Here is a 144179-nt window from a genome sequence, read left to right on the forward strand (position 1 = left end):
GCGGCATTATCACGCCGACGCATATAGTTCACATTTGCTCCCCAAGTTGGACCTTACTCTCACTTTTTCCCAAATTATACCCTACCCTTCCTTTTCACCTAGCCCCATTACAAGCTTATTATAAAGACCTCTTGATCGGCATGTTTGTTTTGTGATTGAATGAAAATCGTTTCTTGCTATTGTCATCTTACCCCATGTTGCATCATATATTTATATTCTACAAGGTATGCGGCGACGACTAGCTTGATTGAGAATAGTTTGTGGCTAAGCTTGGTTGTTTCGATTGTGGATCACGATGCTTTGTGGTTCTATTTGTATCTGAGCTAGATTTCCGTCTCAATAACTCTGTTTGATTGTTTGCTCGAGAGTTAGGTTGGTCTTACCATGGTTTTATGAAAGTCATGTGCGTCTCGTTTCTCTATCTTTGGTTTAGTGTTGCTTGGGGACAAGCAACAATCTAGCTTGGGGGAATTTGATGAGTCATATTTGTATAGGGTATTTTAGGCGCATTTAGGTTGCATTAATAGGCATTTATATCATTTTAGTTGCATTTAGGATCACATTTGCATAAGTTATCGTTGTCGTACTCTATTACGCCCCGTTTGTGTTTTCTTAATGTTTCAGGTGATTTTACGGTCATTTGGATGCTTTCGGAGTGTTATGAGTTGATTTGGATGATGAACGGATGGAATGTTGACTCGAGGATCATTGCATGTCTCTAGGGATAATTTTGAGTCAACAACGAAGCTAAACGCTATTTTTCTAAGCATCAAAACGGACAAGCGTTCACTCTTTTGATGATATCTCAAGTTCTACATGTCGGAATGAGACGAATTTGATTGGGCTAGAAAGTAGACTTCAAGAGCTTTCCAACGACAGGTCACACGTCCTTATAGGCATTGTAGAACAAGAGTTATGACATAAACAAGATGGCTCGACTATCCGATTCGCCCGAAGCCCAAAACGATGGCCCAATCTTCCCCTTGGGCGCGAAAACCAGCGACCCACCAGCGGGCCCGCTGGTTTCTCCGCCCAACTACTTCCACACGCGGGTTCATGCTTTCGTCTTCGTGATCGTCCAATTAAATCTTAGCTTATGTAATTGTTATTTTTTCCTATTTTGTTTAGAATTTGAGAAGCATATAAATACTTCAAGGGAATGCTTTTATCCCTTATGCTTTTATTTCCTTGAGGTTTCAATTCCCTAGATTTCGAATTCACGTTCTTTTTCTCTCTTTTCTTCTTCATGAACCCTAGTTTTTCTACATACTCCATCAATGTAATTCTTTGAGGTATAATTGATTTTTCTCTTTATTTTATTTATTGCTTTTAATTATGTTTTCATTCTTAGAATTGATTTTCATTGTTCGTTTCATGATTGAGTAGTTCGCTTTCTAGGGTTTGGGAATCCATGTTTATATTATGAATCCTTATTATTATTGTTGATGGTTTGATTATTCATTGATATTTCTAGTTGATTAGGTTTATATTGTTAATCTTTGCAATCTGATCAATTGTTTGATTAAATCATGCTAATAGGATTTAGAATCGAAAGATCGGATTTTAGAGGCTTACCTACAACTAGCAATTCTGATTATGTTAGCGATCGTACTGCATATGTTGAATTGAGAGTGTTAAGACCCGACCGTAGGATTAACTTGTGCTCTAGATAATTTGAATATTTGAGTTGTTGATGATGTTTTGATTGATTCTGAACTATGAATATGGTGAACCGTTGCCCTAGATATTTTAGTTTATTTTTCTATTTATTTTAGTTTAAACATTGAATCCTAAATTTCGTGACATTGTTAGTTTCTCCATACCTTGAAAGCTAGATTTAAATAGCCATCTCTCTGTGGATTCGACCCTGCTTACCCTACTACATTGTTAGGAGGTTTCGTTAGGATTTTATTTTTGACGGGTGTACGACAGCCTATCATTTCCACACAGGAAGGGAAAATCAAGAACTAAGATTCCAAAGTTCATGTTTATGGCAGCAGTAGCAAGGCCAAGGTGGGGACAAGATGGGCAGTGTGAGTGGGATGGGAAACTTGGTATATTTCCATTCACAGATGCAGTGGCAGCAAAGAGAACATCCAAAAATAGAGTCAAGGGGACAATTGAGACTAAACCAATCAAGTCAGTTAATCAGATTGCAACTAGGGCCATGCTAATCAACTACCTAATCCCAGCAATTAAAGAGAAATGGCCACCACATGAGGGGGAAAGGGTGATATACATCATTCAAGACAATGCAAAGGCACACATTTTGCAAAATGATCAAGAATGGCAACAACATTACAAGCAAGATGGCTTCACATTGATATTGACTCAGCAGCCAGCAAACAGTCCAGATTGTAACATATTAGACTTGGGGTTCTTTAGGTCAATTCAATCACTAATGCACAAAAATATGCCTAAAACAGTTGAAGATTTAAGTGGTGCTGTGACTGAGGCATATAATGAACTGCATGCAAAGACTCTATCTAATGTGTGGATGTCACTTCAATATGTTGGAAATGAAATTTTGAAACACAAGGGGGACAATGACTACCAACTCCCACACAACAAGAAAAAGATTTTAGAAGATGAGGGGAATCTGCCAGAACAAGTTAAGGCCCCAAGGTGGGCTGTGAATGAATGCAAACAACTTGTTGATGAATGGAGAGCAAATCAGTGAAGTATAGAGCAAGAACGAGATATTACTTTTTGTGTTTTGGGAACATGTTTTAAAAGTTACAAGAGCAAACAAAATGTCACTTTTGTAAGCTTGAATGAAAGCATCACATGTATTTAAAACATTTTGGAAGCAACATATCAACTGGAAGAATGAATGAATCAATTTATTGTTGTTAATCTTTAGTTTTTGTTCATCATACTCACATATTTGTAGTTATTCATGTACATTGCATATTAACATATGATTTCAGGATTATTCAAAATCATAAGGGAACATGTACATTGCATATTAACATATGATTTCAGGATAAGTCAAAATCATAAGGCAACAATGCACAAGGCAACATGAACAAGACAGCATCAACAAGGCAACAATAACTAGGCAGCAATGCACAAGGCAACAATAACTAGGTTATCACAATCATAGTTTAGTTTTTGTTCATCATATTCACAATCATGTTTATTATTTGTAGTTGTAATTGAAACACAAAACACCAATTTAATGAGTCAGCCATTCCTTAAACCATTAAGGGGACAACTTTATGTTTTCAAGGCAACACATGAATTCATTTTCAAGCCAAGGCAAAGCATGGGGACATGTTGTTCTCAGTTTGTATGTGTTCATCATCATTGAATCCTAAACTTTAATATCCTCCTCCCAAATGGAGTGAATGACTAACACAAACAGAAATGAGAAAGGAAAGTCACTCCATTTGACAGAGGATACTAAAAGTGTAGGAAACTCAGGACATGCAAAATCACAACTCTAAACACATCGGCTTCAAAATGGAAAGAATGAATATCACATCATTTTCAGATGGAATTTATTCCCATTTTGAAACCGATGCGTCAAAAGATGTAATATTCGAGTTACTAAATCATTTCATCATTGAACAACTCAAAAACACAAGGCATCTCAGAATGTCCCCAAGCATCCCTCACACAAACCCCATCCACCAACACTTAGCTCCTGAGAAGCATTATTCATGCTAATGGCGCATGAGTGTTAATGGAATATAGGGTTTGAGTGTCAGCAAATGAAGACTCATCATAGATGACTCAAAACAAATAACAAGGCAGCAATGGACAAGGCACAACAATCTCAGTCAGGTTGATTTACAACATATATGTAGTATGTTTCCAAATTTTAACAATGATCAAACTCACACATGGGACATTAGCAAACATTAGGGTTCCAATCTCAGAGTTGTTGAATAGCATCATTGATCTATTGTATCAATATTTTCTCAACTTTAACATCCTTTTGCCGAACGGAATGATTGATATTCACTACTGATCATGTGAAATGACAATCACTCCATTAGACAAAAGGAGTTAAAGGACAAGTATTGAAACATAAATCTCAGGATATCAACCTTTAACATCATTGATTATCATTAACACCACAATCAAACATGTTGTTTAAGTGTCATGGTGGTCCTTCCAAAGGGAATTGACAAATTGTGAACTATCGCATTGGATATTTAAAAATAAGTCAATCCCCTTTGAAGGACCACCTAACTAACAAAAGTGAAACATGCATGACATCAAAATTCATCTCAGATGTCCCCAAGCATCATTGAAACAAATTCAACCTACACACACTTAGCGCCTGAGAAGCATCATCACTGATACTAATGGCAGCACGAGTGAGTGTAGGTAACTTGAATTGTTTCTCAGCATATGAAAGACTCATCATCGATGTAACATACAAAGTCACTTTTGGGGACAACTAACCTCTAAGTAAACAAGACATGAATTGCCTCCCCGGTCTAATGCCAGTTTATATGTGACGGATTCAATTTCATTGATTCCTAAGACATTAAAACTGGCAAAATATCGGAAAGCCAAAACAAATCATGTTAAATTTGGTCTCAGATGTCCCCAAGCTTCATTGAACCACACCATGTTCACAAACCATTAGCACACAAAAGCCTCATACAGCCTACGGCTGGATGCTAATGGCGCACTGTGGTTTATGAAACATGGATAGTTTCTCAGCACTGAAAGACTCATCATAGACCTCATTCAAACCCTAACATCACAGACCAAGCATTCAGGAAAGACAAACAATAAGAGGGGACTTTAATGAAACTGTGTTTTTCCAATCACATGTTAAAATTTTATTCATAAACCCATCCCATATGCTTTCACCCCTCTCAAGGCAACACTAATCAACCAGCAAACATATCACAGTTTCAACAGGCAACATTATTAAATCAGCAAGCACACAAGGCAACATTCATCAATCAACAAGGCAACATTCATCAATCAACAAGGCAACATGTTTCAAGCAACAAGACAATAATAGAGGACATGAATACACTCCAAACCCTATCACATCATCAACAAAACAACAACACCCCTTGCCAACAACAGATCACAGTTGTTGGCTACTCCACCTTATGTCTCCACAGCTAACCAGCAATCCAAATATAATTAAAAGAGGGTTTATAGAAGACACACTTATCTCTAAGCATCATCAACACCCTTAGGTGGCTTTTTTTTTTATTTCATCTTCCTTCACGTTTGGGGACGAAACCGAACATTGCCCATCAGAAACCTCTGGACCAGCAGTTGTGTTCTCACACTCACCCACATAGTATAGGTCGAATGAATCAGAGTGATTGGGTTCCTTGCAATCAAGAGGGGACATAAAATATGTTTAATATATTTCACATCATCACAAACATTCATGGGATTTATTAATTAAACTAAACAAGATCATCATAAATAGATCAAGTCACAAGATCATCATACGAAGACCATCACACATGTCTGAACTGAACAACATCACCAAAGAACAACCACGGGATTCAACATGCAATTTAAAGAACATGCAACATGCAACTGAACTAGATCAACTTAACAAGATCAAAGAACAACATCATCAAAGTAATCATGGAATTGAACATCCAAATCAACCAAAACAGACCAACATTCATGGTATTCAACATGCAATTTAAAAAAACTCATAAAATTCGAGAAAAATCAAGGGATCTCTAACATGCAATTCATGAACTTCATCATTTAACCAAAAAAATCAAGGGATCTCTGACATGCAATTCGAAAATTTATCATTTAACAAAATAAATCAAGGGATCTCTGACATGCAATTAGAAAACTTCATCATTTAACAAAAATTATCAACGAATCTCTGACATGCAATTCACAAAAAATCACAAAAAATCAGAACATGCAGAGTAACCCTAATTTTATTAGAAAACCTACGTTTCAACCAAAAATCACAGATTTTCTCCAAGAAACACAAAAAATCCCAAAAACAGAGTAAACCCTAATTAACTCGAAAAATCAGGAAAAAAACCCAAAAATAAGGAAATATACCTCATCAGATTCGTCTCCTCCAAAGAATCTCATATCTGCTGGTGTGGGGACTCGATCGTCGTATTTGGACTCCACCTCTTCACCAGGCTCCACTTCCATTTTCTCAAACCAAGCTTTGAGATAATTTCGGGTACTCGTGTTCTCCTTCTGGGCCAACCTCAAATTATTCAGATACTCGCCAGAATACGAGTGCTCGTTGTTGGGACAAATGCATTTCGAGCCCCAATCACAGTTTGAGTCAGGAATTCGTTGCCCAGAAGTACCAACCGAATAAGTCGGAAGATATTTGGAGGAAGAGGATCCCATTAAGAAATTAATAAAACCCTAATAAAACTCCGATTTTATCCCCAAAAAAATTTCACCAGAGAATCGATTACCAACCGGGATTTGGGACGACAAAGGGGACAAAACTAGAAGGGATCTCACCGGAATGTCGTTCCGGTTAAAGTTTGAGAACAATTTTGAGCGAAAAACCCAAAGATCTGAGAGATCTCACCAAAAAAAACGAAGAACAGGGGCGGAGAAGGTTAGGGTTTTTAGAGAAACAGAGAGATTTCTTGAGGAGAGAGAGGGAGACAGGAGGAGAGAGGGATCCGAAGAGAATGAGGAGAGAGAGGGTGAGAGGGACGGGTTATAAGGAGAGAGAGGTGAGAGTGACGTTAGAGTTTTATTAATTTAATAAGGGAGGTGGGTGGGTTAAATGAATAAAATATTATGGGTGGGGAAAATTAGGTGGGAATATGGGTAGATTCTTTAGGTTTTTTGGTTATTAGATTGAAATATAAGGGTATTTTAGGAAAAAAAGTATGTCCAAAAATGGAAAGATTCTAAGTGGATACAACATTATGAAACGACTAAAAAGGAAACGGATACAACAAAAAGAAACGGAGGGAGTATTTATTAATAATTAATATAATTTATTATTATTTTTATTAATTAGTTACGGATTATTAGTTATTAATTATTTAGTTATTAGTTATTAACTATGAATTATTATTATTATTAATATTTATCATTTATTGTAGTTATTTAGTAATTAATTACAGATTAGTATTGTTATTTATTATATATTTATTTAGTTATTAATTAATAATTATTCTTTAGTTATTAGTTAACATTTTTTATTTTTATTATTATTTATTATTTATTATTTATTATTTATTATTTATTCTTTCCTCCATTTTTTTATTATTGCACCATCTACATTGGGCACAAGAATTAAGAAATGAGGTAAAAGGTGAGAGATTGACAAAAATGCCCATGTGATTTAGTACAAGTTTTGATGTAAAGAACAAGTGGGGTTTGGTCCCCACCACACATATAAGGATAGAAATGTCATTTTATGGGGTAAACTTACTAAAAAAGGAAATGGTGCAATTAATATGCAACTTCCGGAAAAGGAAAATGGTGCAATAATAAAAAAATGGAGGAAGTATTTATTATTTATTATTTATTATTTATTATTTATTATTTATTATTTATTATTTATTATTTATTATTTATTATTTATTATTTATTATTTATTATTTATTATTTATTATTTATTATTTATTATTTATTATTTATTATTTATTATTTATTATTTATTATTTATTATTTATTATTTATTATTTATTATTATTATTATTATTATTATTATTATTATTATTATTATTATTTATTATTTATTATTTATTATTTATTATTTATTATTTATTATTTATTATTTATTATTTATTATTTATTATTTATTATTTATTATTTATTATTTATTATTTATTATTTATTATTTATTATTTATTATTTATTATTTATTATTTATTATTTATTATTTATTATTTATTTCGGTAATATATCTTGTTCAGTTCAGTTCAATTAAGTTCAGTTCAGTTCAGTTCATTTCAGTTCAGTTAAGTTCAGTTCAGTTCAGTTCAGGAGCATTCAGTTCAGTTCGGTTCAGTTCAGTTCAGTTCAGGAGCATTCAGTTCAGTTCAATTCAGTTCAGTTCAATTCAGTTCAGTTTAGTTCAGTTCAGTTCAGTTCAGTTCAGTTCAGCTCTAAAGAACAGGGCCTTATTTCTCGTAATAGTTTAACATCTATAAATAAATATGTGCACAAGTACTAGTGAGTAAAACACAGGAACGCGGAGATAGTAGTGTTATGTTAACTTACTATAAAATTTCATGATCGGCTTTACTCCATTGGAAATGAGCTCAAAAATGATAATGTCACCTTTCTTAAAATGGTAAGCTTCATAAAAGGAAGGGTAACCACGTATATGAACACTAACAGCACCACCAGCTGATCCGGATCTATGCCCAAGTCGCATTGTCCTTGACCGCCCTTTCTCGTCTATTAGCTCTATGTAACACCGTTTTATTAGACCATTTTGCAATGCAAAATTCTTTGGAATACTCTGCATTTTCCAAACACAATGGTGAAACGTTGTGAAAGTTAATATATTTACCGGCTAAAGTATATAAATAGTACAAAACTCAGAAATGTTGCAATAAGTATAGAATAGACGACGAATTTAAGTATACAATTACATAAACAGAAGAAAAAAGTTGGGCTTAGCACAAATTAACTAGACAATTAAATAACTTAAATCTTATGTAACATAACTAGCTAATTGTCAAATTAGCTTACCATTGGAGATATTCTTTTTTTTTTTTGAGGGAAACCATTGGAGATATTCTTAGTGGTCTAAGAAAATTTTACAAATACTTTTAAAGGTTAATACTTCCTCCATTCTTTATTAAATGATACAATTTTTTTGTCACGTTTGCCAATGCAATATTTCAACCATTAATATCTTTTATTATCAATGGTTAAAAATTATAAAAGTTTGATATTATAAAACTATAGGATGAGACGATTATAACAAGACCCCACATGACTATATTTTTTGTTACGTATAAATCACAATTGATGGTCAAAGTATATTATATGAATAGTGCCAAAAGTACAATTGTGTCATTTAAAAAAGAATGGAGGAAGTATAAGTTATAAAAAATACACAAAAAGGTGACAAATTAAATAATCAAACAATTAAAGATTGGTCAACTAGGCCAATCAGTTTGACCACTAAACACATACTAGTGTTCAATCAGTTTTTGACCACTAAACACATACTAGACCACTAAATTCACATCCAATCAGTTTGACCACTAAACACATACTATTACTAGTACGTAGTATATCTAAATATTTATTCAGTTATTCTACTTTTGAAATTTTGTAGAATATGTTCAAGAGTTGAGAGAGTTACTTACAGTTTCACCGCGCTCTACACTCGAACTCCTAACGATACTTCGAAAGTAAGAACAATCATTTGATTCTAATGAATCATACTCCCTTCGTCCCGGAATACTTGACCTGTTTTTCTTATCGGGTCGTCCCTTAATACTTGACCTGTTTCTAAAAATGGAAATATTCTAACAATATTATATTATTTCTCACTCCACCCCTATTAACCCACCTACCCCCTACTCCATACAAAAAATAATTAAAAATTCAACCCCTACTCTCCCCCAACCCCATCTCTTAACCCACCTCCCACTAACTACATTAAAATAATACCCCACTATCAACTACTACCTATTAAATTAAATAAGTCAATTCAAGTCTCTTAAACTCTGTGCCGGTCAAACCGGGTCGAGTATTCCGGGACAGAGGGAGTATTCTTTTTCTACAATATCGTTTTTCATGTTTTCCACCCCTACATTACAAACATAAATTATTTAATCACGTATGTACAACAATATAGCTTTCATAAATATAATTAAAATTAAATATATAATATATAATATTTTGAATCAGAGAGAGTAATAATCAAGGTACTTACTTTTAAATTTCAAGATCGGTTTATCTCTGTTGTCCATGAGCTCAAAGTAAATAATGTCATCTTTCTTATAACCATTAATTTTATAGAACGAAGGCCATCCTAAAATATAATAACTGTCACGATCTTTGTTGTACCAAAGAAGTTTTGTCCTTGACTTCCATGTCTCATTTCTTAGCACTATGTCACACACTCACACCATGTTGTTGTTAAACCGTTTTGCCTTGCAAATTGTGTTGGAAAAACCTACATTTATCAATGAAGGCACATGAGTAGATCGATGTACATGTTATTTTGTTAGTGTTGAGAGAGCAACAAAAAGGCAACGAATGGTGTAGACGAGACTTTATCACAGGTCTTGGACACCATGCACCTCCTTAAGATTTTACCAACTAAACTAGTTTTGACATTCACAAATCGATGTACCTACATTTAAATATTTTATAACAAGAATATGTAAAATCAATAAATTCCTTATTGTGTTAGCCTTTGAAGCCGAATTACTAGGTTGGTATTAAAAATTAGATATATTATAAAAGGATACGCAATTGTTTAATTGACATAAATATTTATAGGAAGTAGAAGCTCTTCAGAATAAGAAAAATGTAACTAAAGTTTTTTGTTTAACAAGGAAGACATACAAGTACTTCTAGCCATTCTAGGTTATTCCATATAATATGACACTGGGTCCTACAATTTGGGTATATATACGTAAGGATTGTTGTGGGTCAGGCTTGAAGCTAGGAGTCGAACCCACAAGGCGGGCTGGGTCGAAAGTTAAAAAAATGCCGCTCAAGCATGACCAAAGCCCACTATCGGGTCGAGTCAAGTCGTACCACTACAAGAATTTGTATCATTAATGACAACCCAATAACGACAGGTTTAAAATTCCGTCGAAAAAACCTTTTGTGACGGAGCTAACAACCAAATAAAAACGGGAACAACCGTCGCAAATGTTTTTTTCCGACGAGGTAACAATGAAATTTTCCATCACTGACGGCCCCATTTTATGACAGGTTCGTGACAAGAAATCCCACCACTACTGGAGTTTAGCGACGAGATTTTCCATCGTTAATGATACAATTTCTTATAGCAGGCCCGGCTAAAGGGCGGTCCCATCGGACCTACAGCACCGGGCCACACAATTTTGGGGGCCCAAACGAATTGTGGTGGTTAAACTCCCAAAACGTTTTAAAATATATATATATTAACCGCGATCTATTGAATGATGTTAGATATTTGTCTTAGTTGGTAAGGAGTATTATTTTTTTTCCCCCTTAGCTGTCAAAAACCTTTTCATTCATTTCTCAAATTAACCCACATAAAACGTTTAACCATATTTTATTTTGACTCTATATTTTGTATAAATAAAAAATATTAATAAAATATTATGTGTTTACAGTAAATAATTTTCTGTAAAAATTTACAGGGGCCCAACATCTGTATTTAGCACAGGGCCTCCAAATTATCGGAGACGGCCCTGTCTTATAGTTTACCTAAGCCTAAAATTTATGCATGCCTAACCAAGGGAAAGTTTGACAATTCATTTACTAACGTTACACTTTTCCTATATCCGAGAAAACCGACAATGGTCAACTATTGACATAATTCCTGTAAGATACTCCATGGATTAAATGCATGCATGGTCAAGAATTACTTACAATAACACCACTCTTTAGGTGAGATGACTTGACAATAATTTCAAAGTATGGACGACCACTTGATGTGAATAATGCAATCTCTGTTCCTCCAAGTTCATCCTCAATTGATTCATCTCTCATGTTTTCAGATGATCAGATCCTATAATTAACATGAAAATAAATACGTCGAATAAAGTAAAAGAGAGTACAATTTAAAGGAAAAAATACCCGAAAAATGAGTAGAACTAAGAATAACATTAGGAATAAAATTATTGGAGAACACAACAATAACAGCAATGGGATTGATGTTGATCACAACAAACTCACAACTGAAGCTCCTACTGAATTTACTGAAATCTCCAACAAACACAGAAGCAAGCTGCTGTGTGCTTTGTTAGTTCAGTTGTTCAGATTAGTTGATACACAGATTGATAACATGGCGTTGGCTTACACAGATTGCTGACATGTAATGGTTAGTTGTAAGTTGTTAGCTGTGTTAGTTAAGTTGTTAGCTGTGTTAGTTAAGCAAAGTTGGTTGTAACTAACTTCTTCTTTCATCTGATCAGTTGTGAGATGTAGTGCATAGCTTAACTATAAATACTACTCTGTAATACAGTTTTACAATCAATAAAAACTTCTCCCTCTCTTCTCTCAAATGAAGTTCTGTCTATGAACTTCTTTATGGTATCAGAGCAGACAATGATCCTGCCGTAATACGCAAAATTCCAAAACAAAATACAAAACAAAAGAAGCTGCAAAATTCAGATTGATCAAAATCAAATTCCAAAGAAATCTAAATCTTTCCCCACTTCAAATTTTTGATCAAAGCTAAGTCAAGCACGATTCAGAACAATGACAGACATTCCTCCTATGCAAGATCCACTACAAAAAAAAAACCGATATAGCGACAGAAAATATCCGTCTCTAGAAAAACTAATCCGTAGCTGAATAAGGCTAGGGACGGAAATAGAGACGGAATACGTCCGTTGGTAAAAAGCTTGTCGCTAAATGGATATAGGGACGGATGGCTAGGAAACCGTCCCTAAAGGAGCGACGGAAAGAAACCCGTCCCAGATTCCGTTGCGAAGACTTAGGAACAGAATCAAGTTTTCCGTCTCTGCTTCTAGAAACGGAAATGATTTTTCCGTAGCTGGATCTAGAGACGGTTTATGGAAATCCGTCCCTAGATTCAGCTACGGAATTTTGTTTTCCGTCTCTGATTTTAGCTACGGAATTTGTTTTTCCGTCTCTGAATTTTTCTACGGATTACATTTCCGTCTCTAACTTCAGTATATTAGATTTCCACCTTAAGCTACGGATTTATAGTTTCTGTCGCTGTAATTCACAAATTAAAATCCTAAATATCGTTTTAATGGAAATATATTTTAAAGAATCACAAGCTTAAATGTACCTAAATATTAAATATTAAATATTAAAACTAAAACAGAAACAAAAGAAGCTCACAAAATGATAATTGATAATGTTAACAGAATTTTTTCAAGTATTTCCAAAAGTAACATCATGTACTACAAAAGCAACCCCTCTAATTAACTAAGCTTAGAAAGTAGCCAACAAGTGGAGGAGCTGGTACCACTATGCAAAAACAGCCCCTCTAATTAACTAAGGTTAACAATTAGTACCTTTAATTACAAAATATAATGCCTTGAGACCTATGTTAGAAGAACATAAGTACTATGCATGCTAAATAAAATAACATCAGACTTCACAGCATGTACAAAAATTCCACCTTCAATCCAAAAAGCAATCTTCAATCCAAGGTTGCAGTCATCCATCTACGAAATAAGAGGAACTCAAGACAAGGATGTAGAAGTAGGAGTGGTCGAGAGATTGTTGGCTTGCACAATAAGTCGAAATTGTTCATGAAGATCCTCCACAATTCTTTGCGTTTCGGCAAGTGCTTTTTGAGTTTCAGCAAGGTTATCTTGGGTTTCAGCTAGGTTCTCCTTAGTTTCATCAAGCTCCCTTTTTTGTTCCATCGCATAATTTGTTCGTGATTTTTTGGTTCTCCTATCTCCGGGTCTCTCATAGAAAGAGTCAGCAGCTGCCCCCAGACCAAATATCCTTCCCTTTTCACTCCACCCTCCCGTAGCTTCAAGGAACAACTCATCTTCAGTCTTTCGATTCTCAACTTCACATTGTAGATTTGCGGTTTTTCTACTTTTAAAATCATTCTGCCAAAAAACACAAACACCAAGAAACATGATTATGTGTCTGATTATTACTCAATATTTGTAACATCAAAAATAAAATTTAGATGTTGTTCGCTGAGCTCCTAACTCTGATTTCAGCACTAACAGACACAAATAGAAAACTATAACTTAACATTGTTGTATTTTAGGTTTTTGGCTTCACTTCACTTAAATATGGACACAAACAGATGATGACTAGCAAAGTTAAAATATGGATAATTTTGAAACCATATAACCAGGCAGATAGATTTCGGCACCTAGATGACTACTACAACAGACTTTGATTTCACTAAGACCCCGTTTCAAACAACTGAAGCAATAAGAAGAAGATAAATTTGGACTGCACATGGTTATTGCATCTACACTGAGGGACCTGTAACATTAACAACTCCTGCAGAAGATTTATCGCTCGAATTAGTCCATCAAATAAGCTTTTAGATTCCTGCCTAAAGTTCTCTACATAAGGCTCAGAACTGACCAGGGGCTTCTACATGTGAAGTTAAAGACGTTGCTATCTCTGAGTCTGATATCCAATATAGGCTTGTATAGATATCGAAACATACTCTCAGTGCTATAGTATCCAATTGACTCATTACTTGTAACACATACTTCCATTTGTGAGAGTAAAAGCCTTTGTATTCTCCATGCAATAGGGGCATGCTAACTTACCAGCGGTACTCCAACCAGATAGCATTCCATAAGCGGGAAAATCACTAATAGTCCAATGTAATATAGCTCTCATCTGAAAGTTTTGCTTTTTAGACACATCATAAGTTGGCACTCCTAACTCCCATAACATCTTCAACTCATCAATGAGAGGTTGTAAAAAGACATCTAGATTCCCTTTAGGACTCTTTGGACCTGGAATAATCAAACTTAAGAACGTGAACTGTTTTTTCATGCAAATTGTAAGGGGTTAGCATTACCGGCCAACACGAATATTGTTGCCCTGACTTTCCAAAAGGAGAAAACCCGTTAGTACAAAGGCCAAGTCGAACATTTCGTGGCTCTTCAGCAAAAGTTGGAAAGGATTCATCAAAGTGTTTCCATGCTTCTCCATCACTAGGATGAGACATCACACCTTCCACTCGAGGATTTTCTGCATGCCATCTCATTTGTTCAGCCGTAGCCTTTGTTGCATATAACCTTTGTAGCCTTGGAGCAATGGGTAAGTAAATCAACACTTTTCTCGGACTTTTTTTGTCTTTTGATCTTGAAGTCTTATATCGATTTGCTTTACAGATAAGACATTCATTAAGATCTTTATGCTCCTTCCAAAATAACATACATCCATTAGGACATACATGTATCTTATGGTGAGGCAGCTCAAGTCCATCGAGTAGTTTTCGAGTTCTAGAAAAGGTGTCTGTCATGTTGTTAATTTCTGGACAAATATCCTTCATCAACGACGCAAAACTGTCTATTGCTTTATTCGGCATGTTGTACTCACATTTGAGGTTGGTTATCCTTGCAGCAACAGATAATAAAGACATCTTGCAGCCATCATATAAAGGCTTCTCAGCAGCTTTGAGCATGTCAAAGAACTTCTTGTACTCAGGAATCGGTTCTTCAACATCAATTGGTTCTTCTAATTCCGATTCCAAATCGTGATCGTTTTGAAATGCATCTAAAACCATGCTCTTATATGGATTAGATGTCTCTCCGACGGAGGTGAACCCACTAGTTGGAATTGCATTGTCAAAATCGTCTTCCCCGTGGAAAGTCCATTTGTGGTAGTTAGGTCGGAACCCATTTTGGTAAAGATGGAACTTCACAACATCGGGATCCAAATACGGAACATTTCGACATTTTGCACAAGGGCATTTCAATAGCCCATCAATCATAACATTATCTTGCTTACAAGAAAATTCGACAAACTCGTCGACTTTTTGTGCATAAGTTGAACTCTAAAAATTTCCATTAACCCTATTATACATCCATTCACGGTCTATCATTGTTATCTTCGTCCTACTGCAACATCACTTTCATATTAGTTGGTTTTCTAACTCTTTTCACTACATAAACCTAGCATTCGTTAATAAATAAGATGAATATTTTAGCACTCTTCATATTAAATAAAGAAAATAAAATAAAATCGATAATCAATCCATACGGGAAAAAAAAATCTTTTCATTTCAAAAAAAAAATTGTAACCTTATTTCTCGTACACATGACAATATAGATTAACAAATGTCGATTGCCTATTAGTCTTATAGATTAACCTTATTTTTTCTTCTTCTAATTATCTAATGGTAATTAGCTTTTTTCAGCATTGAAATTTAATTAGGCTGGCATATCAGATTGTCAAGAAGGAAAAATCAACAAATTAATTTTACGTTCCTACCAAATTATATAGACTCTTCGACAACGAAATATTTGAACAACCATTCTGCTCTTAATTTCTCCTTTTGGAAGATCTTGCAAGGTTACTGTTACAGTAGCTGCATTTCACGTAATAATAAACTCTAAAATGGATAAATCTAGCAAATGGATACATATTTGAGTTAGACTCTAGTAGGCTCAGCCGCCTAGTAATAAGCGACATAGCTTCTCACAAGTCGCAACAATCATGCACAACCTCCTTTATATTTTACATTTTACATGACTAAAGGGGATAGTGTATGTCCTGCATGATGACATCTCATTCTGGCTCTTATTGTTAAACAAAATGGGTTCATCCCGTTCCACCCTGACAAGTGACAACCTCCTAACAATATTCATAAATTAAAGTTCATTCTTAGTGCTTGGTTTGGTATGGCAAAATTAAAGCTGAGAAACGGAATCAAGTAAGCCAATCCGTTTTTGGGTGTTTGGTATGATTAAAATGTAACTTATTCCGTTATCGGACAGTAATGGAATCCTCCAATATGTTACCCCAACCTTCCCTATGGTAACACAATCCCTTAACCTCCTCTAACCAAAAAAAATTAAAAACTGGAAAATTTTCAAACGATTTAGTTGTGAATGACTGTGATTACCGTGAAGATAAGAAAGAGAACAGGTATAGAGTAGTTGATATTGGCAAGGGGATATTATGATTTTGGTTTCTCCAGATATATTTTTTAATATTCTTTTATAATTACAAAGTACTGTGTTATTTTTTACTTCTCATATAACTGATACCATTCCATTTCCTTTCTCGTGATCATACCAAACATGCTCTTATGCTATTATACTCCATTGAACATGAGAAGGAGAAATTTTGTAAAGGGAATAGATGGGGCCATTTGCGTATTGGCTTCAACATTGATATAAGAAATTTGGGTAAAGATAAGAGGGCAGCTGGTACCTGCAACTGCAGAAGCAGAACTCTAACCCATTACCCAACCCAAGTACATGTTCCTCGTGGTTGCAAAATCAACCCGGGTTAATTATAAAGGACATGGAGCTAGCACATAGCTAAGATTATATGGTCGTTTGATCCGGGTTTATTTGTCCTATGTCATATGAAAACTTGTTCAAACTCTCTTCAACAATGGTCGTATTTGACAAAATTCACAAACCAAAGTTCATAATTACACTATTAACCCTTTATCACAATTCAAAAACACACAGATACATATGAATATGAAATTTATTAGAATGATATTTGGTAGAAAAACAAAGTAGATAATAGAAAAACAAAGTAGAATGATATTCGGTGGAAAACAAAGTAGATAAAAGATAAACAAACCAGCACCCACATTTCCACAACCAATCAAATACATTAACAAGTTGTACCCAAATTTCCAACAAATCAAGGAAATTCAAAATATTTTCCATTGATTCCCATCCAACACAAAACACGGCAAAAATCATCAAAAGACAAAATTATCTAAAAAACTCAATCAATTGCTGAAATTATCAATTCAAAAGGTAAGTATTATGAAGTAATTGGTTGCATAAAAGTGGAATTTGTCAAAAAAAATGCACTTGAGTAAGAAGAGTTAACCATATCTGAAGAACAAAAAGGGGAAGCAAGAAACCCTAACACGACGCACAGAGGAGAGCGACAGACGACGTGTTGAAACCCACCGGAATTGCGGGTCCTCGGTGGAGAGAGACGCGGCAGACGGGTTGGTGGTTTTTCGGTGACTTTTCTGAGTATGAGTGAGCCCTAAAACCGAAAATTATAGAAGCAGGGAGGAAGGAGAGAGAGAGAGAGTGAAATGTTTGAGGCATGTTTGAGCGCAATTTTTTTCAGTAATGAAACAATATAGCGGGCAAAATGAAAAAGTAGAGCGGTTAATGAAATATTTGTTGACTTCCTTTCCTAAAAATAAAAATTATTTAAAAATAAAATAAATTTTGCTACGGATTTATATTCCGTCTCTAAATTTATCTACGGATTTATATTTCCGTCTCTACCTTTCAACGGAAATAAGTATTCCGTCTCTAAATTTAGCTACGGAGTTCCCATTTCCGTCCATAAAATAATCAGAAACAGAATATTATTTTTCCGTCGCTTATCTAGAAACGGATTAAATTCCGTCTCTGATTTTCCGTTGTTATACAGCCGTTTTTTTGTAGTGATCCCAACAGTGTGTATTTCATACATACATCAGAGAATCCATATGCAGCAGTAGTATCAGACAAGTTTGATGGAGAAGGGTATGCTGAATGGAAGAGAGGAATTCTTCTTGCTTTTGCAGTCAAGAATAAAGTGAGGTTTATTGATGGTTCTTTGCCCAAACCAGCTCTCAATCATGCTGATTTTCAAGCCTGGGGTAGATGCAACAGCATGGTTATGTCATACTTGTTGAGGTCCTTGAGTCCAAAAATTGCAAAAAGTGTAGTGTATTTGTCCACTGCAAGGGAAATTTGGAAAGATTTAGAGGAACGTTTTTCAGTGACTTCTGGCCCACAGTTCTATGGATTGCAACAGAATCTAAGTGAAATTTCACAAGGTGAAGATAGTGTAACTGACTTCTTTACTAAGCTCAAGATGATATGGGATGAACTCAGCAGTGCAAAAGCTGTGCCAGTTTGTGTCTGTACTGGGTGTTCTTGTAATGTTAGCCAGAAATTTCTGCAAGAAAAGGAAGAAGAAAGGCTGGTCCAGTTGCTAATGAAATTACACAAGAAACATGCACAAGTTCGAACCAATATTCTGATGATGAATCTCTTGCCTAGTATTACAACTGCATACAGATTACTCATTCAAGATGAGAGGCAACAACAAATGTCAGAAGATCAAGAAATTAAGCCAATGGCATTTGCAATTTCTGATGACAGGAGGGGTAACTATAATAAGTTTCAGCCTAAAGTCTTACAAGGGCCTGGAAATCACAAGTTTGCAGTACAAAGCAAAAGGAATTCTTATTTCTGTAATCACTGCAATATGGCTGGACATTCCATGGAAAGGTGTTGGAAGCTACATGGTTATCCACCAACTCACCATAAGGCAAAGAGATTTGCAGGAGTAATGCAGATTGATGATGTGCAAACTGATGAGAATATCACACATATTTCAGAAGAACAGTATCACCAATTCTTGAGTTTAATCAACAATACAGACAAGCCATCAGACAGCAAAGTGAATATGGCAGGTACTTGTCTAATTACTTCTTTTAATTCAAGATGGGTCATTGATAGTGGAGCCACAGATCATATTTTCTCCAACTTAGATTTGTTTCACAAGTATTCTTTGGTTGATAAGGGTTCCAAGTCTATCACAGTAGCTGATGGTAAGAAAGTTCAGGTTACTCATATTGGTGATGTTAGAATTGGTAAAGATATTATTCTTCAGAATGTGCTTCATGTTCCTAGCTGTCAGTTTAATCTGATATCCACTCACAAACTGTGCAAAGATTTATCATGCAATATTATATTTACTCATGACAAGTGTATGATTCAGGGGCTTTCCAAGACAACTACAGTGGTTCTTGGTAAAATAGAGTCTGGATTATATGTTGTGATTGAAGAAATCATGGAGAATAAGAGAGAGGAGAATAAAGACTGTCCAATAGTTTTGGCTACAGTGAGTGATGAAATCAAGTTGTGGCATCTCAGATTGGGTCACTTGCCTTTTGATAAACTACACTTAGTGAATAAAGATTTGCCTTCAGTAGGAAGAAATTGTGACAGTTTCTGTCAGATTTGTCCAAAAGCCAAACAATGTAGACAGTCTTTTCCAATTAGTCAGACTAAGACATTTCAGTGTTTTGAGTTAGTTCATATTGATGTTTGGGGACCATATAGAGTTCCAACCCATGATCATTGTACTTATTTCCTCACAATTGTAGATGACTATTCCAGAAATACATGGACCTTTTTGATGAAACACAAAACTGATTCAGTTGATATTTTGTCTAGATTCTTGGTCTACATTCATACTCAGTTTGGTTTAAAGGCTAAATGTTTTAGAACAGATAATGCCAAAGAGCTTTGTGAAGGCAAGATGTTACAACAATAATGCCTAGCTTGAGGGGGGCTATTGGAGAACACAACAATAACAGGAATGGGATTGATGTTGATCACAACAAACTCACAACTGAAGCTCCTACTGAATCTACTGAAATCTCCAACAAACATAGAAGCAAGCTGCTGTGTGCTTTGTTAGTTCAGTTGTTCAGATTAGTTGATACACAGATTGATGACATGGCGTTGGCTTACACAGATTGCTGACATGTAATGGTTAGGTCTATGTTGTTAGCTGTGTTAGTTAAGTTGTTAGCTGTGTTAGTTGAGCAAAGTTAGTTGTAACTAACTTCTTCTTTCATCTGATCAGTTGTGAGATGTAGTGCATAGCTTAACTATAAATACTAGCCTACTTCTCTTCTCTGTAATACAGTTTTACAATCAATAAAAACTTCTCCCTCTCTTCTCTCAAATGAAGTTCTGTCTATGAACTTCTTTAAAAATCATGGACTATTTTCAGTCAATTATAGTACGCATGCAATAATCATACGTACCATCAACATTAGGAGCAATTAGTATCACAATTTGTTTGGTCATTTGAGGTTGAAGCTATCTCCCTTAGTACTTGTGACTTATCTTCATCATCAAAACTCGGAAATTGGCGCTCACAAGCAGAAGGATCAAATATAAAAACATCAAAAACAAAGTTACCAAGGTGCCTAAACACCAAGAAATCACCAATTTGCAAATCATGCTCATTGCAAAATTTAACCCACCCATCTTCCAATTGCCTTCCATCACTACCCACTTTGACGTACCAAATTTTTTGTTGTCTGTCAATTAACACTACAAGAATTGTACTATTAACGACGGGCAATCCCGTCGCGAAAGGCCAATAATCGTTGATTAACGACGGGATTTCCTGTCGCGAGCCCGTCATAAAAGGGGGTCGTCGTTAATTGAAAATCCCGTCGTAAATCCGTCGTAAAAGACATTTGCGACGGTTATTCCCGTCATTGTTTGGTTATTAGCCCCGTCGCAAAAGCCTTTTGCGACGAGATTTTTGACCCGTCGTAATTAGGTTGTCGTTAAAGATACAAATTCTTGTAGTGTAATTTGGCAATAATAATCTCATCATTAGCTCCTTTATCACCATTATCTTCTCTAAGATGTTGAATAAATGACTTTGGGATTAACTGCATCCATATATTCAACAATTACTATAACTAATTACTCACATGCAAAAATGTTAAGCAAATTTAATTGTCAAGATGCATGCATACACTTATGATTTACCGTATCATGCATTTAAATTTCTTTTGTTAATTAATAGTAAAGAAATAAGATGGACTTACAAAGTTGGTTTGAAATCCAGGAAGGAGGGGCAGGAAAAAGTGAGGTTTGCTTGGGCTGAAAAACGTCATTGTAGACTCGTTGTAGCGGTGACGTGGTGGAGCGTGGCGCTAGTCTAGGCCGGCCACGCTAATTCAGAGAGATGGAAGCTAAGTGTTACTCGTGTGCTTGTTAGCTAGCTAGCTAGTAGTTTCTTGGTGTAATGCAACTTATGGTATATACGGTTGAAATATGGGTGGAGTTTGTTGGTAAGGTTAATTACTTAGTGACGTTATGTTGAGTGTTGTTTGGGAGTTTGTAAACATTATTGGTCAAGTTTATTTCATACAGTAACTTTCTTGAAACTTGAGATCTATTTCATTGATCATAGTAATAAGAGGAGGGAGTATTTGCACATGTCTGATATGTGCAACCCAACACATATCAGACCCAAAAGAAAAGGAAAATTAAAAGGGTTGCACATTTTGGGGGGAAAATAAAATTGAATAGTGAAAGACACATGGTCAAACTTCCATGTTGGACCTGGCTACGTGGAAATACTTGAGCTGCTCTCAATTCCTTCTGTTCTTCCCCAAATCGTCTTCTTTTTCTTCCCCAATTCTCATCCCAGGTTCTTCAATTCAAACAAACCAGTAATGAACCTCAAACACAAACAAATAAATTGAGTTCAACCACAAACAAATTCAACTTATCTTCTTAATTTTAGTCGGATTAATGTTTTCGCGATGACTTCAAGGGAAATAGATCCAGAATCTGGGCGTTTAATAAACGACGAAAAGGGGCCGTATGAATGGAGGTGGGAATCTCAGTGTTCCGATGATGAACAAGACCCGATTGAGGTAAATGGAGCCTTTGTTTATTGTTTTTCTCGGAAATTTAGGGTTTTATAGGTATATAATTTCGTGTATTTCGTGTTTAATTTGTTTGATATGAATGCTCTGATTTCTATGTTGTAGTTATGAGGTTGGAATTCCTCCTTAATATGTTAGTTTTTTTTTTGTTTTTGCTAAGCAAGTGAGAATAATATTATAGCTCAAAAACAGTCAAGTACAACCTAAGATCACTTCAAGAGAGACAAACCAAATAGGTTGGACCATCTCAACCAAGAAGCAACCAAAACAACTAGGCATACACAGATTACAAGTTCACAAACCAATTACAATCTTTCCTATTCACATACTTAGGCATAACAACCTGAATTCTCCTTCTCACTGCTTGCTTCAAAGCACCTATAGTACTCTTGACAGTAGGGATACAGCAATCCCAAAACACTGAATTCCTGCATTTCCAGATGAGATATACCACTGCTACAATAGCAGCAAGATAAACTTGCTTTCTAAACTTAGAGCTTCTGCCATGTCTGATGGATCTGTATAGAAGGTGGAGATCAGTTGCTGCAATTCTAATACCCAGCCATGTTTTCAACTCTGTCAGGCATTTCCTGCTATAAGAACACTCAAAAAACAGATATTGATGAGTTTCATCACCTTGGCCACAAATGAGACAGCTAGAGGTAGTGCTGATGCCAATACTAGCTAACTTAGCTGTAGTTTGCAGTCTGGATTGGATTGCCAACCAAGCAATACATCTGTGTTTGGGAGTACTGAGCCTATTCCACACAAGTTTATCCCAATGCACCTTAGGTCTATCTCCAACTAGCTTTTGATACACTTGCTTCACTGAATAATGAGGCATTGCTTCCAAATCAGCTTTAGAATACACTAACTTCAATTTTTCCTTTGTATTGCAAATCTGCTTCCAATACCAACTAGCAGAGCTGCTAGGTTGGTAATCCCACCATTCCCCATTCTTTAAATACACTGAAGTGATCCATTTAATCCACACATTATCCTGCTTAGTCACCAAAGCCAAACATATTTGCCTAAATTGGCAACATTCCACAGAAACACATCTCTGAAGCCTAATCCACCTGCTTTCTTATCACAACAGATACTATCCCAAGAGATATTGCATGGCTTATGGCTAAAAGCTTGACCACTCCAAAGAAAAGCTCTGCAAATTTTAACAATACTCTGCAGCACACTCTTAGGAAGAACAAAGATCTGAGCCTAATACATGTGAAGACTAAGAAGCACAGAATTGACCAACTGCATTCTAGCTGTATAAGATAGATTTCTGGAACTCCATAGCTTAATTCTGCTAGTCATCTTATCAACCAACACCCCACATTGAGAAGTAGAAATTCTTTTTGAACAAATGGGAACACCTAAATATTTAAAAGGCAAGCTGCTTCTAGTGAAACCAGAAGTCTCAACTACTCTTTGTACTTCACTTTCCACCATGGCATGGCAAAAGATGGAAGACTTCTGAATATTAGCTTTCAAACCAGAGGAATCAGAGAACAATTTGAAGGCTTGTAAGAGAAGATAGATGGATGAAAATTCACCTTTACAGAACAAAATCAGGTCATCAGCAAAACACAAATGAGTGAGCTTTGTATCTTTACATCTTGGATGGTACTGGAACTGAGTCAAACTACTCATTTTATGCAAAATCCTTGATAGATACTCCATGCAGATAACAAAGAGTAAGGGAGAAAGAGGATCCCCTTGTCTCAAACCCCTCCGAGATTTAAAAAACCTATGCATGGATCCATTGATCATGAGTGAAAACATTGGTGTGGTGACACACTCCATTACTAAATTCACACAATGCTCAGGGAATTCCAGTGCAACCAACATTTCTTTTAGGAAAGACCAATCCACTGTGTCATAAGCCTTTTGCAAATCAATCTTCATTAAGCAACTAGGTTTCACACATTTTCTTCCATAGTGTCTCACCAGGTCCTGCACCACCATAATGTTATGAACAATGTATCTGCCATGAACAAAACCCCCTTGATTCTCCAGAATAAGATCAGGAAGAATTTGCCTCAATCTACCACAAAGAACTTTAGTGATGCACTTGTAGATAGTATTGCAGCAAGAGATAGGCCTAAAATCACTAACATTCTTAGGACATTTAGTTTTTGGAATCAAAGTAACAACTGTGTGATTCACCTCTTTCAGCAGTTTGCCATTCCTCAACACATCCAGGACAACCTCAATCACCTCACTCCTAACAACATGCCAAGCATCCTTGTAGAAAAAGGAACCAAACCCATCTGGACCTGGTGCTTTGATACCAGGAATAGAGAAAAGAGCTGCTTTCACCTCCTCAGCAGTATAAGGGGCATTGAGAATTGTTTTATGATGCTCCTGACAAAGGACCAGTGTGAACCACCTGTGTGATAACAGGAGTTCTACCTTCATAAACACTCCCCAATAACATCTTGTAATAATCCAAGAAAGCTTCTGAAACATCTGCAGCCTGATCTTTCCAATTCCCTTCCATATCATGTATACTGTAAATCTGATTCTGAACTTGTCTGCTTCTTATACTTTGATGAAACAAAGCTGTATTTCCATCACCAGCTTTAACCCAAGCCAGCTTAGCCTTCTGAGCCAAAAAATCCAGATAAATCTTGTGTTTGACCTTATAATCATGAATGGCCTGTAATTCCAAATCTGCAAGAGTATGATCTGTAGGAGCTAAATGCATAGCTTCTTGAGCAGCTATCATTGCATGATAAGCACTAAGATCAGCAACTTGAACATCTGAAAAACCAGTTTTATTTAGATCCTTGAGAACACCCTTAACCTTCTTGAGTTTACTCACCACACAGAACATTTTGCTACCATTGATAGGAGTGTTCCAAGCATCAGCCACAATTGTATTGAAACTGGGAGATGTTTTCCACATTGTAAAGTATTTAAATGGTTTTATTCCTCCATTAACCCTGGGATACACAGTCAAAAGACTAGGAGAGTGATCAAAATGGCCTTCTAGGTGAAAGCAAGCTTCTGCAGAAGGATAACAATCAAACCAAGCAACATTGCCAAGAATTCTGTCAAGCTTTGAAAAAACTCTGTCTGCCCCTTGTTGTTTATTATTCCAAGTGTAGAGATTCCCCACACATTTAACATCCTCCATTCCACATCCATGCATACAGTTATTGATATCAACAATTTCCATATGCCTGACAGGAGCACCCATTCTTTCATTTACTGACATGACACAGCTAAAATCCCCACAGATAATCCATGGACTATGAACATTCAAGGTAACCAAATCTCTCCATAAAACTTGACTTAAACTATTCTCATTAAAAGCATAGACAAAGGTGCAGTAGAAGCTAGGCATACCACTTACAGGGGTGATATGGCAATGCATGAACTGACTTGATGCAGCTACAATATTCACTGTAAAACACCCAGGCTTCCAAGCTACAATGATTCTACCACCAACATGATAGCTAGAATTACTAGTGAAACACCAATTAATAAACATTTTTTGGTAAAGCTTACCTAGATTAGGCACCTTCACCTTGTGTTCCAGAAGGCCTACCAATCCCACCTCATATTTTTGAATGAAATTTCTAACTTCATTCTGCTTCTGAGAAGAATTGAGCCCTCTGACATTCCAGGTGAGTAATCTATCCATAAGAGTGGGAAGAGTCCCCTCTTCCACTATTAGTACTCTCATTTTCTACCTCCACCAGACTATCCACTCCAATAGCATCATCTCTCTCAACTAACAACTGGAAAGTATTAGTTGTGTGAGTTGGAACAACTGGTGAGTTTCTAACTCTGATAGGTCTGAGGGTTCTTTGAAAACCTTATGGATCCATGATTGGCACCTCAGTGGCCCCATTTCCATTTTCCTGAGCTGTACTCACAGTAGTGTGTTTCCTAACCCACACTTTCTTAGCATTCTTTTGTCTACAATCAGCAGCCATGTGTCCTATCATCTTACATGCTGTACACAAGGTTGGTCTCCATTCTAAGTGAACCCCAACTCTTATCATTTCTCCATTCTCATTCCTAAAAGAAATAGCATCCACAACCTCCTGAGATAATGGCACATCCACTAAGACCCTTGCATACTGTAACTTGTCTCTGCATGCTGTTGCATGGTCTCTCTTAATGGGTTTACCAATCTGGCTTACAATTTTGAATAAGGATCTTTCTCCCCAATATTTGAAGTTTAATTGCAGTTGTAACCAGATGGGTACTGATTTCACATCATCCTTCTCCATGTCGTCAACAGTCCATGGTTTAAGAATCAATGGTTTGCTGTCAAAAAAATAGTGTCCTGCTACAACTTTGTCCCTAGAGTCCATTGTTAAAAAACGAACCAGGAAAATACCCTTTTTCACCATAACCACCTTATCAACATTCAAATTCCTCCATATCCTTCGAATGAATCCCTCCATCACATTCAAAGGAGGATTTGCTCCCACAATATAGCATACTACTGCAGAATTCCAGAAATCAACTTCCTCTTGAATATCTTCAAGATCAATTTCAATCGGATTATTGGATTCCATCACAACAGGTTCATCGGGAATTATGTGTAAATCAGATTCAATCAGTTCATTCGTATTCACATTGTGATTAGATTCATCATCAGATTCATTATCAATCATCGCATCAATTTGGTGCAAAATAGGAATAGTACCTACATCCACATTTACTCTGGATTGAGTTTTGCCAGCATTTCCAGCTGATTGATGAATATGCTGCATAAAATAATTGAAAGAGTGCCTCATTTCTGATCGAACTTGCAATTGGTGCAAACTCGTTTTCGGAGTGAAAACCTCATTCTCAAATCCAAAATCAATTGCCTCCACTCCAAGAACTTCATTGATTGATCGCGTACGTTGAGCCTGAGAATCCGAAGTAGGTCCTCTTGGTTTCGCTTTCCCATTACCATCCTTGTTCCCCTGAGTTTTCGATCTTGACTTCCTTGCCATGGCGGGGTTGTATGATAAGCTACCATACGCCCGAGAGAAAACGTAGAGAAAGTCAGGGGTTTCTTTGCTTTTTAATATAATATGTTAGTTATGATGTTAGATTTTAAGAAATTTATGAAATTAAGAACGAAATAATGAAAGTTATTGAATAATATACCCATGTTTATTGAATAATAAATATGTCGAATATGTATTATGTAATATTTGTTAATTAATACTTTGATGTTTATTTAGTATTAATGAATAATAGTTAGGTACGAGTAGTTAGGATTATAGTCAGTGGCGTATCCAAGATTTTGAAACAGGGTAGACACTTTTAAAAGAAATAAAAACTACATTTTTTTTTTTAAAAGATACAATAATGAAAATGACAATTTGCGGAGTACTAATTCCAATGTTTACATAAATTTTACCAATTTCACCGTTCACTCTTACTTTATAAATTGTAAGATTTTAAATATTATACAAGATAAATGTATACGGAGTACTCCATGTTATATAAGCAAATAACAACAAAACTTAAAAAATATATGAAGTAGAAATTAAAAATCAGATGAGAATATGACGTGTCATCCCCGAAAAAAGAAAAAAAACTGGAATTTTAAATACTTGGCGAACTGAAAATAAGCTTTATATATTTGATCTGCAACATAGAAACATAAAGGCAAGATGCTAGAGTGGTTAGCAAGGAAATCTAGTCATGATATTGCCCCCTTTGGTCATGGGTTAGACTCCTACATTGAACAAATTTGTGTTTTTTTTTCTTTTTTTAAACTCAGCCTATTAAATGATTTTTCGATTAAAAAATTGGGTAGACAAATGTCTACCCAGTTTACACTATGCATCCGCCCTGATTATAGTTGATGGTAGTTAGGATTATAGTGGATGGTAGTGGAATTATTTACAGAGTAATTGAACCTGTTTTTTCTTTAGATAGCTATTATGCAAGTTAATTCAAATCTGGCATATAATGTGAATGAAAATGATAAGGAAATCAAATTAAAGCTAAAATGAAAATATGCATTGGCAGTAGGTGTTTTTCAATGTGAAAAAGATTGTAAGGATTGAAAATATTTGTATGTGTTGTTAAATTTAGGATGAGGGTGATGGTTTCAAAACTCCCTCCAAGAATTTGGTATTGACTTCTTATGGGAAGGAAGAGGAAGTGCCCGAAGTAAAGGAGGGTATGGTTTTCCCTAATTGGGAGGGGATTGATACTCAACTGAAGGCGTATGGGAGGCAAAAGGGATTTTATTTTGTCCGTCATTGTGGTTCGTCGAAGAAATGTACTAGCAGTAGCTTGTCACATGATGGGTCTGAAATTGGAATAGTAGATAAACAGAATCGTAATTTTATGTGGACTTGTGAGTGCTATGGTCTTCCTGAAAGGAAGCGGAAGGTCAGTTGTGATGATGGTTCTGATTTGATGGTTCTTGTTGGCAGTGGTGTACGCAAGTCTAAGAAATGTGAATGTCCCGTACATGTATTTTCTAGTGTAAATGAGATAGGGCAATGGGTTATACGTAGATCAGTCATGGGACATGCAAATCACCACCCAACCCCGGGTAAGTCCCGAACAATTTCTTCATTATGGAAGCAGTTCATTGAAGATAATCCTCATGTAGGTCGGGAATTTGAGGTGTGTAGGAAGGCTGGCATGCGGCCAAATCAAGTGTATAATTTGATGTCAACCAAGAGGAATGGTAAAGCGCACGTGCCCTTTTCACAGAAGGATCTTCATGATTATGCTGCTAAACTGAGAAAGGAAAAGTCGAAAGGGGGAGGTGCTAGGGCGATGTTTTCTTACTTTGAGAAGATGAAAGACGATAATCCTGAATTTTTTCACGTGTTTAGGCAAGGTGATGATGGGCTCTTGCTAGATGTTCTTTGGGTTGATGCTCGTAGTAGAGCGGCGTATGAGGAGTTTGGTGATGTTGTATGCTTTGACACCACCTACTTGACCAATCAATATAGAATGCCATTTGCGAATTTTGTAGGTGTAAATCATCATGGGCAAAGCATATTACTTGGATGTGCTTTGGTATCTCGTGAGACAGCTGACACCTTTGAGTGTATATTTAGTCATTGGTTGGAGTGTATGGGAGGTAAAGCGCCCATCGGGATATTGACCGATCAGGAAGCCGCTATGAGGAAGGCTTTAAGGTCGTCAACCATGAGTCAATCATGTCATAGGTGGTGTCTATGGCACATTACGTATAAGTTTCGTAAGAAGCTCGGAAAGAATGTAGAGTACCTTGATTTGAAGGAAGATCTGGAGCATGCGATTTATGATAGTCTTGATGCTGATGAATTTGAAATGAATTTGGCAACTGTGATGGAGCGGTATACCCTGTCAAAGAATGAATCTGATTGGCTTGAAGGTAAGTATGCTTGCAACCTTCTTTTTTGATGTAGTTTGTCTAGATACAGTCTAAGTTTGATTAGGTTTTTGCCCATGGTAATCTTCACACATTAAAAACATATTAGCTCATTGTGATCAGATTGATATGGTCAGATTCTGGACAGATTAGAGGATCAGATTGTTATGCCCCTTGCTATACACAACCTGCCCACCCTGATCTTGTCATTTCGGATATTCGAAATATCCGAAATATTTCAATATTAAAAAAAAACAATAGTAAAATCCGATAATCCAATCCAAATTTTCGGATATCCGATCCGATTTTAAGGTTTTGGATATTTCGGATCGGATATCCGAAAAAATTTAGCTTAAAACGTGATTATTTTTTAAAATTTGGATAGTTTTCGGATTTTTGGATATCCGATCCGAAAAATTCGGATATCCGAAACTTTCGGATCGGACTCGGATCACATTTCCCCGATCCGAAAATTTCGGATATCTAAAATTTCGGATCGGATCGGATCCGATATCCGAAAATGAACACCCCTATATGAGATGGTGCATCCATAGAATAATAATATACAATACTACACTGAATACAGAAATCAATCTTGTGATTACCAGAAACAAAACCAAACATTTGAGTCTTCAATTTCTTTAATTCTCTTAGAGTGGAACAACACATGGATCAAATGTACAAACTTTGTTGAATTGACATTGTAGAACAACATTTCCAATTGATTTTTTTTTTTGTATTTCAATAGTGTTATCATGCATCTCAATTGTTCCATAAGAGAGTCGATAAATAAGTATTAGGGAAGCGTATTACGTGCCTTGAAGAATTTATTCGTTCTCTTGTTTATAATTTCCTACTAGTTTTAACCTTAAAAAACAAGAAAACAAAAAATATAAAATGTAACTCAATGTGAAGAAAGGAAATGTGATCGGTATTGGAGGACCACGTAAAATAAAAGTGAGTAAAGCTCATGAACACGAAGAGTGCATCGTTGAACTTACAATAGAATTTCAATATTGGCTTATCTCCATTGCAAATGAGCTCAAAAATGACAATGTCACCTTTCTTCAGACCATAATCTTCATACTTCTACATGGTACGGTTTCCGCAAATATAATCACCAGCATAATCGCCCTTATACCAAAGTTTCATCGTCTTTGATTTCCCATTTTGATCTATTAGTACCATCTTACCCCTTCTTTCCGTAAGGCCATTTTTCCTCGCATAATAATTTGGAATCACCTACATTTATTAAAAACCTATCATATTTTTTCGATCTCTATCTTGATAAACATGTGTCATGGAGATTAGTAAAGTACCTTGTAAATACAATATAGAACAAATAAATTAAAGCAACAATAACAAATTAGACAAGTGTTTCTGAAGTAATTTATATTTTCTCCTATTCTTCAAGAAATATTGTATTATTAATTAATTCTTTCAAAATAACACAATTGCATTATCTTTGATGATTTTATCGATCACCAATTGTATGATCCATATTATTTTCTAGCTCGACATAAATTCCCCTTTTATAGGTTGAATTAGAAACCAACATCTAATAAAAATATAAATCTTGAACCTTGGGAATATAATTTTATAGATCGATATCAAAAAAACTATCTAGCTTTCTAATTACAATTCTTAATAAAAATAGGAACCTACATAAGTGATCAACAAGAAACTAGTTCAGTATTAGTGCCACTTTTCAGGTTTCGTTTTTGTTAGAAGTCTATGATTTAAATTGAATCTTGAACTTAAAATTAGTCATACCTACTTCGTAGAATAACCATGTTGATTTGATTACTGAAAACTACTTACTTATTGTGGTTTAATTTTTTAAATTTCTTTAAGGATCTGGTCTTAAATTTGTAACGTTGAGGAACATATTTAATTCACTAATGATGTCATTTCATGAAAAAAAGCTCAAGAATTGTTACTTACAGTAACACCGTTAAATAGGTTACATCTCGTGACAAAAGTTTGGAAGTAGAGGCAACCATTTGATGCGCATTCGTTTTCAAAAACTTCCTTATCACCTTCTCCAATATTTTTCGCTCCTTCAATATAAAAATCGATCATAACCCAAAAAAAAAAAGTTAGCTGAAACAATATCTATATTATTGAATTGGAAGTTAGTAATACAAGTAATTACCCAAGGTAGCACAAGTTAGAGACTGATCGAGAAATAATAAAAAGCGAAAATGATAAAGGTCGCAACATGCGACCTTTAAGCCGTGTCACAATGATGACATGGCATGCTTACGTGTCGCGATTTAAATAGGAAATTAAAATATTTAACTTATATATTCTATTATTCATGTTTCAAAAAAAAGGTAGGAAAATCTTAATATTCTAATTTGTTTCCTTATTTATATTGATTACCGTATTTACATAATTTCATAGTAAAAATATTGCATCTATATAATATACTAAAAGAGAGGAAATCAATGTGGTGATGACAAGTGTCACTCATTGATTCACCTCTCTTTTAGTTAAAAATACTCTCTAAGACATACTTCATATCTTTAACTTGATCAACCTGCAGAAAATACTCATATAATATCTTTAACTTTATTACTACTCATTTAATAAATCATGATATCATTGTAACTTTATGTAAAACGTGAATTAGTTCCAAAAAATAAAACGTGAATTAGTTCCAAAAAATAAAACGTGAAGCACAAGTATTAATTAAGTAACTATTGTAAAGATATTTTTGACTTTTTTATTTTATATATACTTATTACTCATTAAAATACATCAAGATCTATGTATCCTGGCATAATTCTATTTCAATCTCACGAGTCACACCTAACATTATTCTTACATATTGTTACTATGTTTATAACTTATATAGTTACATGTGATTATCTAACACAATTTTATTATATTATCTTTATATATTTACATTGACTACCTAACATAATTATAGTATATCTACTATAATTACTTTTCTTTAACATGCATATCTCTAATACGAATACAATCTTTTCCAAAAAAATATTTCGCAAAACGTGTTTGTTAGTAAATTTGAGTGCATATTATAACTATTTGTCATCATGCAAGTTGTCATATGCATTACAATCTTTTCCACAAAATTATGGAATGCAATATTATGTGCTACTTTTTGCAATTATCATTCTAATAAGTGTTTATTTCATTTCATTACAATCTTTATTCAATGTTTTCCACAAAAAATATGTATCCCTTCGTTATTGAGTGTTAGTCCCTTTTGTAATTGAAAACATTCCAACAAAAAATACTATTGAAATCTGGTATTTCAATAGAATCTAACCAATGTGTGTAGGGTAGAGAAAGAATTAAGGGGTTTAATGGGGATAAGTTTTAATTGAGAATAAACAAGTGAGCCATTTGAATATTTATAAGGGTATAAAATGGATAAATGTTGAACAAATAAGGAAAGACTCCAAAAAATAAAAAAATAACTCAATAAGAAAGGGGACTAACATTCAAGAACGGAGGGAGTATGTGCTATTCTGTGCAATTCTCACGCCTTTATACAATATATTCCATATTAAAGTACATATATAATAACATGTCATATTATGGCTTACTCCTATCATTTACGGTCAAATCACCAGAGTCAAAATTAGCTATTATAACATGCATTATGATACCCCGTTACATCATCATGGAAATTAAAGGAAACGAATGTGACTATGTGAGGTTTGAAAACAAGCGAATTACAATGTTTCAACAATAACTAGCTCAATTGAATTATTATTGGTGGGTGAGAAGTTAAATTATCACAATTTTACTTTATGATTTTGACGTTTCTTTTACTTAGTAAAAATATTTTTATTATAATATGTTTGCAACAAAAAATTATTATTAAATGTTAATGTGAAGTGTTGCAATATCACTTATATATAAAATTTCGAGGAAAATTAATATTTTGACATGTAAATCGTGCATCACACCTTGGTGATGCATGGTGCGGATTTGGATTTAATTGACTTGGAAACAATCATCACATCCTAAAAATGTGGTCATGTTTAAATTATTTTTTTTATCAATATTATGGTTAATAGTAAAATTATTTTTAATAATAAATTTATGTCAAAATTATCAAAATTTAGCTCAAAGGTAAGGTAGATTTTGACCAAATATATCAATATTAGGTTACCTATATACTATAATAAAAGAGAGGAAATCAATGTGGAGCTGATAAATATCGCTATCTGATTTGCCTCTCTTATAGAAATAAAAAAATATATGAAAAATTAAATATTTGATTATGTAATTATTTTGAACAACGTAAGGCGATCGAAGTGAGGTTCAATCTTGATTGAATTAACTTACCCCTCATAAAAAAAATTGAGTCTATTTTCCTAAAAAAAAAACATTCTACACATGGAGAATATTTTGTAAATTATACTTTATGTACTTTGCTAACAAATATGACCAATATAAGGTTATCTTTTTATATATAAAGAATATTAATCCATTATACTTAGTACCTATGATTTTTGTAAAACTTTAAAAGCAATATACAGATATTGGATAATTAGAATACAAATAAATCAGAAAATCAATCAAGTATATATGAATAAGAGTGTATTAAAAAACTACTATAGTACTCTATAATATTTTAACAACTAAATTTGAAAACCGCAATTGGTTGTACAATTTTATACGTAGTATATTTATCAACTAAATTCGATATTATCAAATCCATTGATAGTAATATTTTACTATTTTTATATATAAAAAAAATGTAACTTTGTTAAACATGAAGAAAACTTGCGTAATCTAATCCACCTACTATTCTACTACTTAGTTCCTCAATTTTTAGATGCAACTCTTTGATTTTAACACTATCTATTATATTCACACACCCCTCTACTTTTTTTGTTTTTTTTTTTTTTTTTTGTGTGATTATTAATACTTTATGATGAACATAGTCATGTACCCCCTAACATTTTTTTTGGATTTGTCTAAATACTTACACAATATTACCATTTTTTAAAAATAATTTTTACTTATTTGATAATTTAAGATATTAATAGTTGAAGTTACTTATTAACAACCGTGAAAATAAAATTGCATTATCCAAAAGCATGGTTGAAGTAGTAAATAAGAACATCGATGTGCAACTAACACACTAACTCTCTACTTAAAAAAGCTCCTTGAATGATAATTTAATCATTTTTTAACAACATTTGTATACGTAATACTAAAATAGTGACAAATCGATGTGGACCTGAAAAAATAATGTTGTCTGATGTGCCTCTCTTATAATATAAATAAAAATCATATGATAAAATAAATATACTTTGTATTTATTTTACCTACAATCTAGCTTCTAATTACTTATGGTAATAATTGATTATACTACGAAGTACTATTTACTTATGACCAATAAATTTCTTAATTAAAACTTATACTCCATATCCATATCTATATACTTTGTACTATACCAAACAGAAGTCAAATCGATGTGGATATGGACAAATATCGCTCTATGATTTGCCTCTCTAGCTTATAACATAAATAATGACTAATTGTAAACTACTGGATGCAGTATCAATTTTTATTTAGAAATTATGTCATAGGCTAGATACGGATATATATAACGAATGTTTATCTTTGATCGTTTATTATTTGAAATACAATGAATCTTTGCATGCATTTTCTGATAACCAAAAATCTTATAATAGTTGAACATGTACTATCAATTAAATTATTACAATGCTATCATCTCTTTAAGAATTAGTGTCATATAATGAATCCGGATATGAATAACAAATCTTAACTCTTGATTAAATATATTTTACAAGGTTGTCTCAAACATTTTATTGCCCAAATTTAATTAACAAAATGAGACCCCTAGCCATATTTTTTTTATGACGGGTCCTAGCCTATACTTAATCTTAAATCTGAAAAACATACTTAATCTTAAATCTGAAAAACAAAATTTTCCACATTGTTATTATCGTAATATTTTTTCCATATATTTAAAAGTTGGTTAAGGAAAGGATTATTGATCGAATATATATAGTGATGTCAGATTGTCAACGAGACATATTTTTTGGGAGACCCCCGTGCATCCTACTCAAGTGGACGGGGATGGAGGAAAGTTTGGTGGATGATGGAGTTAAAAAATGTATTCGTCGTGGGTGACGGGACAAGGATAAATTTTAGATTGGACCCACCTGTGTTGCTAATCCTTCATCTAATTGATTATGAATAATATAAAAAAATTACAACTAACTTATTATAATATTTTATTTATTTATTCAATTACTCTAATCAGATTAAGGAATTGTCAAAAACCCAATAAGTTTTGAAATTCAAAACTATCTTACCAAAAACATTGAGTCCAGGGGTGCTTTTGAGGCGGGGATGGATACATTGGAAGGTGGGGGGGCATGAAGAGGTGGATAAAGTTTATTTTGTACCTCTGGGATTGGAAGTGGTGGGTATCGTTTATGTCGTAGATGGAGGGGATGGAGATGAAAATTATAGGCGGGTATGGGTGTGCAGGCCTCACCTCGCCTCAAAGTTATCTCTGACTGAATAAAGTAAATGGTGTAGTTATGTGTTAAGTGGTCGGGTAATGAATTTAATGGTCGACTCTGCGAGTAATAACTAGGTATTACTATCGAAGTGAAGGGTAGATGAGATAATTAAGTTTATGCTTGACACAAGAGGTGAATAAGAAAGAAAATAAATTTATTTGTGTACCCTTATTTGTTTTAACTATTTTAATAAATAAGACATCGAATGAGCAATAATAAACTTATCCATCATTAATTCTAATTTGGAGAATACAGAGTAGCTATAAGATCTATTTTGATGATAATCGTCTACCAAGTTTCATATAAATTTATGTTTAGATTATAAATCGTGCATCGCACGGGTATTATACTAGTTGATAGTAAAAATATTATGATGACGCCTAATCTACGTGGCACATACATGTACCAATTAAACTCTAACACGTAAGATTGCGACAACTAAATGTTGTCGCAACTTGCGACCTTTATCATCACCCAATAAAAAGATGTACTTCCTCCATTAAAATAGTTATGCTGACTTTCACTTTTAATTTGTCAACACATAACTTTGACCATCGATAATTATAATTATGTATTATTAAAAATATAAAAAGTTCCATAAAAACATAATTATAAAAAGTTGATATATTTAAAGAATACAATTGAGACAATCCAATAATATTTTACATAATAATTTTTTTAATTTATTAGTAGAAAACATGATTAACGTAAAATGATTGAATAGTGTCAAAAATCAAAATAGGCGCCAATTACAAATATATTTATAACTTGCGACCTATATCTTATAAATATTTCCTTTTATCTTATAAATCAAAATGACAATCAAAATAGGCGACACGTAATATATATTTCCTTTTATCTTATAAATTACAAATTAAAAATTAATTATAATCTAATAATATATTTTTGTGCAATTAAAAAAATACATCAATTTGGTTTTATAAAATACACTAATTTATAATCTAATAATATATTTTATGTAAATAAAATTTCATAACTATACATTACTTTAAAATATTATTTTAATTATTGGGTTAGTTTTAGGTTTTTTCCATTGTAAAAGTGTTGTTGGATCATCTCCCAGCCACATGCACTACACGCACCATATCATTGTAAAAGTGCCGCTGGATCATCTCCCAGCCGTTGGTCGCCCATTGAAGAACACTTTTTGCGGGAAAGAGGAAGGTGAAAGAACAATACCAATAAAGTGGCCAATAAAGACGAAATACCTTTTTCTAATCTTTATTATCTAATGTATTGTATTTTTTATTTTCTAAGTATAAATTAGTAAATGTATTTTTCATTTTAATTTCTTATATCATATAAATAATTAAAAGTATTTTTTTCTAATTTGCTATACAAATTATAATTAATTTTCTGAAATTAAAAATTACATTATTCAATTTGTAAATTAAAATATTAAGATTTTTCTACCTTTTTTGTAACATGTATATTGTATAATAGGTTATAAAATCTAAATATTTTAGCTTCCAAATATATTCATGACACATAAGCGTGCCATGTCACCATTGTGACACGGCTTAAAGGTCGCATGTTGTGACCTTTATCATTTTCGATTTAAAGAATACAATTGAGACAATCCAATAATATTTTACATAATTTTTTTTTTTTAATTTATTAGTAGAAAACATTTTTAACATAAAATGATTGAATAGTGTCAAAAATTAAAATGATGAAACTATTAGAAATGAAGGTAGTAACTTACTATAAAATTTCATGACCGGCTTATCTCCATTTTTAGTGAGTTCGAAGCATATAGTGTCGTCTTTCAGGAAGCCATTAGCTTCGTAAAATAAGGAAGACCATCCTAAAACATAATACATGTTTCCATTACTTTTGGTATTGTGGCACCAAAGTATCATCATTCTTGACTTTCCTTTCTTATTCTTGAGCAATATGTCACACCATGTTGTTGTTAGACCATTTTCCTTTGCGAACTGGCTTGGTACAACCTGTATTTAACATATCCATTGTATCAAAATTTTCATTCCAAATATTGAACTCGTCGAACACACATCACTTTTACTCTTAATATACTTTTACGCTTGAACAATGACTCTTTTTCCTAAAGTTGATGTCACTTGTGAGATGCCCAATATAAAAGGGCACACAAAACTTTTGTTTACGTATTCTGATTGACTTAAAAAACTTGTAATGTTCAGGTACATACTTAAACAAAAGTTGAACAAAATAAGCAAAGTTAGCTTCCAAAAATTGTTTGACTTGAATACAGTATATTTTTGGAATTAACCTTAATATTGACTTTTATAAAAAGTTACATTTGAAAATAATTGGGGAGTCATTGCATGGAGATCATGATTCATTTTAGCTAGCTATGGTTTTGCTTTTCCTTTTGGCAAATTTGCCTTTAATTATCTATAGTTTTGCTTTTTAAATACTAGGTATATATTTGCTTGAAAAATTTTGGCCAATGAAATAATATTAAATTAAATTAAAATATTGATTGACAAATATGACTACGTTAAATATCAAACTAGTAGCTAACCACAAGGGTACTAACTAGCTAGAAAGGAAAATAGCTTGAAATATTATGTGGCATAACAAACTAATTTAGAAATTAGCTTACCATTGGAGATACTCTTAGAGACAGTGTAAGATACAAGTGAAAAACTCGGGAACACAAAGAGAGGAGCCATTAAATAATTAGACATGCATTTCTCTCTTTCATCTAGTTTGGTCTGATTTATCTAGTCTATAGTCTAATTTGGGTTGATTGTTTCCTGGGAGTGTTTTTGCTTTTTCGGTCTAATCTGGTTTTTTTTTTTTTGTTCTAATCTAATAAGTAATAAAAAATAAAAAATAAAGGGTGAAGACAACAGAGAACTTACAATAGATTTTCATAATTGGCTTATCTCCGTTGCAAATGAGCTCAAAAATGACAATGTCACCCTTCTCGAGACCGTAAGAATTATAGAGGGAACGCTTGCCGTGCAAAAAATCACTACCACAATCTTTGTTGCCTTCATACCCAAGTTTCATCATATGTGATCTCCCCTTTATATCTGTTAGTACCATGTCACACTTTCTCCTCGTAAGGCCATTTTGCCTCGCAAAATGTTTTGGAATTATCTGTATTTACCAATAAACTATCATATTTTTCGATCCCTGCGCATCTATATCTATATATTAACTTTGACCGTAAATTTTTATTAATTTACTAAAAGCGAATATGATAAGTAAAATTTGGGCGGATTAATATCATGGTATATTTTCATAATATTAAATTTTAAGATTTTAAAAATAAGGATAATTAGAGATATTTACGGTCAAAGTTGTGTCTTGTCAAACGTGTTAATCAAAGTGTTGCAATTTTTTTGAAACGGACGAAGTATTAAAATTCAAATGCAATTATCTCTTCCCATTAAAAAAAAATTATCTCAAACAAGATTTGAACTATTATATTTCCATTGCTTATACAATTGTATGATAACAATGAATCAATGATGAACTCTACATCATATGATCACATATGAGATGCTGAGATGAAGATGTATATAGTTCAGTTGGGGCTTATGTGGGCTCAACCCTTCCTAGAAGGTATATATGGACTAGGGAGAGTTATTACTACTGTTAGCCTTAGAGGTTTGGTGTCAAATGCTTAATTATATTATATTCTTTATACTTGGTAAATTAGACAAGATTTTTTATTTGCCAAAAAACTCTACATGAATGGGAAAAAGATTGAAATTTACGCACTTCTTGTGGTCTTAAATTTCTAATGTTAAAAACGTAATAAAAAATTCTTATCTACAAGTGGTGTACAATAAATATTATACACCGAAGTAAAAGTTGACTCAAAATGCTTAAAAGTTACATTTATATATGTAAAAGTTATCTGTTTTTTAGTGATAAATTTTTTTTCATTTTAATAAAAAAAAGTTCTTCAAAATCACTAATACTCCCTCCGTCCCAAATTAGTTGTTACACTTTCCTTTTTCGTCTGTCTCAGATTAGTTGTTACACTTCTAAATTAGGAATGACCACACAATTATTATATTGTCTCTTTCTTTCCACTAAATATATTTTGGTCCCCACACCCTCTTTCATTCAATTAAAAAAAATATCTCACTAACTCCTGTCACATCTACTTTTTCAATAAAATAACAAATGATAACCAAACAACAACTTATCACCTAAAACTTTGTGCAAATGTAAGTGTAACAACTAATCTGGAGGGAGTAATGTATAAAATTAATTATTTTACCCTTTAAAATGTTTATCTATCAACTTTTTTTTTTTTATAATATAAATTTTTTAAAAAAATAGGTTAAAGTTACAAAAAAAACTACATAAAAGTTATATTGGTGTACAATAAATTTATTGTACATCTTATACGCGCAAGACCTTTTGAAACATAAAAAAATAGAAACAGATTGTACTAAATATGTTTCTAACCTAGAATAACCAAATATGATTTCATTTCATGAAAAAAAAAACTGAAAATAATTAATTACTTACAATTAAACCGCGACTTAGGTTAGATCTGCTGACAATAGATCGAAAGTAGCGGCAACAAGTTGAATTGAAGGATGCAAAATCTTGTTCTAAAAGCTTCTTATCACCTTCTGCTATGCTCACTCCTTCGATATAAAACATCCATCATTGACACACAAAAAAAAAGTCAGCTAAAACGACTTATATTTTGGATCAGAAGTTAGTGTTCGAGACCAAGGGATGGAAATGAGGTAACTTACTATAAAATGTTATTACTGGCTTATCTCCGTTTTTAGTGAGTTCGAAGCAGATAGTATCGTCTTTCTGAAAACCATTAGATTCATAAAAGGAAGACAACCATCCTAAAATATAATACTTTCTTTCATCACTTTTGGTATTGTTGCACCAAAGTATCATCTTTTTTGACTTTCCTTCCTTATTTTCGAGCAATATGTCACACCATGTTGTTGTAAGACCATTTTCCTTTGCAAATTGGTTTGGTACGTACAACCTGCATTATATTTACCATTTGACCAATAATTAAGGATGTACGGGGAAGATCCTCGATCAAAGGTTAAAACTAACACACAAAAAGACTTTAAATGTTTAAGTGCGTACAAATACAAAAGTTGTACAAATATAAGCAAAGGTAACTTTTTCTTTATACAGATTTTACTAGACTTTTAATTTATTAGATGAAATTTATACTTTATTAAATAAGTGATCAAGAATTATTACTTACAATTACACCACTCTTAAGGTGACATGATTTGATAATAGTATAAAAGTATGGATGACAAGGTTTGCTTGTAAGTTCTTCATCATCTTCAATGTCATCTAAGCGTATGAATATCAATTGAAATCTCGTTAGTAAAAGTTTTCAGTTAAAACAAGTATATGATGGATATATAATTATGCATAAACAAAACATGCAAAAATGTACATATAAACTCTTAAATTAGGAAAAAGAAAATTTCTCATAAACCACTTTTCCATAGATTTTTTTTTGCGAGAAACTACCTTCTTAAAACAAAAGTTGCGAGAAGAAACGTGGCTTATAAATTTGAGATCGAGTTTGTGACGCCATTAGAGCTTAAAGCTTGCACCACAGTTGTTGTTGATTCATCGTCAAGAGTTGGAAATTCGCGCTCACAAGAAGTAGGGTCGAAAACGAAGACATCGAAAACCCAAAAGCCTTGATGTCTAAAGATCAAGAAGTCACCAATTTGCAAATCATGGTCTTCACAGAATTTCACCCATCCTTGTTTGAATTGCAAATTGTCACCTAAATCAATCTTCACATCCCAAATTTTCTGTCTCTTGTCTATTAATAAGGCTGTCTTTTCTCCTTTTTCTGATCCTACACCAAGATATTTGTGGAATGATTTCGGGATTGACTGCAATTTTACATGCAAATAAAAATTTAATATTAATTAGCAAATTAGTACAGTACGTTATTAAGCTTGTCGCGTAGCTTAATTATCACGTTGATAGTGTAATTGGAATAGTACTGTGACAATTAAGCATGAACTAATGAGGTAAGGAGTTATATAGAAGTATAAGACGGACTTACAAAATTAGATTGGAAGCCAGGAATGAGAGGTTGGAAAAAGTGAGGTTTTGTAGGGCGATATAAGCTCATTTTAGCTTCCCTTAAGAAAACAAATTTGTGTTACTTTGTTTGCTTGAAGAAAGCTTTGTGTATGTATATGTTTGAGAAGCTCTTGTACGCTGTTGGTGCTTTTAATGTAGAAGGTGCATGTGCAAGTGTGCAACAACAACCAACATATATAGTACATAGTAAATTAGTAATACTACGTAGTTGTTCTGTTGTGTTACTCCGTATGACTGTTGTCTACGCTTGATTCACGTACTCTGTATAATGTATAATCGTTTTGGTTTTTTTGTAAGAGGTAAGAAAAAAGAATTAAGGAGATCCTCCACACGTGAATTCCTTATACTTCCTCCGTCCCAGAATACTTGACTTGTTTTCCTTATCGGGCCGTCCCTTAATACTTGACCTGTTTCTAAAAATGGAAATATTCTAATAATATTATATTATTTCTCACTTCACCCCTATTAACCCACCTACCCCCTACTCCATACAAAAAATAATTAAAAATTCAACCCGGCCCTACTCTCCCCCAACCCCACCTCTTAACCCACCTCCCACTAACTACATTTAAACAATACCCCACTATCAACTACTACCTATTAAATTAAATAAGTCAATTTAAGTCCCTTAAACTCTGTGCCGGTCAAACCGGATCGAGTATTCCGGGACGGAGGGAGTAATTATTTTGAACAATGGAAGTTAAATTTGGACTATTACAAGGATCAATATACATAGTATTATCAACTAAATGTCTCACGTTTGCTATCCAGTCAACCGCTGTGTTTGCATCTGTAAATATGTTTGATTTCCCATTTGATGATAGATCCAAGTAAGGTATTGATATCATTAATGATGCATTGCAACTTCCACGGAATGGACCAGCACCGGCCCTTTGATAGAATTGATGACAAGAAGGTTATCTCCTTCAATGTGAAGTTGTTTGATACTACGTATTAAGCTTGATAGCTTCTTGAATTCTTTTTGAAGAGTCAGTGTTTCTGCCATGAAGGATACAGTTCAAACTTTTTGGCTCTACCCATGAATTATCCAGTAATAGGTCTTTCACAATGAGATCCACCTATACAGTAACGGTATTTAATTTTGAAGGTTAGCTGGAAAAAAAGATTTTCTTTTTAGTAAGTAGTGAAAGGGCTATCAAGAAAAAGAGGTTTAAAATGCAAGTACAATAAATAAAAAAATAAGTTCAGTAATCCATCTCAAAAAAGTAATCTTTTCGTCTAGTCTATTTTTAATCATTTTGGCGGCATGACCGAGTGGTAAGGCGGAGAACTGCAAAATTGTGTATTACCCAACCATATCAGGTTCTCCGACTCAACTAGCCACCGCTGTTGCAAATTGAAAGTGCATGAAGAAACGGATTGACCTTTGGAGTCTCTAATTAATAATAACTCTTGTTGCCGCTGAAGTCGCTTTGGTTAAACCATCAAAGTTGAGTTGTATAATGTATAAAATTAATTAAAGTTATACCTAGCACGTTTTTTTTTTTCTACTACGAGGAGTTTTCATCGCCTTTGGTGAGTCGACTGATCTCTCGCGGGGTTTGCATGGGTATCTCGATGGACAACATCTCTTCCAGATGAGATTTTTTTCATACCTAAGGCTCGAACCCGAGACTTTGGTTAAGGAGTAAGACGCAGTACGAAAACAGTTATTAATAATGAAAGCTGGTTTGTTGACATGTACTCCCTCCGTTTTTTATTGTTCTTTACGTTTGACATTTTGCACGTTTATTAACGACTAATTAATGTGCATTGAGATTCCTCTATTTTTTTATTTAAACAAGGAAAATTACGTTTATTTATATATTAAATGACCCAATGAATTTAATTGGTTAAAATAATCATTTGACACAAATTTTGATAGAATATTAAAGCATTTATGTGATAATATAAAAGGAGATGTAAAAAACATTTTGAGACACCCAAAAAGAAATGTAAAGAATTAAAAAAAAAAAAAAACAAAGTGAGTACTATGTTACACTTTCTCGTGTACTATATTCCCATTTCTCGTCTACTATATTTCACATTCATATGCAAATCAATTACTAATATATTATACTCCACTTTTCAGTGTATTATATTCCAATTTTCTTAAAACCCGAATTTTTAGTCTGTATTATCTAAACAATGTTTGTTAGGTTTGTACTATTGATTCAGATGATGGGAATAGTAATATTGATTGACCATTCAATATTGGATTTAGCAACAATTTCTGACGATATTCAATGCTCTGCCTCCACCAAACATTACATTTATGGTAATTTCACAACTTTCTTTTATCAATAAATACGCTCCACTGCACATATGAAATATCACCAGAACATAGAATGTACAAGAGAAAGGGTTTAAGTTTGGTTTACTACTAAGGCATTGGTAAACAAAAGTGTTTAAATTGAATAACATACGTCTCAATTGAAGAGGGAGGATTCGTACATGTGACATATCGTATACAGGCTGGAGGTAAGTATTACTCGTAGGTATTTGGGTATTGGGTTGTCCAACAATCGCAAGAAGAAGAGAAATACACGGATACCCATCACCTAAAATTTCTATGGTAGAGTACATATCTAACATATTCAAGCAACAACAATTGGGAGGGGATCGGAACCTATCCACCCAGAACTCGTCCCGAATCCAGATTAACCTAAGGGTGAACCGGGTGATAACATATTCATTATACAAAAACAAGTACAGATTTAAGTTTGGGCTGATACCAAAAAAAAACATATTCACCCAAGCAAGTACAGATTTAAGTTTGGGCTGATACAAATCTAAATTCATTATACAAAAACAAGTGACACATTGTAAAATCAATGATGGAGTTCAGCAACATGTGGGATCCCAACAATACGGGTAACCTAGCTTGAAATCAACCGAAATAGTTATTGAAAGTTGAAGCCGATAACTCAAGTTCACCCCCAAGTGAATAAACCTGAAAATCAAAAAATGAAGATTGACTCGTGTAGATTTTTGAAGGATTTTTCAAAAGGAAAAAATTGACCAAGGAGTACCCTAGTTTGACCTGAGTTAAATTGACCCAAACTATATGACACGTCACCCGAATCTGATCGCCTGAACCAAACACAATCCAAATGATCATTTTGCTACAGCTAGTTTCCTTACTTTAATCTGATGTCAAAACCCCCCTCACTTACGTTAATTGATAAATACACAATGGCATTACATCCCACTGGTGTACAAGAGGGTTATATCGGTAGCAATTCATCTTACATCCAACTCAGGAGTTGGTCCAATTCACTCTTGCATTTACACTTGTATTCGAAAAGCAGGACATAAAAATCACCTGCAACTTGTTGAGGAAAGAAGATCCGCCTGTTGAGTATAAACAGTGAACTGCAGTCTATGGCATCCATCCAATTCACTTCTCACGAGTCTTCGGATGTGCCATTTGGGAATTCGTCACCTGGACCACCAGGTGATCCGTTTGATAACCGGTTCGCGGCTGTGGAATTCGAATAAGGGGAGTACGCAGAAACAGGGCTGTTTCGGGAGTAGCGGTTCTGTGCTGCTGTGCTACTTCTGGTTACTTTAAGACGAGCCTTTCTACCCTGTTTGTACCATCAAAGAAAGGGTAAATATCAAGGACATCGTAGCAGCATAACATTAAGTCAGATGAATGATCAGCCAAAAGAGGGAAAAATATAACGTCGAAGAGAAAAGCAGTTTCTTAGTTTTTCCTTCCATTTCTTATCTCCATTACATTAACTAACCTTTCCCATGCATTTCTCCAAATGTGGGGCAAATCTTCCAGCTGCAATAGACCTCCCGCAGTTCATGCAGTCAAATACATCGTTTGCTACAGTTGGATGTGTTTGTCCAAATATGTCAACTACGTGCTTTCCATTTGCTTCACCACTGTTGCTTGAATCAGCAACCTTTATCCTGGCCTGTACTGACAACTTCAACTCTTCTTCCTCTTCTTCCAAATTCCGGTCAAGACCAAGCCTCGCAATCCGGTGGCACTCTGATGCAACATCAACAATGATCGAATCCAAGAGGTCACTAAATAACTGTGATGAAAGCTGCAAGCAACAAACCTTACAAGTTCATCAACTAAAACATATTGCACATGTAATGGACAAGACATACAACACAAAACAAACAGGTTCAGCTATTATGCAGTCATACAAGGGTTAGGTTAGCTTAAGAAAATAAAAATTCAGGTGTATCTCATATTCAACCTCTTAAACCCACACCCGCTGGAGAGATATTCAACCTCATACATGTTTTATCTGGCTCCTAATGTCCTAAGCTAACCTCTCTGGACATCACTGAAACCTTGAGCTAGTTGATCAAAATCTTAGACCTCTGATGCATAAGTAGTTAAGTACAGATAAATGATTGTTTTCCTTTGTTTATATGCTTGTTACAACGTATATTATCAAGAATAAAGTGAATTAAAAGTTGGTATTAATTGTACATATTACAAACATACCACACTCTACACATTAACCAAGTGCAGAAAAGAATATAGCACCCCAAAAAGCAGTGCATTAGAAATCTGTATACACTGTCATTCTGCAATCATAGATTTAGATACAAGATAACCTTGGTGGAACGATGGGTATTTCACAGAAGGCAACAAATCAACCCCCAAAATACAATGCTAAATATATTCAAGCACATGCTAACTTGGTGAGTCTGATTTCACAGGAGATTTGTCTGCATACACACTCTCCCACCCAGCCACGCATACTGGACCACTATCTCTTACGAGTACTGGACTAGCCAGGTTTCTACAGATATAAAAAAAATGCTTGACATTCTGTCATCAGTCATCAGTCATCAGTCATCAACCAACATCATCCCTAACCCAATATGCGCACTTTGTATAGATCACATATCATCCATCATTCATCTCTATCCATAATTCAAAGCAAAATCCATAATTTATAGGTGCATCGAATACAACCAAAGAAGCTCATCAAAGTTCTTCAATACAACCAAAGAAGCTCATCCAAGTACTTTAATAAAACCAAAGAAGCTCATCCAAGTACTTTAATAAAACCAAAGAAGCTCATCCAAGTTCTTTAAATCAAAGGCCTCTAACTTCAATTAAGTGCCTCTAGCTTCTATAAAAATATTTCCTCACTTAGAAAGGGAAACTCCAATAGGATGCAAGATTTTGACTCATACATGGGGTACAACCACCCATGTGAACAAGCAGCACCCTCTAAGAAATGATTGACAAACGTAATCAAAATAATGGTAGGAATGTGCTATAAGCAACAATTCAAACAGGATGTTCTTATCATGGAGAATGTCAAGTGGAAATGAAAAGGACGCATGTGACATAAGTTGTTGGATCACCAGTGCATGTGGTGATAAGAAAAAAAGTTGTTTTAACTAGGAGTCTAGGAGTGAATTCATCTCTGTAGATAGCTGAAACCTTGTCTAGCTGAATGTACCTAGCCCCAAGACTCCAACCAATACGTGCTTGAGGGGTTCTTCTAATTTCCCAATTCTGGCTTGCAGAAAATCAGAGCTCTTCTAAGGCCAATCGCTAATCCTGATTTCCTGAAATAGCCTGGAATCACTATAATAGGCCAATCTTCTATTAGTCACTTTGAAAAAAATATAGTGAAGCATTGTGAGAGTCAGCGGCTCCCGCCCCATCAAGAAATTGAAAAACCGTTACATATTCAGAGTATATAAAGATACAAATTAACCTTTGCCTCAATGGTCATGTGGTCGTCAGATGTTAAGTGTTTTGTTGATGCATTTTTCCCAGGATCGATTCTTTAATCCTACAAAGTTGCTCTTTTTACTTGCCTGTGTTCTTTTTCCCAGTATTCTTTTACACTTTTTGTTTTTGTTTTACTTTCTTCTTTTATTTCTTTTTGATAGGATCGTTCTTTTTTCTTTCATTTTTAGAAAACAGCAAAATTTTCATGTAAAACGTGTATTATTAGTACAAAGTCATATTTAGTTTATGTTTACTTTATACGAAGTATTATAATCAAAATTTTGATTTATACTCCCCCTGTCCCTTAATACTCGCACCGCTTTCCTTTTCGGGCCGTCCCTTAATACTTGCACCGCTTCTATAAATGGAAATTTTTATCAATATTATATTATTTCTCACACTTACCTACACCCTACTCCCTACAGAAAATTATTTAAAAATTCACACCCCCCACACACCACTCCCCACCCTTACACATTTTCCACTAACTATATTAAAAAAATACCCCACTATCAACTAACACCTATTAAATTAATAAGTCAATTCAAGTGTCTTAAACTCCACACCGGTCAAACCGGTGCAAGTATTAAGGGACAGAGGGAGTACTATTTAACCCCCCAACAACTATTTCCTGGCTCCGCCATTGGTGAGAGTTCATCAATAAGGAAATATCTTTGATTCTAGTAACCCCAAAATTTCAATAGTCCAACTGTTCAAGAACTTATATGTTTGGTATGTTGATGAGACTTTCAGATAACTTTGGTGTCTTCCCTAGTAGCGCACTATAGGCAACAGAACAAAGAGGTTCTATCAGTTTGATTTGGAGGGAAAGGTTTAAAATAGAATAGAGTATTTCAGACTCGCAGTGCTCTTACCTTTCACCAGCATTGAACTAAAAGCTAATCTTTTGGTTCTTTCCTCTCTTTCCACCGATGTTCAGTATGCGGATTTTCCAGTGCATTGATGGTAGAATAGGCATACCTGGTGGAAAATTGGAGGGAAAATAATAGCATCATTGCTGCCTATTGCTGCAACGACATTTCCTATTGTTTGTGTCAGAAGCTCATCATGAAAAAATAGGTAACTTAAATTAGCAAGCTTTGATCATCAAACAAGCTTAGAGAATCCTAAATATTCCAGACACAGTTTTGTCCCAACTCCCAAGTTTCTGGGGGTAAATATAAGGAATAGGAGGAGGGCTAGCAAGAGGTTAGCTACTTGGAGTTGGGAATTACATTTTTCAATCAAGATACAGTGTCATCCTTGGGTGCAATGAGAAATCCCTTGAAGGTATGTTATGGAGGAAAGTATCATGTCGATAGAAGTCAATGAGGAAGAAGAATTAGAGACTTGTTAGAATATTTGGGGTGAGCGACCTACATGTATTATGTTCATCCCTCTGCCTTCCCACCTGATCAAGAACAAGCTTGCCTTCCCTTACAGTAAGCAATGACACTACACTGCTGAGAATATCTATTGACATGCAGGAATTGGAAGATGATAGATGACAATACTGGATTACTGGTAGTAGTCAAGCTCAGGATGATAAGTATCAAATGTACAAGTAGGACAAGGGGTTAAATCCTAGGTGGTTAATACTTAGGTGAACCTAAGCAAAGGGGCCCTTCCATAAGAAGAAGTAATGGACCTAGATTGTGCTTCGTACCAATGGAGGGCAATGCAGACACATCAGATATACTCTTTCCAGACTAGTGTTAGCCCAACTTTGGACAGTGGTCATTTTGGACTCAAGAGGTGAAAAGGACAGCATGATGCATTGAGTATATGGATGTCTTATTGGATGTATTAAGTTATTAACTTGAGTATGGTAAGTAAGTTATTTTCAAAGTGGTACGGAGTAACCACGTTGATAATTTGAATTGCCACAAAGTACAAATGAGGCCTGAATACTTTTGGGGTTAAAAAAATAGGGAACACTCTAGGGAGCAACTCTGTACTGTCACCAAAGACGTTTTGGCAGATAAGGATTCATGGTGTTTTGGGATTAGTGTTACCATGGATAGCTGGTGGAGAAATGATAGGACTGCTACTTATGCCCCATGGTCTTAGCAGCTAGGTTTTCATTTGTCTATACACGTCGTGGAAGGGTGGGCTAAATTGCAAGTCTGCAACTATCATAGGGCTAAAACATAGGGTCCTAAACTGCAACTTTCAAGGGCTAAAATATAGGGTGCTAAACTGCAACCATCATGGCTACACACAACAGCTATATGATTCTTGCATGAAATGAAAACATCAAAGGTTCAGACAGAAACTGTTGTAGGCTTTTGGTAAGGGCCTTTCCCAGATAAATACAATGACCGGATAGTCCACAAAGGAGCTCAGAGGAAACTATGTTTTCTGAGGCTACATTTCTCATCAAGGCATTCACTGATCAGTTATACTTTCAACGCTTAAAAATCTCCCAACAAAACTTGATACTTCAGGAAGTACAGAAAGAATTGGAATTTAGAAGGCCTGTATTTTGGATACTGAAATTCATTTTAAGAACCACAAAAGTCCAGAAGGCAGCTATCATACAGCTGAGTGAATTGAACAATAAAGCCTCCAAGTATTCCCTCTCCTTTTGCTGTTAACGCTTCAAATACCTCTGTATTATTCATGACCTTAGCAACATAAACAGCAGTTGGCTGCTAGGAGCTCAGAACACGCTTAAGAAAGGGCAATAGAATTTTGCTACTTCAGAAGTAAAGGATTGCAGACAAAAATAAAAAGCCTACATTTTGGTTGTTGCCATTTATTTAAAAGACAGCTAAAAAGATAGGTGAGTGAATCAGATAAGAATGTCTCAAAGTAATCACTCTACCTTTGTTGTTAGAGTTATAATATGTCTGTATTATTATTATTGGTGGAGGTCCTGGTGGACAAAGCCTTACCATATAGCATTACGAAAGGTAAGACAAACAGAAAGTGATTTGCGGACTACCTCCAGTCCTCCTCTAGTTAGTGGATTGTGACTGCAAACAGTTACACAAAGAAACTAGGCAAACAAGGTTGGAACTTTTTTATAAAAAAAAAAAATCTCTGATAGTCTGTTTATTGAACTTCTTTCTGTTGATTGACTTAAAATGCTTATGTTGATTGACCGGAGCAGAAACCCAAACTGCATAACCTACAATGACACCATCAACCAATGATACTCCCAAGTATAAGAAGGTCAAAACACATAAAACCTTACCCCTAATCAATCAACAGTGATAGATTTCTTGACCTTCCTACGCCATTCATAAAATCAAAAAAAACCACTGAGGTGTAAAATAATCTCCCAAGAGCCTCCAAGTCTTAGAAACAACAACCACCCAATCAGATTCTGTGAAGGTCTAGATGTATGACACCTTACCCTATGGCATTTTAAAAATAAGAACGAGAATTTGGGGATTGAAGCGAAACATGGGAGTGGAAATCGGTGGTTGCGGAATCACTAGACAATTCCCATTTCCTAGTTTGATTGTGGTGAGAATATACTGGGAACAAATTACAAAATTACTTAGCGGTCAGTAACACCTCCCTCTCCCTTTCAACCAACGGCACTTTGGTCTTCAATGAATCCCCATCCAACGAAACAACAACACAATCGTGGTTTTGGAAACTCCAATCCCATTTCCATCTTATATGCAACCAATGGCTCACCCCTCCGCCAAGGATTGTTTTAGCCTTTTGAACTCTAGTCATTATACGATTGGTTGCCAGATCACAATTAGAACAATTCATTTGAAGGTTATAGCGTCAATTTAAAACTCAGAAACCACACAAAATTGGAAAGAATTTCGTGCAAGGCAGGCGGGTAAGTACCTGAGACTGGGATGAAGATGAACTATCTTCATTAGGTACGGACATTGCTACAAATGATAGCAGGTACACACCTGATTTCAAATTCAACACAATTGTAACAACATCATACAATGCTTTAATTATACAAACAACAAAATTGAAAAGTTAATATACTGCTATATGATAATTCAACAGAAACTACAGAATTGCAAAACCCTCAGAAAATAAATTCAATCGAACAAAAATAAAAAGCTAAATATTTCTGGAAATTAAAGCTAATAACGAGAAAAATACAAAACCTAATCATGAAAAGGCGATAAATTGACCGAAGATTTGTAATGGAGATGATTCTTTCAGATGAAGTTGATCCAATTCGAATATGTGACGATAGAAATAAATAAACAAAAGAATAAAAACGAAACAATTATGATCACAAAAGAAAAAAGACAGAGAAGAAGAAAATCAATTTACCGGCGAAGAAAACACGACGGCAAGGTGGAGAAGCGCCGATGAGCGGTTGATTGCGACTGTGTACACGAACAGCAGCGCGCGGTCTAGTGCCCCGTTCTATTTACCTATTTTTCAGTTTTCACGTAACCATTTTTATTTTAGTGACTGATTAGTTTTTTTTTTTTTTGGTGCGTATGAGCCACAAGGGCAATATAAATTACAAATGGGGGTGGGGGGATTCGAACCTAAGACCTATTGTACACAGGCCCTCAGCCTTAACCACTAGGCCAAGACATCATTGGTTTTAGTGACTGATTAGTGATTACACTATGTTCTACTTTATTAAGACCACGTTGTAAAATATGTAAATGGGTTGATAAAGTATGTCCATGAGGAGAGAGATCGAGAAAAAAATAAGTGGAAAAACTTACCATTTAAAGTATGGGGCAAACTTAAAATGACATCCAGAAAAGAAATATGGGACAATATTTTAGGGGACATATGGAGTAAAAAATTAACAACTCATACCATATGTGTATATGGAATAGTAATATTCATTAATTTATATAAAGTCAAGCTCTTGAAATCACTAAGTATCGTAAAACCTTCATATGACAACAAATTAACTAACTTACCACTCTTAATATCGATTGTGAAACCTTGATATTTGCTCAGTGCAACTCGAAGTCATGAACCCTTATGAGCTTACTGACATCATCGGAAAAAAGCAATTGTATAACCAACTTCTCCAGTGAATTCTTTTCGCTCCTTCGAAAACAAAAAAAGACATGTAAATTTAACTTTTAAACAATGTGTAAGCTAGAATGGACCTTTAAGTCACTCTTGCTCATAAAACAAGGGAGCACAAAAGGCATGGCAAAAAAAATGATTCATGTATAACGGACTTGCAAAAAAAAGTACACCAAACCACAAGTAGAAGGAAAAAAAAAAAGAATCTCTACGCATGAGGACTTCCCATATTAGCAGTCAATTAGTACGGATCAATAAATAGTTTACACTTACAACATCAACTCTCAACTACTCGATATTCACCCATCTAAATACGCCAATAAATTGCATATTTCAACATCTAATTAATAATCCAGATTTGTCCAACATAAAAGGTAAAATGACTGCAAGTTGAAACACAGTCTGCTCATGCTTACTAACAACCTATTATTGCTCGGTGCACCTTTTAAAAAACAGAGTAATATGGATAAGAGCGCACTACCATACTTCCTCCGTTTTTTAATACTTGCAACGTTTGTTACTTTCACGCATGTCAATACACAACTTTGGTCATTTATATCTTAAATTCTCTTTATGCAATAATTATAAGAAGTTGATATTTTGAAAATACACATTGAGACGAATCTAATAAGATCCCACATGACTATTTATCTTATATAACAAACACCAAAAATAGTCAAAGTAGATTATATAAATAGTGTAAAAAGTTCAAACATTGGGAGTATTAAAAAAACAGAGGAAATATAAGTTAAGAAAACATACCGGTACAAAAGTTGGAAAATTCCTCTATAATACTTAAGCTAAGAAAATAACAAAGATATGTCAAAAAAAAAATAACAAAGATAAGTGGGTCACATACCATTGTTGCTAAAAAATTTAGAGAACCTTTTAGAGTATCTTGACCTTCAAATATTAGTTTTTTTAATATTCTATAGCACCCCTCCGTTTTTGTTTGTCTGTTACGTTTGGATTTTTGCACGTTAACATATAATATAGATTCTTTTTCTTTTTTATTTTAAATGCTTTAAATCCACCATTAATCCTGATTTTGTTATTTCAAAATCTGACATTTATTCTCTCTTTGAATGTAGTGCAAAATACCTTTTATTTTTTATTAAAAAAAATAAACCCAAGTAACACTTGGGAAATTGTAAAGAAATTTAATGAATTGAAAAAATGGGACCAATGAAAATTAAAAATTGGCATAAAAAATGACAGTATAATAAGTTTATAAAACGAAAAATTCTCCCACGTAAAAAGCATTGTGAAACATCATAAAGGGAAAATGTATCAAATAAAAAGAAACGGAAGGAGTAGATATGATTTTCACCTTTTCAATTCCTTTAAATTTCAACAAATTCTGTTCAACAAACAATCATATACAAAGTATATCTTTCACACCCAACCCAATTATAGTATGTTTTAAAAAGCATGGGGTGCAGTGGGGTGATGCAATGATAAAGGGTCTTGATTCTTGAATCGTTAGTGTGAGGTGAGATAAAAATTATTAAAATTCTCTTACTAACTTTCTTAAGCCCTGTTCTGTTCACCTTATTTTCACTTATTTCAGGAAAAATAAGTTCAGATAAGTTTAGATAAGTTCAGTTAAGTTCAGATAAGGGTTGGCCAAGTACAATTTATAACTTAAATAAGTTTTGATAAGTTCTAATAAGTTCAGATAAGTTCAGATAAGTTCAGATAAGATAAGTTCAGGAAAAATAAGTTGAAATCAAGTGAATAGAACGCAGCCTAATCTCTCATCTCTTCTTCTTTTTCACCAAGGGTAAAATAATATTTTCCTATTTATTTCTTATCCTTTTCGTTGTACCACCTCCTCCTTAATTACATATCGATGGAATAAGAGGTGTTTTTATCCCTATATGTATCCCCTCTAGCTCTTATCCTATCCCTCTACACAAACACTACATTTATCTAAGGAATTTTTTTTTAATTAATACATAGGTTGTTGGTAGAGCTGACAAACATGTCGTGTCGAGTAATGTTCGTGTTCGTGTCGAATATAAATGGGCTGGAAAAACTCAACACTAACCAGACCCATTTAATAAACGTGTCGTGTCGAATAGACGTCTATAACGGCTCGTTTGGTATGAGAAGGGGATAGGGATAGGGACAAAGATAGGGATAAAGATAGGGAATTTGACATAGGGAATTCATTAATTTTATCCTTATCTCTTGTTTGGCATGGTATGGGAAATGTGTTTGGAATTGTTGGATAGAATAGAAAATAAAATAATAAACTTACAATAATACCCTTATAATTGTACATTTGTTTTTTTTATGGGAATATAATTATCTTTTCACAATTAAATGAGAAATCCCCATTCTTATACCTGCCCCCCCTAGGTACAAGATTAGTGGGATAATGAGGCATTTAATCCTTATCCCTATCCCTCATAAATTGTCAATTCCTTATAAACAAACAATGGATAGTAGTAAGTAGGGATAAGAAATCCTTATCCCTCCTCTTTATCCCTCTAAACAAACGAGCCGTAAGTGCTATTCGACACAACATTTTTTTTATTTCTCCAATCGTAACATTCGTGAAACCGTCGTTCCGATTACAGGAGGATATTAAGGATAACGTAGTTGTCCTAGAGATAGAATCATAGAATATCATATGTGGTAGAGTTGTGTTAAATCTGAGCTACATGATAGAAGATAAACGTCTATATGAATTAGAAAATCTACAAAGAATAGGATATCTATTTGTAATTTAAAATAGAGGTGTTTTTTTTTAGAATATATTTAGAATAGGATATCTATTTGTAATACCCATAAATAATACTCAAAATACTGATCCCTCCGTTTCTTTTTGTTTGTTACGTATTTCTTTTAGGGTGTTTCACAATGTTTGTTACGAGGTAGAATCTTTCATTTATAAACTTATTATATTGTCATTTTTTGTGTCAGGTTTTAATTTTAATTGGTCTAATTTTTTCAACTTATTAAATTTCTTTACAATTTCCCAAGTATGTTAAGCTAGCAATCTGTGTGCTTTTTCGTTATTACAAACTTTTGTATTAGGCGGTCTTACACAAAAGACCACATTTGTGTCATATAAGTTAATCACTGAAACTAATTAGTTAACAACTGAAACTAATTAGTTAAATACTGAAACCAAATAGTTATGCAAAGCAACTAATTAGTTAATCACTAGAACTAGTTAGTTAAGTAATGGGGCAAATTAGTTAAGTATTGGAATCAATTAGTTAACGAATCAAAGTGGTCTTTCCGGTAAGGCGGTCTTTCACAAAAGTAGCCGTTTCATTATTGGTTCATTTTGATAAATAAAACAATCTTATTGGTTGTTGAAATGATTATTGGATTTAGGTTTTACTTGGGTAATTTTTTTAATAAAAAAGAAAAAGAATTTTTATTATACGTTAAATAAACGTGTAAAAGTCCAAACGTAACCAACAAAAATAAACGGAGGTAGTATATCGGTGCTACTTCTTGAAGGCCAAAAATTGAAAACTGAGGGACACAACCACCACCACTAGTTTTACGATAAACGAGGTATAATCTCATTAATTAGCTTCTTCATTAGGCATGAGATAAACCTTGAAATGACAAAGGATAATAAACGAACCTTATCATATCCGATACGAAAAGTAATTAACAACATAAAAATATAACTTATGTTTTAGAAATTCAATATTTCTATCGAAATACAAAGTACAAAACACAAAACAAGCAATTGAGTCCAGATGAGTGTGATTTCTCTTGTTGAAGATATCAGTTAAATTTCCAATCCAATCCGATTCGATCCAATACAATAGGTCCATTATTGATATTATTGACCGCTCTCCACTTTGCAAAAGGATCTAACTAATCAACTCTATTCTGCAAAATGAGTTCCATTATAAATTTAGCAAAGTGACATGAAATATGTAGAGCAAAATGACGTGTCATGTAACTTGTCAAGTACTGAAATTGGAAAATAGAGATCTTCTAACATAAATACACGATTATTAGAATCAAAGGGAAAATGTAGGAAATCTTTAATATATATATTCTAAATTGTAATATGTGTGTTTTTTTCTTCTAAATAAGCGTATTTCTAAGTCCGCAATAAAAAAATGTACGTACTAATGAGAAGTGAGCTAGGAACTTACTATAGAAATTCATTTTGGGTGTTTCTCCAGACTGAATGAGCTCAAAGACAATATGATCACCAGTTTTCAAGCCATGCGCACGGTGAAAAGCATTCCACGTTCCAATATAAACAGTACGACCCTGGTTACGATTTCTCAGTGTAACTTGCCATTCTTTCCCTTGTTGATCTGTTAGTGTCACGTCACACCATTTGTTTACTAGATCATTTTCCCTTGCAAATTGTGATGGGACACTCTACAAATATGCCAATATTGCATTAGTTTTACTCAATGAATCGCCCCAAAATAAAAACGTGGGTATATAAAACGGGTGGTAGAGTATGTTGTACAGAAAAAATAATCACAATGGAGGGTATGAAAGCTTACCACTCCTCCCCATTTCAAGGTGAATGATTTCACAAAGGTTTCGTAGTACGGATATCCCCTCGGTTCAAAGGATGCTTTCCCTGCTGGATGGGCCTTGTGCTTTTTGTTCCTTTTCAACTCTTCAACGTACAAGTATTATTGTACACAAACCGTGAAACCACAACATTAGTCAATACTCAATACAGAGATGCTAAAAAGCATAACAACCTATACTTATTCCGTTCCGGAAATATTGCATCATTTGTTTTGTACAATATTCAGACTACGATTTTGGCCATTTTTTGTGATTCGTACGTAAGAAAATTTTAGTCATGTCGAATCATGTTAGATTTGTATCGATATATATTTTCTAAATATTAAATTTTTATAATTTTTACTTACACATGATTTGAGATATTAAGAGTCAAAGTAATGGTTAGAACAGTATAAGTCAATCATAGTGCAATATTTCCAGAACGGAGGAAGTATATCTTTTGTGTTGCATATGGAATACTCCGTAGTTCTTAATTATACAAGCAGAACCAATGAGGTATATATGGGTCTAGTGATTAAGACCGGGAACATGTGTACCATATGTATCAGGTTCGAATTTCCTGCCCCATTTGTAATTTATATTGTAAAAAAAAAAGGCAGAAGCAGAGATATCAAAGAATAAATTAAAATAAAATAAAAGACAACTAACCTTTCCCATTCTTGCAAAATCCCTTTATTTCTTGGTTGTTTAAGCTTGATGATAGCGCCTTCTCTACCGTGAGATGGTGTAAACCCGGAAACGGACGCTCACAAGTAGTAGGATCGAACACGAAAACGTCGAAAACCAAGTTTTGATGATATTGAAACACCAAGAAATCACCAACTTGTAAACCATGGTCGTTACAAAAATTGTTCCAACCATCTTTAAAATGCAACTTATCATCGAAATAACCCACTTTGACCTTCCATAGGTAATCTCCAACTTCATAGTTTCTTATTTTGGCAATCTTTTCATCACCTTCCTCTTTATCTTCTTCTCTAAGATACTTTAGGAATGACTTCGGAATCGACTGTCATCAAAATTAGTGCAACAATGTACATAAGCGTTAGTAAATTCACATGATTACTTATAAGATTAATAGATTAAGAAATTAAAGAGATAATGATTAGAAGAAAAAAAAGACTTACGAAATTGGATTGAAAATTTGGTAAAAGAGGCTGAAAAAAATGGGGGTTGATTAAGGAGAAGTTGTTCATTTTACAGTTTTTGAGTGTAAGTTTTGTTTAACTCTGGTTTTAAGTTTTGCTTTTAAGGGAAATAAATGGGGTGTTGACCATTGTGCTTAAATGCTATTGGTAAATCAATCGACGCTAAAACAGCAACTAATCAAGTTTCATTGTTTTATCCAAAAAAATAAAAATTATACTTCCTCCGTCTTTTAATACTCGCAACGTTTGAACTTTTGCCACTATTCATATAATCTACTTTGACTATTCTTAGTGCTTTTTATATAAGATAAAACATAGTCATGTGAGATCTTGTTAGATTCGTCTCAACGTGTATTTTCAAAATATTAACTTTTTATAATTCTTGCATAAAGAGAATTTAAGATATAAATGATCAAAGTTGTGCATTGGCATGCGTGAAACTAACCAACGTTGCGAGTATTAAAAGACGGAGGAAGTATGTCATCTGCTATAGAAATTGAAGTACTGTAGTAAATCACATCCGTTTCCACCAAAACCTTATCACCACTATAAAAATTACGGAGTATATGTTTTTTTATATATATATACTTCCTCCGTTTCTTTTTGTTTGTCACATGTTTGTTTTAGGGTGTTTCACAATGTTTGTTACGTGGTAGATCTTTCCTTTTATAAACTTATTACTTCGTATACTATAATTTTTTGTGCCATTTTTTAATTTTAATTGGTCCAATTTTTTCAACTCATTAAATTTCTTTACAATTTCCCAAGTATGTTAAGTTAGCAATCTTTGTGTTTTTCCATTATTGTTTCATTTTGATAAATAAAACAATTTTATTGGTTGTTGAAATGATTAGTGGATTGAAGTTTTTTTTTTTTTTGAATAAAAAAGAAAAAGAACCTTTAGTATACGTTAATAAACGTGCAAAAGTCCAAATGTAACAAACAAAAATAAACGGAGGGAGTACTTTTTAACTAGATTTGAAATGATTGTTTTATCTTTGTGTTTTATTATTTCATTTTAATTTTATTATTGGCTGATTTATAACCTGACATTATTCAATCATAAGGTTTATGTATTTAGAAATGTCAAAATAAATGGTACGGGGATTGTTTCTTTTTATTTACTCAGTAACAATAAGTATAACATGATATAGACAACTTAAGGTAGACATCTAATTAAATTTTTTATCGTGATCAAATTTTATTTATTTTTTATTTTTATACATGCATATTTATCTTTGATATATTTTTTTTTTTTTGAGAGGGTGATGTTAAAATGTTAATCTAGAAAAATCTAAATCTAGAATGTACTATGTAAAAATCTAGTAGTAAAGTGTGTAGAAAAATCTAGCCAACACAATGTCTAGAATTTACTTAAAAAATATCTAATTAAGTGCCTAGAAGAATCTAGTTAGTGAGGAGGTAGAAAATTCTAGAGAATGAAGATAACCTATATTGAACAACTATAAATAGACTCGCGCAAATATTGTTGTAAAATTCTTATTAATGTGATCAATGATAAAAATGCAATTTTGTTATATTATTCAGCCTCATCAAAACTTCCGCTTGCTTCCTCAAATTTCTATCAGGTGATTGGGATAGAGGATATTATATTTGATCACATTAACTTTTAACCACATATACGCTTCGTGAAATTTATCTTATAATTTTTGTGATTGGATGATATAAAAATTTAATGCAATCGATAAATATAAATTTTATCTGGTCTAACAAAATTTTGTTGAGTAAAATTGAATAACTTTATCTTTAGTTTAATCTTGATTAAATTAATATTAAACGACATAGGCTATTATTATAGGATTCCATTTAAAAAGTTCTATTCCATGTAAAAAAATAGTCCATAGAATTATTATTTTTTGAGCTGAATTCTCAAGGTTGACAACCTGTAAAAATTTAAAAAATCACTCATATAAGCTAAGTCTTGATGTTTCAAATTCTCACTGCAAGTCACCTGCGTATATGGTAATCTCATATAAACATGTATCTTAATAAACGAATAAACAACACTTAAAGCTATGTTAAATCGAAAGATATACACCTACTAAATACTTTGTAGTAAACCTAGAGTAGATAGTTTGTTACAAACTCAAACCTTGATTAATATGGAGAATTTTCATGTACATAATTGATAAGAATCAATAAACAAAATGCTTAGTACTAAAATTTTAAACTTGTTAAAATAGAAATCATAACTGGTGGCATCAAATATTACTCCCTTCGAGTCTCTGGCTACGACTCTCAAACAACGACAACAATACCCTACACAATGAACAATAATATTAAGTATGTAAAAATGAACGTAATATTAACTCTAACATACTTTGATTAAAACAAATTCATTCACCAAAAGATGAAATATAAAAGAAAAAAAAATTAAATTATAAAAAAGAAATCAAAGAAGCCACCACGACCCATAGAAAAAATAACATAGGGCTGCGGGAGCGAGGAGGTATAAATTGACCAATCGCTAACTGTTGTACCCGGGTACAGCCAGCTCTGGCTGTACCCCCAAAAACGACACGCTCATATTGTTTGTTCATTCTTGTCGACTGTTTGTTCTTTTTTATTGTACTGTTTGTTCATTCTTATTGTACTGTTTGTTCTTTTTTGTTGTACTGTTTGTTCTTTCATGTTGTTTTTTAAATTCATCATCAAATTTTCATAATTGTCGTATTTTTTGTTCTTTCTTCTGGAATTTTATGTTCTTTTTTATATTGTTTGTTCTTTCTTGTTTATTTGTTTGTTTATAATAATCATATGGTTAATGTTCATAATTAAACTCTTCATTAATCTTTTATTCTTTCTTTTTGTTTGTTCTTTGAATTTTATGTTCTTTTTTATATTGTTTGTTATTTCTTGTTTATTTGTTTGTTTATAATAATCATATAGTACGTTAATGTTCATAATTAAACTCTTCATTAATCTTTTACTCTTTCTTCTTTTATTGTTTGTTCTTTCTTGTTGTACTGTTTGTTCTTTCTTGTTGTTTTTTAAATTCATTCATCAAACTTATTGTTGTATTGTTTGTTCTTTCATGTTGGCTTTAAAATTCATCATAAAATTGTTCATAATTGTTGTATTGTTTGTTCTTTTTTCTGGAATTTTATGTTCTTTTTTATATTGTTTGTTCTTTTTTGTTGAATTATTTGTTTTTTCTTGTTTATTTGTTTGTTCACAATAAATATATGGTTAATGTTCATAATGAAATTTTTCATTTCATTGGTCTTTTATGTTTTTACAAGCGCCTATATTGTTTATTTCCAAATAAATAAATAAATGTTCATTTTCAAAATAGTAAATGTTCATTCCAAATAAATAAATAAATGTTCAATTCCGAAATAGTAAATGTTCATTTCCGAAATAGTAAATGTTCATTTTTGTAGTTTATTTCCAAATAAATAAATAAATGTTCATTTCTAAAATAGTAAATGTTCATTCCAAATAAATAAATAAATATTCATTTCCGAAATAGTAAATGTTCATTTTTGTACCAGTATTTTTTCTTTCTTGTTGTATTGTTTGTTCTTTCATGTTGACTTTAAAATTCATCATAAAATTGTTCATAATTTTAGTATTGGCTGTTACTTTTTTCTGGAATTTTATGTTCTTTTTTATATTGTTTGTTCTTTTTTGTTGAATTATTTGTCCTTTCTTGTTTATTTGTTTGTTCATAATAAATATATGGTTAATGTTCATAATGAAATTGTTCACTTCATTGGTCTTTTATGTTTTTACAAGCGTCTATATTGTTTATTTCCCAATAAATAAATAAATAAATGTTCATTTCCAAAATAGTAAATGTTCATTCCAAATAAATAAATAAATGTTCATTTCCGAAATAGTAAATGTTCATGTTTGTAGTTTATTTCCAAATAAATAAATAAATGTTCATTTCCAAAATAGTAAATGTTCATTCCAAATAAATAAATAAATGTTCATTTTCGAAATATTAAATGTTCATTTTTGTACCAGTATATTAATGTTCATTTTAAACAACACAAAACGACATCGTTTTGGATGGGGGTACAGCCAGCTTTGGCTGTACCCGGGTATAGCCAAAAATTTGCGTAAATCGACATTTTATAATTAATTCTCATGGGTTATCATTGAAATTTTGGTATATTGTATCGTATATCTTGTATTTATTTTGCAAATTTTATCTTTTTGTTTTTTTTTTTTTGCAAATTTTTATCTTTGTTTGTTAGACTCATCAAATATGTAAACAGATTGTAATTTATCTCAAAGTTATTAAAATGTTAGTTTTATTTTCGGTTTTATTTCTATCTATTTACTTTAAATTACACACATGGCAATCCTATGTGGCACTCTGTAATCTCTTCAAAAACTCCCATATATATATATATATATATATATATATATATATATATATATATATATATATATATATATATATATAGGACCAGGTTCTGGTGAGAACCCCTCTTAAGATGAGAACCTATTAGAACCGTCGGATCAAAATGAGATGAACAGATGAGATTATACTTTTGCAATCGCCATTCTCTTCCCAATATTCAACTATTTTTTCTCTCTCCTCCTTCCTCTAAAGTCTAAGTCTGATAACACTCTCCTGCTCTCTCTTTAACGAAACCAAATAGAAAATTCAAGCAATCTCTCTGTTCGCAACACCTACCTCTACATTGTGTAAATTCGTCCAAAAATAAGGTATAGTTCTCAAGTTTAGTATCAATCGGAGATTATTGGTTTAGAGTTATCATTTTCCACAACTCTAGTGTATATAATTGTATTAATTTCAGGCTGAATTTGGGATTTTGTTAAGGTTTTGGTACAAATTCAACTACAAATGTATCTTATGCTGAGTTCGAAGTAAAATGTGCATATATTAAGGTAATGTTTTTGAATTCGACTTTGTTTTCATTGCGATTTAGGTATAAATTATTGTGAGTGAATTAGAGCACTATCATGTGTTTATTTTTTGTTTCATTCCGATTTTTTGTTTAAATTTTTAGCACAACGAAGCTCTTCAAATTTCTGGAAATTTTCTCCCAAATTAGTTGTACTTTGTGTTCTAGAAGCTTTTAGGTTATTTTTGGTTAATTTTTCTACAATCTTACTTCAAAATTAGACTAGCAATTCATTCATGAATAATGTGCTTGTTTCATCTGTCTTGCTGTGATTTTTGGACAAACATCAGAAAGTGTTGCCAATTTAGTTAAATTCTCATTGCTAATTTTCTTTGAGCTTAATTAGATGAGGTAAATGTTGCTTAAACTGTCGAAAAGTAAACTAAATCTCTCTAAAATTAAACTAGATCTCTCTTAAAAGTAAACTAAAAGTAAACAAGTATAAGGATGATGGTTTCAATTGGTTTTATGAAGTGTGGCTGCGTGTTTGATCTCTCATTGTAGTTTAGGTGCCTGCTTTGTTACTTCCTGCTAGTCGGTCATGTCTTTGTGGTGCTGTTGCTGTTTCTGTAGACTGTTGTTACAGAGGCTTGCTTGAGCTCCTACTTGCGTAGTTAATTGAGAATGATGTAGGCTCAAATGATGATGTTGTATGCATTGTTGTTGCATTTCAGCTGTTGTATTGCTGGGTCTGACTGCAGGGTTCAGGTGTTAATTTCACAGTATGTTTAGTATGTTTTGGGTGTTGTGATTAGTCTGTTGTTGTTGCCGGTTGTTGGTCATGTAGGGGGGTCGTTGCTGCTAGTCATGTCTTTGTGGTTTTTTTGCTTCTATATTCAACTTTGCTTGGATGATAGAGGTTGTGTATCATATCTTTACATAATTTCTTTTTGTTCAAATTAAAAGTAGACAAAGAATTCATAAAAGTAAACCGAATTGAGTAAAAAGTAAATGAGAAAAATGGACAAATTCTGAGTAGGAGTTGTTCTGTTATAATTTTGCTGCACTAAGTGATTATCTAACTCAAAAGTAAAGTAAAAACTGAAAATAGTAAATATAAATGATCAACCTTTGGGTGAAGTGGGTGCACACCATGTATGTAAAAAGCAAAGATTGGATTCAGTTCACAGCCCCAGTTACTGCTAGTTGGGCTGTGAAAATTGTGTGCAGAGTAAAAAACATGTTCAATGAAAAGTTATCAGCTTCTCTTTGGCTCTCCTCTCCTAAATACTCCATCAGGGAAATGTACAAAAGCCTGTGTACAAACCAACCTCATACTCATTAGGCTAAGCAAGTCTGGAACAGATATAGTGTTCCAAGACACAGGTTCACTATGTGGTTAGCTAGTCAGGACAGACTGAAAACTAAATCAAGGCTGCTTAAGGTGGGGATTGGTTTGGATAGCAATTGTGCTATTTGTGATACCTCTGAAGAAACAGTTAGCCACTTGTTTTTTGACTGTAATTATAGCAAAGAATGTAGAAACTTGATTTTACTATGGCTAGGGCTGCCTTGCTACAATGGTGATCTAAACAGGCTCCTAAAGTGGGCTAGGAAGCAAGGTTCTAGTAAGTTTACCAGGCAGACAATTTACACTGCTTGTGCTGAGCTAGTGTACCACCTGTGGAAAGCAAGAAACATTGCAGTTTGGGAAGCTAATGTTCCTTCAGTACAGCACACTGTTGAGAGGATTCAGAAGGACACTAAAGGCAGAATTCAGCAACTGCTAGGGAAGAAAGTTAGAAGCTCTGACTTGAATTGGTTTCATTCTTTGTGATTCACGGTTGTTTTAGGCTAGCTAGTTCAGTTAGCCTTTCAGTTTATTTCCTTTGTTGGAGGAAACTTAGTTTGTAAAACTGTTTCTTGGTATCAATATAATCCCTAATTTGCTTGCCAAAAAAAAAAATATATAAAAAAAATATAAATGATCTAAAAGTAAACTTTTGTTGTTTGTTTTAATTTTTTTTTTTTTTTGATATTGTTTTGTGTAAATTTTTGTTGTGAAAATTTTCGATGTAACTTTTTATGTGTTTTATTTTTCCTGTTTATTTATTTTAACAGGAAAAATGTCGAAAAATGAGAAAAGACCACATTAAGGTAATGTAACCTAATTTTTGTCACAGGTGCACAGGCTGTGCGCGGCGGACATGGATGGGCACGCAAATCTTGTGCGCGGGCGAACTGCATTTAATTAAAATAAATTCAATTACCTTTTGTGCCGACGATAATGGAGGAGACAACGGCGTCGATGTAGGTCTCTTCTTTGGAGCCATTGACGTTGACACCTTCACCGGCGACAAACAGAGTCGTGGGCGGGGAAACAGGGGTTGGAAACTTCAAACGCCGCCGCGAAATAGGGCAGCGCCGGCGAGAGGCGAGTGGAGTAAGGCGATCGGGTCGCGCAGTGCTTGCGAGAGGGGATTGCAGCTCCAGCGAGAGGGGCGTGCTCCGGCGGCTATGGTGCGAGCAAGAGGGGATTGTTTTGAGGCATCTCCGGTTGGGTTTGCTCGACAAAAAGTCAAAAACAGAGAACAACACAACGACAAACAAAGAGGTCGTGGGCGGCGAGAATACGGGTGAACAAACCCGACCAGATTTCGGCTGAGGTGGTGCCAGCGCAACTGCTAGGCTGCTGGAGGAGGAAGGGAGGGAAAGACCAGAGAAGGAGGAAAGGGTGATGAGGGAGGGGGGTGAATTTGATTTTAAAGGGCGGGATCGTACTTTCACGCAATAAATTAGGGCGTTTTTAACGGAACAGTGCGTCGAATAAAAATCCCCAATATTTAAGATCCTAATTCGGTAGAAAAAATGTGTATTTTCAAAATAAAATCAACATATTGTATTAATATTTTCTACTTTTTATTATAAAACTATATTTGATTTTTTCTACGTTGTACCCCTACATTTCGTTGATTTCTACGTTGTACCCATGGATTTAAAATCTTCCAAATTGTACCCTTGTACTTGTAAAATATATTTAACATTATCCTTGTTGTTAATCTAACGTTTAAAGATTTCGTTACTTTTTAACCAAATTAAGGTTTTTCAATATTATATTATAATCAATATTATGCTTGTTGGTGAACCTAATGTTATGTAGAAAAATCTTGAATTTTTAAAAATATAACTGAACTTGTTAGCATTGGGTTGGCTATAAGGATAAAAATGATTAAAGTTTGCAACTATTTCGTATAAGGGTACAATTTATAAAATTTAAAATGTCTGGGTACAACGTAGAAATAAATGAAATAAAGAGATATAATGTAGAAAAACCCAATATATTTTATGTATGCTTATTTTTTATAATCATATATTTTATGTATGTTAGTAATCTCGAAATTCTTAACTCCCTTATCTGACACGTCATTGGACATATATCATACATAGATACGAACACTACAAGAAATTGATTAATTATCAACCGCTAAAATTGGTTGGTAAAACGCGAAAAACGGTTGGTAAAAGATTTTGCGACCGCCAACGGTCACAAAAAAGCGGTCAGTTTTCACCTGGACGGTAATTTAGGAAACTCCAACTGGAAGGCGGTCGCTAAAATTTACCGACAGGATTAGCGACCGCAATAAACAGTCACTAAATTAGTGACCGCGATAATAGTCGGATATTTACCGACTGCGCATTAGTCATAATAGGGGTAAAGCAGTCGCTAATATTTCGACCGTTTTGAAGGCGGTTGGTAAATTTTAAATTTACCAACCGCTTTTCAATCGGTCGGTAAATTTAGCGACTGCTTCATTATCGGTTGATAAATTTATTTTTACTGACTCCTTTTTAGGCGGTCGGTAAAATCGGTTGGTAATCACGCGCTTTCTTGTAGTGGAAGACAACAAGCCTATTATCGCAATTTACAACCTTTAGATAAAACTTTGAAAACGTTTATGCAGAGAGGATTTATATCCTTCATGTGATGTCCATGTCTCAGTTCAGCTGTAAATTCATATGAAGATACATTAATTTATGCCGTATTAACGAAATAGTTGGCCAGTTATTCTTCATGATCGATTGACGGAGTTTTTCTCGGAAATTGCATACTCCCTCTGTCCCTTAATACTCGCACCGTTTTGACTTTTTGCACTATTCACATAATTCACTTTGACCTTATTTTATTTCCAGTATATGAAAATAAATGTTAGTGTATAATATATTGTTGGCTTCATCTTAATATATATTTTCAAAATATTAACATTTTATAAGTTTTTATAATATGTAGTTGAAGATATTGGTGGTCAAAGTTGTGCATTGGCATGCGTGTCCAGTCAAAACGATGCGAGTATTAAGGGACGGAGGGAGTACAAGTTTTGGTGCAACAGCTCTAATACCGGCCATAGGGTTGCATGCATCGTATAAGTACTCGGTATTCCGTTTAAAAAAAAAAACTTATATTCATTTTTTATTCATATAACTATATAAGTGTTGCTTAATTAATTATAAACAAATTCAAAATACAAAATTAAAACAGCTTCCCATTTCTAATTGTTGGGTAACGCGCCTAAAGAAATTTAAGCTTAGTCGCTCACACCAGCGCTAATCTTGATATTGGAGTAACATACTTGCTTTAAGAGAATTTCAATTCACACGAGTACAAATTTTAACAAACAAAAACTATCTTGACAAAAGGTGATTGAGCTTGGATCCCTTAAATATATAGTTGTGCACTTTGCAAAATGAAATTAATACGAAGTAGTCTGCATTGATGATATGGATCCAGAGTTGATAAGTCATGCAAAATATCACCATCATCATATCATAATTAATGACATGCAAAAGGAGTTAATTGATCCACTCAATTCTGTAAAATAAGCTCCATTAATTACACTAGCTAGCTAGCTAACATCAACTCGAGTTCTCTGCAAAATACAATAAATACGGAGTAGTTATACATGGAGTACACTTTACCATAGACGTACAATTCAACACACTATATATAGTTATATATAGTTATTCGGAGAACCAAATATCCGATACCCGATTTGAATAATTGGGCGATCGGATATATTATGGTTACGGCTGAATATTCATTTTAAAATTATTGTAAACACCCCCTGGCCCCTTCCCCCAGTCCCCCACCCCCCACACATAGACCTGGTTATTGAACAGGGTTGTCCAATTGGTATTAGGGTCGGGCCAATTTTAAAAGGGTCTTGACCCTTTACCTTATATCCACACACCTTTTAATTAAAACAAACGGATGACGTATATTCAAGCATATTCAATTCCTTTAAGAAAAATACGGATAAAACTCATTAACTCGTATATCCAAAATAATGAAATATAGGTCATAATATTAAAATTTAACATCAATATGATACGACAAAACAACATTATGAAAATCTGATATATGTACGGAGTATATAAAACATGTAGAAAATAGTTATATATATATAGTACGTATGATTTATGAAGAGTTGAGTAATGAACTTACTATAGAAAATAAATTTAGGAGAATTTGCAGAGGCAATAAGCTCAAAGACGACAGGTTGACCAGGTTTGAGATCATTAGCAACGTAAAAATCGCGCAACTTTCCGATATAAACAGAATTACCCCGCTTATGCTGCCTCAATGGAACTACCCATTCGTCTCCTTGTTCATCTATTACTATCATGTTACACTTTCTATTTGCTATGTTGTTTTCCCTCGCAAACTTCAGCGGGATATGCTACAAGAAAAAAACTTCATTTATTGCCTCCATCCTAATTAATTAGACATACCACATACTCACATACTACACATACTACACATTATGAAATTAAGACATACGTAGTACCTGTTATTGTATTATGGAGTAGTAAATTATATACTCACTTGGTTTGGAATTAATAGACTTATTTAAATAAACGGAGGAATAAAAAATAAAAAATAAAAAATAAAAAATAAATTAAGGAGATCGAGTATTATGCTTACCATTCCTCCCCTCTTCAACCAGTATAATTTCACAGTGGTATGGAAATGAGGATATCCCCTTGATTTAAATCCAATCTTTGACGACCCTGGATTAACTTTGTGGCGGTCTCTATTCGTCCTTTTCAACCCTTCAATATATGAGTCATTAACAAAAAAAAAAAAAAAAAATACTCTTTGTTAGTTTGATGTTATTTAATCCATTTCGAGTTATATGTACTTGAGAGCTAATATTTAATCACATACGGAGTACTACGTATATGACATATACAACCTCGTATATTATTTATATTAGTCGAAATTGGTCTCAACAAAACAAACTATATATGGTTAATTGGGTGCAGCCAACAACACAATCTTTGACTAATTGCCAAAATAATGCCAATTTTTACAAGGGGCGCAAATGTGCAATGCATGCATGTCATAAATGACTTCGACGACTCTAAATTCTGAAGACGAAATTTTTTCAATATTTTTATATTTTTATTTATGTACTTATTTTCTTCCTCAACTCATATATATATCACCTTACCTTAAACTTTTATATATTTCTTCTTTTCTTTTATTTTTTTCCCTTAACAGAATTTAGAGTAGCCGGTGTTATTTAATTATGATACTCCTTATGCATTGTACATTTGTACCTTTGTAAAAGTTGGTACTAGGGAGTAGTTGTTTTAGCTAGTAGTCAACTAGTCAAAGATTATGTTGCTGGTTGCATTTAAGCCATACTTGATGTTGTCGAGATCAACTTCGCGCCTTTGTATAGGGATGCATGTCCGAAAACTAAAGTTGCCACCTTATAAACTGAAGTTGGCATCTTATTAACTAAAGTAATATAATGATGATCAAATTTGTCACTGAGGCACTGCCTAATTACCATCTTTTAATTGAACTTGGACTATTGTTTTCATTTTTTTATATACTATCTCCGTTTCAAAATGATTTTTACACTTTTCATTTTAGTCCGTTTTATTCTATTTTTGGACATAAACATTACTATTATCCCCTTCTTACCCCACAATATTTACAAATTTTCACTCATTTTCTCTTACTTTATTCATTTTTCCCCTTACACTCACCGACTTTTTAACACATTTATCTTACTTTATCCATATTTTATTATATTCAACCCATTTTTCTACTTTTGTCTTAATATTTGTCCAAATAGTAACCGTAAACATTTTTATGAAGCAGAGATAATAATAATAAATACTACCTCCGTTTCTGAAAATTCTTTACGCTTTGGAAAATGTGTCCAAAGTATAAAAACTTTGACCGTAAATTCTCACTATTATATACTACCTCCGTTTCGGAAAGTTCTTTACGCTTTGGAAAATGTGTCCCAAGTATGAAAACTTTGATCGTAAATTCCCTCTATTATATACATCAAAATGTTACATGTAAGATCTTGTTAGATTGGTCTCGTTATTCATTTTGAGAATATAACTTTTTATAAATTTTTTCCATAGAAAATTGGATATATTAACGGTCAAACATTGCACCGGAGTCCGTGCAAATAGTAAGTGTAAAGATCTTTTTGAAACGGAGGAAGTACATCAAAACGTTACAGGTAAGATCTTGTTAAATTGGTCTCGGTATGTATTTTCAGAATATCAAATTTTTATAATTTTTGCACATACGAAATTGGATATATTAGTAGTTAAATATTGCATTGGAGTTCGTGCAAATAGTAACTGTAAAGATCTTTTTAAAACGGATGAAGTACAAAATTGTACAAATAATGAACTTCAATGTTATTTTATTCACGATAAAACGTATACCTACAAATATATTTTCCTACAATTGTTTTATTTATGGTAACGAAAAGGGGAAAAATGATAAACTGACCTTTCCCATTAGGCTTGGAAAAATCCTCTTCCTCTTTTAATGGAATGTTTGAGCTAGAAGATCCCACATTTTTTGTAGACGTTAAATGATTCAAACCAGGAAATGGACGCTCGCAAGCAGTAGGATCAAACACGAAAACGTCAAAAACCAAGTTTTGATGATGTTGAAATACCAAGAAATCACCAACATGCAAACCATGGTCATTACAAAATTTGTTCCATCCTTCTTTAAAATGAAGCTTATGATCATCAAAATAACCAACTTTCACTATCCATAAATAATCATCAACTTTATAGTTTCTTAAAATAGCAATCTTTTCATCACCCTCTTTTTTATCATCTTCTCTAAGGTACTTGAGAAATGACTTCGGAATTGACTGCATCCAATCTCGGAAAACATTTTCAACGGAAAAATTAATTAGTGTTATTTAAGGGTTTATCAACTTAATTATTTAATTTTACTTTAAAAAAAAAAGAGAAATAATTAGACGGAAAGATGACTTACAAAATTAGAGTGAAAACCAGGCAGAAGAGGTTGGAAAAAATGACGAGGCTTTGTGAGAGAAAACTTCTTCTTAGAGGAATCTTCCATTTTTAGATTAAGCTATGAAGCTACGGTTAGGTTGTTACTTCTGGTTTAGAGTTTCCCTTAAATAGCAAAATGTGAGGTTTTGTATAAATGCGTTTAATTAACAAGGAAAACCTATTGATGTTACTTAATGTTCTTTTGCCATAAACTATTAATTTCTATATATTGTAATTTCATCGTTTTATCCAAAAATGGCTTTTTATCTTGTGTACCCTTGCCCCTAGGTGCACATCCAAGGGAGCTATAGTGTTTTGTGTGTGGGAAATGACCCCAATTAAAGGTAGAATTTTGTCAATTTTTACAAAAAAAAAAAAAAATTCAGAAAATTTCTACTCCCTCCGTCCCTTTATACTCGCACCGGTTTGACCGGTTCGGAGTTTAAGATATTTGAATTGATTTATTAATTTAATGGTGTTAGTTGATAGTGGGGTATTTTTTAATATTGTTAGTGAGAAATGTGTAAGAGGTGGGGAGTGATGAGTGGAGGATGTGAATTTTTAAATATTTTTTTGTAAAGGATAGGGGTGTAGGTGGGGTAGTAAGGAAGTGTGAGAAATAATATAATATTGATAAAATTTCCATTTATAGAAGCGGTGCAAGTATGAAGGGACGACCCGAAAAGAAAAGCGGTACAAGTATTAAGGGACGGCCCGAAAAGAAAAGCGGTGCAAGTATTAAGGGACGGAAGGAATATCACGGAGTACTTAGTTTTATATGTACAATTTTGACTATTTGTAATTTAGAACCCATTAAAATAAAGATTTTTTTTTTTACACCCACTAACATATTATGGATCCATCACAATGCCCATCTAATAATTTAACTCTTATTCGTACTCCTCAAGTAACGGAGAGAAGTAAAAAAGTGTAACCATTACTCCCTCCGTATTTATTTAAGACATACACTTGGTCGGGCACGGGTATTAAGAAAAAGAATTGAATGAAATAAAGTAATAAAACAAGTGGGGTTGAGTATATATTTTAATAAGAAAAACAAGTGGGTGCCATGTCATTTTAGGGAGTGGGGGTGGGGGTGGGTATATATATATATTATTTAATTAGATAGTGGGGTTGATAAGTTACTAAAAATGGCAAGTGTATCTCTTAAATAAATACGGCCGGAAAAAACAAGTATATCCCTTAAATAAATACAGAAGGAGTATCTTAAAACTGCCAAAAAAATAGAATTGTATGCACCATGCAGAAATCCATTACTATTTAACTATTTTATATTTAAAACATCCAATTTAATTAGGTGGTCATTTGTAACAGGGTAACTCAAAGAATTAAAATGTTGATTTATAGCTTTACCGCACTATACTACGACTCTACGAGTGCCTTGGCAATTAAAATGTTGATTTATAGCTTTACCGCAATATACTAAGAGTGCCTTACACTAGTAGAAAAAATCCTTATTGTAGCGGGCTTTTAAACCCCTGTTGCAGCGTAAATCGTATGCTGCAAGTGGGGGCCTGCAACAAGTCTGAACTTGTTGCAGTGTACAATGTACGCTACAAAAAAGTACTTTTTGCAGCGTACATATACATGTACGCTGTAACAAGTGTCAAAAATTTTGCCAAAATCTTGACTTGTTACAGCGTACAAATTCGTGTACGCTGTAAAAAAAACCCCACCTGTTGCAGGGTACATCTATTTGTACGCTGCAACAAGTCTGGAATTTTGCCAAATTTCACACCCTTGTTGCAGCGTACACATATATATGTACGCTGCAACAAAACACTTTTGGCGGGAAAATTTTAATCTTATTTAGGGATACCTAGAGTGCCTTGTACCAAATATAGAAACCTGTCACAACAATAATAATATCGCAACCTGTATAACAATTATAAAAACAATAACTGGTGTTTTGTATACTATATATCCCAAAACAAAGTGCATGTAGTACATTTAAATATATGTACGTTCCAATTTCAACGTACGCATACATTTTAATATACAAGATTGTTCTATAACATCTAAGCCAACTCGATCAAACGCGCTCAGGCCAATAATAAATACTTGCTCGTAAATAACTTAGCCCATTGCTCACGAACCACATCAATTTCCTCACTAGCATAAGGCGCATTCCTCGTAGTATAGACCTTCAAAAACAAAAATTTGATCGGAGCATTAGATTAAATGTCATTTTAGTCTAAATTGACCTATAAATACCCAATAAGCCTTAAATGTGCATAAATAGATTGGAATGAGTATTAAAAACTTTAAAACTAAGCATATTAATCATGTAATAAGTTTGAAATAAGTCATTAGTTTCTTTAGTTCAAAGTTGGGAACGAAAATGTCATTTTAGTCTAAATATGAACTATAACGGCCAAAGAAGTCTCGAATGTGCATAATAGATCGGATTGAGTCTTGAAAAGTTAAAAATAATCATATGAATCATGTAATAAGTTTGAAATTAGTTTTTAAGTTCGTTAGTTCAAAGTCGGGAGCGAAAATGTCATTTTAGCCTAAATAGGACCTGTAAAGGCCAAAGAAGTCTCGAATGTGCATAAATATATTGGATTAAGTCTTGGAAAGTTAAAACTAATCATATGAATCATGTAGTAAGTTTGAAATGAGTTCTTAAGTTCGTTAGTTCAAAGTTGGGAGCGAAAAAGTCATTTTAGCCTAAATATGACCTATAAAGATCCAATGATCCTTAAATGTGCATAAATAGATTGGAACGAGTATTGAAAACTTAAAACTAAGCATATTAATCATGTAATAGGTTTGAAATGAGTCATTAGGTTATTTAGTTCAAAATTGGGAGCGAAAATGATTTATTTTAGCATTATGACCTATAACGACCAAACAAGTCTCAAATGTGCATAAATAGATTGGATTGAGTCTTGGAAACTTAAAACTAATCTTATGAATCATGTAATAAGTTTGAAATGAGTTCTTAAGTTCGTTAGTTCAAAGTTGTGAGCGAAAATGTCATTTTAGCTTAAATATGACCAATAACGGCCAAACAAAGTCTCAAATGTGCATGAATAGATTGGATTGAGTCTTGAAAAGTTAAAAATAATCATATGAATCATGTAGTAAGTTTGAAATGAGTTTTTAGGTTCGTTAGTTCAAAGTTGGGAGCGAAAATGTCATATTAGCCTAAATATGACCTATAATGGTCAAACAAGTCTCAAATGTGCATAAATAAATTGGATTGAGTCTTGGAAAGTTAAAACTAATCATATGAATCATGTAGTAAGTTTGAAATGAGTTCTTAGGTTCGTTAGTTCAAAGTTGGGAGCGAAAATGCCTCATTTTAGCCTAAATATGACCTATAACGACCAAACAAGTCTCAGATGTGCATAAATCGATTGGATTGAGTCTTGAAAACTTACAATAATCATATTAATCATGTAATAAGTTGGAAGTGAGTCCTTAGGTTCGTTAGTTCAAAGTTGTGAGCGAAAATGTCATTTTAGCCTAAATATGACCTATAATGGCCAAACAAGTCTCAAATGTGCATAAATAGATTGGATTGAGTCTTGGAAAGTTAAAACTAATCATATGAATCATGTAGTAAGTTTGAAATGAGTTCTTAAGTTCGTTAGTTCAAAGTTGGGAGCGAAAATGTCATTTTAGCCTAAATATGACCTATAACGATCCAATGATCCTTAAATGTGCATAAATCGATTGGAACGAGTATTGAAAACTTAAAACTAAGCATATTAATCATGTAATAAGTTTGAAATGAGTCCTTAGGTTATTTAGTTCAAAATTGGGAACGAAAGTCCTTAGGTTCTTAGGTGGCCTGAAGTATAAGATTAATTAGCTCATATGTTTCAGTTATGTACTTCACTTTAATAGCTTCATATTGTTTTTCACTTTTTTGTTCTTCTATAAATAACGCTTATGAGCAGTACGGACGCAGGATCAGAACATAAGAGCAACTATCTATTTCAGAACATAATCTCTTAATTTATGTTGATACTTCTATTAAGCTCAGATGTATTACCGTGAAACATTTATGAATCTTAAGCTGTATTAGGTGTTTGAGAATAAGAGCTAGAATGTGCTTGAATCAGAAACTCTGAAAAGAAATAGTGCTTTGAAGTGGTATAGTTAAGAATAAAAACCTTTATTTAGCAGTGCGTCATTTCAGAAACATAGATGATTTGTTCAACTCCGAAATAAAGCAGTACTTGAGCAGCCTCCATAATTGCCCGATTATTGTAGCTAGAAATCAAAATCCAAAGTAAATTAGAAACAATTAACAAACCACATAATATACACACTGGATGTAATAGAGAAGGTTATTATTAAGAGTAGTATACCGCATAAGTTAGTACCCTACAAGAACAATGTTAAACACAAGAATATAATACCTGAGATGCATTCAACTCTGGAAGACCTGGAGCGCCAAATCGACGAGGCAAAGTATTTCAAACCACCTGCATCTCGACTTCATGTCCCATCAAATGGTGATAAATATACCTGTACCAATTCACAGACTTAAAATATCAAGCAACAAAGTGAAAAGGAATACAATGCTTATAATTGCATGGAAATGCTGACATAAAGAGATGTCAAAGAATAACTAGTATTTTATAAATTACGACAACTATCAATACATCTTGTTCTCAAAAATATAACACTGTAGTTGACAATAAAATCATGTAAATATGGGATAATCAAACTATAAAAGCAAAAAATTAAACAGGAGGGGCAAAAATTACGTAAAAATCTAATCACAGGGCGATTTAAGGTCTACTTGAAATCTAAATCTCACATTATATATGAAGTATATATCTTTTAAAATCCCTCAAAGTTCATCTCATGTAATTGTTCCACTGTGAGTGGGGCAAAATTTCAGCAGCTCTAGAGTATACGACGACTATACTCGGCGAAGGTAGCACACAAGTCATGTATGACTAGTTTAGGTTAGTCCTAGCATTGTTGTAATCTTGTCCAAGCTAAGGTATGTAGTTTACCAGAGTGTGGCCTCCTGAAAGCGCGACAATATCCTTGTCAAAAAGCCCCATTCTGTAAAAGATTTCTCTCAAATGTCCGGCACCTGCAACCCATTTTATGCTGTTAGTAACATGTACTACTAAACTGTCATATTACTGATGAGAGGGTAGAATACGTACGTACCTTGATTTGCATCAGGAAGGAGTCCTTCATCAGGAGAATCTGCGCAATCCTGGTATAACATCGATAATCAGGTACTATTGTTATACAATAATGAACAAGAATATAACAATCATGAATGTATAGGAAGCACAAACCATTCTTCCTGGAACAAAGTCGATGGTTGGCCCTCCTGTGACTTCAACCGCAACAACCCCAGCAAGCTGAAATTAAGAAACAAGGGATCGATGCTTGAGAATTAATGACCTAGAAAGGATTGCAGTTTGAATCATATAACCAGGAAATTCACCTGATAATCTTTGGGTGATTAGCCTTAACCTCTTCTGAGATCAGCGACCAAAATAGTCCAGTTACTGCTACTAGAAATTATTATGCACAATTAATCAGTTTTAGCTCACCACAAAGTTCAACAGCAATCTTGAGGCCACTGCTGGCTTTGTGTCTCAACTCGTGCTCGTGCTCGTTGGCTTCTATAGGAGGAAGAGACGCAAGGAAATTGGAATGAGTTGATACCCAAGCAAACAATTTGTTCGATTATTTTGCTAAAAGTAAGAGGGCCTGTTTAATTGATTGTCTGTTTTACGTTTTCAGTAAATGTGATAGTAAAGCTCAACATGTACAAGTTATCCTCAACAGTTACATATCACTCTAACCCTAAGCTGACATGCCTGCATGTATCTTTCATTTTTCAGGCTTTCGTAGCAGAGCAGGGTGGGTGAACATCATCTTAACTATCCACATTCTTCAATCACCGTGTGGAACTTCTCCAAAGATTCACATACAGAACTGACAAGTTACTCTTGGAAAACAAAGGCAGAAATAGTGAACATATGAGTATATATCCTAGCTTGTAATAGCACCCAACACACCCACAATAGGATGAGCCATCCACCTCAACGACAAAAGGGTACACCATTCGATTACAATCAGAGACTCTGGATGTTGTTGATTTCTAGCTACTGGGGAAACTACTACAAGTCTACAAATCAAGCATGCACCTTTGCTTTTCATCACTATTTTCACACCCATAATTTGTCCCACAGTGTTCGCCGAGATGAGCAAGATGTTGGGCAAACATTGTGGTTGAGGGGATGAGTAATTTTTTTATGCTGGAAAGTGTAAACCTTATCATGTGAATTGCTAAAAACGAATTGAACAACAGCCAAAAAAAAAATCAAAAAAAATATAAATTGAACAAAACCCACATCTGAAAACGAAAATACAGCTAGGAAGATAATTACTTACTGGTTGTGGCGAGGAGAGTAACGACCGAGCAAGCACCGGAACCAGGACGCGACGGTGGGACGCTAAAGATTTTGAATTGCAGGGTATTTTGAAACACGGAGCCCGCAGCAAATTTTGAGAAATGAGCTAACGTATTTTGAAACACGGACCAGGACCTGTTGCAGGGTACAATAGCATGTACGCTGCAACAGAGTCTGTATATTGCTGCGGGCTTTAATTTTGTACGCTGCAATAAACTATTTCGCAGCGAACAATAAAAATGTACGCTGCGATAACCCTTTAAAAGGTTTGACACGCGTTGACCGATTGGTTGTTGAAGCGTATTAATACTTGTACGCTGCAACAAGGGGGTTGCAACAGGGGTTTTTTCTACTAGTGTAATTAGCTTGTGCAAAAGTGATTCATAGTACGTACATGCAATTACATATGTTCTTTTTTTTTTTTTTTTTTTTGACAACATAACATATGTTCTTATTGTACAACGAGTGTGCTTTGTGCATTTAATTGTACTACTATTGTACTTGTACTACAGCCCATAGGTGCACATTAATTATATTATGTGAACTTGTAAAATGCTAAAGTGTACATGCAAATTTAATTATAGTGAAAAGAATACTCTCCCTATTAAATGAAAAATAATTAAATAAATCAAAGGGTATAACACGGCTTCGTTAAAGCTCGATTGGGAATGACAAATTCAATTCGGTTATAGGTACTCCACAACATAAACACAACACACAAGCTAGTAGCTAGGTCTTTCAAGGATCTACATATTAGGGCTTATATATTGGGTACTATGTACTTTGTATTAATTTGGATTTTAATAGGCTAAGCCTGTATATAGTATATTAAGGTCCCGTTTAGTTCACCTCATATCTCCTTATCTGATCTGAACTGATTTGATCTGCACTTATTTTCTCTGATTGGATCTGATCTGAACTTATTTTTTCTGATCTGAACTGATATGATCTGATATAACTAAGATTTAAATAACAACAATTATTAATATTGAATGATTTACATGTAAAATAAATTTTATTCAGATTTATAATATTGTTATAATTTACAAATTATTTATTGGACTTCATTCATCATATAACTGTTTAATATATTAGATAGACTTGGACATGATCTGGATAGATCGGTTCTAATTTTGACATGATTTGGACATACCGGTTTTGATATTGATATAATGGTTCTGACTTGGACATTATTTGGACACACCTATTCTGATCTGGATGTATGGGTTCTGATCTAGACATGATATGTACATATCGGTTCTGATCTGGATATGATCTGTACAGATCGATTCTGATCTGGACATGAGCTGTACAACCAACCAGGCGCCAACTCCCAGTTCTTTCTCTTCTTTCTTTTTTCGTTTAATGACAGTGTCGTCGCTCACAGTCCAAGAAAGGTACATGATCTGCACATACCGGTTTTGATATGGACTTAATGGTTTTGATCTACACATGAAGTTTCTGATCTGGACATGATCTGCACATACCAATCACACCGGTTCTGATCATACCAGTTCTGATCTGGATATATCAGTTTAGATCTGGACATGATCTGCACATATCGGTTCTGATCTAGACATGATTTGTATAGATCTAGACATGATCTTTACATATCAGTTCTGATCTGGATATATCAGTACTGATCTAAACATGATCTATACCGATTAATTTATGATATGTACATATCTATTTTGATCTGAAAATGATCTGTACATATTGGTTATGATCTGTACATATTGGTTATGATCTGATCATACCAGTTATAATATGGACATATCAATACTCTATACATGATCTATATAGATCGGTTCTAATCTGGACACGATCTGTACAAATTGCTTATGATCCGAACATTACTGATCAGTTATATTTGACATGATCTTATCATACCAGTTTTGATCTGGACGTATCAGTTTAGATCTAGACAACAACATTTTTCTTACTAATTAAAGCAATACTAGCAATAATAACAATGATTTAAATATATACCAATAATAATAATAATAATAATAATAATAATAATAATAATAATATAATAATAATAATAATAATAATAATATAATAATAATAATAATAATAATAATAATAATAATATGATCTGATCTGATCTGAACTGAACTTATTTTTTCTGATCTGAGCTGATATGATTATATCTGAAATGAATAATAAGGTCCTGAAATAACGTAAACTAAACAGGACCTAAGTCTAGGAGAAGCCAATAGCTAATGATGTACTTCGTAGTATATAATAACAATTCATAGGCAATACAAACTCAAGGAAATTCATAACCCTAACAAACTTATCACGGTGTCGGATACTCGGAGCTAGCATCCTAGTAAACCCTATCATCTCAAAATTAAAGAAAAAACTTCTTTTACAGATTTTTTTTCTCTCTTGCCATTTTTAAGGGAACTAGTGGCTGGTTGCACACGTTGTAGTTGGGAATTTCAAATTTAATGTTAATGGTGTTCTAGTGCTTATGAGTTTATAGAATAATAGTACTTATGGCTTTGTTTTGCTTTCATTATACAATAGCGAATTTATGAGTCTATGGAACTTGTAGTTTTTTCAACGTAAGTATATGAATATTTGATTACTTAATTATAATATATAGTTTACAAAATTAAGGGTCCAACATTCCCTAAATCAAACCATTCTAAGGTGGTTTGTTACATGATATCCAACTGTTAATATAGTTATATGTCCAACGTAGTTAAAAGTTAGAGTCTTATTTTGGCAAAAATATACGTCACTACAATAACTAATTTGCTAAATCTCTTATAGGAACATATATCTTATTTTTTCTGTAGGAGTTCAAGAAATCATATGTTCCTATAAGAAGCCCAAAAGAGTTCCAAAAAAAGCCATTAAGAAAATATAATCTAGTCAAAGAAATTGATTTGATCATCCATCTCAAAACTCTTATCCTTGACAAGGATGTGGCTGGTCCTATTTGGATGAATTTGTTTTTGGTCTTCCTTTGTGAGTTCTGCAAAGTTATCCCATTCATCCTGGAATTGAAATTTGTGTTATCATTAGGGAATTTAAAATGTACATTTACCTTTTTTGTATATTGTTGCTATACGAAGCAGAAAGTTGTATTTATGTGCTCACAAATATTTATAACATATTTAAAAGTTTTCATTCAAATGTTTTCGTATCCCCAAAATAAAGAAAAGAGCCATTGAGTAGGCGAAAACACTATTAATACATTGATACAACATCAACTTTTTTTTTCCCGACAAGCTGCACAGTTCACACTACACATAATCCTCAAATAAAATTCTAAATTGCAATTTGTTGTTTGGTGGTCCAATAAATTACATACTCCGTACATTTTATATTATCCTATTCATTAGGGCATCCTCAATTGGGGTGGTTTCTCTCGGTTGAATAAAGGTTCCCAACTCAAACAATTAACAGAAGATTAAAATAAAACCCGCCAACCCGAATCCCAAATCAGACAACTACCTCAATTTATCAATTAACCTTTTCTTCTCATCAAAAATAAAAATTACCCTTTTTCCTACAAATTGCTAACAAGCATATAAATTGCAACATTTCAAGCAAAATTGAACTGAACCAACAAAATTTGTAGCGTATTCTTCACAATTCAACACCTAATCAGCAAAAATACGAGTGATCCAGAAATTAAAAGGGAACCCAACAAAACCCTAGGGTACCCATTTCAAATTTGCGTTGAAAAAAAATCAATTGAGGGAAAATAGATAACTTACATTGAATTGAAGAGTGGGAGGGAAGTCAAGAACTCCAAAATTTTCGATTACAGAGCCCCAAGACGAAACACAATTGAACCTTTAATTTTAAAGAGGAAAACAAAGGTTAATCTGAAGATGGGTATTGGAAGTTTCATGGGTAAGAAATAAGAAAGGAAATGTGGGAGTAGGAGAAAGAAAGGGAACACGTGTGTAGAAGGAGGAAAGACCAACTCAGCATATTAAAAAAATAAAAAGACTAAACGATAACGCTTGACCTTCTTCAACTTGTAACTGCCATCCTTCACGATCATTCTTCTCTAGTCAATCTTGACTGATCACCATACAGGAAAAATTTCAAAAGGATCGTCGCAGGGCCACCATAAGAAAAAAGACATGGCCACAAATACACATAACAAATAAATAAACACATCAGCAAAAAGTTGAGTAATCACCTATTACAAATAGAAACATACTAATATAGAACAATAAAGGCTCATGTAAACAATGTGGTATGAAACTACATTTGAAATAGGATCACAATGATAAAACTAACTCCATACTCTATAAGTACTATAAATTTTCTCTTCAGTTGAACCTCAAATATATTTGATGTGATTTTTTCCTCTACTAAACATACTCAAACCAATAGGTTCCATATGCGCTCTTTGTTCTATACCTAGCCTTGGACATGGGTAATTCGAATAAATAAACCAACAAGTATAAAAACTTGAAACTCTCAATATCTACTAGAAAGACTCTCTGAGTCAATGCCACTTTTGGACCAAATCCCACTTTGGGGATATTAAGAAAATAATAAAGATTGTATCTTGCTTCTCTACTAATGGTTATCATCTCCTTACCAACAAGCCAAGGACGAAGGTCTATAATGTTGAGCGTCAAACCAAAAATATAATAATATTTCTCAACCTTTTCTCATTTTCTGATCAGCATGATCGATACCCATTTAGGGTTAAACAATATACTTCTTAATATTGGCACAAATTCCCAAATAACATTTGACACATCTAGATCCATAAAACTCTTCTATTTCAATAACATAGGGATAAATGCTACTACCAACAATAAGCATTCCTCATCCCAAAAATAATACGAGTAACGCTAAAACCTCAACGATATTTTTCTACCGAAGTTACTACTATTGCGTCGCTCATTATAATGAGTGACGCAATTATAGTGACGCAAATGAGCCTTTTTATACTAGTGGTCATTAACTGCTCAACCCCGAGCACCCCTTGCTCGCCCCTCTCCTCTCGTCGTTGCACACTATCGACGCCCAGCGCCCACGCGAGCCAGCGCTTGCTGTCTGCTTCTCCTCGACGCCCCGCACACTCGCGCCCCTCTCCCTGCCGAGTGTTGCTGCCTCTCGCTGCACACTCCTCTGCTCGAGTGCTGCGTCCCTCCCTCGCACACTCGCACACTCGCGCCCCTCTCCCTCGGCGTTGCTGCCGTGTCTATTGCTTCTTGTTGCCCGCGTCCCCGCGCACCCGCACAACACAAGCAAGCAACAACAATGTTGTTGCTGTTCCGCACGCACCATACTCTGTATATTTAGATCCCTTTTGCGCCCGGTCACAATAATTTGTGATCGTATCGTGCTATAGGCCCATTTGGTATAATTCTCTTCTTCCTAACCTATTCTATTTCAAATTATGTTTTTAAATTATGGATTTTATTATTATTATTATTATTATTATTATTATTATTGATTTATGATTGATTATATTGCTGGGATTGGTTATGAACACCAAATTTGAGGATTTATGTGCTTAGATTGTTGTGGAACATTTTGATTTGAAGTATTATAATTTTCTGATTTAGTTATTGAATAAATTGTTGATTGTTAAAGGTTTAAATTTGTTTTAATGATGATTTAGGGTTAGGGTTTTTATATTAACCTAATGACTAATTGATTAGCATAATTAGATGATGATTTTAATTATGATAATCAATTATATTTTCCAGATTATTTTAAAGACCTAAATTGTCATTTTTAATGGTTTTTAGCATGAAAATAAATTAATTTCATGCTAGGGTTTTACTTATTCAAATGAGGCTATTATTTTAATAATAAACTAACAACTAATTTCTAATTAATTCAAGTGTTTTAAAAGTTAATAAAGTTGCTGGAAATTTAATGAACATGAATAATAATTGAATTTCATTATTTTAATGATAGGAGGAGATTTCTAATCTAGAGACTTGAATCACAATGTGGCCCCCGTACTTAGGTATTCAAGGTATGTACATGTCTAGGGTGACAACCGTTTTTACGAGGATTCATGTGATATATTATTATTGTGATTCATGCGAATTGAATTGTTATGATTCATGTTTGATGTTGTGAACGAACATGTTGTATTATTATGGATTCATGTTTGATATTTTGAACGAACATGTTTGGATTATTATGGAACTATAGTTTTTATTGAACAAGCATGTTGTGATTATCTATGATCGTTGAATTTAGTATCAATCATGCTGTTCAAGTATTATATGCATGTATGGGTTGTTTCACATGAAAGGGATTATTTTGATGCTATCGTACGTAATGTCTAGCATATTTTGTGCCAAGTATTCGTGTCTCGTTGCACTATTTATTCTACCCCGTATGTGGGTATGTTTGGGAAGTCTATGTGAACTGATTAAGGATTTTTTGTGCCTAGTGCACAACCCACATGTTAACAAGCATGTCGTGGAATCTCAATAGTATATTGAGAAGGAACAATGGGAGTAATATCACTTGAGTCTTGAATGTTTGATCACAAGTCCTAATGGATTAAAAGGAGTATTGTTTAGTTGTCTGTTTATTAAATGTCTTGTTGTTGTGTCTTGAGTTCACCTTGTAAATAAAATATTAATAAACGTAAAGTGCAACCAGAACAAGCTTCCAAACTCTTGGAATGTATATACCTTAAGTATGAACAATGGGGGGAGTCTTGCTGGAAAACGTGTACTCCTACTAATGATACAAGACGTTGTTTCATTTCATTTCATTCTTTTTATGCGCTGGAATTCCGTCGGTATGGTCCGACAATTGGGTTATTGTTATTATTATTTATTTTGGTGTTTGGTGGGCTCCCAACACCTTTCTTTTAATGGATTTCTTTTTAGGTCCGTTCGAAGCTTATTCTTAATTTATCTATGAGTCAAGCTACGTGTCAAGAGTCGAGTCTTTCCTTCATGATTAATTGTTTATTAAATGACTTTTGCATGTGGATTATTTTATTGTGAGTGAAGCATGTTAGTACTAGGATTTCATTCTAGCTTGTTCGTACTCAGCTTTCGCTTACTTCGTGCTTCATGTCTTTTGGTCATGGCCTTCGCCTTAATGACCCTAGATGATCCACCATTGCATTTGCGTTGTTGGGGAGTATAATTTCAATAAGCAGGTTTGTAGAGATAACTTGCGGGAGAAGTTATCTAGCATGGGATGTGTTTGAGCGATGTTTTCTCTTGCATTCTAAACTCTATTATTTTCTGTTAGTCTAGACTATTAAAACTAATAAGTTAATGTATTTTTAACGGATTTGGTCTTGGGCCGTTATGGTTCCAATTTGTATGGAGACCATTAACTATTATTAAATGTTTTGAATGTTAGTTATATTTCCGCTGCGTAATCCTGGTACTAACCTTAGCCGTTATCATGGTGGCGGTAATACTTTAGTAATTCCTTTGCTTTAAGTTGGAAAATGGTTTTATAAAGGGAAGGAATTATTAGGGTGTTACAACAACGAAACATTTTCTCCGGTAGAAAAGATGGTTATTGTTCGTGCATTTCTAGCGGTAGCAACGACAAAGAATTGGGAATTGCATCAGATGGATGTTCATAATGCATTTCTACATGGTGATCTAGACAAAGAAACAACATATTGTTTCTTGTTCGTCTGCGGAGGCTGAGTATCGGGTTATGACAACCATCATTTTGGAGTTGAAATGGGCTTAAAGCACTACTTTGCAACTTTGATGTTGACCACCCTCGTGCCATGACTCTGTTTTGTGGCAGTAAGTCCGCTCTACACATTGCTCAAAATCCCGAATTTCATGAACGAACGAAATATATTGATATTGATTGTCACAATGCATGTCCGAGATGCTATTGAATAGGGCGTTATTACCACTAGTCATGTCTCTACCGACAATCAACTTGCTGACATATTTCACAAAGGCATTGGGCAATCGCAAATTCATGTATTTACTCCGCAAGTTGGACATTTGTGATCTCCATGCTCCAACTTGAGTGGAGGTATTAGGGCTTATATAATTTGTGTATTTTGTATTTGGGATTTAATAGGCTAAACTTGTATTTAGTATATTAAGTATAGGAGAAGACCGTAGCTAATGCTGTGGTATACTGGTATAGTACCAATTCATATATTTCATATTCAATACAAATTCAAAGAAATTCATAACCCCAACAACCTTGTCAGTTGTCACTGCATGATCAAAACATTTTGATAAGACCGTTAATACTTTCACTAACAATCTAGATGATGAATTAAACATGTTAATTATGGAGTATACGGTTTCTTTTACTCCTAGAAAGTTTGACACAAACGTGAACAATCAATTAAAGAAAGTACTAATTATAAGATAAGGACTAGTAAGTAGTAACTGAACAGAGTCTTCATTGAACTTGTACCGTCTCTAGCACAACTTGCATCATTATTCTTCTGCAAAATAAAACAAATACAACCATTAATCATTAATTCATCATTCCTTATGATGATGTCAAGTAATTGTCAACCATATATGTTGAATACTGGACTGATGATCAAAGATAGTATAGAAAACTTTGAGGCTCAACTGGAGTATAACAGACTTCCAGAGAGAATATTATTATTGCAGCATGAAGATAGAAATACAGAAAGTTAGGATTATGAAAGTTAACCCTTCTACAAGCTACATAATAAACTATATATACTCCTGACTTGGTGTGCTGGCACAACCAATCATAATACAGGAATAATCTCACAGCCAATCACAATGCTTTAATCAGTTAGAGGAAATAAAATAGCTGGCACCTGTAACAGAATACAGTTACATGGGAAATGATCCAGTGTGTGCAAGACCAGCATTGTAATGCTGACTCAGCTCCTGCTCTCTTGTGTTACCATCAGGTGCAGTATCACCAACACCCCCCCTCAAGCTAGGTGTGGCAGATGTTGTTACTCCTAGCTTGGATAGAAGGTCATGGTACTGTGGGGAAGGCAGAGCTTTAGTAAACACATCAGCTAACTGAGATTTGGTAGGCAAGTAGGTTAGTTGGATGAGACCTTCAAGTACCTTATCCCTAGTAAAGTGACAGTCTATTTCAATGTGCTTTGTCCTTTCATGAAAGACAGGATTCTTAGCTATGTAGATAGTTGATTGGTTGTCACAATGCAATGTGACTGGTTTTAACTTAGTGACACCCATTTCCTCAAGCAGTCTTACTAGCCAAGTTACTTCTGAAGCAGCAGCTGCCATTGCCCTATATTCTGCTTCAGAAGAACTTTTTGAAATTGTCCCTTGCTTCTTTGACTTCCATGATACAGGAGAGTTACCAAACAGTAGAATGCAACCTGTAATGGACCTCCTAGTATTGGGACAAGCTGCCCAATCACTATCTGAAATAGCCTGCAATGCTAAGCAATCCGATGCCTGCAGCAAAATACCTTGACCTTCAGTATTGGCAACATATCTTAGAACATGGTGCAAATCTTTAACATGTGGTACTCGAGGTTGATGCATGAATTGGCTGAGTAATTGAACATCATAGCATAGGTCTGGCCTTGTATGAGTAAGGAAGTTCAATTTACCAACCAAAGTTCTATAGTGTTCTGGTTGATCATAAACTTGCCCTTCATCAGTGAATAGCTTAGTGTTGATAGGAAGGGGAGTAGCAGCTGATCTTTTGACATCAAAACCACAGTCAGCTAGAAGAGATTTGGTGAATTTCTTCTGTGTTAGCATCACCCCATTCACCAAATATCCAACTTCAATCCCAAGAAAGTAATGCATCACCCCTAGATCTTTGATACTGAAAACAGTATCTAAATGTTTCTTGAGAGCAGTAATGGCGGGGAGATGATTACCAGTAAGAAGGATGTCATCCACATAAACTGCAGCTATGGTAATGTGCAGATTATCCTTCTTAATAAACAAAGAATAGTCATTTTTAGACTGCACAAACCCCTGTAAAAGTAATTCCCCATGGAGTTTGGCAAACCATTGCCTTGAAGCTTGTTTGAGGCCATAAAGAGATTTTCTTAGCCTGCAAACATGATTGTTTGGATTGGGTATGCCCTCAGGCATCCTCATGTAAACCTCCTCATGTAAGTCACCATGAAGAAAGACATTATTGACATTAAGCTGGTAAATAGTCCACTGCATACTGGCAGCCAAAGCAACAACACACCTCACAGTGGCCATTTTCACAACAGGTGAGAAAGTCTCTTCAAAATCAATTCCATACCTCTGTGTGTACCCTTGAGCCACTAATCTGGTTTTGCATCTTTCCAATGAGCCATCAGCTTTCAGTTTAACCTTAAAAACCCATTTGCAGCCAATTGTTTTCTTCCCAACTGGTAATGGAACAATGTCCCAAGTGTGATTATCAAGAAGAGCTTCAATTTCCTTCTCCATTGCTTTAATCCAATCTGGAGATAAAGATGCCTCTTTATAGTTTCTTGGTTCAGTGAGAGCTTCCAGTTTACTAATGAGATCTTGGTGGTGGACAGGCATACAAGTATAAGAGACCAAGTTACACCAATGTTGAGAAATGTGACAATGGTAATCATTGAGATACGTGGGAGGTTTGTGAGATCTGGTGGACTTTCTGACAGGTTGGTCTGTTAGATCAAGAGTAAGTCCAAAATTAATAGTAGGAGTGACAGGAATAGAAGTATGAGTGGAAGAAAGAGGAGTAGAGGTGGCAGAAGAAGAAGGAGAAGATAAAGGAGTAGAATGTAAAGAAGAGAGTGGAGAAGATAGAGATGTGTCAGGAGAAGAAGAAGAAGAAGAAGAAAGGAAAGGTAAATGTAGAGTTGGATCAGGGATTAGAGGTGTATGAACTGGGAGAAAAATGGAAGATGGAATGTCTGTAAGTGGTGATTGGGATGTAAGATCAGTAGGAGTATGATGGAAAGGGAAGTGTGACTCATGAAAAGTAACATCTCTGGAAACAGTAATGGTGTTAGTGTCAGGATCTAATACTTTGTAACCCTTCTATGTTGGAGAATATCCAATAAAAACACAAGGTTTTGCTCGAGCTTCAAATTTGGATATGTGAACCTTGGAAGTGGAAACAAAGCATAAGCATCCAAAAGCTCTCAAATGTTGATATAGTGGTTTGTCTCCAAATAACTTTTCATAGGGTGTCAAATTCTCAATACTTCTTAATGGCATTCTATTAATCAAACAGGTAGCACACAATATGCATTCCCCCCAAAATCTGATAGGTAGCTTGGACTGAAAGTGAAGAGCTCTTGCAGTCTCTAGTAAATGCCTGTGTTTTCTTTCAACTACCCCATTCTGCTGAGGGGTTCCACTACAGCTTGTTTGATGTACAATACCTTTGTTCTGAAAAAGTAATCTCATATCTCCTTCACATAATTCTAGTGCATTATCAGATCTCACACATAAAACTTTAGAATCAAACTGTGTCTCAACCATTTTTAGAAAAGAAACTAGTACAGATACAACATCAGTTTTGGATTTCAAGAGTTATGTCCAACTAGTTCTTGTAAAATCCTCCACTATGGTAAGAAACATTGTACAGCCATTGTGTGTTTTATTCTTATAAGGCCCCCAAGTGTCCAGATGAATCATCTGAAACATCTTAGTGGTCTTAATGCTACTTATGGGAAAGGGATTTCTTGATTGCTTTGCAACAGGACAAATCTGGCAAATGCTATCATGATCACCAGTGGAAACTAAAGAATCTACAATAAATCTCATCTTAGAATAAGGCATGTGCCCAAGTCTCAAGTGCCAAACCTTAGGATCTGTGCATGTGGTTGCTGCTAGACATGTTGTTGGTTGATGTTGTTTTGAATCCACACTGTAGAGACCAGACTACACACTACCAAGAACCTGTTTCTCTTTCATTAAATGGCCCTGGAGATAACATTTATCAGCAGTAAATGATACTGTGCATTGATGATCAGTACATAATTTGTTTACATATAACAAATTGTACTGAAAATCTGGAACATGCAGAACACCCTTCAACTGTATGTTTTCATTTAAGACAACAGTTCCCTTATGAAGCACACTTACTTTTCTTCCATCTGGTATTGTTATGCACTCATTAATTCCAGTAATAGGTTCATATGTATAAAACATGCTTAAACTAGCACACATATGATCTGAAGCCCCACTGTCTAATAGCCAACTTGAATGTGAACAAGTAAGAAAACAGTAATTGTTACCTGCCATGAATGCATGGCCTGAATTGTCTTCTTCCTCAAACTGAACATCTTTTGTAGCCACTTTGTCAACCTGTTGCTTGTTCAGTAAATTCAGCAATTGAGTGCATTGTTCTGGTGTGAAGAAATTTGCCTGTGATTGTGGCTGTTGTTGTTGCTCTTTGTCATTAGGAAAGTACTGTTGTTGATATTCAGTCATATCATCATAATATGCTTCATCAGTGTAGACAGCTGAAGCAGCTCTTTTATCACTTTTGAAACCTGTGAACCCTGGTGGAAACCCATGTAACTTGAAACACCTTTCTGTGCTATGTCCATTAACCTTACAGTGATCACAATAGTAACTGGATGGAGGTCTTTTGTAGCCAGTTGTTCTATTCCCTCCAGTTGACTGATAGTTGTTCCTAGGATAGGCTGATTGTGGTGCCCTGTAATTATTTCTCCCTTGGTAATCATTATACCTTCTCATATCTGCTGCAAAAGCATGACTCTCATGCTGTACAGGAGCACTGATTTCCTTCTGTCTTTCCTCTTGTGCCAGCATCCTATAAGCATGAGATAGGGTTGGTAATGGTTGCATCATGAGTAAGTTGCTTCTAGCTGCAGCCAAGTGTTCTCCCAATTTCATAAGAAATTGCATCAGGCTTTGTTCTTGTTGCATCTTGAAGATCTTTTGTGTCAAGTTGCAAGTACACAAGTTGCAGGTACAAGTTGGTAATGGATTTGCTGCACTGATTTTGTCCCAAATAGACTTAATCTAAGTAAAGAATTCTGCTACATTCTGTGTACCTTGTGTGATGTCTGATGCTTGTCGTTCAAGTGCATAAAGTTGTGGACCAGAAACAAATCCAAATCTATCCTCAAGATCAAGCCATATCTCTCTAGCAGTGTTGAAATACAACACACTCTTAGATATTACTGAATCCAGGTTAAACAATAACCATGAGATCATCACGTCATTGCATCTCAACCATGCTTCATATGTCACATGTGTAGGATCTGGTTTTGGAAATCTTCCATTCACAAAACCTAATTTGTTCTTAGATGACATAGAGATCATCATACTTCTTCTCCAATCTCCATATCCTTCTCCCTTAAATTTCACTGAAACCAACTGATTTGCAGTGTTATCTGTAGGATGCAGATAGAAAGGACTTTCAGGATATTGATTAGGTAGTAAATTCTGTGTTGCCATTTGTAGAAACTTTCACAAATTTCTCAGGAATGATTTGTATATTTTGTATAAAGGAAATGCAATCAGGAAAAGGTTTTTTTGTGTTAATCTAGCTGTTTTAGATCAACAATTTTCAGGTTTACAGGATTGAACTAAAATAGGATGATCGAACAAATAATCGAACAATCTCAAGAAAAGAAATAGAAATCACTGAAATCAGATCACAATCTCAGAAAAGGAAACAGAAATCACTGAAGCTTGCACAGAACCGATTTACTTAAAGAATAAAAGAGAAACAAGAAGTATTGCTGCAAAAATCGAAATCAGATGAACATACCCTCAAAAACAAGTTACTCAGTTTCTGGAATCAATATTGTATCTACGAATTCAGAAATTGCTACTGACTCAGGATCTTGCATAACTGCTCTGATACCATGTTGAAAACTGGATTGATGATCAAAGATAGTACAGAAAACTTTGAGGCTCAACTGGAGTATAACAGACTTCCAGAGAGAATATTATTATTGCTGCATGAAGATAGAAATACAGAAATTTAGGATTATGAAAGTTAACCCTTCTACAAGCTACATAATAAACTATATATACTCCTGACTTGGTGTGCTGGCACAACCAATCATAATACAGGAATAATCTCACAGCCAATCACAATGCTTTAATCAGTTAGAGGAAATAAAATAGCTGGCACCTGTAACAGAATACAGTTACATCACTACTACAAAAATTGGCAAAGAGACCCTTTCAAATATGCCAAAGAGACCTTCTCTGGACAGGTCTCTATCTCACAGGTCTCTTTGATAAAGAGACCCCCTCATTAGAGGGGATCTCTTATTAAGAAAGAAAAGACCCTTTATTAGAGAAAGGGGGTCTGTTTTCCTAGTGACTCAAAAAATAATTTAATAGCGGAAGAGACCCACCATTAGAGAAATGAGGTCTCTTTGATAAATAGAGGAGACCCATTGTTAAAGAAATGAGGTCTCTTTGTTAAAAAGTTCAGACCTAATATTGAAGACAGGGGGTCTCTTTGACATTTTAACATTTTTTTATTATGAAAAAGGAGAGACCTATTATTATAGATGACGGGTCTCTTTTCAGCTATATTTTAAATAAAAAAAAAAACTGTAGCATAAACACCAAAAGAAAAACGTCAAAAACAAAATTATCATAATATTAGTATCATATACAATGCTTAACAACAAAAATTTAGAACTAAATACATATGCAATTAAGTTTTGCTGGAACATTAAATGGCATTAAGCCATTTCATACTACCACCTATATTTTTCCTAAGTTGTGTCTTGAAAGATCACCCAAAGCATGATTCTAACGTAACATGCTCCAACATTCGTATCTAATCCACAATCACGCTCTTGAATTCATCAATATTAGTTTGCGGAGTAGGCACCGGGAGCTCGAAGAAATAACTACAAGACAACTAAAGCAAGTGAGAGAGAGTCCAAGGATCACAACTTTACAAGTCATAAACATAAAGCATAAGATCACTAATTCACAAGCCAAAGTTGTGAAGAACAACATGAAGAAACTCCAGTTATAAAAGCAGAACAAGACAAGCTGATAAGCACAAGATTGTAGAACTATTTTCGTGATTTAGTGAATGACATAAATATATTAGCATTACTACCATTTATTACCACCTACTGTATAAGCCGCTAAAGAGTTGAAGAATGCAGCAACTCTTCACATTCGTAACTGGCATTAGCATAAAATAAATATTAACATACTATATGGGGATGGTATCCGCATCAGGGCTTAAGATAGCTATAAGCCTATAAGGTAATTGTTGCCCATGCTTTATGTAACCAATTTCACTCAATCTTACGATTAAGGGCTTAGGACAGTTCATCAACATCATACCAAAGGTTAATTGAAAACTACAAGCCCCGTTTGGACGTATTGAACTGCTTTCATAAACTATGAAACATCATTTAGTAGTAACCATTTATGGAATACGCCATATATCTAAAAGGAAAAATCCCAGCCAGAATTTCAAAAGCTATAAGCACTTACAGATAGCAAATAGAATCACTCCTCGCGCAATCAAGACAGTAGGCATGCTCGCATGGACTCTGCATAAACAAAAGTTTATAGTTGTTATTAAACAAATGAATTCCACGACAAAACAGATTAGTAATCAGGAATATAGGTATTGTCTTGCATGGTCCAATAATAACCAGAAATGGCATTTAATCAAACTCCTACTATATTATGTGCCCCCTTTCACATTGCACCTGATCCAAGTCTTCTGACAATTTGGTCATCCAACCAGGGTGTTTAACCTAATTTGAAAATATTTCTCAAGGATGCACATAAATTGTAATTTGACTACGGATCAACTCATACACTTTCTACGCCTTGACAATCATAACTTCTCAGAGGACCTCTAATATACAACAGATGCTCACTTCCTGATTCATGGTTTAGAGTTATGTTGATCACACTCCAGTTACAAAGCCACCACCTCCCCCACCAAAAAAAATCTAGTGAAACTTCTCTAATTGGTTTACTTTCTAGATCTGAGAACTAAAGGCAACATCATCTTTCAACCCAAGCAACCCACGCAACCCACAACATCACCAGGAGAAACAATGGTCCAGTCAAAAAAGGCAAACGAATAAGGACTAGAAGTACTTCTGTTACACGGATCTAAGACTACACAAGCTCAGCGAATCAACCGCTTACCATGCATAGTGACACAACCAGGTATCCTGAGCTGAATTCTCATAGTGATAGACCTAAAAGATAAACATTTACTTCAACTAACCTAATATCTCGTGGAAGGGGTTGTTTTATATGCAAGACTCTCACAACAGAAATTCAAACATACACTTTTTTTATCCTATGATGGTGTTAAACTCAATTTTTGAAGGATAGATCCTTATTTATCTCTGTTAAGCTATTCAAATAAGAACTTTACTCTTACCTAAACGGAAACCTGCATAGACAAAATACCAACAGTCGATGCCTCAAAATAAAACAATATGTTATCTGGTCCAATTAAATTTTGACAGAATTATGAAAGGCAAGAAACAAAGACTTGAGCTTCTAAAGAATCAACAAAACTACTTTGTACATGAAAGAAATTAAGTGAGAAATAAAAGGTTCACTCTACTTAGTTCTCAACAACCACACATTGCTTGATCTCAAATATGATGAATATTTGTGAGATGTAGGTAGATCCCTCTTTTTGGAGCAACATGTTCGACAAAAAAAAAAGGACTCAATAGCCTAGTTCTGCCCATGATTATCTTAATTAAAATGTCTTATCTCAAGTTCACAAGACAATATATGCACAAGAAGTTGCTTATAGACTATACATTAGTTACGACGTCGAATTTGCCCTCCTCGAAGATCTTTCCGAGTAAATTCCGCCATATATACCAGAATTTAAGACATACAACAATATGACAATATGTTACTAAGTTTACCAAGTTTAAAAAAGGCTCAAAGTTGAGAATGTTAGCAGAAGTTTTGCTTACGGCACAATCTGCAATGACCATAGGAAAACCCAACATCATCTATCCAGGTCGAGCAACCAAGCACTCTAATCATCAGGAAATTAGAAAATCAAGTTAACAACTTAAATAAGCTAGAGTTAATTTCTACAGACAACCAGTTTAGATGGTTAGTGAAGATAGACTAGTGTCCTGTCAACTTGATATGTCAAAAGTTACAATCACAACCTATCATATCTATTCAGATAATCAAAGCACCTTCTAAAGAACATCTATAATATCAATATCATTCACGAAATAAATCAAGGGTAAGATTTAATTTTCAAGACTCCTGATAAAACCTCAACCCCTCTACATAATAATTTACAGTTTTCAAAGGATTTAGAGGAAGAGAAACAAGACCTGTAGTACCAAATTTGTTAGAAAAATCTAATATTCAAAAAATTCACAGAAATCATACAAATTTGTGGAAGAAATATTTCCAAAGTGCAGGGTAATTTTCACAGAAAAACATTGCAATTACTCTAACATTCAACTAAAAGTACAACACCAAATCAAAAAAACGAAATTCAATTAAAAGTAAAACACCAAATCACCAAAACAACTGAAAATGTAAAGAGAGATAAATAGATTTACAGATTCGTTACCAAAAATTTCTTAAACTTTTCTTTTAGCTTGCGATTCATCCCTTGTTATGTTAGCTTCTATTTGAGCTATGCGACTTGACTCCCCATACAAAACCTTCAACGCTGATACATCTTTCAATGACGACATTGGCATTTGAAACAATTGAAGCTCAAAAACAGAAATTCAAATTTCGGAAATTAGGGTTTGTTATTCAACTCCGATGAGCTGAAGAAATTGGTGAGCTGTAGAAAGATATATTTGTGGGTTTTTGATTGAGGGAAAAGGGATGCGAATTTGGGAATGATAGAATTCATTGCGAATTTGATTAGATCTAAAAATGGGGGAGGGGGCTTGGTTTTCGCTGGTACAAGGAAGGAAGGAAGATTTAGGGGTTTTGATTCCAAGTTCTGTCTTGCGTATTAATTTTAATTGAATTAGGAACAGACCCGTTACAGAGATAACGGGTCTCTTCTTTTTCCCTCAGTGGACCCCCCCGACACCAAAGACCTCTCATTAATGTCAACGGGTCTCTTTTTTATCTTTCATTGTCTAGTAAGTGGGTCTATGTTAGCATAAGAGACCTGTTATTTTTTATATGAGGTCCTTTTAATCAAAGAGACCCGTTAACTACTCTAAGGGATCTGTTTTTAGAGATCTCTTTGGACATTTTTGTAGTAGTGCATGGGAAATGATCCAGTGTGTGCAAGACCAGCATTGTAATGCTGACTCAGCTCCTGCTCTCTTGTGTTACCATCAGGTGCAGTATCACCAACAATATACGGTGTAATGGCGCATATAGATTGATCTCCACAAATTTGTTCAAGTTTTGGTTTTTAAATTCAGTTTTTTTTTTGGGTTGGGGGGAATATTTCCTCCATTCTTATTTACATGATAAATTTGAGTTTTCAACACTATGCATACAAGCTCTTTTGACTTTTTTTTATTATTATTATTTATACTTCAATTTTTTTTTTATACTTATTAGATTCGTCTCAATAAATATTTTTTAAATATCAACTTTTTATAATTTTTTTTATCCATAATTAAAGATATTAATGTTTGAAATCGTGCATTGACAAACATTCCTAAATAATTGTGTTATTTAAAAAAAAAAACAGGGAAAAAGTATTCTTGATGATTCTATGAGACAATTTTTAAGAGATGGAAGGAGCACTAGCTACCTTCATCGTTATCTGGGTGTGATGTAAAAATAGTACTCGATATAAAGACGAATAAAACAAACCGCTAAATAAACTAGGATAACTACGTTACACCCTCAACAGAAACTAAATGAACTTACTGTAAAACTTGATGACAGGAACTTCTCCATTGTTGATGAGTTGGAAGATGACAACATCGCCAGTTTTGAGGCCATTAGCCTTCAGAAAAGCTCTCCAACGACCAATATAGGAATGACCATTACTTTTACACCTGTAATATCTCAACAGCATTTTCCATGGATGCCCTTTCTCATCTATTAGCTTCATTTCACACCATCTTTTACTCAAACCATTCTTCTCTGTAAATTGCCTTGGAAGAGGCTGCAAACTCAACGTACCCCAAACTCAGTACATTTAATCAAGGCTTTGTTCAATATCGTGCTTTTTTTTTTCTTTTTTTTTTTCAGATTTTTGTTCTTTAGAAAACTAAACAAAAAATTAGGGGACGTTCGGCAATGTTGTTGTTTTGCGTTTTTCTACTTTTTAAAACAAAAATTAAACAAATCGTTGTTCGGATCATTCGTTGTTAAAAACAAATTATTTGTCCTTTTTGCATTTCTGCAACGGAAATCAGAAAACCACTAAAAGCGATTTTAGAGTTTTGGTTTTGGCCTGAAAATATCCTCTTCACACTCTCTTTCCTCTATATGAAACCCGATTCCTTTTTCTCAAACCACCGGTAGTTGAAGTGGTGGTGGTTCATCGGCGATTCAAGATACAGGCGTCATTAAGTAAAGTTGCTTTTATTTTCCCAGCGTGAAACAAGTCTTGTTGACATTTCTTGTCTCTCTCAATCTTAACACTTATAAAGCTTCATACTTTGATTACTATTCATCAATAGTGCATTTACGTGCATGCCCCTCATTTCCTTCTTTATTTTATTTTGTCTTATTCTTAACAATAGAGCATTTACGGTTTCACCCTTCCATTGCTATACAAAATGTATTGTTTTCTTTGGGTATACTTTCCTATATATTGTACTTTCGAACTATCAATTAAAATGCATATGGTTTCTATTTCCCGTTACATGTAAATCCAACATATAACTTTAACATATCATTTCTAGCATTTACCATAAATTGTAAGTTCCTAGCTTTTAAGTAACATTTTTACAAAAATAATTTTGTATACCTTGGGGGATTGTGCGCGCTAGCGCACGATCCAACAACTAGTATTATAAAAATATATCTAGTGCTTAAGACCCTCAAATCTTATAGAAATATTATAGAAATAATGGTCAAAGGTTAATTTTTTTTGAAAAACTAATCGTTGATTAACAGGGGTAAATGGTGAAATTTTTAGATACAAGATGGGCATATGGTGAAAAAATGAAAGTTTAATTCTAACGTTCACTTAACGGCAGGGTCACGTCATGAAAGAAAATGAAACCTCAGGGTATATCGTGAATACCTAACTACGATGGTATTTGATGAATAAATGAAATATTCGTTTAAATAATGTATATGTAATACTCAAAGGCGGAACAAGAAACTATAATTTTTTAACTATTAATTAGGAAGACCACCACCATCACCACCACCACCAACAACAAAGTCTTAGTCCCAAAATGATTTGGGGTCGGCTAACATGAATCGTCATATGAGATCGTCATTGTGACCAATCAAACCAGAAACGAGGGGGAAGTTAAGAGAATAAACAAGGATTAATTAGGAAGACCAAGTAAAATAATTTACTATTTTCAATATTTTTACATTATTTTGAAAAAAAATGAAATTTGGATACAAACTTTGCCAATCTGGTGCAAGTTTTAAATTTGCCAATTTAAATTTGTTTAATTTTTTATGGTGAAAGTCTTTTTAATTTTATGAATGTATGCAAGTGAGACAAACAGTAGGAATCTATTATTATATAAGAAAATAAGACAATGTTTAAGGGACAAAGTAAATATAGGAGAAAATAAATAGAAACGGAGAGAATATTAAATAAAAAAATTAACGTTTTTATTTTTTCGTTTGACTAACTTCAAGTTTTCAACCATCACTTCGAATGTGAGTTTATTGACACATACCCTATAGACTATAGCTCCTGCTATTACAAAGGAGATTATTACTTATTTATTTACTTTCAATTGAAGGTACATCCTAAAAGGAAAAGGCCCTTGGCCTCGTACTTTAAAAAAAGAGCCACGCAATGTTTTTAAAAAGCTATTTCATCGCGCTTAAATAATTGTGTCATTTAAAAAAGAATGGAGGAAGTATAACTCAATAATTTTAAAACTAATACTTTGTACTTTGTACAAACTATCACGACTTGACGACAATACACTTACCATTTCGTGCGATTTTGAGCTATACTTGACAACAGTACGACAATAAGGATAGCTAGATGGCTTGAAGCTAGAATTTCCTTCTATGTTGATGTTGTCTTCTTCGTCCATCTTAATCTCCAAATCACCATTCCCTTGTAAATTGCAATGCATTCATCAAAACAAATGTTAATTAAGCAAATAAAAATGTCCAATGGAAGTTTAATTTGCTTAATACGTATTACTTTAATTTATTCTCCAAGTAACATTTTCCATCTGACAGTATTACTCCCTCACGTACATACCCTAACAATTTAACATTATCGAGCTTTCTTTATTTCAAAAACATTTATTATTCATATTTATACCGGGTATAATTTTTCACTGCTTAGGTTGTATATATACCTGACTACGAGTAATTATCAATTCATTTCTACCAATGAGGTCTAAACTATCCTAGTGGTATAAAATTGATCCAGTGTTTGCGTATGATATGTAACGAGTTCGAATCCTCAATTCCCTATGTGTAATTGTACCGCCCAAATGGCTTTGTAGACACCGAAATTTTGTAAATTCGTGGTCAATTATATCAATAAACCTAGTAGGACTCTCAACTCTCCTATATAATGGAGTTCTAACATTAGGGTTTCATCAGGCTTAGATGGAATACGTCACAAAAGACCCCATCGCCTCCTAGCTCCTACTATTAAATTGTAGGTATGCAGTACTGAAATAAGCCGACCAAACCCTAGAAGAGAGGAATCAAGAGAGTTCTGAAAATTGTAATGCCAAAAACATCAATACAATTATATATTCCATATTCTTTTTCCTCGTTAAATTTATTTTCCAGGTTTGAATTTTTATGGTTTACTGGCTCATTTAACCAAAAACTAATAACAATTCATTTCTCATAACGTAACCCTTAAATTTTTTAAACACTGACCTTTCAATACTTTGTTGCCAATACTTGAGCTTTTGATCCTAGGGTTTGTAGCTTTGATCTCCAACTTGGGGTTGAAAACCGGAAGTTCACGCTCACAAGCAGTAGGAGCGAAGATGAAAACATCGAAAATGAAGTTACCTTGATGCCTAAAAACCAGGAAGTCACCGACTTTCAGATCATGATCCTTACAAAAACTCTTCCACCCATCTTTAAAATGTGGTTTAGTATCATCATTTGAAAATACGAGCGTAACGAACCAACGTTTCCCGCTTTTATCCCTTAATTCAACCTTGATCTTCTTCTCGCAAAGTTGGTTTTGCTTAGTACTTCCTTCAAAGTTTTTAAGAAAAGCCTTTGGAATTGACTGCACAACTTTATATTATTAGACCAATATTCAAATAAATTAAGGAAGACTTTTTAATGGCTACAATAAAATGGTAGCCACCGTAATTGTATTAAATCTCAACCGTTTAAAACTAAAATTTAATCTCATCTGTTTATTTATTTGACCATAATATTTCAAGAAAATGTAAAAGAAAAAAATATTTTTTAAAAAAAACGGTTTTATTATTGTAAAAAACTGATGCAAAGCTCCTTCTTCCACCATCGTAGCACAATCGCCAGACATAAAAATCACCCATTAATAGCTTTGTGATTAAAACAATTCGCATATATAAATATTGGGTCTCCTGTTCTATAAACTATAGAGTACTCCCCCCTAATTACTCTTGTACAACAGTTGAAATTATTTTTTGAGTTTTACATGGTTTTTCTTTCAATTGTGTTCTTATTTTATACTGTATATTTTTTGAACGAATCCCATGGACCCATGGTGTTCTTCTACTGATCAGAATTGCAATTTTGCTAAACATGATAAAATCGTATGCACAAATTAATACAGGTAAGTAAAAAGGTCATAGATGAATGTTCACCTCGTAGATGGAGAGAGGAGAGGAAAAGAAAATAATTTTTTTAAAATTTTAATCTATATTTTATTAATGAATTTCTTTTATAAAAAAAACAAATCATTTTAAAAGTCAAGTCAATATAAAATGAATGGTGTAGATTTGACATATTTATATAAATGGTCTAGATTAAAATATTATAGTGGCTACAAAATTAATGTAGCCATTGTAAAATCATCCATAAATTAAACATGGTTCGTTAACTTTTTTTTTTTTTTAGTAAATAAGACTAAACTTACAACAATTTAATTATTCGAACAACATATTATCCAATTTTTGTGTGAATTTATTGTAATTTTATCCTATAACTTTTTCTTTTTGGGTCATCGGCCTAAGAAAATTTTGTTGTTAATTAGTTGTCACAAATGCAACATATATAAGTACATAAACGAACAAAAAAAAAGACCTTTTTAATTCATAAAAAAGAGAACTTTTAATCAAAATTGAAATAAAAAATTTATAAACCAAAAAGATGAAGATAATGAAAACTCACAAAATTGTTGAGGAAATCGGGAAGTAGGGGTTGGAAAAAATGGGGATAGGTAGGGTGGTGGATTTTGCTCATGGTGGAGAGTCTTTCCCTTTTTTTTGGTGAAAGATTCAATTTTACTTTACATGGAGCAATAATAAAGTTTCATTTAAATTAGGTCTAGGATATTGACATTAATTTAATAATGTACGGATAATTAAGACGAAGTGAAGTGACTGTTAATTTGGACTACTATATATAATATACATATTTATACTGTACGATATATGTAATTAATTCGACAAGTGAGATCCTACATAGCATGATTAATGTTGATCGATCTACTCATTTCTCAACAAAATTTTGAATATATTGATTGAAGACAACTAGCTAAGATTGTTTGTAGACCTATGAGGCTATGATCAAACATGTAGATGTGCATACAACATACTCACACACAACCCTTTGTTGGAGCCTTGGAATACATAACATAGCACACACCTGAGTATGTTAATCCGTCATAAAATCAATTAATAGTAGATAGAGTAGTCCACTAGTTAATTCACTTTGATTATACGTAGTAGTAGTTACCGGTCTTTTGAAGACAGAAATGGAGGAAGTATATACCAATATCAGGGATGTTACTTGTTAGAGTAATGTTTGGTACTTTAAAATAAGATATTTCTATAGGACTATTTCCTTAAGTAGATCTACTAATGTTAATAAATATTATATCCCAGTATCAAGGATGTTACTTATAAACGTAATGCCTGGTACTTTTATAGTTTAAATAAATACTACATACCAGTATCAGGGATGTTACTTGTAAGAATAATGCTTGGTACTTTATAGTGTTAGGGATGTTACTTTCAAAATGAGATATTTCTATACGGCTGTTACCGACTATAGTGTTAATAAATATTATATCCTGGTATCAGGGATGTTACTTATAAATGTAATGCCCGGTACTTTTATAGTGTAAGGGTTGTTACCTTGAAAATAAGATATTTTTTTTTTTGATAAGGTAAGAAGAATAGTACATTAGGAGCCCCTCCGCACGAGGGATTCTCCTAAGTAATCACTATCTAAAATGGAACGTAAATGGGGACTATTACACGAGTCAATACACATAGTGTTGCTAATTAAGTGACCAACATTTGCTATCCAATCTGCTTCTCGATTGGCTTCTCAGTAGACATGCTTTATATCCCAATAATCGAAGAAATTGAGAATGTCTTGTATATCTTGTATGACGAAATGAAGCTTCCACGGGATTCTCCAAATTCCTTTTACTGCGTTGATGACCATCAGGTTGTCTCCTTCAATGTTGAGATTCTTAATGTTAAGCTTTTTAGCTTCTTGAAGCCCTTTGTGAAGTGCACAAGCTTCTACAATAAAAGCTTGTGTAATGCCTAGATTGTAAGTATGAATGCTGATTGGGGCGCCGTTGTTGTCTCGAATAATGAAATCAGCAGCTGCTGAAGAAGTTTTGCATGATCCATGCATCAAAGTTGAGCTTGAAAGTACCGTGAGGAGGAGGGTACCAACGAACTAGGATAGGAGGATTGTGAGTAACAGTTGTGCGAGTGTGTGAAGTGAGAGGGGTGCCCTTAAGTTGATGCAGATCGATATTAATGCGGAACTGCCATTCTTTGAAGGCTATACTTGCTTTAAAGAAGACTCGGAAGGCATTAAAAATATTGTTATTAAAGATGCAGTCATTTCTTTCTTTCCATAGTGCCCAGATGGTGAAAAGAAATTTACAAAGAGTTGTTGGGTAGCTTTTTAGATAGCGGATTGTATCAAAAACGTCGTGGTTAGGGTTAGAGAAATCTAACCACCCTTTAGTGTGGTCAAGTGTCCAGACCTGCTTTGCATTTGGACACTGGATAAAAAGGTGATTAATGTTTCAACGTAGGTGTCACAGAGTGGACAAACATTGAAAGGAAGAATGTTCCTTTTAAAAAGAGTATCTCTAGTAGGAATACTATTATGACAAATCTGCCAGAGGAAAATCTGAATTTTTGGTGGTAGATCAAGTTTCCAGATCCAACGATACTCCCATTGGGGATGATTGTCCGGGATATCATGGGCTAACCAGGTTGCTGATTTAACTGAGAAATCTCCTGATGTCGTGGGTCCCCAGATTGGGATATCCCTTATGCTTGAAATAGGGATAGGAATTCCCTGGATTTTTTTAACCAAGTAAAGGGGGATGACAGTGAGGAGCTTGGGAATGTCCCATTCTTTTGAGTGAAGGATAAAGTCCGAGACAACAAGACTTGTATCAACTTGACTGATATTTTTGTTAAGAAAAGAAAGGAGATCAGTTGAAAAAGCCCAATTGTCGAGTCAGAAATTGATAGAATTTCCATTTCCAATTTTCCATCGGATTCCCTTCCTTAGGATCTCTCGTTGTTTCAAGATATCGCGCCAAATCTGAGAGTGTTGTTGGCTTGGTTTGCATTCGAAAAAGGAAGTGCTAGATAGATATTGAAGGAAATAATGCCCTTTGTCCAAGTATGCATTCTATGTTAAGTCTAATAAGTGCGGTTCAGTATTAATTAACAAGTTAATAATTCAGTGAGATCAAGTGAGCTGAATGCCTAGCTAGAGGCCGCTTCAGTTCAAGTGGAATTAATGATATTAATCCACAGCTTACTCTTGACTGAACCCGTAGGGTCACACAAATAGTACGTAAACGGATCAAGTATTTAATGGCATTAAATACTCCATCTATGGATATTCGGAATCGACGGATCTTGGTTTCAGTGGGAGCTGAGATCGTCACATGCAAGAAATGAATGCTCCGGAAACGATGATATTGCCGGAAACGGAAAAATGGATCGTATCGGAAATATAAATATTATCCAAGTCGTAGATGTTGCCGGAAACGGAAACATGGTACGTATCGGAAAATATTATCGGAAATGGAAATATTGCCGGAATCGGAAATATTGCCGGAAACGGAAATATTGTCAGAATCGGAAATATTGCCGGAATCGGAAAAAAATTCCGGAAACGGAAATATTAAATATTTGTTCGAAACGGAAATTAATTCCGGAATCGGAAATATTAAATATTGTTCTTATCGGAAATGAATTCCGGAATCGGGAAATTAATCGGAAGCGTATCGTACGAATTAGCATCGGACGAGGCCTGCCAGACGAAGGCCCAGCACGAAGCCGGGCCATCGCCCAGCAAGCCAGCGCGCCACAACGCACCAGCCAAGGCTGCGCCAGGCCCACCGCAAGGCAGGCCCAGCGCGCGCCAACGCTGCGGCAGCGTGTGGGCCTCGCAGCAATGGGCTGCGAGCTCGCGGGCTGCGCGCGCGCGCATGGCGCCCCTCGTGGGCTGCTGTGCGTGCGTGTGTGTTGGTGTGCTATACGAATCCTAAAGCTATCAGGTTTCGACTAATGATTAAATTCCTAAACCTAAAAGGATGAATTAATTAAATAAGAATTCTATTAGGATTCTAATTTAATTAATTCGTATCCTAATAGGATTACGATTCCCTTTCCATGCCTCTATAAATAAAGGCCTAGGGTCATTATTTTGGATAGAGATTTCAAGTATTCAAAGTGATTTTTGAGAGCAAAAATTCAGTCACATAATTGCCTACAATAGCCGAAAATTCTAAGTACCTTAAGGGCGATCCTAGTTGGTCAAGCTTAAGGCGGATCCGGACGTGCTGTGGACTATCTACGGAGGGACGACACTTGGAGTCCTAAAAACTTGTTCTTGTTCGGTTCGGGCGCAGCTAGGGAAGGCACGCAACAAAGTGTATGCATCTAAACTATGCTAAATGATTATGTGTAAATAATATGCTTTCCTGGCTTTATGGTTTTTCCGCATGATTTATGAATTGTCATATGTATCATAACCTAACAGTGGTATCAGAAGCCTCTTATTATTTTCATAATCTAAATTGCATGAACATGGTTAAATATTACAAATTTGCAAGAATTAAAAGGGGTGATTAATTTTCGTAATTGTTAATTAATTGCAAATTGCGTTTATTTAATTATACGTACGCAGTTTTTCGGCAGTTTCTTCGTTACTCATCCAAATCGAGTGATTTTTGTGTCAATTCCGCATGTAAAAGGCATTCTAAAATTTTGACAAAAAAATGTTTTTCGGCCGAACCCAGAATTCTCAAATTCGAAGCCTAACTATGACTTTTCGGAGGTTTTAGTTTTTCGAATGCAAAATTTCGTAAATTTAAGATGTTAAATTAAATATTTGCGATTCTTGTTGATAAATCTTGAATTTTTGATTGACCTACTGTATATGTTTAACAAGTTTGAATGCCTAGCCTTGTTATTTATGCAATCTAATTTGTAATTATGACTAATTTGTTGAAAATTGAAATAATTTAGAATTAATTTGATTTTCATAATTAGTTATAATTTAATTAGACACCTATGATTAAAAACCACCATAAAAATTGTAAATTTATGTTAAATTTTAAATTTTTATGACCTAGACTTGAATCCATGTTAATCGGAAATCAATTAAATAATAAATTTTCGATTTTTCGCCCTAAAATTATGAAATTAATATTATTTATTAATTTGTCATTAATTTTTAATATAAATTTTAAATTTTTATGCGATTCGCTCATATAACTTGCACGCACAAAGCAATGGACGCTACGTGTTACCCTTAAGGGGTGTTGTATAGTGCGGGCATGTGACGACGAGCAAGGGAGCTCGTCGCCCATGCGGTACGAATGCAATGAGCAAGGCCATGGTGCACGAGCACAAGGCAGCAGCCCTGCCTTGTGTCGTGGGCTGTGTGCGATGGGCGAATGGGCGAGGGCGAGAGCAAGGAGCGAGCAGTCGCGTGTGGGCAGCAAGCGTGCTGCGCCACAGCGCGCACTGCCTCGCGCAAGCGCACGGAGCCTCGCGCGCATCAAGCGCATGTGTGCGTGCGACGAGCGCTGCGCCCAGCGATGGCGTGCAGCGTGCTTGTTGCGACGTGCGACGAGCGCTGCGCCCAGCGATGGTGTGCAGCGTGCTTGTTGCGACGTGCGACGAGCGCTGCGCCCAGCGATGGCGAGCAGCTTGCTTGTTAAGACGTGCGACGAGCGGTGCGCCCAGCGATGGGCTGCGGCAGCATGCTTGTTGCGTCGAGCGCTGGCGCGCGCAGCGAGCGCCTTGCGATGGTGAGCAGCAGCGATGCGACGCAGCGCATGGGCTGCGTGCACATGGCCAGCGATGGCTGTGTGCGTGTGGCCCATGGGCGTGCGTTGCGTGGGATTGTTGCGTTGCGATTAGATCGTTTTGAAATTTTAATTTGAAATTTTCAGTTTACGTAATTTTAATTAATTTTAAAATTAATAATTTAAATTATTTTCTTGGATTTTAATTTTGAATATTGTAATTATAATAAATTTTATTTATTCTAATTATTTTACTAAAATTAAAATCATGAATTAATTTAAATACGACTGAAATTAAATTAAATTTTTTGGATTCAATTATAAATTTATATGAGCTTTAAATTTTAATTAAATTTGTATGTTTCCGGTTAGACTAGAAATACATTTTTATGTTTAAAATTAGTAAAGCATATGAATTTATTGGTTTAAGTGGGAGCCCTTTTTAGTCATAAACTCTTGATTAGGTCTACAAATCCTTAAGATTAAAACAACTTGATTAGAATTAATAAGGACTGAATAATTTGTAGATTATTGGTGCCCTTGATTAATTGCTGCAAATGTTTACGTGATGCATAATGTGTTTTACTAACCAGCTATGTGGGCCATTCATGTTAATGAATGGGTGAATGGTATATATTGTATATGTATTGTTTTGTAGGTTATGAAGTGACTAGTATGGCCCAAATAGGATAGAAAATATGGTCTCCGTACCATTAATTTGAATGTAATTGGTCTAAAGTACCAAAGTTGTTTTTCAATTCAAATATGGTCTGCGTACCATCAAATAGTTGTAATTAGTTTTAATTATAGCTTATCATATTTGAAGAAAATGGTGCCTCCCACGGAGATTTTCAAGACGGACTTTGAAGTTAAAGCTTCAAGATGAAGTCGGGCCATACTAGATCACATTCATCTTATGCATGTTTTAAGTTATTTATTGTTTTTAAATATGTCTTAAAATGCATGAGATCAAAGCTTGATTATGTTGCATGATTAAGGATTTTAGTTCACTTAAAATATAACCAACATAGTAAGATCCTTAAGTTCCAAACTTAAAAATTGAGTTATAAGGTGCCATGCCAAAATATACACTTGTTTGGATATCCTTTACATCAATCTAGTAATAGTTTTCGCTCAGCGAGGTGTTACTTATTGGTCCTAAAGGGGCAAGGTACACAAATAATTGTGAGTACATGTTAGTTTTGGTGAAACTCAACGATATAAGTAAGGAGTCCTTTTATGTCGTGGCAAAATCGTTAGGTTTACCTAATAAGTTCTTAGACGTACCTATCAACCAAGAATAGTTTCTAGACTATTAGCAAAAGGCTTTTGCTTACCTAAAATGTTTTAGAATTGAGTCGACAAACTGTGCTTAATTCTTCAATGGTTTTAGGATCTTGGAATCATTTTATTCACACCTGCCGGAACACATAATTCGAATAAAATGCTAATGACTTGTTTAAATTGCATGATTGCTTTCATTTTCAAGTTATTATTCATGATAAATGTTTAGACTTTGCATGCTTCAATGAATGTTTTAATTATTGTTTATAATTAAATATCTTGCACTGCGGTAAATCCTCTTAGAAAGGTAACAGTAAATTTCCTCGATTGGTAATGAATCTAAGAACGATTCACGGAAATGAGAGAAAGTGAGCAATTTAAAATGTACGTTTCTTATATCGACTTTTATGGTTGTTTTTCGAGTATCAAAATCGAATGGCAAACACAATTGGTGCTTGTAAATTCAAAATAAAATGTAGTTTTGAGATCATAAAGCATTGAGTTTAAACGCTCAACTTTACCATTGGTTAACAACCTAAAATCTTTTTCCATTTAATTCTCGAATGAGTCTAGTCCCTAGACATTCGAATAGATCGATGCTTAGAGAACTTTAGAAGCTTCTGGTAAGATCATCTAGTTGAAACAAAATATTCAACATAAATTAAAATGGTAAAGAACCTTGTTGGTGACATTGGACATGTCTAACAAAGTATAAAAGTCAACACTAAAGAATTCAATTCTTAAGACTATAAGAAAGGGTACAAGAAATAGGAAAACAAGGAACAAATGACAGGAGTTTACGATTCCGTTTCTACCTATAAGTTTATGTTTAAAGAAAAGTGACCTAGCAATCAAACTTCCTTGGTATCATATACCGCTTGAGGTTCTTACTTCGGTAATAACTCAAACAATGGAAGCTAGGCTACACTAATGACCTACAAGTGGGAAATGAAGCATGGCAATGCTACATTAGTTGTAGGGTCATCTAGTTTATTTTATGTCCTTTCAAGGCTGGAACTAAATGGCTATTTTGTTCCATAATCAGCATACCTAAATTTCTTCTTCAAACACAGAAAGACTCACAAGAACAAAAACAATGTTTGTTTGTTTGTTTATTTGAATGAAATGGTCATTTACGGGATGAGTCAATATGCTTGATTAAAACAAACAACTCTTTAACAATAAAAACTTTACTAGGTTCAAATCAACCCCTTGATTTGAGTTCCACTAATCTTTGGCACTGTTGCTTAGACCATATCAACAAGTTAACATTCAAAAGCTCTATTTTGATAGACTTTTGAAAGTTGATTGATTTCTAGATCAATTTAAGACAACTAGTCTTACTTGTTGAAAGTAACAAAAGATATGAACTATTGTTAGAACGCCTAGACAATAGAGTTCAAAGCTAAAGAAAGATTTTATGACTTTATGGATTTGAGTGAATATAGGTTTATTTACTCAAATGTGATATAAGTTGAATCTGTTTGGCTAGTTCAAAGATTCAGAAGTATAAAATCCACTTGGCAAGAAATCATAAAGATCTAGGTTAGATCATGTTGATGATTACTTAAGTAAAAAATGATCATCAATGATTGTGTGAAATAAAATTCACAATCTAGCTCCATAAGATATGGCATATCTAAGTTGGAATGATCGAAGTCGATTAGTACTTGATTCGATCAATGATGAATCATAAAGACTTTTCCTATAATTTCTAAAACAAAATGCTCAACTACCACCAAACTAAACCAAATTCGTCAAAGCTATTGAAAAGTAATTTCAGAATATCTTTTCATAATATATCTAAAGAGTTCCTAAACTCAGTGGGAGCTTAGTGTTTGTTATTCAACAAACTAAGGCCCAAGTATAGATATATGTTTCATTGTGATTTATTCAAATGAGACACAAGGGTATTGTTTCTACCACGAATTTTTGAGAACATAATGTTTGTTTGCTCGAAATAATGTCCTTTTGGAGATTCGTTTCCAAAATGACAAGTGGGAGAAAATAGACCTCGAAAGTCTTCGAGGCGAACAACAAACATAAACGGACATTCCTGAGGCTTTTCGAAGTGCTTCAGAAAATCCGAACTTATTCTTTAAAAACTTTAGAAGTGGCTTTAAAGAATAGACATCTCTTAGAAGACTTTACAAGTGCTTCAAGGAGAACAGAATATTCAAAGGACTTTCAAGTGGCTATTGATATTCTATTGTTTGATGTTCTATACCCAAGTAGGCATAGAGTTCAAATCACTAAAACTATGCAATTCTTCTATTAGATAGTGAAGAAACCTACAACTTGCACTCAAACTATTATCATGTAGATTAATGAGTTTGTGACCTGTAAGAAAGCTATGACGAAACCCAGATTCCCTAAAATGGTTAGAGGCCATATATAGACTCAAATGTTTTAAATGGTTAGAGGCCATAAAACATACTCAATGTTTTGATGACAAAATTGAAATTTTGTTGATTTGCAAGAATAGTTTCACACCTATTGGTTGCAAGTTTGTTTTAAAGGATAAAAACCATCAAACATTGAATTGTGTTCACACACAAAGCTAGATTAGTTGCTAAAAGTTACAAGCAAATTCACGGTGTGGATTGTGTTGAAACCTCATGCATAATCGTAATGCTCAAGTCTATATTCAAGCAATGATTGCATATTGGTACATATAGCAATTGGATGACAAAACGTATTCCTCAATCAAATGTTGGAATAAACTATGTACATGGTATGTCATAGGATTTGTGGATCCAAATAAATGCTTGAAAAGGAAAGCTAGCTTATAAAATCTAAGTACAGATTTAAGCAAGCAATTGGGAATTGGAACTGTATTTTAAGTGAAGCTAATAAGCATTTTAGTTTCATAAAATGTACGTGATTCTTATAGATATATAAGAAGTTTAGTGGGAGTACATAAAAACTTAAATGGTCCTATGTGTGTCACACACATATCTCTCTATTGTGAAATAACATTCAAATGCTAATGACTTAGATTTGAAATTATTCATCAATGATGGACCAAGGCAAAACTTAGTACATACTGGGTATTAAGATCTATTTACAAAGATCTTATATTAATGTTTTGGATTAAGTAATGGCATTTACTAAATCAAACACGAAAGAATCCATTGGAGATATTCGACCCATGTGAATAAATCTAAGTAAAGAATGTTTGAACTATGTATAAGCGTTTACTAAGTTAAACATCAAAGGATCTAAGTAAGATTCTTAACCTATATTATATGTTAAAGAATTTAGTTGGATTCAGTATCTACTGAAACTGAATGAGCTAAAGTTACATGAATAGAATTCAATTGGGAATTATTCTGCAAAAGAATTTATCATGTATATAATATAATATAAGGATCGCCAAAAACGTATCGTATGACTTTAGGCATGACGAACATATACCAATCTCTATTGATCTAAGTGAAGATCAACTAGATTGAGATCAAGAATACTTATGGTACTTGAAAAGGTACATAGGAATAGTTCTTAATTCAAGGAAATAAAGATATGCTAAATATTGATGCTACACGCATAAACACTGGCAAAGGATCAAGCAAGACCCTTTGGAGTTAACCATTGATAAGGACGAGCTATAAAGCATCGTGTTTTGAAATGGCAACATGGATTGGAGACCATGAGTTGTTGCGTGGGAAATTAAATATTAATTTCTATGTTCTAAGATACAGCTGGAAAGTCTTCCACATATCCGTGAACTGCTTGGATAAGTAAATCCAAACCAAAGCATCACTAGCAACCTATACAGTTGAAGTAGAAGTATTTATTGCCTAAGAAGCAATAAAACTGAGTTGTTTACATTAAAAAGTTCTTCACTGAACTTGGCTGGATCATATGTCTGCTGACTTGATGGTTCTTCATTGCAAAATGCGTAGAACCACTATTTAAGTAAGAAAGACTAGATCACATAATAAACAAACTCAAAAGATCTTTATCATCCTATCTCGAAAAACATTCGATGAAAGGGATATTAAGATTAGCAAAGCATGATAACTAAACCTATGCAACAAGTGAGAAGCAACACTCACATTGTAGCACTGGAAATCAAGCATAGCTTTGAATTCCATGAAATGTTTTAAAGATGGGTTAGAGGCCCATGGTTGTAAAACGTTGGGGTTGAACATTTATCATATATGAAATGTATTTTTCATATTCCATTTAATCTTGGTTTAGTATTAAATGATGAGTCCCTTCAATTTGACGATATATTCAAGATAGACTGTCAGGACCAGTCCTGTGACTAAGAAATGTCTATCAAGTGAACTTGAATGTCAAAAGTTGAAAATGGTCCCTAGTCGGAGTTTTCTATAAAATTGGACGAATAGAAAACGTTAGACGACTAGAATGCAAGATGACTAGTAGTTCTGTTTCTTGAACTATGTGGACATGGAAATGTCATAATCATTTGCATAGATACTTACTTTGGGAAGACTAGTATCGGACAAGACCTATGAAACTTTACTGTAAGAGATGAAAATCTGTCATAAGTAAATTTCATTAAAATTATTAGACACTAAATCCTCAATACCTGAGTGATTTGAGATTACTTGTTTGAGAACTGGTTGCTTTGACGTTGACCAACCGTCGCACCGTAAAAGGAGGCTATAAAGGCAACGCTCAGGTAATCACCTATCAAACGAAGTCTAATCTCAAGATCGCAAGATTGGGATTGTCCTCCCATAAATCGGGATGAGATGCTTAAAAGTTGTACAAGGCCACTCGGAGAGCTAGAAACTGTGAAATGCATGGCCGTGCTCGGATGAATCATAGGCTATGATTATCTGTTTATTTGATCAGTTGAACTCTGAAACCGAGGAACACCTCTGGACATAATAAGGATGACAACTCTTACCTTATGTTCAAGAGCAAGCATCGAGCGACAAAGGAATTAGGAAATGCACACTTGTCCCTAAGGACAAGTGGGAGACTGAAGGAAATAATGCCCTTGGTCCAAGTATGCATTCTATGTTAAGTCTAATAAGTGCGGTTCAGTATTAATTAACAAGTTAATAATTCAGTGAGATCAAGTGAGCTGAATGCCTAGCTAGAGGCCGCTTCAGTTCAAGTGGAATTAATGATATTAATCCACAGCTTACTCTTGACTAAACCCGTAGGGTCACACAAATAGTACGTAAACGGATCAAGTATTTAATGGCATTAAATACTCCATCTATGGATATTCGGAATCGACGGATCTTGGTTTCAGTGGGAGCTGAGATCGTCATAGGCAAGAAATGAATGCTCCGGAAACGATGATATTGCCGGAAACGGAAAAATGGATCGTATCGGAAATATAAATATTATCCAAGTCGTAGATGTTGCCGGAAACGGAAACATGGTACGTATCGGAAAATATTATCGGAAATGGAAATATTGCCGGAATCGGAAATATTGCCGGAAACGGAAATATTGTCAGAATCGGAAATATTGCCGGAATCGGAAAAAAATTCCGGAAACGGAAATATTAAATATTTTTTCGAAACGGAAATTAATTCCGGAATCGGAAATATTAAATATTGTTCGTATCGGAAATGAATTCCGGAATCGGGAAATTAATCGGAAGCGTATCGTACGAATTAGCATCGGACGAGGCCTGCCAGACGAAGGCCCAGCACGAAGCCGGGCCATCGCCCAGCAAGCCAGCGCGCCACAACGCACCAGCCAAGGCTGCGCCAGGCCCACCGCAAGGCAGGCCCAGCGCGCGCCAACGCTGCGGCAGCGTGTGGGCCTCGCAGCAATGGGCTGCGAGCTCGCGGGCTGCGCGCGCGCGCATGGCGCCCCTCGTGGGCTGCTGTGCGTGCGTGTGTGTTGGTGTGCTATACGAATCCTAAAGCTATCAGGTTTCGACTAATGATTAAATTCCTAAACCTAAAAGGATGAATTAATTAAATAAGAATTCTATTAGGATTCTAATTTAATTAATTCGTATCCTAATAGGATTACGATTCCCTTTCCATGCCTCTATAAATAAAGGCCTAGGGTCATTATTTTGGATAGAGATTTCAAGTATTCAAAGTGAATTTTGAGAGCAAAAATTCAGTCACATAATTGCCTACAATAGCCGAAAATTCTAAGTACCTTAAGGGCGATCCTAGTTGGTCAAGCTTAAGGCGGATCCGGACGTGCTGTGGACTATCTACGGAGGGACGACACTTGGAGTCCTAAAAACTTGTTCTTGTTCGGTTCGGGCGCAGCTAGGGAAGGCACGCAACAAAGTGTATGCATCTAAACTATGCTAAATGATTATGTGTAAATAATATGCTTTCCTGGCTTTATGGTTTTTCCGCATGATTTATGAATTGTCATATGTATCATAACCTAACAGATATTTCTTTCTAATAATTGTAGTCCAAAGGCTGTTATTATTTTGAAGAATTTTCCAACCTAATTTAGTTATAAAGGCCTTGTTTAGAGGCATTGTACGACGCAACCCTAAACCACCTAGAGATTTGGGTTTGTACACAGTGGCCCAAGAAATCAGAGGCGTAGAGTTAGTTTGGGCGGTTTGTTTCCAAAAGAAGTTTCTATGGATTGAGTCTAGTTGTTTACAGGTCTTGTGAGGTACCAGAAAGGAGGAGCAAACATAAGCTGGAAGAGCTTCTAGATTACTTTGGACCAGAATAGCTCTCCCTGCTTTGGAGAGATAATTTGCATGCCAAGAGTTAATCTTGCTTTCATTTTTTTGCAGGATATTAGCAAAATCTTGTCTAGTGGGTTTGTATGCAGAGAAATAGACTCCAAGATATCTTCCTAGAGACATGGACTTTGTCATAGAAAAGATATTTGCTAAGTTGTCTTTTCTTTGATTAGGAACCAGTTTAGAATAAACAATCGCTGATTTATGAAAATTAACAAGTTGGCCCAAAAGATCGCAAAACTCATTAATAGTATTCCTTAGGTTTTGGCATGCAGAGTTCGTGGCTTTGCAGAAAAGGAGACTATCATCTGCAAAAAGGAGGCAGAGAATTTTTGGTGTGCCAGGGGCAACTTTGATTCCCACCCCATTTGTCGGATTGGTGGTTTTCAAATTAAGCATAACGATGAAGACTTCCATACACAAAATGAAGAGATAGGGTGAGAGAGGGTCCCCCTGACGTATACCCCGTGACGGGGAGAAGTGCTCCGTAGAGCACCATTAATTTTCAAGGAATATGAGACTGTAGTGACACATGCTTTAACCCATTGAATCCATTGGAGTGGGAATCCGAAAGCTTCTAAAGTTGCCCAGAGAAAGTCCCATTCAACCCTATCGTAGGCTTTTTCCATATCGAGTTTGAGTGCACACCAACCAATTTTGGACTTGGATTTTTGGAACGTATTAAGAATTTCTTGCACAATAAGTAAGTTATCATGAATAGATCTTTCTGGGGTGAACGCGTTTTGAAAAGGGCTTATATGGTTTTGAAGAACCGGGCTTAGCCTAGTTACAATCAGTTAGGCTATAGCTTTGTAAATGGTATTACACAAACTAATAGGTCAGAAATGATTAGGATTTTCTGGGTTATCATTCTTGGGAATAAGGGCAATGATTGTATGATTGAGAAATCTTGGGATTTTTCCATGGAAGAAGAAGCCTTGTACTGCGGAGGTAACTTCTTTCCCAACAATAGGCCAGTAAGCTTGAAAGAATTTCGGGCCAAAACCATCTGAACCTGGTGATTTATTAGGATTCATGTCGAAGAACGCATCCTTGATTTCCTCTTCAGAAAAAGGAAGAACAAGATTTTGTTGTTCCTAGGCGGAAACAAAAGCCGGCAGGAAGGAGAGGTCAATTGATCTATGGGGGGAATAAGGTGATTTAAATCGATGTTTAAACGAAGTTACAAGCATGTCTGAGACAGTGCTTGGGTCAGATTCCCACAGACCAACATCATTTTGTAGACGGAATATTGTATTTCGTGCTATGACTGATTTTGTCTTAAGGTGGAAGAAAGTAGAGTTTCTATCACCTTGAGTGAGCCACTGTTTTATGTAGAATTTTTTCCAACTATTTTTCCCAAAAAGTAAAAGCTTTTCACGTTGCTTAATCATACGTTGAATGTGATTTTTGTAAATAGGGTTGTAAGGCTGTTGAATTAGTTTGATTTCTAGATCTTCCTTGACCATTCTCGGAGCGAGTTTTTAATTGCCGCTAATTTTTCTTTGATTCTGAAGAAACGAGATCCTTGTTTTCTAGTTTTCCAGAGCTTGTAGACAATAGAGTGCGAATCCCCATCTAAAGTCCAGAGATTTTGAAATCTAAAGAGTTTGTTTTGATGGAGATTAGGAGATTTTGTTTCAAAGAATACTGGGGCATGGTCGGAGATGGAAAAAATTTCCATATGAGATGATAGCTTGGGGGTACAGGTTCGCAAAATGTTGGTCAACAATAGCTCTATCTAGACGTTGAAGTAAAAATCATCTTTGTTTGACTTCCAAGAGAATGATTTTTGTATACAGTTTATATCTATAGCATTAAGGTGCAACATTAAATCACGGAAACGTTGACACTGTCGTTGGGAGACTGGGTTGCCTCCAATTTTATCATCTGGAGAAAGGAGTTCATTAAAATCTCCAATAAGAAGCCATGGGATTTTTATGTTATCATAAAATGTGTTTAGAGATTCCCAAAAATCATTCTTTTTGTTTTCCTGTGCTGGACAATAAATCCCAGACACAAGAGATGTAAGATTGGTTGGTTTATGAAAGACTGTTAGATGAGCACATCTATTAGTAAGGATAGAGTTTGTAATTTTAATGTTGTCATCGTTCCATAATACCCAGATGCCACCAGAGTGATTTAAGGGATCTATTATGAGTTTATGTTGAAATTTTAAGGTTTTGATAACATTTCTGCTATTTTGGTTGTTAGTCATCGTTTCTAAAACAAACAGAATGTCTGGTCTGAATTTATGTTTGATTAGGAGGAGTTCGGCAATTGCCTGATCGCGTTTACCCCCTTGAATATTCCAAGAGCAGATTCTCATTTAAAACTGATTTGAGTTAGAATTTGTACCAGTAATACCCCCAAGGGTAAATAAATTCTGATAATTATCATAAAAAGAGTTCCTGTAAGGAAAAGGACTCTAGACAAAAAATAAGCGGATGTTAAAATCCGGTTCCGATAAGAACTTTCGTTCTTAGGCGATTCTTGAGCGGATTTTGAAATCCGGTTCAGAGACTTAAGTCTTTATAATCAAAAAATGTCCAAATATTCGATCTTCTGATCAAAATACATGAAAAGGAATCTCTAAAATAAGAATGAACATAATTACAAAGAATTAATTTTAAATTAACATTTAAATATATATTGCTCCTTTCTAAGTCTAGCAAGAGATCATAGAAATCGCACATAAGGCAAGGCCGTGCTGTAGCACCATGATCCAAATTATAACTCCACAGGGAACCTGAATACAGCAGAAGACAAGTCAAAAGCACACGCACGAAGCAAGCAGTGTACATCAAGATGAAGTGCAATAAACCATAAACATTTCCCATAGGGGGGAAAGGGACATTACCCTCAGTCCCAAGATAAAAAGAAAACATGGGAACAGCATAGGGTAAAGGCTCATGTACGGAATGTCTCACAAGAACGAGCTTCAACCTTGTAACTAGCCTCCCAAGGGATGGGTTCCTAGTTAAGCAAAGGAGCAACAAACGGAGAACTGTTCCATATACATTGGCAAGAACACAATTCAGGACAAAACAACAACACAAATCAGAGTATATGAGCTCATCATAAGTCAGGGGCCAACAGTAAACAAAAGCAAAAGAAACATCTTCATTAAAGTTCCTGCACTGCAGCCCAGTATTACAATCACTAATTTCAGAATTAGAAAAAGCAGCTAGAGTACAAAACCTAGGATCAGAAGCTAAAACATAACAAGAGATATAAGTAAAATACTGAATCAAATATGCTTGAAAGATAATATTTCTCATAGAACACCACCAATGATTCATGAAAGACTTCAGAGACGCGCATAGGCAGCAGAAAAAGCTGGGTCAAGGTTGAGATATGCATGACGGCTCACAAAAATGCAGTGCAGGACTAACATCACTTAAGTAGAGGGGGAGGAAGGAGGAGAGATGTTGATGGAATCTCTCTTCCTTCTTTTCTGCATATCCACAGGTTTCTCAAACATCCCAGAGTTGAAGAACTCTATATGATCATCAATATTATCCATATCCTCATCAATTATGTTAAGAGGGTCCTCATACTTAGTTGAATTTGACTTAGAATAAGGAGGAGGGGGGATAACATCCTCAATATCATTAACCATTTCAGCAAGACAGTTACTAACAGCTGGAGGATTAAGAGTCACAGTATCACCAGTTGACACCATGAAGTCATTTAGAGCCCGGAAGGGGTTTTCAACTGGTAGAGGGTCACCAGCTACCACCACTGCCTTGGAGACATTTTGCTTGGAAGAGACCGGAGGCACATAAGGGTGAAATCTAGACCTGTTGCCTTTAACAAAAACTCGAGGCTTGGCTCTTCTCTTAGGGACAACAGTACACCATTCAACAGAAGCAGTAGATTCAGGGGTAGTGGGGGCTGACAGAGAAGTAGAATCCATTTTGGCCACAACTAACTTAAGACATGGATGTGGTTTCTTAGGACAAGCACTCATAGTATGTTTCGGGTCACCACAAAGAGGACACACTTCCCATACACCCTCATAAGAGAGGAAGAAATCAAGGGTGTGGGTCCCAAAGTTAAGAGAAATAGAGCGCGGAACAGGTTTGGAAATGTCCAGGTTAAGACAAACACGAGCGAACTGCCTTTTTTCAACATTTTCACGAGTATAACGGTCGAGTTTAATAGGTTGACCCACTGAACTGACTATTTGAGTGAGGTGTTGCCAGGCCCAATACTCCGTAGGCAAAAAAGGGATTTTGACCCATTGATCCACACGAGTAATACGGGAGAATTGGGCTTGGAACCCAGCAACCCAGGGGAGGAGGACAAAGTTTAGGCCTTGGACAAACCAAGGTCTACCATTCCAAACAGCAAGCTTATCATCAGGATTAGAGAATTGAATAAGAAACCACCCATTCCCCAAATACCTAAATTTTACCTGACCAGCATAAGAAGACCACTCCTTAGATAACCTAGCAATGACAGCAGCTTGAGGAACATCCCCCCAGGGTTTACCATAGAAACAAGTAGTCTCCATATCATGCACTTCAGAATTAACCAACTCAGGGGCAGGAAGAGAGATTACAGCGAGAGGGTTACTGTGAACCTCTGAAGCAGGAGGGTGTAGAGAGTCCTGAGGTGGGGTAGGGGGAGCATTAACAAAACAGTGACTTCCCATTGGTTCGGATTCTGGAGCAGGGGTATGACTTGGACTATCAGGAATGTTGGAATGTTGAGGTTCAGAGGAAATTGTAGCAATGTTCTTCGAGAGAATTGAGGCATAGTTAATATCAGAAGGTTTTTCAGACATTAATAAGCAGGAGTGATTGGGAGACAAAGAGTATTTGGGGGATAATTCAGAGTTTATGAGATGGCAAGAACTAAGAGTGAGAAGGAAGGGACTGGAGTGATCATAAATGAGCAAACTGAACAAGTATTTATAGCCCAGAGGGGAATACAGGATATAAACAACCAAACACCTAGACAACACAATGGTGGGGGTAAAAATGGTAAACACCACAACAAACCAACATTTTGAACAAAAGATTAAACGGCAGTACATAGTACTCAAATTAGACAAGAGATAACATAAAGTGTGCTCAACCAACATAATTAAATAATTTAAGCATGCAATTAGAATTAGCAAGGCAATTAAGGCACAAATAATCGAAACTTGGGGGCCAAGGTCACCAACAATCCCAGAAAACCACAAGTCATAATTACTCAAGGAAACTTGTTGTAGACGATTCTTATACCAGAGGCACAAAACTTTAGCAAAGAAGCAGATAACACACAAACGACAAGAGCATAGATAAAATCGACCAATTAAAGGCAGTATTAAAGACTTTCCTGAGGTAATTAGCGGAGCACTTTGAATAATCCAACACGCAATAATCTCCACTCGCAACCATAGAGCCACCCCGCTTCGTTATTGGCCCAGAAAATCTCAAAAAAAATGAGATTTAAACGAAAAATCCAGTAATTTAGAGGATCATCATTAATTTTTTCGAAAACCCAAAAAATCGGCTCATGAAAGACGATCAAAATCCACCGCACCAGATCTAAGGGTGTATAATTTTTTGAAAGGAAATTAATTTGGGAAAAGCTAAATAAATAGAGAGTAGGGTAATAATTAGTGTGGAAAATACGCGAAATATAGCCATCTCTGAGGAGATGAAGAGATCTAGCAAGATCTTGATGGAGCAAAGGGGACGAATGGAGAAGAAGGCAGGAGGCGGAAAAGTTTATGCTAGGTTTTGGTTTTGTTAAAAAAGGCTTAGGTATCTCATAGGTTTTATCTCTCTCTCTCACTCTAGACTTTCTCTCTCTTAGACTCATTTTTAAAAATCAAAAAAGTTCCAATCCGTTCTTGCAACAACCCGAATCTTGAAAATAAGATATTGCTAAAGGGTTGTTAAGTAGATCTTGTGTAGTGTTAATAAATACTATATGCCAATATCAGGGATGTTACTTGTAAGAGTAATGTCAGGTACTTTAAAGTGTTAGGGATGTTACCTTTAAAATAAGATATTTCTATAGGACTATTTCCTTAAATAGATATACTAGTGTTAATAAATATTATATCCCAGCATCAAGGATGTTACTTATAAACATAATGCCTGGTACTTTTATAGTGTTAGTAAATACTACATTACAGTATCAGGGATGTTACTTGTAAGAATAATGTTTGGTACTTTATAGTGTTAGGGATGTTACCTTCAAAATAAGATATTTCTATAGGGTTGTTACCTTAAGTAGATCTACTATAGTGTTAATAAATATTATATCCCAGTATCAGGGATGTTACTTATAAATGTAATGCCTGGTACTTTCATAGTGTTAGGGTTGTTACTTTTCTAGTGTTAAGGCGGTTACTTATTAGATTAAAGTCCGGTACTTTTTTTATAGTACTGTAGGTACTTTAACAGTTTTAGGAATGTTACCTAAACATTAAGTAGATATTACTTAAGGTATAGGGATGTTACTTATAAGAGTAACGTCTGGTACTTTATAGTCTTAAGAATGTTAATTACCCTTAAGTAGATCTTTAATATACAGTTGTAATTTATTATGTACCAGCATCAGGATATATAATCTCTGCCAGGATGTTACTTATAAGAATAATCTCTGGTATTTTATATTGTTATGGTTGTTACTTCTATATTAAGTAGATGAATATCTAGTGTTAAAATGTTAGACCACGTTTAATACTATTAGTGTTGCTAACTATAGATTAAACCAGGTACCTTTTTAGCCGTATGATGTTGCTTTTTCTAAAATCCCCATAATATAATTGAAATATCTTTTTCATCGTGATCTGTCAATGTTAGTTCTTTGTCTTGCTCCTCCATGATTGTTTGGTCTTCGATTTGATCTTCCGTTGTTGTTAGATCTTCAATTTCCTCTTCGATGTTACTTATTATATTTCTATGTTCCGCAGAATCCACAAGCTGTAGATTATTCATTGAAACTTGAAGAGATTATTCGATTTCCATTTTTTGTCGATTCTGATAGGTGTGGAATTCCAGATCCCCAAGCTTTAGATCTGGAATTTTAGAAGCTCGAAAACCTAAGATAATGGCAGCAATGCGGCGCAAAAAGAAACGAAGGGTATTTATTAACACCGTTGATTACGATGTTTCCTTTTTTGGGGATACGCTTCTCTAGCATTGATATGTGTGTTTTATATAGAGTTTTTACCCCCGTCCCTTAGTACTTTTTGATCTCAAATGAGCTCTTCGGAGCGATTTTTAGTACTAATGTGCTCCTTGTAGTGTGTTTGTAGTTTCAGGTTCATCATTGTAGGAATTAGCATATTTTTGTGCATTTCCTACTCATTTGAATCAACACAAGAGATTATGTACTTTCGAGAGCACAAACATTAAGTTTGAAGAGTTTTGAAGCAAAGCGAATAACGAAGGAACTACAAAAATGACTATAGTCCACTATTTTAATCATAACTCAAGTTCTACAACTCCAAATGATGTAATTCCAATTGGGTTGGATTTTAGACTTCAATAGCTTTCCAACAAGTGGTCACTCGCTTAATTCCAACGAATAACGAAGGAGATATGACGTTTTGAAGATAGAGGATCGTGCAGTTTCAACACGCGCCCGATCGGGCGGGCTTCGCCCGATCCGGATTGGGCGGTCATTCTGGGCGCTGTTCTGGGAATTTTGCAACCGCCCGATCGGGCGGAATTTCGCCCGATCGGTCCGAATATCGAGCACATCGCCCGATCGGGCGACGCCAACCTCCAACGTATTTCACGAGTTTTTATTTCTGATTTTGGGCTCTATTTTGGGCAAACTATAAATACTAGCCCCTTATATTTTTAGTGACACCTTTTATTTTAGTTTTGAACCTTAGTTTATTTCCTTAGCTTATTATTCTCTCAAATTTGTTCCAATACTTAGTTTTATTTTCAATCAAAAATTCAAGCTTTCATTATTCATTGTTCTTCAATTAGGTATTGCTTCTTGTTCTAATTTAGTTTATTGCTTTAATCATGTTTTCTATTATATTAATTGCTTTGTTATTTATTATCATGAGTGAGTAGTTTAATTTCTAGGGTTTGGGGATCCATGAATGCATGATTGGGATTATATGTGGACGTACATGATATTTGATTGATTGATTATAATTTCTATAGCTTATTATTATTGCTCGTCAATTCTGTTCAGCCGGACTATTTTGATTTGAGTTTGATATACCTTAGATTATGCGCCGAGAGGTATAAATCTGATGTTTCTGGTCTGTGGCTATTAGATAGGAATTATTTCTAGTACGTAGAAAGGAGAGCCCGATCGGGCGCGTATCGATTCAAGGAAAATGTTGGAAAATCGCCCGAACGGGCGACGGTTGCCCGATCGACTCAAAGGGCGAGTCAAATGCCCGATCGGGCGAAATTCCGCCCGATCGGGCGGTTGGTGATGACGTCAGTTCGAGGGTTTGAGATGATTCTGGGTTGGAAATAGTCGAAGAAAATGGGTATTGCATTTCGCCCGATCCGGATCGGGCGAGGAGCGCCCGATCGGGCGCGCACAGATTCAACGAAAAGGTTCGAAATTCGCCCGATCGGGCGATTTGCGAATCAGCGACAAATAAGCCACGGGTTGCTCACTTTCCTCATGATACCCCTTGAGCCAATGAGGACATTGTCTGATTTAGCTTGGGGGGTGTTTCACTCACTTGTACATATTAGGTATGTTTTTCCTTTTATTTTTGCATTTACTTATTTTTGTGTGTTTATTTTGGTGTGTTTAATGTTTTCTAGAGTAGTTTATTGCTTTGAAAAAAAAAATTACAAAAATACGTTCCGATAAATACAAAATCATGCTTCCCTGTGCCCCTTGATTGGAAATTGTTTTGATTCTTGGTATTTGATGATGGGCAATGTAGATGTGTTAGCCATGATTTGATATTCGACTACTTTGATGCCTTAACATGGGTCAACTCTGACTAACTATTTGTGGACTTGGTGCTTGACTAGTTGACTTGGTTAGGATGTGTGATAGCTTCCTGGTGTGTCATTGATTTTGGTTTACAACTATTAGTAGTGTTTTATGACTCATATACATGCACATTGTGGAGGACGAAGGCATTTTTCTGTTTAGGTAGCCTTCAGATGAATCTAGATACATTTGTTCCCTCCTTTTCTACCCATGTTGTTGCTTGTGCCCCTTCATTCGGTGACTAGCCACATTACAAGCCTGTAAAACCCCATTGGTTACTAGTCCCAAGCCTAGCTTGGGGGAGCTAATAGTAGTGAGGTGAGGGAGTTGTAATGTGCTACATTTTGAGCACAAAGTGGGTATTGAAAAAGGAGTTCGTCTTATCATGTTTGTTCTTGAAAATGAGTTGAAAATGAAAAGAGATGAAAGAACAAAACAAATGTGAAGGTTGCTAAAAAAGAAAGAAAAAAAAGAGAGAGATGGAAAAAGAAAAGAAAGAGAAAAATCTATTACTCTCATAAAAAGTTCAAAGTGTTGTTTCAATCAAGTTCTGCAAATTCATATCCTTATGAGTGATTGGTTACAATTGTGAAAAAAGGCAAGAAAGTATGGTGTTGGCTATTTGTTGTTTTGTCATGTGTTGAGTGGGAGATTATGGTCATTATGTTGATTGATCACGGTTGTTTTTAGGATTTATGCTCCCCAAAGCCAAGGCTTTAAAGCTCACATTATACCCAGATTTACCGCACCCTTACCTAAGCCTAACATTACAAGCTTTGAAGACATTTCGACCTTTGTGCATAGAGTCGTACTTATGTGAAAATAGTTGTTTATCAATGCAAGTTATGACATGACACATTTCAAGTCGACTACTAGGTTGAGTGTATGTTTTTCTAGACACACGAGTGTTGTGAGTTTGGGAGGGCATTGTTCACTTATATGTTGGGAGGAGAGCGAACGGGTACATCTTTTACCCGCCACATAAATGAGTGATGAGTGTGTGAGCACTAGTATTGAATTCCATTGTGCACTTGTGGTTCGCTTTGCGTGACGATTGTTAGGGGGGATTTGTGGTTGGGTGGATTTGATTGGTTGACATTGATGCATGCTCGTTAGATTTTGCCTTGAATTTTGTTTTTCATTTTGAAATATGGTGGGGGTGAAGTTGGTCTTGTATTCATTGATGATTTTTTTGCTTAGGGACAAGCAAGGATCTAGCTTGGGGGAGTTTGATATGTGTGTTTTATATAGAGTTTTTACCCCCGTCCCTTAGTACTTTTTGATCTCAAATGAGCTCTTCGGAGCGATTTTAAGTACTAATGTGCTCTTTGTAGTGTGTTTGTAGTTTCAGGTTCATCATTGTAGGAATTAGCATATTTTTGTGCATTTCCTACTCATTTGAATCAATACAAGAGATTATGTACTTTCGAGAGCATAAACATTAAGTTTGAAGAGTTTTGAAGCAAAGCAAATAACGAAGGAAGTACAAAAATGACTCTAGTCCACTATTTTAAGAATAACTCAAGTTCTACAACTCCAAATAATGTAATTCCAATTGGGTTGGATTCTAGACTACAATAGCTTTCCAACAAGTGGTCACTCGCCTAATTCCGAAGAATAATAAAGGAGATATGACGTTTTGAAGATAGAGGATCGTGCAGTTTCAACTCGTGCCCGATCGGGCGGGCTTCGCCCGATCCGGATCGGGCGGTCATTCTGGGCGCTGTTCTGGGCATTTTGCAACCGCCCGATCGGGCGGAATTTCGCCCGATCGGGCCGACTATCAAGCACATCGCCCGATCGGGTGAAGCGTCGCCCGATCGGGCGACGCCAACCTCCAGCGTATTTCGCGAGTTTTTATTTCCGATTTTGGGCTCTATTTTGGGCAAACTATAAATACTAGCTCCTTATATTTTTAGTGACACCTTTTATTTTAGTTTTGAACCTTAGTTTATTTCCTTAGCTTATTATTCTCTCAAATTTTTTCCAATACTTAGTTTTATTTTCAATCAAAAATTCAAGCTTTCATTATTCATTGTTCTTCAATTAGGTATTGCTTCTTGTTCTAATTTAGTTTATTGCTTTAATCATGTTTTCTATTATATTAATTGCTTTGTTATTTATTATCATGAGTGAGTAGTTTAATTTCTAGGGTTTGGGGATCCATGAATGCATGATTGGGATTATATGTGGACATTATATTTGATTGATTGATTATAATTTCTATAGCTTATTATTATTGCTCGTCAATTCTGTTCGGCCGGACTATTTTGATTTGAGTTTGATTAACCTTAGATTATGCGCCGAGAGGTATAAATCTGATGTTTCTGGTCTGTGGCTATTAGATAGGAATTATTTCTAGTACGTAGCGAGAGCCCGCTAGTTGTTCTATCCTAAGGAATTCATAAGATTCGAGAGATGCATGTTTTCCTAGTTATGGTTGTTAATTGATTGTTATTGTCAGTTGTCCAATCCCGGTCTGCATTTATGGTGAACCGCTGTCCTAGATTCCTTTAATATTGTTATTTTCCGATTTGATTACTTGTTTTAGTTTAATACACAAACCGATCCAACTCTTTGTTATCAGTAGTCTAGATTAGTTAATTAATAGTAGAAGAACACTGTTTCCCTGTGGATACGATCCCTGCTTCCCTTGCTATATTTTTAGTTGGTGAACGTTAGGTTTATCTTTGATAGGAGTGTGATTTAGCCTGTCAAGCATTTGCTTTCCACGCGCGCGTCACATCATCAACTTGATGATGTGACCAGTCTCACAAGAAACGCACTGTAGGGGTGTGCAAATGCGGGTTCGGTTACCCGTTAGTAATTTATTTCGGGTACCGGTTAGTTTAGGGTTGCAAGAATGCCGACCCTAAACCATATCCACAACGATCGGTATCCGCCTTTTCGGATATCGGGTTTTTTTCGGTCGGTTCGCTCGGATAATAGTTCACATTCATTTGTAAATATTTGTTGTAAATACTGTAATTATATTTACTTGAAGGGAAAAAAACCACCTATATGAATATGTTTAACTCTAAATCTCTGATTTATACCATACCAATTTCAATTTTTTACATATATGAAGAACAAAAGCATATGGAGTACATCAGAAGAGCAAAGTACTACTAACTGCATCAAGATATTCAAACATCATTAATATCCAACATAAATCATACTGCATCACTATCCAAATAATCCAACATGAATACATAACCATGGCGCATAATCCAACATCAAATACACATTACATTTTTCCAACAACAACATAAACCGATTAACTAAACATAAAATACAAGAATATCATAAAATGACCAAGCCATTAGTAAACCAACGAACAACAACATACATACGAGAAACGATCTTCCCAAATAGAACGGATAAACTGCAAGGTAGGCGGAGCCGCCGAGGCTAGCAAGGTTTGGAGCTTAGGGTTACGTTATCTTTCTCTCTTTAGTTTTGAGGAATAATTGAACACTTAATTTTATTGTTGAATAGGGAATTTGGGCGGCTGGGCCTATTGGGCTGGAGTGGTAAGTGAAATACATGGGCGGGAAATGAATTGAGATTGCAGAGGGAAATTTAGGAGAAATGAAATTTTGAATACAGTAAAACAAAATGTTGTAAACATACTTACTTTTTCTTATTATTTTAAAATTTTCGATCGGTTCGATTACACTCTTTTCGGGTCGGTTACCCGCATGTTCGGTTCGGGTTTTATTTAAGTGCAAAAAAGGCGACCCTAACCCTATTATTTCGATTCGGTTATCCGCTTTTTTGGTTCGGGTTTTTCGGTTTTCGGGTGCGGTTTCGGTTTTCCGGATTTTTTGCACAGCCCTAACGCACTGTATATATATATGTCCAAACAAACGTAGCTTGCCCTTAGTTTAATTACTTAAAAGCTTTAGGTAAAAGGTGGAGAAAAGTTTGAAGAGAACCTTGCTAATTACTAGCTTGCAAGTAATTAGGTAGGTTCCCTTCAAACGTTTCTCCACCTTTTACCTAAAGCTTTTAAGATGGAACCTTATCAAATGGAGTGTCATTTGAATAAAATGAAGCTGAAATATAATTTTGAGCAATTAATAACAAAGCTCATATATTATATTTCGAGGCTGCTAGAGATCTAATAAAGGTAAAATCCTCACCAATTAAGTTGCCTCATTTTATAAATTAATAGAAGTGTTTTATATAACAAAAGGAGGAACTATATTAACACTAATTAGCTTTTTGGCCCGTTCGATGTACGGGCTGATTATAGAAAGAATATTTTTTTAAAACTCTTTTTAATGAAACAAACTCCTTTTATGTATTTTTTTTGTGGTTGTATTTTCCTTGCACTTGATTATTAGTCTTTACATTCATATATTAATTATTAATGAGAACATAGTTTTTTTTAATGGTATGATGAAAACATAGTTAATCATACATGCTACTACGTATATTACATAAAAAATATGCCAATAGAGGATCTCCTATGTCTCGAATTATAACTAAATACTTCGTATATCATAAACCATAAAAATGAAAACTGTGACGTTCTGGTCACAAAAAGATGTTGATGCTCACATATTCCACCTGCTGTAAAATATTGCTTTTCCCATTAGAATTTAGATGCACATGAAATCTCTAAAAGAGGTCATATTGTCCCGTTTTCAAAGTCATAAAACCCGGCGTATAATCCATCTTCTTTACTTCACTTCGTGTATTCCACTTTTACGCTTAAAATGGTTGTTTACATCATGACCATAAAATGTTCGATGAAATGCTTGAACGAAATGTATATTCTTAATGACTTTCATGACGACATTACTGCCCACTTAAAGTCGTAGTAATATTAAATACAAATGACATTCCCATCTCGTAGAACATAAAATTACCCTTGTTGCACCTATTAATTTTCACCCCCTCGAGCCATTAGCATTATTATGTTCATATTACTCACCGTGTATCCATTATGTATAATCAAATTTGTCTATTTTATCCCGTCCAAACAAATTATCTATTCACCATCAAATATGCCGATTGTCATGGATTTTCCAAATTTAGCAGAACATGATATTGAACCCAATAGAACAAAATTCTGAAATAATATTCTAGTGGATTTAATAACTACTACTTAATAATTAGAAAGATCATAGTAGGAAAACAACAAACCTGCAAACGAACTCAATAAACTCCTTAGCTTTAATTTATCTTTTTCAAGAAATGTTCCACAACACTATTATTGTTCATGAAAGAATCTAAATCAACATATCAAAGAAAAAACTAAAAACCTCAATTCAAATCAGAACCATAGCAAAAATTGGTAGATAGCATGAATCTAGAAAAAAATCAGAGCGAAAGATATCATTATGCTAAAATGGATTAAAAAAAAGCTTAATATAGAGAAGACAAATTTACCTCAACTAAAATAAGATTACATAAAATCAATTAAGAGAACCCTTGTACCGATTTCGATCAATTTTAGATTTGAAGACAAAAATGCACCCAATTTGTAAATTTCCTGGAAAAAAAATTATGAACAAAAGATTAAGATTGTTGCAATGGAGGAACCCGAATGAATGTGGGTATAAAAACTTATTATATCCATAAACTCCTACCTTTTCAAATTCATCCATTTATAAATTGGTTAGTTATTTAATTAATGATTTTAAAATTACTAAAAACCTTTCAATGAAGGAATGAATGTGTTTGAATGAAACAGTATGAACTAACTTTGTCATTGATTTTAAAGGTTGAAGGAAGTTAGAGAGACAATGAAGGTGAAACATTTTCCATAAATCTTTGTAGCATCATAAAAAAAAAAAAAAAAAAAAAAAAAAAAAAAGGAGGATGCCACATGTCATAAGTAGATTTTAAAAATAAAAAATGGAACAAAAGGAGGAGATGTCAAATATCACCATATCATGAGTGGTTTGGGTTTTTTAAATACTAGGTATTGATTAATGATGGATAAGTTCCTAAAAAGAATGTATGGATAAGACGAACTTGTTAATTTGGCACAATTGTATACTACTCCGTACTATATACTCTGACCTTATTTAACTAAAGGATACAATTTGACCGACATATATTTTTAGGAAACTGGGTTGAATATATTAAAATAAGATGAAAGTGGAATAGTGGGTGGATTATTTTAGTGTATTATTATTTGACGCCCGCGTACGCAAAATCGCCCGCGTTTTTAACTTGAAATGACACATTAACCCTTATAAAAAATATTACCCCTTCCCTTCATTTTTTTTCACACCACATCTCTCACCCCTTACCCTCTCCCTTCGGCAAGCTGCTCTATCTTCCCGGCGGAAGTCATAAATTCCGACGAACTTTTTTTTACAATTCCGTTGTAAAACCCCTTCAATCCTTTGACTACAACCAATTATCGCCGAAAAACGCAAGTAAACTAAAATTTCTCGCCGGAACATAATCCTACAACTTGACCAACACCCCCTTCATCAACGGAGGTTGATAATTCCTCGACGGAAAAGTATGAGTTCATTGCAAATTGAAACAAAAAAACATAATGAAATAGAAATTTTTATAAAAAATCAAAAAAAAAAATCGAAACCTGCTCTTTAAAATCCCGCGCACAGCCTTGGGCGAAGTCATGGCTGCCGCCCACAACCTGTGCGCCAGCAACACGGAGCTCGTGCACCAGATATGCACGACTTCCATGTCGCCGGCGCACAGCCTGTGCGCGGCGGCCATGACTTCCCCCGCAAAGGTTGTGCGCAACCTCCCCAAATTCAAAAAAATAAAAGCACATTCATACCTTCAGGTAGAACGAAACATAGAGGGGAGGCGAGGGGAGGAGCAGCGAGGGAGGCCGAGCAGTGAGGGAAGGGAAGGTGGTAGATTATAGCCGTAGGAATCTGAATTAGATATCATTTGAATTAAATCATTCATCTTCAACCAAGTCAAAAGGTCATAACAATGAAGAATGATTTTCTAGATGCTGGAGTTTTTATGGGTGGCCGGAGATTTTTTTTGGGTTGACGGAGTTCTTAACCGAGAGGGGATGGCTAGTCGCAGTTCTTAACAAAGAGAGTAGCAGAAGTGACTAGGTGAGGAAGGGTGAAGAGGGATGGGTGAATTTGTTTATAAAGGGTAAAGTTGTCCTTAACGTAATAAATGAGGGCGTCATTTAAAAATTCCTTTATTTTATTGTAGTAAAAAATGATGTGAGTAAGTATAGGGGACACAAAGAAGGAGAGAAATATCACTCCATTCGTCTCTTTTTGTTCTTTACGTTTTCATTTTTGGGTGTTACGGAATGTTTTTTATATTTTATTTTATATTATTATATAAATGTCTTAATATTCTATCAAAATTTGTGCTCAATGATTATTTTAACTAATTAAATTCATTGGGTCATTTAATCTCTCACACTTTTCGATTTGGACATTAATTGTTTTTCTCATTTTTCACAATATCAAGATTTTGATAAAAGTGAAAACATTATAAATAAACGTAATTTTTCTTGTTTAAATTAAAAAAAATAGAGGAATCTTAATGCACATTAATTAGTTGTTAAAACGCGCGCAAAATACCAAACGTAAAGAAAAAAAAGAGACGGATGGAGTAATACTAGATTATGGTCTGTCATGCACGGATATTCGAAAATTATTATTTGGTCATATTTTTCATAAAATATGTAACTGAAATATTTATCCACTAAATCTAATGCGTAATTAATAAATTTCGAACGTGCTCATTTTATAAATTTCAATTTCCATTCTACTACGTATTACATATTTTAATGTTTAACATGATGATTTGACCAAAATATTTTATATGTAATATGATAGTTTGACCAAAGTATTGAGTAAGAATATTTTCTATAATTGATACGACGATTTGACTAAAATATTACAAAAATCGTATATACTCATGTTTTTTATAACCCTTTTTTTTAATACAAAAATAGTTTATACAAAAGAGAAGAAAATAAAATAAAGATAAGTAGATACTCCCTCCGTCCCTTAATACTCGCACCGGTTTGACCGGTGCGGAGTTTAAAATATTTGAATTGACTTATTAATTTAATGGTGTTAGTTGATAGTAAGGTATTTTTTTAATATTGTTAGTGGAAAATGTATAAGAGGTGGGGAGTGGTGATTGGAGGATGTGAATTTTTAAATAATTTTTTTGTAAAGAATAGGGGTTTAAGTGGGGTAGTAGGTAAGTGTGAGAAATAATATAATATTGATAAAATTTCCATTTATAGAAGCGGTGCAAGTATTAAGGGACGGCCCGAAAAGGAAAGCGGTGCGAGTATTAAGGGACGGAGGGAGTATGTTTTCTTTAGGAAAGGGTTTTTGCCGGGAAAATTTGCACCAGGAAGTGACATGTGTCATTCCTGCTGTCTATTTTAGTATAATGTAATAGATAATTGAAAGTGGTGACCGTGATAACCAAAAAAGAAAAGTGTATACTTTAATTAATACGGCCGATTCTAAAAAATGTATCCTTTAATTAAATACGGAGGCAATATTGTACTACTACGTATACCGGCTATATGCAATTAGTCTAATTATTTCCTTCACAAGTAACATGATTAAATTTGACTAGCTAGCTAAGATTCTTTGTAATCTATAATTAAATATTTAGATGTATCACTGTTAAGTTTAAGTTTTAATTTTTTTTGGTTTTGAATTCATATTATTTATGTTGAATTATAAACTTAAAAAATAGTCATATGTATGTTAATCATGTCGATTTTGAAAACTAACAACAAAAAACTGAAAACTACATTTTTTGGTTTTTATATTTTGGTTTTCAATTTTATAAAAAACAGGAAACTGGAAACAAAAAATGATACCGAACGACTCCTAATTGGTGTAGTTGTGAAAACGTTTCGGAGTGGCACATCGACACCTAAACCCTGTGATCAGACATTGGGTACAGTAGATATATATATATAATACTATAAACACGCAAATCAATCTTGTACAGTTTAATTACTTAAAAACCAGGAGAGAAATGAGACACTCCAAAACTCAAAGAAAATTGCTCCGAACGAATTGAAGGGTACATTAAAGATTTAAAGTCAAAACGGTGACATGTTAACAAAATTAAACCATTAAAATCTAACACTGGTTTTTCAAGATTAAGACTAACACTACCCTTGCCCTTGTGGCTAATTCCAAAAGAAAGAAAAACGCTAACACTTTTCTATTTCTCTATAGAGAAGTCTGAGAATCTTTTGGGCCTTTGCTGAGCTATATTAGCACAACCTGGATAATGACTCCCCTAGTCCCCTGTAAAAAAAAAATCTTTCAAGATTACATACTGGTACAAGTAAGTGCTAATACTAGCATATAATTAATAGGAAAATTTGGTAATATTAATCCAACCTTTGGCCGAGTTTCTTTTATTAAGCCCACCTACGACATATTTTTTAATAATTCCACCTTTACCACCCAACGACTCTTATTGAGCCCAACACGTCATAAACCTATTGTAGGCGGTAATATGTCCCTACGTTGAAATACTCTCTCTCGATATATTGTAGGCGGAAATATGTCCCTACGTTGCTTAACTAATTAGTTTCATTGTTTAACTAATTGGTTCAGTGCTTAATTAATTGATTTCATAGGTTAATTAATAGGTTACATTGTTTAACTTATGTGACATTAAGACGATCTTTTATGTAAAATAACCTTATATAAGAGTTTGTAAAAACCTAGTCACAGCCGGTAAAAAGTCATAAATAAAAAGTAAAATCACAATCAAATACTCCTTATTAATCAAAACCACCAAAATCACAACAAAATATAACTTATTATAATAGCCAAAATCACTATTTTTGTAGCGTTAGCAAAGTAAAAATAAAATTACCTCGTATGTAGTACATTCCAAACTTTATTTTATATATAGTCAAACAAATCACAATCACATATGCAAGCAATGCAACTTTTTTTAAAAAAAAAACATCGCTTAAAATTTGCATCAAAAGAAAGTTTTACTCATATTATACACTAAAGAAATTGTTTCACTAACGACGGAAAATTTCGTCGTTAAAGATCAATAATGACAGGATTTTATGTTGCGAACCCGTCATAAAAGGGGTCGTCATTGATGGAAAATCTTGTAGTTAATTATCACATTGTAAAAGGCATTTATGACGGTTCCCGTCTTTATTTAGTTGTTAGCCCCGTCACAAAAAACATTTGGGACGGAATTTTTGGCCCGTCATTATTGAATTGTCATTAATGACTCAAATTTCTAGTAGTTTATTACTCCCTCCATCTCTTTTTGTTCTTTATGTTTGACATTTTGCACGCGTTTTAACGACTAATTAATGTGCATTGAGATTCCTCTATTTTTTATTTAAACAGGCAAATTACATTTACTTATAATGTTTTCACTGTTATCAAAATTTTGATATTGGGAGGATGATAAAATTTAATGTCCCAATGAAAAGGTGTGAGAAATTAAATGACCCAATGAATTTAATTTGTTAAAATAATCATTAGACATAAATTTTGATAGAATATTAAAGCATCTATGTGATAATATAAAAGTAAAGGTAAATAACATTTTAGGACACCTAAAAAGAAAAACGTAAAAAATAAAAGGAGACAGAGGGAGTAGTTGTTTCTTTCCTTGCTCAATAATGCAAGAGTAGTTTTACTTGTGAGTCCCATCAAAAAAAAAAAAAAAGTTTTACTTGTGAGAAGGACAAATAGACAAAATTGTATAATGAAAATAATTTGTTAAATTTAATATATAAATAATTGAAAGTGGACTAGAAGTTAAAAGTGCTAAAAGATTTGGATAAAAAAGAAAAAAATTGGTCCGTACTACCTCAATAATTGAAAAGTAAATTCACAACAATCTTGTAATGTTAGTTATGTTCCAAGTCAATTGGGCGAAATAACTACTATGTTTAATTTATTTTTATTTTTTTGACGGGATGTTTAATTTATTTACTTTAGTATTACAATCAGATTTTTCAAAGGCATGAGTATTACTCCTACATTGTTGCACTATTTAGACGTTCTTAATGAAAATGATGGCAAATTTTTATTCATAAATAATTTTTCTTACCTATTATATGCCATAATTAAATGTAATAATCACAATTTATAGTGTTTATACTATCGCACACATATATATAAGACTAATGATAATAAAAAGGGATGAGCCAAGTGGATTGAACTTACTGTAAAATTTCATGAGTGGGTTTTCACCATGGTTAATGAGCTGAAAGATGACATGATCACCAGAGTTGAGGCCATTAGCTTCATGAAAAGCATTCCACTTACCAATGTAAGGAGCTCCATTCTTTAGTCTTTACATGTCTTTTGTACCTCAAATGCATTTTCCATGAACGCCCTTCCTCGTCGATAATGACCATATCACACCATCTTTTACTCAAACCATTCTTCTCTGCAAATTCCCTTGGAAGAGGCTGCCATCACCGTACCTAAATTATTAGTCACACTCCCTCCACTCCGTTCAAAAATATCAATCTCAATCATGTATTATTTTCACTTTAAAAATTGTCACATTTTATAAATTAATAACATATCACACATATGGTTCTTCATACAATTATAATACACCTCAACAAATGAGCAACAAGATAGATTATAAAAAATGTCATATTACGAGTTTTCCTCGAGACTCGTAAGTTGTTCTTTTATCTTACCTTTATAAAAAAAAATCTAAGAAAAGTTTTAATGTTAAAGTTGCAATCAAATACTTACCATCGCGTGCCATTTTAATTTTTAAGCAATAGGGCTTCACAACTGTACGACACCAAGGACGGCTAGATGACTTGAAGATGGTTTTGTCCATCCTAGTATCCTCACCTTCCAATTATAACAAATTGACAAAAGAATAAAATAACATCCTATGTTAAAAAGATTAAACTATACATATATTTTCCTAGGGATAAATTAAACAATATCCTATGTTAATAAAACATTAAAAACAATTAAAAAGATTAAATGTGTAACGTTTTATTTTAAAAGTTTGTAACTGACCTTTCAGTTTCTTGTTGGCAATACTTGGTTTATTGACATTAGGGGTTGAACTTTTCATCTCCAATCTAGAGTCGAAAATCGGAAGTTCGCGTTCACAAGCCGTAGGAGCAAAGATGATAACATCGAAAACGAAGTCGTCTTGATGCTTAAAAACCAGGAAGTCACCCATTTGCAAATTATGGTCATTGCAAAAACTCTCCCATCCATTTTCAAAATGTGGTCTACTATCACCACTTCTAAATACCAACTTGACGTACCAACTTCGCCCTGTTTTATCCCTTAATTCTGCCCTCTTCTCTTCATTTTTCGCTTTCAAATTTCCTCCTAAGTTTTTAACAAAGGCTTTTGGAATTGACTGCACACATTTTATTCAACCTATGTTAAAATTAAGTATCTTCGTCTCTAAACACCAATTTGAACTTGGGCATGTTAAAAATATTTAGACAATAAGATGAAGGAAATAGTAAGGTAACGAATTGAAAACACAAGTGAAAAGATATAGGGTACTTACAAAGTTGTACTTAAAATTGTGGAGGAGGGGTTGGAAAAAATGGGTCTTGTTACTAGTACGGATTTTGCTCATATGATTATCCATAATATTCATGAATATGAATAAATCACTTTCCTTCTTTTGTTTCTCAAGTTTGAACTCGAATTAGGTTGTGGATAATGGCTTTACAACTCAAAGGTGATTCTTTTTCATGCACAATTGTAAGTATTATGGAGTAAAACTTAAAAAGGAAGTTGAACCATTTGTTGTGGCAAGCTAGACTATAGACACTATGGTAGTACGAGGCCCTTCGATCATCATTTAATGTGTATATAGCGTGATCAATTTTGGTCTATTCATCTCCTCCTCGAATTGTTGGTATCTTTAGGCCATTGTTAACATACTTTATTTTTTCTTATGTTGAAATTTTTTTGTTTTTTTTTGGGTCAAGACCCGTACGTTGAAGGCCAATAATAAATACTTCCTCCGTTTCTGAAAGTTCTTTACGCTTGGGAATACGTGTCTTAAATATGAAAACTTTGACCATAATTTCTCACTGTTATATACATCAAAAGGTTACAGGTAAGATCTTGTTAGATTGGTATTGGTATGTATTTTCAGAATATCAACCTTTTATAATTTTTTCACATGCGAAATTGGATATATTAGTAGTTAAATATTGCATTGGAGTCCGTGCAAATAGTAACTGTAAAGAACTTTCTGAAACGGAGGTAGTACTACAGTATGTAATCTACATTTTCCATCTCAAAGAAATATATGTCTATATAAGTTCTTATTGTCACTAAGTAATGTCTTGATCTAGTGAAAATGATTTCACATTACAACCAAAAGGTTGGTGGTTCAATCTCCGTGCTTTGAGGGAGGGTTGCTCTTACTATCCCCTAATACACACTCTTAAAGTGTCTGGCCTTCTAAGTCGGACGGGTTGACTCGTGCGAGATTCTAGTCCGGTAGGGCACTTCATCTTACTTTCCAAAAAAAAAAGATCGTATTATCTGAATTATTCTTACATTTTCCCAAATACGGCTATTATATATCTACTCCGTCTAATAACATTGCATAAAGTCCTTATAAATTAGAGCTGGCAATGGGTTGGGTTGGGTCGAAATCAGGTCGACCCATTTATAAACGGGTTGAGATTTTCCCAACCCAACCCGACCTGTTTAATTAAACGGGTTGAGATTTTCAACCCAACCCAACCCAACAATAAACGGGTTGACCTGAAATTGACCCGTTTAAATTTATTTTCCACTTTTAAGTGTAAATTGACTTGACTATAGAATTGTGAGGTGATATTTTTGTGGTATATCTCATAGCAAAAAATAATACTTCAATATGTATTTGACATGAATCAAAACTTCAAATAATTGTTCAATGTTGAAGGAAAAATGAGAAATAAAATCTTTCAAATAACATTCAACAGATCTATATTACATACTTGCTTGAACTTAAACGGGTTAGGCGGGTTGTTTCCGGGTCGAACATTTCAACCTGACCCAACCCATTTAATTGAATGGGTTGGGTTGGGTTGACCCATTTAATTAAACGGGTTGAAAATCTTGACCCAACCCTTTATTATTGGGTTGGGTTCGGGTTGGGTTGGTGGGTTAGGTCAAATTTTGCCAGCTCTATTATAAATACAATTGTAGGTTTGTAGGCTTGTAGCCGTTGTAATAGGCAATATCCATCGCAAACATGGTCATTACATAATGCATGGGGTCCGGAAGGCTATTGCAAATGAGGAAGTCAAAATTTCATGCTGTGATGTATCACCAAAAATATAACAATGACAAAGAGATAAAATAGAGAAAAGACAAAACTGCTTGCTGTCATATTTTTTTGGACCGATTATGAATACGAACAAATGATGTAATGGTATAAAAAATAAAATAATATATATATATATTTCTTTGTTTATTTCTTTACAAGAAAATTTGTAGAAAAAGAACATAGAAGTCGAAATAGAGGTAGATAGGGAAAAGTAGAAGGAATTATAGAGAGAAAAATGTTACATTCCTTCTTTTCAAAACAAAAGTTTGTTTTCCACTAGCAAATTGTTTTCCACTCTTAACAAAACAAACAAAGAAAAATGGGAAAATTATTTTTGGAAAAATGATAACAAAAGTCGATGGGTCAATTTACCCCTTTCCTAATTACACAATTTAACAATAATATTTACTTCTACATAATAACCATAAAACATTATGCCTATTATTATTATATTATTTAAATAAGATGCAGAGACATCTTCAAACCAAGTAGTACGGAGTAATAATCACCCATGCGCCGTTTAAAGTCATTTAATATTTTGATAGAGTACACCATATTTGAAGTCTTCATTTTAAGATAAAAACATACAATTTCTAGCGAATACTTTAGTCCAGTAGTTTTCAGACCATATTAGTTTAAACATTATTGACCTTTGAACATGAAAAGGTCAAATAATCTACAAAAGTCAGCTCCTAATTATAATACTTAAACAACTCTCTATAAATAGGGTGCAAATCGGGGCAATTATAAGAAACAAAACCCTCTCAAGCTAAACAAACTAAACTGCTCTTTGCAAATATACATCACAATTAGTTTTCGAAATGAATAACATTGTAGCTTTCTTCGCCTTTACTCTTTTCGTTTCTCTTTGTCAAGCTATTGAGCTCGACTTTTGTGTAGGAGATACTACTCTTCCTAGGGGACCTGAAGGATTCGCTTGCAAAGATCCTGCTAACGTCACCACAGATGATTTTGTTTTCACTGGTTTCCGTCATGAAAGTTTCACTGCAAATCTATTTAGAAGTAATGTCACTTTAGGATTCGTAGATAATTTCCCAGCTTTGAATGGTCTAGGTATTTCCATGGCAAGGTTAGACTTTGCAGTAGGTGGAGTTATACCAGTACACTCCCACCGAACATCTGAAGTAATAATCGTGACAAGAGGATCCATAATTGCAGGATTCATTGACGCAAGCAATAATGCATTCTACAGAAGACTCGAGGTTGGAGACGTTATGATCTTCCCACAGGCCATGCTTCATTTTCAAATCAACGTTGGCAGAACTCCGGCTACTGCAATTGTTAGCTTAAACGGTGCGAATCCAGCTGTCCAATTCACTACCACCTCCTTATTCGCCGGAAATTTACCTGCCGATATTGCTCAACAAATCACTCTTCTAAGTCAAGGCGAGGTGATGAGGATGAAAAGGTTATTTGGCACTGCTTAATTACATGTGGTTTTCTACGTGCCTTTCTTACCAAAGTTGATTCATATGCGTGCTTCCCTTCTCTTATGTACTCAAAATTTGTGAAAACAACCATATATATGTATACATTGTATTACCTTTCAACGTTTAATAAAATTATCTTTCAAGAATTTAGTTATAGTTTTAATTAGCTTCAGTTTTTTCCATTATGTTCAAACAAACTTAGGTTGCCAGTTGGTCAAGTAATTAGGTTCTTTAAACTTTTCATCTTTTACGTGCCTAAAGATTTCAATATTCAATATGGAAATGAACCTGGAGATCTAATAACGGTCAAATCCTTTGAATAAAATGAAGATGGAACGGAAAGCTCATTATATATTGAGGCTGGCTGGAGATCTAACAAAGGTCAAATCCCAATTAAGTTATGTTGCATTGTTAAATTAAATCCCATAAAGTATGTATACATGCGTATCCAGTACGAAAAAATACGGCACTTTTCGACGCTTTTTTGGTCATATATCGACGCTATAAAGCGTCGAAATGTAGTATATCAACGCTTTAGAGAAGAGTCAAAATATTTACAGTCGATATATTTTGACGATTTGGGACGTCGCTGTTTGCTCAAACTCAGACGCTTTGCTCCGTCATTTAATTTCATGATAAGTTTTGGTAAACTTATCATGTATATCTCTTGTCTATGGGAGCAAGTTTTTGTAAAGCTACACTTAAAGTTTTTGCGTGTCGGGGGCACACTTTTGTAAAGCTACTTAATGTTGGAAGTTCTTGTTAGGAAATACAAAAGAAAAGAGTGTAAAAATGTGAATGTTGTTTTTGTCCCACATTGAAACTATAACTCATTTCCTCTTTGTTTATATATTGGGTTGAAGGTGTAACTCTTGTTTGAGAAAGTGTGAGAGTGGTATGGGTGGACACATAGCACACTCACGTGCGCGCGTGTCGGCTGGCCGGGTTGGGTCAGGCCTTGGGCCTTGGGCTCTTGGGAATGTGATGCGCGGGCGTGGGGTGGGTTTTGTGGGCCTTACATATTCTTTTCGTACCGGGTTGTTTCGGTTAAAACATTGTTACGGGAATCTATATTGATTACGTAACCGTTGGTTTAATTAGCCTTAATGGCGGCCGTTACAATCTTTATTATTCTAGCCGTTTTTGGTCTCTTGCTTTTCCTAAAGTTTGATTATTTAATCAAACTTTGTACCTTCCAAAAAAGAATACGTAATACACAATTCCAGAAAAACCAAACACATGCTTTCTCTCCCAAATTGCTCTTGGTTTTGGGCATATGTTTTGACTCCATTCGGATTTGTGAGTGCACACAAATTCGGAGCTGTGTTAATCCTGGAGGGCTACCGCTTTTGTTCTACTGCACCAGGAGTAGTGCGGAATCGTCTTTTAGGACAGTGGTATCCCACGGCGCAGCAATTGTTCATTATATGTTTATCCAATTGTCCGCATGTTTCAGATAAGTCCTTCTAATTATCTTATTGTTGCAACATCATTTTGTTATTTAGTTTATTCGAAACAATCTAAAAGACGAGTGATTTATGTTGCGTATCGTTTTATGATGTTGCTGATTTCACTTATGAGTATTGTTAGTTCCTGTATTTGTGATATACGTTAGCTTTTAATTTATGGGTATGCTCCGTTTTTGGAATTTAACACGGAGTATATTGTATATGTTAGCATTTCTGTTGCTTTAGGGGATAATTGATTTATCTGGCCGTTTGTATACCTGTGCCATGACGGAACTTCTTTATTTGGTAATGGAGTTTAGGTTTGTTAATTTGGGTAGATATAGATACAAGGCCTTATATCTTCCTCTGTCACCGTACTACTCATTATTGGTTTAGTGTAAATTTCCTCATTTGTTGGAGACCTCAAGTGCCGAAAAATGACAAAATGGGTTTCATTCATTTGTAACTTATCTTTGTGGATTTGTCTCCCAATTCCCAAAATCCTTTTACTAATCTCTCAGCACTTCTTTTCGACCATATTATTGTGCTTGTGGTCACTGGTTTTAAAAGTTAACTGTACCATGAATTGGGAAGTCGGGATTCGAAGAAATGGGCGAACAACATGTAATTTCGGATTAAACTCGGCCTGAAGTACTGGAGTACTTTTTGTTCAAATCTGCTTCTTGTATATGTTTTTAATAATGTTGTTTTGCTTTTGATATAAAGGGAGTAAAATCTGGTCGTTGTAATGGTACTTTATCATAGGTTGAAACAGGCTTTTGCGACTCAAATTGTTAGTAATTATTTTTGCAAGATCGTGGGGGTTTATTGGGATTGCCACAAATGGGGTGTTTTGTAACGGTTGTTGCATCCCAGTATCAGCAAGTAAACCCTTGTCTCCATCATTGTCGAGGGCTCCCGTATTACTAATAGAATATGAGATCATCTTAGAAAGGAGCCCGTAACGAAATCACCTACGGAACATTGAATTTAACTTTGTGATAATAAAGACCATTCGATCGGTGATAATACAGGTAATATAGCTCGCAATGGTGTTGTGTGCACACTTACTTAATTATTTATTTATTTTAATAGTTGTGGTAAACGCGTAGTTTGGTTGACCTGATGTTCTTTAAATACTACGTATTTGTTTGGGATGAATGTCTGAATATTTTAGCAGTTTATTCGGTGAGATATGATATGGTTCATGATTAATTGTATTGTTGCTAAAGTGAGATAGTTAATGTTCAAGTAATCCTCTGCTTTGTTAAATCTTTAGATGTCTAAATCCTTGAGCATTTGCGTTATGACTGTGATTTTGTAACCAGGTTATTTTTGGTATAAAGGGAATTAGAATAGTGGTAGTACTGCTATTAGGTGCGGGTAGATTGGCTAGAATTACGCCTGCATTTTATATTAAGCCATCAAGGTTTTTCAAATACTTGATATTATGTACCATAGTCAAAGTGCAATATTGGATTTGTTTAGCGTCATTTTCCTTTGTGAGTTGCCACTTTGTTTGAGCAAGGATTATTTATGTATCGTTAATTGGATTAGGCCGAAAGCTAATCGAAATGGGAAAGTATAGTACGAAGTACATCATATTTCTTTGATAAGTTCATACTTTCCGTGTGATCTTTACATGCTTATGATTTGAAGATCACCCTATTTATTCTATCAAACTTTTACCTCTATGTACTTTTTTTTAATTTAATCTCTCATACTCTCGTGTTAGGTATTTTATTTAATACTCTAGCGGAAAATGTGGGGGTTGAAGTTAAAGTTTCAACATAATGAGTGAGTAATTTGGGAGCGCAGTTGCATTTGTCACTATTAAGATTGTATAGGTTTATTAGACTCACAGTTGATACGACTACCTTTCTGCATTGCTAGCAATACTTATGAGGTTACTTATATATACTACTTAGAGAACAGGTGCAGTGATGGTAGCGTACCCAATAGGTACGGTAGTAAGGAAGTCATTAATTTCTTTAAAATATAGTTGTCAAACTATTATTATTCATATATGTTTTATTTGTGCCCCTTTATGCATACCATTTGTTTTTGGTATATAGTTGTGCAATATGGGGGTGAACTAGTGTTTGAGACTAACTAATACGTTTTTTCAAACTTGGTTATTGTGAGTATGTTTGTAAAGCTATGAAAGGATCGTTACAAGCACTTAAGTACACAAGTGATACGAGAAGTTTTATTAAATACTACTCTTTTTCTTGGCTTATAACGTTTGAGACTTATTGCATGTGTGTACCCTAAACTATTAGTTTTGGTTGTGTCAATATGAATTGTGGTAATCATATGTTTTTGGTTCTCACACGCTATAGTGATGTTGGTGAGACTAATATTTCTAATGTCTTAAGCCAAGATGAAGGTTCGAGGTCAATTATATGGTACTTGATGACTTGGTAAGGCAAATGAGTTGATATGCACATTTAATCTTATTCTCATTGCATGGAGAATGTTTGGTAATTTTTAATTTCCTAATATGCACATGTTGTGTTCTGGAATACTATATTATTGATAGTTTTGAGAAAGTACTCTCAAAATATTATGCTAATAAGTTTATAAGTACAATGCGGTGATCACTTACTCTTGATTTATGTTGCCTTGCAGTTGGGACGATCACACCATTACTAGTAAATATATTTTTCACTAGTTGGTAATGTAATGAAAAGATGAAAATCATAAGTATGTTGCACTTTACACTATGAAGTTGATTTCATAGGATTGGATCTCAAGTGTCAAGAGAACAAGCTTTTTAAAATTGGTTAAGTCGTTGAAGGACTTAAGCAACCTTCTAAATATCGACATGGCAAGTTTAACAAGACTATGTTTGGTAATGGTTTTCATGTCATAAGCATGATTCTCTTGGATATGTGATCGTTTATGTTTATGTGAATGATGTGATCGATTTTTTTTTGACGCTAACTTGGATTGAGTAAATGAGATAAAAGAATTTCTAAATTCAGATTTTTGAAATGAAACATGGATGAGGCAAATGTGATTTTGGGTGTAAATTATAATAACTCTAAATTCCATTTGTCTTAGTCAGTCTCACTAAGTTGAAAAGTTGTTTAAAACGTTTTTCTCATTTAATGTCGATCAAGTTAGAACTATTTTTGGTTCAAACATCCACATAAAGATAAATAATGGTAATCTAGTTTGTCAATTTGAAATGGTAAGATTGTTGGTAGCACTATATTTCATATGAACTACACTACGCTTGACTTTGATTATTTTATGAGTGGCCTAAGCAGGTATAATCATAGCCCAAATAATGATTATTGGGATGCTATAAGGTGATTGCTTTGGTACCATGTGAGTATCATGGATTGGAATTTGTACTACTCCAAATTTCCAGGAGTGATTGGAGGGATCTCGTGATGCCTAT

At 34.4% G+C, this 144179-nt stretch overlaps 10 protein-coding genes and 2 long non-coding RNA genes across 23 annotated transcripts; 4 read left to right on the forward strand and 8 right to left on the reverse strand.

Moving 5' to 3' along the window:
* Positions 1 to 1990: 1990 nt before the first annotated feature.
* On the forward strand, positions 1991 to 2680 carry LOC130469523 (uncharacterized). Its single transcript, XM_056838868.1, has one exon. The coding sequence runs from the start codon at positions 1991 to 1993 to the stop codon at positions 2678 to 2680; it is 690 nt and encodes a 229-aa protein (XP_056694846.1).
* A 10267-nt stretch (positions 2681 to 12947) lies between these two features.
* On the reverse strand, positions 12948 to 17873 carry LOC130469726 (uncharacterized). Its single transcript, XM_056839172.1, has 2 exons — positions 17712 to 17873; positions 12948 to 13679 (listed from the first exon to the last, which is right to left on the reverse strand). The coding sequence occupies exons 1-2, from the start codon at positions 17856 to 17858 to the stop codon at positions 13299 to 13301; spliced, it is 528 nt and encodes a 175-aa protein (XP_056695150.1). The 5' UTR covers positions 17859 to 17873; the 3' UTR covers positions 12948 to 13298.
* A 10194-nt stretch (positions 17874 to 28067) lies between these two features.
* On the forward strand, positions 28068 to 29614 carry LOC130469524 (protein FAR1-RELATED SEQUENCE 5-like). Its single transcript, XM_056838869.1, has 2 exons — positions 28068 to 28112; positions 28301 to 29614. The coding sequence occupies exons 1-2, from the start codon at positions 28068 to 28070 to the stop codon at positions 29612 to 29614; spliced, it is 1359 nt and encodes a 452-aa protein (XP_056694847.1).
* Positions 29615 to 30368: 754 nt separating this feature from the next.
* On the reverse strand, positions 30369 to 41101 carry LOC110805817 (B3 domain-containing protein REM14). 2 transcript variants are annotated; one of them, XR_002538118.2, is made up of 6 exons: positions 40864 to 41101; positions 40628 to 40749; positions 38998 to 39238; positions 37854 to 38100; positions 31527 to 31642; positions 30369 to 30824 (listed from the first exon to the last, which is right to left on the reverse strand). XR_002538118.2 is itself a non-coding variant. In XM_056839175.1 (5 exons), the coding sequence occupies exons 1-4, from the start codon at positions 41018 to 41020 to the stop codon at positions 38048 to 38050; spliced, it is 573 nt and encodes a 190-aa protein (XP_056695153.1). In that variant the 5' UTR covers positions 41021 to 41101; the 3' UTR covers positions 30369 to 30824; positions 37854 to 38047. The 2 variants fall into 2 exon arrangements, 1 of the variants encoding a protein (XP_056695153.1); XM_056839175.1 differs by lacking the exon at positions 31527 to 31642.
* Positions 41102 to 41150: 49 nt separating this feature from the next.
* Positions 41151 to 42385, reverse strand: LOC110805820 (B3 domain-containing protein REM9-like). The gene is made up of 2 exons (XM_022011430.2): positions 42177 to 42385; positions 41151 to 42000 (listed from the first exon to the last, which is right to left on the reverse strand). Exons 1-2 carry the CDS (start codon positions 42243 to 42245, stop codon positions 41659 to 41661), a joined length of 411 nt encoding a protein of 136 aa, XP_021867122.1. The 5' UTR covers positions 42246 to 42385; the 3' UTR covers positions 41151 to 41658.
* Positions 42386 to 44877: 2492 nt separating this feature from the next.
* Positions 44878 to 52965, reverse strand: LOC110805818 (SAGA-associated factor 11). 9 transcript variants are annotated; one of them, XR_002538121.2, is made up of 6 exons: positions 52209 to 52345; positions 51759 to 51829; positions 45970 to 46296; positions 45543 to 45807; positions 45261 to 45310; positions 44878 to 45170 (listed from the first exon to the last, which is right to left on the reverse strand). XR_002538121.2 is itself a non-coding variant. In XM_056839179.1 (5 exons), exons 3-5 carry the CDS (start codon positions 51801 to 51803, stop codon positions 45625 to 45627), a joined length of 555 nt encoding a protein of 184 aa, XP_056695157.1. In that variant the 5' UTR covers positions 51804 to 51829; positions 52209 to 52312; positions 52823 to 52965; the 3' UTR covers positions 44878 to 45624. The 9 variants fall into 9 exon arrangements, 3 of the variants coding, with proteins under 3 accessions (XP_056695157.1, XP_056695156.1, XP_021867121.1); XR_008930065.1 differs by having other exon boundaries at positions 45394 to 45807; XR_002538120.2 differs by lacking the exon at positions 45261 to 45310.
* Positions 52966 to 56466: 3501 nt separating this feature from the next.
* On the reverse strand, positions 56467 to 58757 carry LOC130470685 (B3 domain-containing protein REM14). Its single transcript, XM_056841212.1, has 5 exons — positions 58601 to 58757; positions 58122 to 58482; positions 57440 to 57558; positions 57074 to 57308; positions 56467 to 56801 (listed from the first exon to the last, which is right to left on the reverse strand). The coding sequence occupies exons 1-5, from the start codon at positions 58667 to 58669 to the stop codon at positions 56797 to 56799; spliced, it is 789 nt and encodes a 262-aa protein (XP_056697190.1). The 5' UTR covers positions 58670 to 58757; the 3' UTR covers positions 56467 to 56796.
* Positions 58758 to 63191: 4434 nt separating this feature from the next.
* On the forward strand, positions 63192 to 66643 carry LOC130470686 (uncharacterized). Of its 2 annotated transcripts, none has more exons than XR_008931413.1 (3): positions 63192 to 63325; positions 63418 to 63508; positions 65649 to 66643. It is a non-coding gene; the product is annotated as an uncharacterized lncRNA (long non-coding RNA). The 2 variants fall into 2 exon arrangements; XR_008931412.1 differs by having other exon boundaries at positions 63195 to 63325; positions 63441 to 63508; positions 65649 to 66642.
* Positions 66644 to 68011: 1368 nt separating this feature from the next.
* LOC130470687 (B3 domain-containing protein REM9-like) lies at positions 68012 to 71796 on the reverse strand. The gene is made up of 4 exons (XM_056841213.1): positions 71291 to 71796; positions 69446 to 69573; positions 68966 to 69200; positions 68012 to 68390 (listed from the first exon to the last, which is right to left on the reverse strand). Exons 1-4 carry the CDS (start codon positions 71670 to 71672, stop codon positions 68377 to 68379), a joined length of 759 nt encoding a protein of 252 aa, XP_056697191.1. The 5' UTR covers positions 71673 to 71796; the 3' UTR covers positions 68012 to 68376.
* A 4095-nt stretch (positions 71797 to 75891) lies between these two features.
* On the reverse strand, positions 75892 to 76861 carry LOC110805826 (uncharacterized). Its single transcript, XR_008929336.1, has 3 exons — positions 76818 to 76861; positions 76212 to 76320; positions 75892 to 76062 (listed from the first exon to the last, which is right to left on the reverse strand). It is a non-coding gene; the product is annotated as an uncharacterized lncRNA (long non-coding RNA).
* Positions 76862 to 86376: 9515 nt separating this feature from the next.
* On the reverse strand, positions 86377 to 101680 carry LOC130470688 (B3 domain-containing protein REM8-like). 2 transcript variants are annotated; one of them, XM_056841215.1, is made up of 6 exons: positions 101570 to 101680; positions 100250 to 100475; positions 100112 to 100162; positions 99193 to 99323; positions 96983 to 97223; positions 86377 to 86652 (listed from the first exon to the last, which is right to left on the reverse strand). In XM_056841215.1, the coding sequence occupies exons 1-6, from the start codon at positions 101639 to 101641 to the stop codon at positions 86645 to 86647; spliced, it is 729 nt and encodes a 242-aa protein (XP_056697193.1). In that variant the 5' UTR covers positions 101642 to 101680; the 3' UTR covers positions 86377 to 86644. The 2 variants fall into 2 exon arrangements, with proteins under 2 accessions (XP_056697193.1, XP_056697192.1); XM_056841214.1 differs by lacking the exon at positions 86377 to 86652 and having other exon boundaries at positions 96386 to 97223.
* A 36936-nt stretch (positions 101681 to 138616) lies between these two features.
* LOC110802297 (auxin-binding protein ABP20-like) lies at positions 138617 to 139468 on the forward strand. Its single transcript, XM_022007746.2, has one exon. It carries the CDS (start codon positions 138693 to 138695, stop codon positions 139317 to 139319), a length of 627 nt encoding a protein of 208 aa, XP_021863438.2. The 5' UTR covers positions 138617 to 138692; the 3' UTR covers positions 139320 to 139468.
* The last annotated feature ends 4711 nt before the right edge of the window (positions 139469 to 144179 follow it).

This window comes from Spinacia oleracea, chromosome 3 (genome assembly GCF_020520425.1).
Source record: "Spinacia oleracea cultivar Varoflay chromosome 3, BTI_SOV_V1, whole genome shotgun sequence".
Taxonomy (NCBI): Eukaryota; Viridiplantae; Streptophyta; class Magnoliopsida; order Caryophyllales; family Amaranthaceae; genus Spinacia; species Spinacia oleracea.

Excerpts from the sequence above, each read along its gene's own strand:
- LOC130469523 (XM_056838868.1), top strand. The coding sequence starts at position 1,991 with ATGGCAGCAGTAGCAAGGCCAAGGTGGGGACAAGATGGGCAGTGTGAG.
- LOC130469726 (XM_056839172.1), bottom strand. The coding sequence starts at position 17,858 with ATGCCTCAAACATTTCACTCTCTCTCTCTCTCCTTCCTCCCTGCTTCT. Across the intron at positions 13,680-17,711 it reads ACCGAGGACCCGCAATTCCG|AATGATTTTAAAAGTAGAAA; the intron begins GTGGGTTTCAAC and ends GTTTTTTGGCAG.
- LOC130469524 (XM_056838869.1), top strand. The coding sequence starts at position 28,068 with ATGGTAGTTAGGATTATAGTGGATGGTAGTGGAATTATTTACAGA. Across the intron at positions 28,113-28,300 it reads GTAGTGGAATTATTTACAGA|GATGAGGGTGATGGTTTCAA; the intron begins GTAATTGAACCT and ends TGTTAAATTTAG.
- LOC110805817 (XM_056839175.1), bottom strand. The coding sequence starts at position 41,020 with ATGATACTTTGGTGCAACAATACCAAAAGTGATGAAAGAAAGTATTAT. Across the intron at positions 40,750-40,863 it reads GCCAGTAATAACATTTTATA|GAGTGAGCATAGCAGAAGGT; the intron begins GTAAGTTACCTC and ends TTTATATCGAAG. Across the intron at positions 38,101-38,997 it reads GCCAATTATGAAAATCTATT|GTTGTACCAAGCCAGTTCGC; the intron begins GTAAGTTCTCTG and ends TGTTAAATACAG.
- LOC110805820 (XM_022011430.2), bottom strand. The coding sequence starts at position 42,245 with ATGAGCTTATATCGCCCTACAAAACCTCACTTTTTCCAACCTCTCATT. Across the intron at positions 42,001-42,176 it reads CTGGCTTCCAATCTAATTTT|TCAATCCCGAAATCATTCCA; the intron begins GTAAGTCCGTCT and ends GTAAAATTGCAG.
- LOC110805818 (XM_056839179.1), bottom strand. The coding sequence starts at position 51,803 with ATGTCCGTACCTAATGAAGATAGTTCATCTTCATCCCAGTCTCAG. Across the intron at positions 46,297-51,758 it reads CATCTTCATCCCAGTCTCAG|GTTTGTTGCTTGCAGCTTTC; the intron begins GTACTTACCCGC and ends TGAACTTGTAAG. Across the intron at positions 45,808-45,969 it reads TGGAGAAATGCATGGGAAAG|GGTAGAAAGGCTCGTCTTAA; the intron begins GTTAGTTAATGT and ends TGGTACAAACAG.
- LOC130470685 (XM_056841212.1), bottom strand. The coding sequence starts at position 58,669 with ATGAACAACTTCTCCTTAATCAACCCCCATTTTTTTCAGCCTCTTTTA. Across the intron at positions 57,559-58,121 it reads ATTTTGCAAGAATGGGAAAG|AGTTGAAAAGGAACAAAAAG; the intron begins GTTAGTTGTCTT and ends TGTACGTTGAAG. Across the intron at positions 57,309-57,439 it reads CCTTGAAATGGGGAGGAGTG|AGTGTCCCATCACAATTTGC; the intron begins GTAAGCTTTCAT and ends GCATATTTGTAG.
- LOC130470687 (XM_056841213.1), bottom strand. The coding sequence starts at position 71,672 with ATGCAGTCAATTCCGAAGTCATTTCTCAAGTACCTTAGAGAAGATGAT. Across the intron at positions 69,574-71,290 it reads TTCCAAGCCTAATGGGAAAG|GGTTGAAAAGGACGAATAGA; the intron begins GTCAGTTTATCA and ends CATATATTGAAG. Across the intron at positions 69,201-69,445 it reads GGTTGAAGAGGGGAGGAATG|CATATCCCGCTGAAGTTTGC; the intron begins GTAAGCATAATA and ends TTTTTCTTGTAG.
- LOC130470688 (XM_056841214.1), bottom strand. The coding sequence starts at position 101,641 with ATGAGCAAAATCCACCACCCTACCTATCCCCATTTTTTCCAACCCCTA. Across the intron at positions 100,163-100,249 it reads CCTGGTTTTTAGGCATCAAG|CTACAAACCCTAGGATCAAA; the intron begins GTAACTTCATTT and ends TGGAGATCAAAG. Across the intron at positions 97,224-99,192 it reads GCTCAAAATCGCACGAAATG|CCTCTTCCAAGGCAATTTAC; the intron begins GTAAGTGTATTG and ends TTGAGTTTGCAG.
- LOC110802297 (XM_022007746.2), top strand. The coding sequence starts at position 138,693 with ATGAATAACATTGTAGCTTTCTTCGCCTTTACTCTTTTCGTTTCTCTT.